The sequence below is a fragment of the Falco biarmicus genome, chromosome Z, assembly GCF_023638135.1.
Source record: "Falco biarmicus isolate bFalBia1 chromosome Z, bFalBia1.pri, whole genome shotgun sequence".
Classification (NCBI taxonomy): Eukaryota; Metazoa; Chordata; class Aves; order Falconiformes; family Falconidae; genus Falco; species Falco biarmicus.
Window position 1 is genome coordinate 19,347,852 of NC_079311.1, and position 121,896 is coordinate 19,469,747.

The following is a 121,896-nucleotide window of genomic DNA, read 5'->3' on the forward strand; positions in this document are numbered from 1 at the left end:
TAACATCCAAGAAAGTACACGTAATTTACATGTAACTGCTAGGAGACAAACTTTTTGAGGGTTTTCCTTCTTCCCGCTAGCTGTTCGAGGAATTTACAGCATCCTTCATGGCTGTTCTTACCCCCATCTCTTCAGCTCACAGAAAGCCGTGGGACACTTGCTTTCTTGTAGCACTCTTACAATGTGCAAATCTGACACAGGCGGATGGTATTTTACTGCAGTTTCCCAAGGGCATCAATTAGTTTCTTTCATCTGCACTTTGGTAGGCAGGAGTGACGCTTGGTCACACTGAAGAAGAGATATCAGCATTAGGGTTCTGAAATACACAAACTGCACTGTTCTTCTCAAGAAAACCATGCAAGGAATAAACATGAGCTTGAGCTCAAGGAAATGCAGTGTAACACAGCTGCAGGGTTAAATATGTACACAGGTTACTCTTCTGCTTCATCATCCAGATCTGCAAGTAATGCAGCTCAGAACTGATGTTGCATCACCTTGAGGAATTCACAGCTACCCAACATCAGTCAGAGCCAGATCAAAGATCCACTGCTAGAGGCAATAACGTTTTGGTCTCAGCTTGCCATGTTTCAGAAATGTGGTTTCTCTGCAGAAGCCAGACTACTGAACTAGCAAATTCATCAAGCTGTTTCTTTCAATTAGTCATCACAACAGGTAGAACAAGTTTTAGCACTTCTCAACATTCTGTACAGGTTAGCACTGGTTTCTCTTGAAGTAGCAAGGCTGGAGGGAGCATCAGGTAGGTCACTGTCATTAAAACCACTTTAATTGACTTTTGCCAAAGTGAAACTGCTGATTGTCCATTAATGCACTCACCACCCTTCCATTCATTCAAGCCTACTTCACAACCAGACCTTGAAGCATCTATTTCCCTTGGGTTTGTGCTTCTTGCTGAATACATTTACGTAGTATTCTCATTCACAACCTTTAGTAGGAAGATAGGTATTATGAATGCCTACACATATTGTTTCAAAAACAAGGAAGCTTTTCCACACAAACAAAATACTTTGCAAATAACCTAACAATAGTCAAACCAGAACCTCTGCATTCAAAATAATTTAGAATACTGATACCTAAAGGAAGCTCATTATTAACTGGGGCAGCTCCTTAGGATATGGATCAGGGAAGTAAAAATTATGTTTGGGTCCTCTATCTCATTACAGGACAGAGAAGGAGCAGCTGTTTGCTAGCAAAGTGATAGTGCCAAGACTTCTGGGTACTTTATCTAGACAACTTACTAAAAAGGTTCAGACTAAGCAATATCAGCATAAGAGGCTAGAGGATAAATTTTGGAAAAACTCTTAGAAGACTATCATGTATGCTAGCTTAGCCAAGGTAAAGTAAAGGGAAAAAAAAGAAAGTGAATGTAAATATCTGAAGGGAAGAAATATCAAAGGAAGAAGAATCATTTGCTGAAATAGAAAGGTTGCTATGTTGAACAAAGAGACAAAACTAAAATCAGAACTTTTAATATGATTATTACCAAAAATAGTTAATGCTAAAATACATCAGGCTATGGGAAATACCACAAACAGAATTGAAACTTGACATGTATAGAGAGGAAGAAAAAAGCAGTATTTTTATATATAATCATTCTGCAGCAGAAATGAGATTATATAGAAACTACCAAACAACAGTGATCCTACAGCACTTCAGTCACATTAGTTAGTCACAATGCTTCTAATTAATTGGACTGCCAGTGTGTCCAAAAACTGAAAACGTTTAAATGCTGCATTGGTAATAACACTAAATAACTGTTTTCTTAAAAAGCTGGAATCTTGGCAGGCCCTTGAAATCATTGACATACTTTTCCACTTCAAGTAGACATGTCCAAAACATTGAGAAATACAGCTGGAGGGTATTTATGCAACCTTTCAGAATAAAAGTTTTGGGCAGTTTTCTCTCAGCAGAGAGAGTGCCACAGCAACCACAACAACAGAATGCATATTCTCTGTGATACACCACCACATCACACAGGGCAAACCAGTGTATCCTATACAATAAAACAGAGACGCTTCACAGGGGATGCTGCTCCCCTGCAGCGCTGTGGCAGCACAGGGATCATGCCAGGAGAAACTCTCGAGGTTTTTAAATTATTCACAGCTATTTTCATTATTCATTTCATTATTATTAAAACCGGGAAAGTGTGACAAAGACTGCAGATTTTCAGATAGATCTGCAGAACAAAATGGCAGAAAGCCTGCAGCCTTGCTGTACACAGGATTAAAATGAACAGGCTACAGAGACAGATGCAGTCCTCCCTGACCTTAACGATGCTGATGTTTACATATGAACATCCCCACTCGGCTGCAGATAAAGAATGACAGACAATACTACAAATTAGTGAAGGTCAATAGAGCAGGAGGCTGCAGTTAGTCAATTACAAAAGCAAACCCTTTGCTAAAGCACCAAGTCCTGTGTTTTCTCAGTATAATCAACTGCCTGAGTCATGTAGTCTAATAAAATTGACCTGTTTTTCCTTTGTCTAATTGACTGATGCCTGGAATTGCATGAACTTTAGGTGTGCTAGAATGTAAGTCTTAATATCATGTAGCAAAAGGCAGACATCTAATTAGTCTGTCTTCAGGTCTAATGGCTGCTTCTGCGATGTGCAGTTCCATCCAACCATGACAAAATCTTTGCTTTGAAGGTGTTTACAAAGACAAAAAAAAATTGTTTACAAGCTATGAACTCTACTGGGTGCTAGAAAAGTTGCTATAGCAAAACAGTTCTTGTGTGACAAACAAGTACTGAATTATAAACAAAAGGAAAAAAACCAAACAAACAAACAAAAAAAACAAACCACAAACCACTTTCCTCAGATGAGATTGTGTTCTTTCTGGCTGAGAGATGAAGAACATCGTGAAGTTAATTTTCTTGAAATAGCAAGGCATAATAATTTTCCTGATTCATTCCTTAGAATAAGTCATTCAAAACCCTAAACAGCCTTACAGATCTTTTTTTTCTCCTTAGTGTTGGGGGTCATCTACATAATTTTTTGAGCCCTTTAAAAATCTATATAGAATTTCAAGATTTTCAAGGGGGCTTTTTTCTACACATTCCCTATATATTTTGAGCTTAACTTAAATTGCTCTTCCAATGGAATGTCTCGAAGCTTGCTAAGCGGCCACAGCCGCTGCTGCTGCTTCATGGCTCCTCCTTTAGCAAAGTATTTGTGTGTGCACTTGAGCTTAGACACCACTGCTGAGCTTTAACTGAAATAAAGTTGGACATTGGTCTCAAGTACTATTTGAAATTCAGATTTTCAAAGGAATTCAGGGACACTCAAATCTTATTGGAAGAGTTGGTGCCTAACAAAATCTCAATGCAAACCGGAAGATACCTTGCTGTTTATTGGCCATGTCTGTGAGTAAAAAGTAGCTGGACATGGAAGGCTCACTAGATTCATTTTTACTCAAGGCTCTGTGCCCCTCTTCCCCTCAAACTATACTCATTGAAGTTGGAAATTGGAAAGTAGCTGTAAAACTCCACTGCTATATCATTTGCAGTATGAGAAGACAGATATCATTAAAAATAATAATTAAAAAAAGAGAGACAAAAGAGACAAACTCCAAAAATTTACTTACTGTGTACAATCCCCCATGCATTCACAACAATATCATGTAGTTTCTGCTTTGGACAAAGCAATTGCCTAAGGTTACCACTCATAAACTCTGCTTGAAAATACATTACAATTAAAGTTCCTCCAACAGCGCATCACAGCACACAGCCCCTGCGAAGGAATTCTTCTGACACCAGAAACTATAGACCAAGAGATTGAAAAGCACATTCTAGAAAACTCAAAGCAAAAATACAGCCTTCATTTACGCATGATTTGGTGACAAAGTACACATACTCTCTCTCTCTCTCTCTCTCTAAAATCACACACGATATTGTATATGTATGTTTATACATTTTGACATACATAAATAAAAAATACAACTTGGAAAATCAACTTCCAAACCCATTCAATTTCCCATTGTTATTGCTATATTAGTACTTTCTCTGCTCCACTAAAACTCTACCCACATTTTTCAACAGTCCCTCTCTTTTGGCTGGGAAATGTCCTAGTTATTCTCCTTCTCTCTCAGCTGCACAGTTACCGATGCCTCACTAACACATTTCCCTTGAACTGATATTGCTTCTCAACCGTCTCTATGTTCCCCAGTGTCAAGCTGCTACTTCTGGGCTAAATGGTGCTTTCTATCACCACACAAGAGTCATCTCATCCCCAATGAGGCAAATAAATTTATTTCCTATTTGTCATTTCTTTCACCAGGGGGCTTCTTAGTTAAAAAAACCAAAATCTGTTTTCAACATTCTTAAAAACAGCATACTTAAAATGCACACCATGAAACTCAAGTTTTTTAAACAACAGCTTCAGTACTCACATATGTTGAGAAGCAAGCATCCAATGCTTCCAAAAAGTATTAAAACAATACTTCATGCTGCCACATAAGGCTATCTAGATGTACAATAAAAGGCCAGGGAAAATGGAAACCCTTCAGTCACTGACAAGAGCCTGTTACATTCATAAACTGTCACAGATAGAAACATTTTAGAAGAGAGAGAAAAAGGAAAAATAAGTAGACTTTACATCTCCGTTTATCAGATTTAGTATATTGTACAGGTCATTCAATTCCAGCCAGTTCCACTGACAGGTCTCAGAAACCTTTAAGAAACTTTAAAGCTCCTCTTGGACTAACTCTTCTGTAGTTTAAGGGAGTTCACACCAGGTACTGGTCTGACAACTCTAGCCTTGTCATGCATAGTCAACTTTCACATAAATACTTCCATTCTACTGAAAAATTTGCTTATACGATAACACCAACAAAACCCAAGTAAACATCAGAAGCCTATGCACCTACTGCCCACAGCCACAAATCAAAACAAATGACTAGTATAAAGGACTTATAGCAGGATTAGTGGTCAAAAGTATGAGATTCCCTTGGGATCTTTAGGGAATCAGAGCCCAAAGTTTCCTTTTAATGAAAGATGGTACTTTTGTACAAATATGAAGGCAAAATTCAGAAAGGTTTAAAAAAAAATATTCAGCTTCATTCATAACCCAACATTAACTGTGTTTAAAATCCTTCTCAAGGAAGGAACAGCATTGGTTTTGTATACTACAGTCACTGCTGATGCAGTAAAATTTTATGTTAAATAAAATAATGTTCAAGAGAATGTGTTAACATATCTTTCCTTTGGCCATCACAGTCTTTGTCTCAAAGAGGCATGACAAAGATTCAGGGGGAAAATTAAAAAGAAAAGGAGAAACAAGTGTCCTCACACATCATCTGTGCCCTAAGGTACCTGGGTCCTGTTGTGCATGTTGGCAGGATCCGTTATTTCCTACTGCACTGGGTATGCGCTGCATGTAGAGCTCGCCAAGTCCAGAGAGGTGACACCGGGAGGGCTTAGGCTTTCACTGGCCACACTGAACAGACACAAAAACCACCTGTGAAAGACTTTGGTAAATATCTACAGCTCTGTGCCTAAATTCACTAAGCAGTGTGCACACCAGTGACGTCTCTACCACTCTGAGCCCCTTTAGAGTGCACCAGTTGTGTCCATACCGCAAAAGGGAAGGCTTGTTTCCAGTTTGTCTAGAGCTTGCATCCAGCAATAGACCTTCCTCAGAAAGAAAAGCTGACACAAGTGAAAGCTGGGGCCTGATGTGTACCAATATACAGATGATCAAGGGAAAGGGTTTAAGTGAGAAGACAAAAGAGCACCAACACGACCTTTACAGACTCACCCTCATATATCTCCTATAATACAGTTAACAAATCTTGAGCTGGCTTTTGTATTTTATAGCCCAGTAAGTGCTCTATAGAAACTTATGATCCGGTAAAATGTCAGTTAACATACATGAAGGCCAAAGAGGTCCCAAATGGGAAAATTAGTGAGATCTTCCTGAAGAGCAAATTTAAAACATAACAGCTTATAGAAAACAGATGCCACGGCAGCACAAAATTGTATGTTGCAGCTTTAGTTTAAGACACAGCTTTATGAACCATAAAATGTTGTAATCTCATCTTCAGATATGAGTTTTTAGAGCAAAGAAAATGGATCTTTGAAAGCAATGTTAATAAGAGAGTGGTTAGCACAGTAAGGCCAATGAAAGAACTAATTTCCATGCAATAAAACTCCAGAGACTCATATAACTAATTCTCAAGGCTGTTCAATCAAAAACTAGGCATACAAAAATAAAAGAAAGGTTCTGATAATGTATTAGTTGGGAAAACTGGTACTCCTTTTTTTTTTTTTTCTTTTTTTTTTTTTTTTTAGCAACTTGTTAGACAGAAGCCAAAGGAAAGATATTTAAGGCAGCCTTTCAGAGAGGTGGGTCAGCATATGCCCTAACTTGGGAAGAGGGCATGTCAAAAGAGACACACAGCAGGTTAGAGTATAATTCCTAACATAAAGGAGATGTTGAAGATCAAGGAAAAGACAACAGAAGAATTTGAAAGGCTTAGGAAACCCAAGAAGTCCTGAAGGGGTATCTGCACTATTTTATGTTTTTGTAAAGCACAGTTTATGTCTGCAATTTAGGAGAGTTACAGTTTTGCTAGGGATAAGTTATGACCTGAGTGAGAAACTTCTAGAAAGACTACAGACCTGATTTCTGTTTCACAGAGAGACAAAAGTCTATTAAGAGAACAGGAAAAGGCACCAGTACAAGTTAATTTTTAAATGCTGAAAGTAGTTTGTTGGTGATTTTTTTCTTCCCTGAGTACTTCCACAGAAACAAGCTTAAAGACTAGTATGACCTACACTGCAGTTAACTGGATAGCTCACAGACTTGAAAAACATGACCACAAGACATTAACATTGTAACTGTGTTTAACGTTAGCTACTCTTATGTTGCAGCTTGTCTGAAAGACACGGGACTAGTTACCACATCTCACCCATCCAGATATACTATTAGTCCACAACATTACCTGAAACCTTTTTGCTCATATCATTACTTAAAAATCATGCCCAACCACGTACAGTTTGAGATATAAGGACTAAAATATATTGACATATTTCATTTTAGCCTATATTGCCTATGTTTTACTTGCTGAAGTTGAATCTGACCTGTTATCTGGAATTAATATTTTTAAAGTTAAATTTCCTGAAAGGAAATCAAAAGCTGTAGGGAGTCTGAGTTATGGATACTCTTGCTAAAACTGTCATTAAATTTCAGCGGGATCACATCTACTTTCCTGAAATCATGCCATACGTTCCCTGCAGCCTTAAGAATCCATGACCTATATATCACAGCATCATAAATACTGTGTCATTTTTTATTAAAACAGACTTTTGATTCAAGGAACACTGAAATATAAACATGTCACAACAGTTCCATGTGTCAATGTGCTCTAAGTGCCATTAAATGCAAAATCTCTGGCATCACAGAGCATCATTAAAAATTTTTTTGTCATATTCAGAAGGCACACTGCAAAAGACAAGGGTAGTTCGCAAGAGCTGTACACAATTATTTCTATTCTGAACAAGAGTTCCCAGGCAGAAATTATCGGCATCTTTAAAAACAGCAAGCAGCTAAGACTCCAAGTCATGGGGAAATAGTGTAGAGTGGTATTCCAACCAGTTACCTTAGATGTGTAGTAGAATCATAGAATACCTCAAGTTGGAAGGGAGCCATAAGGATCATTGAGTCCAACTCCTTCCTCCCCACAGGACTACCTAAAACTGAACCATACAACTAAGAGAAGTCATCCAGCAGCTCCTTGAACACTGACAGGCTTGGTGCTGTACACTTCCCTGGGGACCCTGTTCCAGTGACCAGTCACCCTGTCAGTGAAAAACTCTTTCCTAATGTCCAATCTGAACCTCCCCTGACGTGGCTTCATGCCCTTTCCTTGTGTTCCATCGCTGGTCACCAGAGAGAAGAGATAAGCACCTCCCCTCCACTACCACCCTTAAGGAAGCTGTAGGCTGCGAGAAGGTCACCCCTTAGCCTTCTCCTCTGCACACTGAATGAAGCAAGTGACTTCAACCACTCCTCCCAAGTCTTGCCCTCAAGGCCTTTCACCATCTTGGTCACCCTCCTCTGGACATACTCTAATAGTTTGATGTCCCTCTTATATGGAATTGCTCAACATTGCACACAGCACTCGAGGTGGGGCACACCGGCGCACTGTAGAGTGGGACAGTCACGTCCCTCAACCAGCTAGCTGTGCTGGGCTTGATGCACCCCCGGACACCATTGGCCCTTTCGGCGGCCAGGGCGCACTGTTGACTCATAGTCAACTTGCCGTAGCCATACACATTGATGAGATCCCCCTGAGCCTTCTCTGCTCTTCTCTCAACTTCAGCAAGTAAAACATAGGCAATATGGGCTAAAATGAAATATGTCAATATATTTTAGTCCTTATATCTCAAACTGTACGTGGTTGGACATGATTTTTAAGTAATGATATGAGCAAAAAGGTTTCAGATAATGTTGTGGACTAATAGTGAAACATTCCCAGCTCTCTCTGGCTTTCCTCACAGAAGAGATGCTCCAGCCCCAGACAGACTTTTCCAAGGGGCACCACAGAGATGGAGGACAGCTGTGAAATCAAAAAACTTAGGAAAACCACTGCAGTCATAAAACATTCTTTTCTCACTTCAGTGGATGACAGGCTCTGAATCCAGAAGGAGTAACTTGGCCTATCATACCATCTTTGAAGTCTGGTGCAAGGTAGAATTTGGCAAAGCGTCTGGCCTGCCTTCTCAGCCTGGCTTTTCCATGTTACTACCTGCTGCCTTCGCAGCAGCAAGATGCCACTTGCGCCCTGGGTCTGGGGTCAGGGTTGCACTGAGAGCTGCCTTCACCACCTGGTGCTCCACATGCCCACTTTTCTTCCCATCCAGGTCCGCTCAGGCGCTTGCACGGTGCACCAGCAGTGGGGGCAAAGTCCTGCTCCACATCACGTACTCGCCCCGCTTTCTCCTCCACACTCCCAGCTCCGCCCTGAGATGCTCCCCTCCTGTGCCACTTGCAGCTTGCAGGGGAGTAGAGAGGGAAAGCAAGAGGCATCCCCACAACTTCTCCATCTCATAGCACTGAGGATAGTGTTTCTGCAATGGGGAAAAGGGGGGCCCCCAACAAAAATGAGCCTGACGCTTTCTTTGCCACTTGGTGCAAGGTGGCAGCTGGCAAAGGAGCTGGCCTGTCTTCTCAGGCCAGCTTTTCTCAAGGACCAAGGTCTCTGCTGTGTCCACAGCATGACACTTCCATGCAGTGACATGTGCTGCATCTGTTGTTTGAAGTGTCGCACTGAAGTTCAGCAGCCCTCCACATGCCAAAGGTGCTGGCTGCTCTCTCCTGCAGAAGCCCAGGACATGGCCATCACTTAGGAACGTGACTGCAGAGGTGTGCAGGGTGTTTCCCATGCTCCCTGAGAAGCCATTGAGCTTTATGAACAGAACGAGCAGAACAGATGACTGTCATGTCACAGCAACACTTTGGATTATGTCCTCTACTCACACAAGCCCTAGAGAGAGAGAGGAGAGCTTGCAGAAGGAGTGCTGAGCCCTGTGTTGAAGGGGATCTCCCAGTGTCCTAATGGTGAAGGGCTCTGCTGGACTCCTCCAGGCTGAGAGCACAGGCAACATTGCCCTCAGCTAATGGCTGCTTGTGGCACAGCAGGGGAAGCCCCTGGCCAAGGCTACACTGTGACCTGCCTCTTGGCCCTGCCACGGTGACACCCGGAGCCTGCTGCACAGGGCCACAGGGGGGGAGCCCAGCAGGCTGTCCCAGCTGTGCCAGGTGCATGGCCACCAAGGGCAGGGATGGCCTCCAGTCCCTGGGCACAGGGACAGCCTGGAGGCCAGCACTCCAAAGGCCTTCCTGCTGTGTGGCCCTTCACTGTGACACAAAGCCCTGCCACCCTGCTGCCAGTGTCACCACTCAGCAACGCAGCATCACCAAGCCCGACCAGGACATAAGGGGCACCCTCTCACGCCCCACCAACAGCCTGCCAGCCTGTGCTGTCGGGACAAAGCGGCCAGGGGCTGCCCCCCCAGCACAGGAGAGGACCTCTTGGAGTGGCCAGTTGGGTTAATCAGAGGGGCTGAGCGGGGAAGACTCAAGGCTGGATGAGGCTGCTGGAGCTTTTCTGCTGCAGTCCCAGCTCCCAGCAGGGCCACGTTCAAAGCCGCATCTGCTGGATGGAAATCCTGCTTCGTCCCTCCTTTGGGGAACAGAGACAAGCTCCTGGGGAGATGAGAAGCACCACAAACACCTGGAGGTGCCCACAGCCGTCAGGCCTTTTCAGCTGGATAGCAGTGGCGAAGGTTGGCTTGGTGTCGTGCCAAGAACATGGGAATGCGTTCTCAGTGCTTCAGGGAGCACTGCAGGGCTCATCGTCCTCATTCCTGCAGAGCCAGCGGCAGTTGCAAAGCCGTTGCAAGGGGTATGAGAGCCAGCACCTTCCCCTAGTGCTTTGGAGCACCCACTGGTGTCCTGCCAGGCACGGGAAGGATTCTCACCCCCAAGGTCGATCCGTCTGGGACTTTCTGCCACTCTTGGAAGTGCCTGAGATGGACCTGGGTTGTAGGAGGGAAGGGGCTGCACAGTGGTGGCATCCCTGGTAGGTGTGACCACCCCATGGGGCCAGGAGGCAGGTCTTGCTCACATGCTCTGGGAACAGCTGATGGCCATCAGGAAGGAATTTTTCCCTCTGGGACACACAGGCCCTGGTCCCTAGGGGTTTTTTACCTTCCTCTACAGCACTGAATCCCTCAGGATCTGCCACTCTTCAGCTCTCCTGGCATCCAGTTAAACTGCTGCTTTGTATTTGATCTATGTTTGTGTCACGCGTGACCTGGTCTTGGCCCGGGAGCCATGTCCTGCAGCTGTGCTGTCAGCAATGGTGTGTACGCTGTATTGGGTTTACATGGCAATATCTGTGGAGAGGGGGAGGCTGCAGGGGTGGCTTCTGTGAGAAGACAACAGAAGCTTCCCCCATTTCCTATAAAGCCAGTTCCAGATGTCTCCAAGACATACCCCACCACTGGGCAAGGCTGAGCCCATCAGCAACGCTGGTAGGGCCTATGTGATAACATACTTAAGAAGGGGAAAAAACCTTCCACAATAACTATTCAGGTATTGCACTGAGCTTTGAATGCCACTGCACACGAAAACACATTTTCAGCTCTGGGATGTTGAAAAAAATTTTACACGCTGCAGTGAAGTCCTTATGTCAGTGTACAAAACCATGATGATGGTAAAGCTGAAGCAAAAGGAGCAGTCTCCAGCTGTACCTCAAGAGGCCGGCAATAGCCACAATTGCTGCAGGACAAATTCTAGCCTCACCAAACAGCACTAATGAAACAGATAAATAGGGATGGCACAACTGACATATTAACTTTTCAAAAACCCCTTTGAAAAACCCCTCTCAAACATAAAGCACTCATGCTAGCAGGTTTTGGCACCACAATGAAAATGCAGAAATTAACCAACCTTTTTAAACTGCTCAAAGAACCGCAGATAACAGCCGTTATCATCCGTATAACTCAAGCCATCTACAGGCTGCATTCACAACCAGGCATGTTTGCACAACAAATATATTTGTTTAATAAATATGGAAATTAAAACACAACTGGTATTTACTATGCATTTCTTACATGAGCTACCACAGTTCATTTAAAAAAAAATATTTCTATTAAAGCTTGGTTGTGTTCTTCTTAGATTATTTACATAAAAATGTTTAACTCTCCAGAGAGCAGAGCAACATAGAGTGGAGTACCTGCTTCTTCCCTATAGTTATTCAATACCTATCTGTAACATTTTGTCACCATGCTCTCTTTTAAAACCAGTTCAGCTTGCCTGAGAACTGGAGTCTGGTGCTAATTTAGGCAACGGTGACCATCCACCTGGTTCCATTTTAAAACAGAACATCTGTGACAACTTCAGAAGTGATATACAAAAATCTTGTCTGGGGTTCAACCCTACTGCACCTCTAGCTATCCTACAGGACAAAACTTATTAATACTTAAACATCAGCATTAAGACTATCATGCATTTTACATAGGATACTTTCGTTCCAACATGATTTCTTCATTGAGTCATTGGCCAGCAAGGCACTTGCTTCCATCTTACCTGAATTATTCATGAGGCATTCCCCTGTAGAAATTATCAACTTAACTGGAAGAATCACTCAGCAGAACACTCCTGTCATATTTTATTTTTTCCCCTTTATTAAGTTCCAATGTTAATCAAAAGCACTGCATTTTTTCTCCCCAAGAAATAGTGTATGAAGGATTAATTCATGAATGCCTATTACCTGTCACACATCAGAAACCTCAACTTAGACTAAACAGTTGGAAATCCATTGTGCAGATGACACAGTTTGTAAAAATGACTAAATAAATACATATAGGTAGGTATGAACAACATTTTGATATACATAGAATTTGATATAAGTAACTACTTGCCAAACATCTACTTCTAGGAACTAGCAATTCTCTCAAAATAAAGGAACTAGCATAATTGTAACTTTAGATTAACTTATAAAGGGGATTAAAATCAGCTATTGCCATCAAATAGACACATTCATAGAATTAATTCAGGATGAGGTTTTTGTCATGACAGCTGAAGCCATATACAAGATGCAACTATATTTCCATCTTCTATGGTTGCTTCAGCAATTTTGGAGGCAGAACATACTATTTTACAGGCAAAAAATCAAAGCTAACTGTAAAACTTGCAGAAAATTCAATTCAAATCACCAAAATTTAATCCAAAGCTTCACAAAGGTTAAGTTTACACCTCTGCAAAGGTAGCACAGGGCCTTTTTTATTAAATATAAAGATGAAGACTGAGTTAGTTCTCTGAACGATTGCAGCATTCACATTATAGTTTTTCTGACTTGGAAGTCAGATGCAAATTACAGGGTCTAAACTCTACAATTCTGTAACTCAAACCTCTCTCCACAACCAGTCCAATCCCTCCAACAGTTTCTCACACGTTCCTGAATTTTAGTGCTACTTTAAAAAACCAAACAAAACCAGAAACATTCAATTCCTTGTTCCCAAACTTTGTTATCACTTTGAGTTAGGTGTCATTTTCTTATATACACACTGTGAGAAAAACAGTAATTCGGATCAGTTTATGTCTGAGGTAAACAATGCTGCCAGGTAAGTGAATGTTTCTCGATTTTTAAACATGCCTACCTTCCTTTTGATGTAAAGTCCTTAAAAACTTAAGAAGAGGACATATCCTAAAGAAGAAGCTGAATCCATCCATAGATTCACTTTTATAGCAGTAATATACAGTGTTACAAGAATTCTGAGCTATGCAATAGTGATGGTCCTTTCCCTCCACCTTTGATGTGATACATGCCTCTAGAGATAGAAAGAACAGAAGGGCTGTGACTCTTTTTGCATCTTGTGAAAGGCACATAAGCGACGACTTCCCATAACCTGCTCCTAGGCAAGGTGTAAAATCTGGTCCTTAAAAGTTCGCTTTCATATTTTGTCCTTTATCATTGGACAAATACTGACTTTTTTATTTTTTCATTTCAGATAAACCCTTAGTAAACAGTAACTGCAACAGAAATTGACGCTCACACTGTGTTCTCCTTCCTCATACCAAAAGCACGTAATGCCCCAACAGTGCCAGAACAGCTCTGCAAAATATCATCCACAACTCCACAGTGACAACAGGGTCAAAAAGCAAGCATGACTGCTGTCTGAACAGAGAGACAGGGATGATTTAGTTTTGCAGGCAGAGGTGTAAGTTCAGCCTACACAGCTAAAGAATGTGAAACTCACTGATCACAGGGAGACAGACCAGTGGCGCGAACCCCGGAGGGATGAACTGCTGCTGTATGCCTGGGTGGAGACAGGTAAACAAAGCCAAGCAGAACAAGAATCTCGCAACTGTTTCAAGTTCAGCTGAAGCACCTGTTTTGTCTACTACAAACGCCTGCTCACAGAAAAAGAGAAAGAAAATGTCTTTGAATAAGGCAAGTGCTACAAATCCTAAGTGTTCAGTCTTCTTGGCTCATACCTAATTACCAGCACTACCCATTAACAAATCCGTTATTGAAACCATCCCAAATGAAACAGAATGACCAGTAAGATTTAAGTTCTGCATAACTCCATTACACCCAAACAGAAAAAAAAAAAACCCAGACGCTACTCCATAGACTATCTCTATGAAAAAGAAAATCCACATAACATTTCTAGGGAAAATTATATATCTTTTCATCTAAACTTAGTACTCCCCATAATATTGATGCCACATTTGGCATAAACCAGCACATCTAGCACTGACTCAAAACATCCTATTTAATCCCTGAAAAGAACAGGAAACATGATTTTGTGTAAAGTTAAAATCCCTTAGAGGACTACTTCAGGTATAATGAAGTACTTTAAGTTGATAGTACTTTAAAAAGTATCACTTTTTTTCATTACCTTCTGACAGTAATTATGGAAAAGATTCAAATTATCTCAATTCTGCAAATGTTTAATCACAACCAGTATATGACTTATATCTCAACACATCCACTAAAAAATACTTTTAAAAGCATATAATACCACCACAGCACACCACCCCCCTGAAATTTACTATTGCTTTTATCTGCACACCTGATAAATATATGTATGTATGTATGTATGTACGTATGTATGACCCTTTTGGCAACAAAAGGTAAACAAGGAACTTAAATCACTGTCTTTTTTCATACAAATTTTATTTTACTTTTAAAACCTATTTAAAAGATGCTCATAATTTATAAGAAATACTTCTGCACTTTATAAGCACACCATCTATATTTACATGCAAGTATATATGCACATGATCTGTCTCTATATTATTAATTTGCCAAATATTCTATATTGCTCTGTTCCACTAACATACAGAGCAGTAGATATGACTTAATGTGCTTTAAGTCATTTGTGTATAGTCTTTGATACATGTCTTTATTGAGAGTAAACCCTAGTATTCAAGCCCAAAAGAATCTTTCATATACCAGGTAAAGTCCCAGTTTCAGTTCAGCTGTAAAAGCTAAAATATGTTAACCTGTCCTTAGACACAGTAGGCCACAACATAGCATATGGTCTGTTACAGCTACTGAGGTTTTTAATTATTACTTACATGGGCAGAGAGAACAGTTCAAAGCTACTTCCAACTGAGCATCTGCTGCCTCTTACATCCATGAGAGAAGATGTGCAGTATGCATGGTTCAACTTGATAAGTGGCGTATATACATCAACTTCAGCCATAACTGTGCTGCAAGCATTGCTGCCCTCTAAGTACAGCAATTTTTCTGTTGATTAGTGATAAAAGTACCATCTCACACAGAAAACTAGTTAGCATCTTTTAGGAAATACAAAGTGATCTGAAGAAATATTTAGTAAATCTTAAACTAGTACAACAAAACAGCTGCCCTAGGATTTGCTCCTCAAACAAGTCAAACTGTTAGGACAGTCCTGGTATTAAGCAAACACCAAGCTACAGTGACAAGCATCAAGCTTTATAGCAGCCACACCCTAGCAAAAGAAGCAATTTTACCTAAGTCTTTTACTCAACTTCTTAAAACACTGACCTTTCTCTCCTTCTCACCTCTTTACTTCCCCCATCATCCGTCCCCCACCACAAAAGCAGCAGCTATCAGGACATGAAGTACTGGGGCTTTGGAGGGACTGTGAAAAGAGACACAAGGAACAAGCCTGCTAAGTAACAGTGTATGGAAGTCCCTAGAGTGCAGGTTTTGTGCCAGGAGGTACATGAGGAATGGCTGCATGAGAACAGGACCATTTCTTTTTTAAGTTGAGTACAACAGTTAGGGGACAGAAAAAAGTGTGGCGGAGATAGAGGATGTTGAGATCATTACTCCCAAGTACAGCACTGAGCTGGAGATGCAGCGTTTCGGGGATGCTAGAGTGTGGGAAGTTGTGAACAGTCATGGGGTAGCTAAAGAGGAGCCAGCCACTACGGCAGAAAGAGGGGAGAGCTCTGCAACTGAAATGCTTGGAAAATTGCCACACAGTTTCATCTTCATGCAGGTTTCAATGGATAACAAAGAAATCTTTTTCTTCATATGGCATAGGAAAAGCCACATCTCTTCACCAACTGAAAGATGTTAAAAAGGCACAAAAAAGGACTAGGCTTACCTCTCTGTGATACCAGCACATGCAAAGACGTTCAGTTCTGTAGAGATTCAGTGGCATATGATCACAGTAAATTAGATCTTCTATTGCTTCGAAGCAGAAACAAATATAATTTATGTGCATTCATGTATGTAGGCATAATAAACACAAGCCTCAGGAGAAAAGCATGAACCATTATCACTTTTAAAGAGTTCAGTTTTTAATTACATTTCAAAACAAGTAGGGAAGTTGTAGAAAAGAATGCTGCATAAGCCAATTTTTATCTAATATATCAGTTGAGAAGAAAAGTCTTGGTCTCAAAATAATTTTTGCCCCCTTTGAAGTCAGTTGAAAAGTTTTCCTTTTATTTCAGGAAAAACTAGTAAAAGAGTAATTTATTGGCAGTACGGTAACATCATCTTCCAGCTGGAATTCCCCCAGGGTTATGAGGCAACAAAATTAAAATCTTGAAGAAAAATAAATGTATGTTTGTTCTGAGCATCTCTTCACTTTGAATTTCACAGCTTTCAAAACAGAAAGTGTGGGAGCTTGTGTTCTTATTCTGAAAGATTTCTAGCTTTCTCTTTCTTGAACTTTGTTTTACAGATTATGAAAATATGGAGACTTAACAACACCCACCTTTGTAAAAATTTTAACATGTTCATGTGTTCAAAAGCCTGCTATCCAGGTCACCAGTTCCCCAAAGCATGACATAGTGGCACATGGAAAGCAGATTCCATTTTGGTAGCAGACTTGCAAGTACGAAGTGGACAAGGACAAAGAACCAAACTTTAGAAGCAAACACATTCCCTCCTTTTAATCAATATCTTGTTAGACTGGTGGGTTTCACTCATTAATCTTTTGGTAAGTGAAAAATGAAACAGATTGACCACTGCAGCAAAAAATACAATTGCAAATTAAACTCACTCTTAATGAAATTGCTTGCAAAGAGTGCTAGTTCATCACGCACAACTTCCATCAGAGACTTTGGACTTTGGAGTACCTGTTTCTTTGAGGTAACGTGTTTAGAAGTGAATTCTGAAACTAAAAGATGTGAAAACAAATTTTCTAAACTCTTCCTCTTATGTTGTGTATATTTTTAAAGCTATGGAGGTTCCAGCAAAAAAAAAGTAAACAAAAGTGTTCTATTTTGTGTTTAATAGCTTTCAACAAATCTGAACATGTGATTGTTGTGTTGCATCTAAATGATTACTATATTATAGCTGAGATGGGACACACAAAAATCACAAAAAATAAAATGCCTGGAGGTTTGCAATGAACTGTTTTTCGTTTCTTCTGCAACTGCTGCATAGTGATTGATCTAGTATTGTATAACACAGGAAATTAGCAATTAAAGGCTTCCATGCATCCAGCATTAGATCCTACAAATCCTGTTAACCACAGGAGCAAATTAGAACAAGAGGAATCAACAAAACTGAAAAAGTGTTTATTGTAAGCTGTGTGGAATTTGTCCTTTGCTGAAAAACATGAAAACTCTGCACAGATTGCACCCACAATAGTATTTAATGTAGGATTATAACTCATTTAAGACAACTAATTCTCTGATCCTGTAATTCTAAGGCATTTTGCGGATGTCTGTGAATCCCAGGCTGCAATACAGATTTATTTTTGTTCTCCATAATATAAACTCACATTTTATGAAAAGACACATTTAGTCTTTTGTCTAGGAAAATAACCTTCACAATGCAGTTGAAAGATACACTACTGTTCTAGATATACAACATTAAATGTGAACATCATCCACATATGTAAATATGGCATTAACAATTAACTGATACCCTTGTGTGCTGCTTTTGGCTGTGACAGAGTTAATTTTCTTCACAGTAGCTAGTATGGGTCTACGTTTTGGATTTCTGCTGGAAAAAGTGTTAATGATACAGAGAAGTTTTCATTACTGCTGAGAAGTGCTTGCACACAGAGCCAAGGCCCTTTCTGCTCCTCGTCCCACCCCACCAGAGAGTGGGCTGGGGGGGGACAGAGCCGGGACAGCTGACCCCAACCGACCAAAGGGGTATTCCATACCATAGGGCATCATGCTCAGCATATAAAGCAGGAGAAGAAGGAAGTGGGGGACATTTGGAGTGATGGTGTTTGTCTTCCCAAGTAACTGTTACCTGTGATGGAGCCCTGCTTTCCTGGGGATGGCTGAGCACCTGCCTGCCCATGGGAAGCCACGGATTAATTCCTTGTTTTGCTTTGCTTGTGTGGGCACCTTTTGCTTTACCTATTAAACTGCCTTTATCTCAATCTACAAGTTTTCTCACTTTTCTGATTCTCTCCCCATCCCATCACGGGGGAGCAAGCAATAGGCTGTGTGGGGCTTAGTTGCCAGCCAGGGTTAAACCACAACATCTTGGTTCCTTAAGGAATGCTTCAAGCCTATCCTAGAGCACAGGAGAAACAGATTCCCAGCCCAGCATGAGCCATGCCAACCCCAGAGCTGGAGGCAGCATCACACACAAGGCTGCACACACAAGTTGCACAAGACAGCAACTTCACACTCCAAGCTAGCCTGGAGATCACTGCGATGTGCTTTGCTACAGGAATAAATATGCCCTTTCTCTGTTCCAATGGGAACAAAAGTGCATCTACACCATCATTAATCATATGAGACTGTTTTGCTTCAGATTTGTCAAAACTAATTCAGGTTTGCTGAATTTAACAACACATAACAGGATTTATCAAGACTGAGAGAAAAAGGTTATATAAACTTTGCTAACACAGCCAGACCAATTAAATTGCTAATCCATGCCTAAACAAAAGGTCACTATTGAGCTCAGGGTTAACTAAAACTTCTTAACTGATCTCTGACCTAATTTTGACCTCTCTTGTTAATTGCAGAAATGCTTTCAGTTAATATATTGGTTAGCTGTCTTCACACCCCCTTACTTCTGTAGTTTCTTGCCTTGCAGCTCATAAATTAAAGACAAAATATCTCTTTTCCTAGGACTAATTAGTACCCAATTAGCTCCATGTTGTTACCTAGAGTGGAACCGATAGTAAAGACAAACATTAAGTATTTCAATCTGTTTCATGAAGGAGGCATTTATGAACATGAAAAAAGGAACATCAAAACCTTTATTTTATTTTTTCCCTCCAGATCATAAAATCACAAAGGTTCTAAAAATATCCAACTCTTCTGCTTCTAGCAATTCCCATTAGAAAGAGGTACAGTTATATCAGTTAGAAGAGAACTAATTAAAAAACACATGAAATATAATGGATGTGCAATCATGTTAGTAGGTTGTATCCAGACATAATAATTTGTCATTGCATAATAGTTCTTACAGAGCTGTTTACACTGGGATTGCTTAATTCCTTTAGAATCATAACCACTGCATGTCAGGGTGTGGGTATGACATATCCATACCCATAAAATGTCACCTTCTGCGGAAGATGACATCTGAGTTACAATTCCAAAAATCATTTATCTACATTCACTTTTGTTTTTTTAAGTCAGAAGTGTTCAGGTTCTGGTAAAAACATATGTGGGTTTAATTTAAAAATTAAGTCTAAGAGACAAATTAAACCCAACTGCATTGTAAAATGCATATAAATTTATGAAAAGGAATTCTAATAATGTAAGAAATAAAAATATCAAAATTACAAAGGACTATCCAAATAACTTGCCTTATGTTCATCTGAACTAAGAAATACAAGGAACTACAGTTTGAAAATCTACTATAATTAGATACTGAAGTTAAAATGCTCAGCAGAAATTCAATATGCTTCTAAATGCTGAAGCCTTACCATTCTATCACATTCATATTCCTTGTCTTTTCGTACTGATAAAAGCTTTTCCAAAGTAAATTTATCCAGTCAGATTGAGGATCATACTTGTCACCCAAGAGATAATGTAACTCTAAATTATGCTGTTTTCTTCTTCTTTTCTATAGGAAAAGAGAATGATCTTTTATCATCTGAACAAAGGCACCTGGCCTACTGTAAAAGTGAAAAAGCTTGTCCATTACTGTTTGCCACGTTGGTAGATAAACTCCTGGCTATGAAGGACCTAAAAATTGTTTTATTACAGTACAGTCAACCATTTGGATCAAATCCAGATTCATATTCATTTGCTAGCTGCAAATAAATCGTACTGTACTGTCAGTACAGCTTTTCTATATTTTAACATTATTCACCAAAAGCTCCATTCTTCTGAGTTTACGCTTATTCTTTGGCATTGGCTTGTCATATAAGCCGTTCTTGAGAAGATGCTCCTTGCTGTGATGGATCTGGGCACCATGCTGAAGCTGGAAAGAGCATAAGGCTTGAAGTGGACGGAGTATAGTCTGCAGAGAGATGAAGAGGGGGGGGGAGACAAAATCACCAACCTTTTAGTAAGCTGTTTTAGACACAAAAATCATTCCAGGTTCTGTATTCACAGCTACTTAAAAATTCTGATAAAATATAATTTGGATGATAAATGCTAATAAAATATAACTTTTGGATACACAGAGAACGCAGCTGAGTAAGAGATGTACTAAAAAGAAGCCACATAGCAAACATACATCCACCCACCCCCTGTCATTCCTTACTCCTTCCTTGGACCCACTTGATCCCAACTTCAGCCCCGGCTATATTACTGTAAGTTATGGCTTTAACTTGACCTTAGCAATGGACTACAATCAACTACTGTGGCTCAGCCAACAAGCTGTAATAAAATAAGTAACAATAACTAAGCTGTTTGTGCTTGCACCAAGATACCTTGAGGCTGAGTTTTGGAAAGAGGAGGCACTCGTGATCAGTGCAGGTGGGCTGCTACCCTGGAGGCTGGACTATATCCCTGCTTCTGCCCAGCGATATTATGTAGGACTAATGAAGCCACACAAACTAAATTTATCACAAGTGGTTCCTAATTGTAGGTTCTTCATTTTTTGGTTGCCTGACTCATTATTGTGGGGCCACACGCACAGAAGTGTAACGCAATCACAAATGCAACTGCAGTGAGCAGGAGCTGAGTTTCTACTGAGAATGTGACTCTTCCAAGCACAGGAAAATAAGTGACTTATACTGGGCATCAAACTAAGTGCCCATTTTTAACTTCCATTGCTCTCAACTTCAATTCACCATCTTCTATGCTGGGAATAGTGCTCACTTAATTCAGAGAGCATATAAAAAAAGTGCATGAATGCTTATGAAGCTCTTGGCTATTGCAGCTTTCACAGAAGCATCTTTGAGAAACTGGTAATTTTGTCTTTGAAAAGTAGGGTGGGCCAATTCTGAGTGGAAGAGATGAAACAGAATACAGGACTGGGAATTGTAGACACTAACAAAACATTCACCCTGGACTTGAGTAAGACAGAAGTCCTAATGAAGGAAAAATATGCCAGCATTGTCCTAGCACACCAAAGGAAAAAGTAAATACACAAAAACCACTTTAGTTTCAGTATTTCTAATTTTTCATAGGTTTAACTTCTACAGTAAATCATTACCTTCTTTTAACATACAAGCATACGATAGCTGCACTGTCATAAAAAGATACACAGGTTTCTAGAAAAGATGTTACACAGACTTCCGATTTCTAAGCCATGTTTTCTTGTGTGGCCACACACTTTGTCCCAGTCTCATTCTAAATGCAATTGATTTAATGTTGAGGCGACACTCCAGTGTCACAGAGGCAGACATGAGGGTGGCATATTCTACACTATGCCAACTGCAGAGGCAACTTTTGACCTGGGAAACTTTTTTAGTAGGTGGAGGTCAAGTATCAAAATTTCATTATCTGATGGAGAAGGATATGAGCAACCCAGGATGGACACTAGAATGTAGTGAATACATGGATGAGCTTTACATCTCTTCACAGACTCTTCTGTACTACCTTGCGGGTACACAATCAGATTGCAGACCTGGGTCTACAGTGCAAAACTACTCATAGGTCTTTTTCAAAAGGCTTATTAAATTGATATTACTAATGTCAGCAACAAAAGATTAAGAAGGGCATTAACTTAATAGCCTGTTCCATCACAGACTAGTGGGATCACAATTGCAAGGAAAAGGCTAATGTCCAATTAGTATTCTTTGACCTGGGATAAACTTAAACTCAAGAACTGTTAAGTCCCAAATTCCTCTGATGACACCTAAGAGTTGTGAGCTGGCTGGCAGGAAGACATAAACACACTGGGTTGCATTCCACAGCTCCAGGACTGTGCGAGATCAGTGGGACAGGCTTACAAAAGAATTCTATCTTCAAGCAAGCTGTAAGGGCGTATTCAGATCATCTCTGCCATCTAGTTTTTGCAGAAAACAACTTACTACTTTCCATGCAGTAATACACTTCACTGCCTGTCTCAAACTGGATTAGCATTTGGGTTTTTGAGAGTCAAAGATCACCTTGCTATGCTTTGACTTCAGAGGATCATTTAAAAATACTGATCTATTAAAAAAGATAATGGTTATTTGACTCCAGTAAATAATCCGAGACCAACACAGGCTAAAAAGAAAATTAATCCTTCCTGACTGCTAACTAAATGAAACTCTTTAGAGTTTAGCACCAGTTATTCTCAATGTCATTTGCCAGCCCAGTGATTTTAAATTCAGGTCTTAACTGAAGAAGTTAACCACAAATTAAAGAGTATTTAAATACTTTAATATCCTATTTAAGAGAGATATAAACTTTACTGATACTGATCTCCAAATTATCTTAAGTTTCTCACATTTTGGAAATACTTTTTCTTTTTAACAATTTGTATCCAAAGGTATTTTACAAATTCCAAAGAGCCTCAGATGATAGTACCTGAAGTAATACTGTTCCCCAGTATTAGAATATGAAGAGACTGGTGAAAATGTCTAAACGTTTCTATGACAATTTAATTCTCAACTGAGGTAAATAAACATTTTAAGGTGTATATACACATACACCACCTTCTAACATCTATTATAGCATGTATGATTTAAAATTAATAAACACTCCTGATTTTAAGTTGCTTCAGGTTTTATTTATTTTCCGTTAGGAAAAAACACAAGAAAGTCAATGGCACAAAGCCTTTGAGACCTAGCACAAAAACTCCCTTCCAAACACTGCCTGGCACATTATTCAGTCCCAATGAATGACTACTCAACCAATCAATCATCATGTTTTCTGCCTTCATTAAAATTAGATATCAGTGTCATTATAGGCTACAATCTCTGCCAAGTTTACTAATATCTTCCTTTGCTACAAAATACTAATTGTACTTTCAAGTGAGTACAACTTTGGTAACATAAGAGTGCAACATGTAAATTCCATACATTACAGCAACTGAACAGTTAATAACAGTTAACAGTTAATTACCGTTGTTTAACATAGTACATAAAACAAAGTAGTTTTCAACATATTATAGTTAAGAAATACTCAAAAACAACTGTTTAAAGAAGTCAATCTAGCATGTTACCTTCGTACAATTTAGTTTATTAAACAAGCCTGGTACACAGTCTATGTTTTGAAGTTTTTCAACAAGAAATGTCAAGTGAACTCAGAAAAACATCACAGGAAGAGGTAACTGTAACAATACACCTCTGCACTATTTGCCCTGCAATATACGCAGTAGTACTTCTGTTTGTTATGGGCTAAAACCCCAACTGTCATCTCTATAGGTTTTTACTTTGTATTGTGGCATTTGTTTTTATAAGGCACATGTATTTAGTGCCTTATAAACCAACTTTTTTAAAAAAAGTAATGTACAGGTGAAGAGAATGTGAGTCGCTCATCATATTTAGAATTACAGAAGCAGTGTGCAAGAAAGTAGTACAGATGACAGAACATGATGGAAAAGAAGAATGAGGTAGAAAGAAAGAAGGAACTGGAGGACATTAGGACTGCTGAGTTAAAAATGAGTAAATGGTACAAGAAAGAAACAATGAAAAGAAAAGACAAATAGAAAAAATAGGGAAGAAGAAAAGGGAGATTTAGTAATAAAACAGAAAAAAATGTCACATCGAGACAAATGAACCCGAATATTGCACAGTGAAAACTTGTAAAAGTGGGAGTGCCTGTGCAAAGCACTAGACAAATAAAGAAGAAGGGGAAAACAGAAAGAAAAGGAAAAGAGAGGAATTTAGATGGCTGGGAAGGTAGCAGTTGTCTTCCATAACCAATCTGTTACTCCATACAGAAATGGGCTACCACAGTAAAATTGGTCTGTAAGATAAGTAGTCTGCACTCAGCCTTGATGGACATCGCAGCAGCAAATACAATCTGCTACAGAACATGACCTGACCTAACTGGTACTTTAAAAATCATCAAAGCAATATTTTTAGCCCTGAATGTTGTCCAGGTTTATCTTCAGACAACCCTCTGAGGCAAAAGAGCCAATCTAATTCCATTAGGGGATAGAACAGAAAATACCATACTAGAATTTAACATATTGAAAAGAGGAATAGCCAAACAACCATTCAAGACCTTTGTATCTAACAAGTTCCCTCAGCAATCTGGCACCAATGTTGAATAAAGAACAGGAAAACTATAGAGACTTTTGGAACACAAGAAAGTGTCACACCAGTCTGAACATACTTGAGTTAATAAACATCTGAAGAAAACTAGTTTCTGTTGGTATGTTCTTGGTTTAGTTCACTGGGCAACAAAACCATCAAAATGTTAAGATTTTGACTGTCAAATGTGACATTGATAGCTAACTACCTTCACTGCCCCTCTATTATTTATAAAAGAAAAATTACGTACCTCTTGTATAATCGTATTTTTTTCCATGATAGTAAGAGCAACAGCTGCACATTCAAGTGTAGACAGACAGGTGTTTGTTGGCTGTGTACGAATTACATATTGACTTGAAATGTTGGTTTTTAACTGCACCTGAAAAACAGCAGGAACTACTAAAATAAACAGATCAGTATAGCAAACAAGATACTTCTTCCCTACACTAAGCAAAACACAGCCCCTTCCCCTCTGTGAACAGTTGCTTTTCTTTCCTTTTTGCTGTTGTGTCTCCCAGCAGCCAATGACCTCATGCTGTTAAGTATAATATCGTAATACCCATAAGTCAGCACCAGAGACAAAAACTTCTCATTTGTTACTGTACACGTAATGAAAATAGAATTGTTTGTTAAAGAAAGACTGAGTGAAATATTAGAAACTGATTTCAATTACCATGGAAATCTTGCAACAGAAATGCAATTTTTCACTTATGCTTGTTTTATTGCTCACACTAAACACACAATGATCCTGTACAGTGTCCAATTACTGTATAGCCACTGACACTGTTTACCTTGGTTAAATATTATTTGTCAAGTTCTGAATGAAAGACTTTTAGAAACTTCATTTATTCAAATAATGTACTAGGTAACTGATTAGAACAATTTGTTTACCTGAACCATGTCTGAAAGTGATTTATTGGCTCTGCCTCAAGTGACAATCACTTTGCACTATCTCACAAGTTAAAGGTTTTTAAGAAAAAATGATGTAATTCAACACTACACTGTTTATTTTCAGATCTAAAAGCTTTTACTGAGTTTATAAACAGCAGTTGAAACATTATAGAATTTACATTATTGGACTTTGTGTGAAAATTCAGGTATTATTCCTTATTCCTAAAATTTCCATCTCCACATACGTTTAAAGCATAATTTGCTAAACAAGTTAATAATTTAGCAAAATTGCCACTATTCTTAATCAAAAATTATCAGTTCCTTTCAAAAAAAAAAAAAAAAACCAACCAAACAACCAAACCTGTAGTACAGTAAAAAAAACCCTAAGGACTCTTTACAAAAAAGCAAGTCAATCTTCTTTTTTTTTAATTTCATCCCAACAACTGTCTTATTTTTCCTTATTCTCAAAAAAAAAAAATGAATGACTGCTCCCCATGGCCATCATAATATTCCTCCCATTTTGTTTGCCAGAGGTTTTATCTTCCCTCTTCACTTCACTCATGTTTACTTTTATTTGTAATGCTTCATTTTCCTTCATCTGTTTTACATGCAATCACGCACTCTTAAAAAAGTTCTAAGTATCTCCTTTATAAAAGGGAAAATCCAATCTGCTGAAGAAACATGAATGAATAAGATTGAATTCCAATGCTTTATCTGACCCTAACGTAACGGGAATTTAAAATAAATAAATAAAAAAGAAGGCAACCAGAGAAGAGGAAAGCCATTCTGGAAAGGACAAGTAAGTTAGCTATAAAAGCTCAATACACTCAAAACATAGGAGAAGACAGAAAAATGTACCTTTGTGACAGAAGGTCCCAACCTGTTTATCAAAGGAAAATTATTATATTTTTCTTAATGCTAGTCTTGTTATTGGGTGGGCTTGAAGAACCAAAACATCACATTTCAGAATGTTTTAAAAGTTTCTAGCAATGATTGTTTTAGATAGTTTGGAGAGACCACTTTCTACAGCCAAAGTATACATATTTGGGTTGAGAAATTGAGAAGATGGATGCATGTTAGTTATGTAAAGAATACAGCATACTAACATTATGATCTTTGCATTATATAAAAACACATTTGTATTATTTTCATAACTGTAATAATGGAGGTGTCATTTTAATTAAATAATTTTAATATCACATCTTCCATTTTGCCCCTCTGACTGAAGAGTGACGTTTTTGCTATTTTAAGGTTGCTTATCATAATAATCACCTGGAATGCACTGTATTTTTAATCAGGTTATACTATTACCAGCTGTTAATTAAACTAAAAATGCACCACTGGTCTCAAAGCACATACAAAAGTATCTTTCCTGAACATACTATTCTTAGATTTTTAAAAGTCATGGTTACAGGTGATGATATACAGTTATTTCCTGCAAAGTCAATGGCCATGTCCACTTAAAACTAATTTTCATTTTCTGCAGCTATTCAGCATAATTCTGCAAATGAATTGGCACAATGCATGACAAACTACTCAATGAATGCCTATTACTTACTATAAAATTTAACCTGCTATTTTACATTTAAAACCAAGATAGTTAAACAGTTGATTATTTCATGTCTGCAAACACAGGGTCTTTAGCCTCCAGCTCTGTACTGAGTGTCAAAAGAAAAGAATTTATATCTAGCACCCTATCACCAGATTATGCTTGCTATTACACCATACTGGAAGCCTATCATACAATCTTTAATTCCAGTCATACCACAGAATTTTCATGTACTGTATGAAATATGTTAACAGTTACTTGGATATTCAACAGCAAATTCAGTCCACATGCTGGGGAACAGATCCAGAGCAGACTAATGAATTAAGCTATTGGATACATCCTAGCCTTTATCAACTACCTTCTTCAATTTGGTATTGAAGAATCAAAAGAGAATAAAATCATTTAGGAAAGAAAATGTAAAATTTGGACATCAGTGTATGTAATGAAATGCAAAGGAAAATTAAACCAAAATCTAAAATTTTCATTTGTTGTTCTTCAAGGTTTGCTTTGTTTTGATGCTCCCTTACTGGGACCACATATGAATCTCCATCATGACAGAGATGTAGGCCTGTTATTTCAAGTATACAGAGATCTATGCTAGAGGGAGTTTTTAGTCCCTACTTAGAAACTCCTAGATAGGTGTTTAAAACCCTGATAAACTCAGTCCATTGCTTCTCCAGCATGTATCCTGAGCAGCAGAGCAAGCATATATCCACACTTTTCCTCAACAGCTGACAGCCACGTTCTTCATAGAGTCTCTCTACAGAGGTTGAAACCATCTCACAGACTACCTGCAGGCACCCTGACTTCCCACTCGGGCATGGACAACAGGCCCTCACTTTTTTTGATGTTTTTTGGTTGGTTTTTTTGTTGTCGTTGTTGTTGTGTAGGAACTGGGAATAGTTCTCTGTTGGTTTCAATACTTCATTTCTTGGGTGTCATGCTGGAAAACTTTTAAGATCATCAGCATTCCACAGAAAGGAAAACTACTCGTGACTGCAAGACAGCTTCTACAGAAGAAAAGCCGCCTGCACTCTGCGTTACACTGTGGAGCCAGAAAGTCTGTAAGTGCAGCTCTCAAACAGCTGTCAATGTACAACAGGATAACTTCCCACTTCTAAAAACCACAGCAGCAACCACATTTCTTCTCTCTTGGGAAGAGTAAGAGAGGATGGAAACAAGTGGTCCCCATCCATTTTTCTGAAAAACTACATATTCACTGGGATGATATGAAAATACCACAGCCAGGCAGCACAGTGATGGAGATGTGGGGATGAACACCTGAGCAGGACACCTCCCTGCTACAGTTTGTCTCTTAGGCTTTTTTTCAACAAACATGCATTTTACCCTACTCTGTACTCCAGGGCAGCACAGTATCTAAATAAATGATCCTTAGACACCTGAAATACAGTCAATGTAGCCTCTGTCTGTCACAAATCAGACAGACTCACCAGGTGACTGACTGTCTATCAGAAAGTAGGTACAGTCACTGAATGAATAAAACACACAAGGAGGAGCTCTACCAAGTCAGAGCATAAACTGAATGGTAAGACAAAGCCAAAACACGATAGAAACCAAAACAAATGAATGTAATTAATACATACTTCAGAAATGGGATTAATATCTTCTTGAAAAAAATGCCTAGATAGATATACGAAATATTTCCTATTGTCAAGCATGACTGGGTAGGACAACTTATCTCATGCCAACAGGTCTAAAACTTGTCTTGCTTTTTGTAGAGTTAATAGTTTCAGGTGGGGCATTGCAACAGCCTCATCAGAGCTTCTGCACTACTTAGTTGTATTAATTCTAATATCTGTCACCTGCATATCTTAAATCCAGCTGATTAAGCTTAATTTAAAGTTATGGAGAAGTTCCTCCACAGGTAATGAAAACAAAATCTGATCGTCTACCCCTCACTTTACACTTCAAAAACTCAGAATGAGTATACATAAATGTCCTATCTAAGCACACTTCAAAATAACAACCATGATATTTTATAACCAACTCTCCATAAATTGACAAAGACACTACAATACAAAAATTCTCCTTTTTTTCTGTCAAAGTAATTTACAAATCATATGCACACTTTGAAACAATTTCACTTTGTGACAAAATAGTTGAAAAAACAGCTGCCTATTTAACACCACTCACCAAAATAAACAATAGCATTAGACAGAAGATGGAAACTATCTCAACCAATTCAACTAAAGAGAGGAATGTAGATAAGCTGAATGCAATTACTCACTGGAATTTAGCCAAGACACCGAAATCAGCGTATGTATTCTCTGAGTGCCAAGAAGTTTGGGTGCTTACTTAACCAAGCCAACAGAGGCATGAAGGAACACACACAATCAAGTTTCATGTCTACCTGTAACTCAAGACCCAACATTTCCAAAAGCCCAAACCTCATCAGTTCTCACAAACTCTTACATTAACTTCATAGACACTGGCTTCTCTGCCAACATACCACTCTCTTAGCATTTACAAAGGATATGAATCACAGCAAAAATAGTGACCCTTCAGTACTTCTCAGGGCTGCTTTCTTCTTCCAGGGCCCTCTTTGGAGATGCCCTAGGCATATGACGATCCAGCTGATTCTGTTCAGCTGTTCAGAACTGATGGAAGCAGAAGTTATCTTGATGGGGTCAAAGATCTCCTATTTGAAATTTTTACAATTTTAAACCATTAAAGACAGGCAACTGATTTCTGCTTTAATTTAAATATTAGGACTGGCGCTCTTGCAGAAAGCTCTATCTTCAGTCCCCTCCTTAATGACAATATCCTTATCTTTTCACCTTCTCTATGCCAATTTCTTCATCATTACTCTTACTAGCTTTACTCTCCAAAGAGAAGCCAGCATTATGCAAAATTACTTTTGGAAAATAGTGCATCCCCAAGAACACAGAAAGGCTATACAGTTAGTATATCTATCTCACAGGACACGCTCAACAATCCTTGGTTTTGTCTGTCCTGTTTTCCGCAACTAGACTACAGGCACCTCAAAACAGCCAGAGGAACAAATCCTTCTGTGGCTTCTATGAAAAACCTATACTTATTTTAAGATCCTGTCCTCTTTCACTTATGTTGACAATGCCCTTATAAAATGTGAATTCCTGTTTGGGAATTAATTTGCTCAAATCTCAGAGAAAGAAGTAAACAAGCACCATCCATCATGCTGCTTAACACAAGTAGTAGCTGTTGTTTGTATGTACTGTTACTTTAATAAATATCTTCCAGAAAAAATATCATAAGCCCTTTTCTTTTAAAGGAACTCAAAAGGCACAGAAAAACCCCAGAAAGACTACAACCATATCCTGCCATGTCACCCATTATTCTAGAAGCTAAGAAAAAATTGCTTTTAAGGTGCCAAAGAAGAGCACTGTCTGTGCTACTGCACAAATAATCCAGACAGAAAAGGGAGTCAGGCATGGGAAAGATCCTTCACTCAGTATCCAGTTGGCACACACACCTTTTACCTTATGTCAAAACAAACTACGTTTATCTCTTACAGAAATGTCATGCAGTAATATAAAATTACCTTTGTGACAGAGAAGATAGTCTGAATAAATTTAGTCTCAGCATGCTACTGAAATTTAGATTAAGAATATAAATAAGTTATTTTGTTCAAAATCTTGCCTTTAATTTAAAGTGACATCTTAAGAGCACTCTGTTTCTAAATACTGGAGGGAGTAACTGCCACGCAACTGTCACATATGGGCAGCCTGAAAAAGTACATAGATGCCACAAAAACCTCTGCCCCTTTGCATGTCTTTTGATTGAATATTTAGGCATATCCATGACATTCTGGTGTATGTTCCATGTAAAATGGTGAAAGAAGTCGTAGGTTATACTGTGACTTTCAGGTAAACTTAAATTTGTTCAATTTCTATGAAGTGACGAGATACTTTGCACATTGTCTTCAAAAACTTCCGATAAACCCCAAAATCCTTCTCTTTGGGTATCCCAGAAACCCTTCCTCTCAGGCTATTTATGGCAACAGGTTAGAGTCCAGAGTTATCACTACAACAAGCCTCAGGATACCTCACTGCTGCTGCGATGGGAACTGTGGCAAATATGTAATATTCTGGCTTTGCAAAAGAAGCATAATGGTTTCTGCTGAATAGTGCCTCTCTGTAGGTCCTACCTACTTATGTTCCTTTCTGCCTGTGCAGAAGAATCTGAATTCAGAGTTGGAATTCAGATTAGTTCTTTCACAGGTCAAAAATGGAAGCCTTCTCACACCCTTAAAAAACACACTTGTGTAGATGCAGTGCCCCAGATTTCTTTCTTCAAATATGTCATTAGTGTATGAAAAGATATTAAATGTTTATACACTTTCAAGAATGCCCTTTCTTTGCTTCTGGAACCAAAACAATTTAAGAACCAGATTTTATTGCTGTGGGGTATTACATGCTGAAGATAAAATAGTCCAGAAGAAGTCAGTAAAGCTACTGACTGAATGACTTAATATTCATCATCTGAACATAATCCCACATGATGTCCCTTTGTTCCAGGACTATGTCTTCCAAGACACCTCTTCTAAAAAAATCACCTCTGTAGTTCATTATGGCTCTTTCTTGTTAGTGTATAAACAAGTTCAAAAGAAAAGTATCCTGTAATTTGATATATAGAAAAATAGTTGAGAATGCCACAAGTACATTCTGGGAAAAAATATTTTTTAGTGTTTCACAATATTCTGTCCTTCCTATTAAAGTATCTTTTTAATGAGGATAACTCAGATTGTACAGAGTATTTCTCTACTGTGTTCCTCGCTTTCAGTTTTAGACAGAGTTGATTGATAGGAAGAAAAATAAAATTGCAAAAGGAATGTCTCCTTCACAGACAGAGATTCTTACAGCACATTCCTACAGAAAATTTTTGAGGAAAAAGAAGAAAAGTGAAATGAAGAAGAAATTTGGCAAAAAAGTGCCCACAAGTATATGCACTCTCTCCACCCCACTTTTGCCAGACTTTAAGGTTTTAGGGTGTTCCTACACTGTTTTAGCCGAATTTGTACAATAGAGATTCTTTCCCAAGAGCTCAGCAAGGAAGCAATGATCAAAAAAATGAAATTCTGCCTTTAAAAAGTAAATCAGAATAAAGGCAAAGCTTTTTATCATCATACAAAATAACATTACATTTATAACGTGTAAAAAATTGTGGTAAATGAACTATGGCAGAAAAAACCACCGTAAACAAAAAAATTACCGACAGTATCATTTATCTGTGGAAGACAAGCTTCTCACATAGCAAGCTTCCCACTTTGTAATTTAGCTTGTGCAAAGACTGGAGAATTTGATACATAAACATGAAACTTCCATTCATTAAATGCTTGAAAGAATTGCAAGCTAAATATCTACTAAAGTTTAAAAATAGTCACTAAAATAAATACCTCACTTTTCTAAATATATCTGCAATCTAATCTGTATGTCTGTATTGATCATCTTTACACATGATGCTGCATGAAGCTGAGGTAAGATTCAGGTGACAAAGCATAATTTTTCTTTGCAGGAGAAGCTGGTAATTCAAAATACTTAGTACCATGTATGCAGATTTGAGAAAGTCCAACAACTCCTTAGGCTACTATCTCTCTCTTTAATGCACTATGAAATCAGACACCTACACAAAAACATGGAACAGTTTGCGGTGGCTTCCTTAGCACTTCATTTGTTTTACAAAACTGTTTACAGCAGGCCCTTCTTCTGCCTGTGCAATCATTTCTGAAGTGGTTTTACCAAGAATCTGTCACTACAGTTTTTGTAAGAACTCGATTTTTTAGCATCTTCTCAAAGATGCTAAGAGAATTCAACCATTTAGCACTTGTCACATCTTGCAAAGTCAAACAAAATTATCTCCCCTTTAGATTGTCAAATAGGATAGCAGAGCACCTGCAAACCTTGGTAGTCTGTAAGTATCACCAAGGTAAATAATGTTTTTGAAAGTTATGTCAGATGCTTATGCACTTCTGCATACTTTGAACCCCTAATGCTACATACAGTAGGGAAGGGATAAAATTACAGAATCACAGTGTTTCAAACAGTTTCCAATGATGCTTGTCATCACTTACACCATGCATGAAAAAAGCGTAGTATGAAGTAAGTGCCCAAATAAGTTTGGAAAATAAACATATGTCTGACTGAGAACCTTTTTGCAGAGAAGAAAACAGGATATTCTGGCCTACACTTAATAAATAAGATGGAAACAGTAACTAAATATATATTAAAAAAAGAAGTAATCTCTTCAGTATTGCTACTCTGCAGAAAGCAAGTACATAACTTGGTAAGTAACATGAACTTTCACATTAATGAAAATCTTCATCAGTAGAAGTTATCTAAAACAGCATTTTCTATGGGGTCAAGACCAGGCTGCTGGCAGTGACAGGTAAGTATCAGCCTCCAGTGCTGGAAGGGGATTGAAGAGAGTTTGTAGGCACACCTCCTTCTTCCCTGGAAGACAAGACATTGGACTTGGTGTCAGGAAATAACCCAGGCTCGCTAAATCACAGCACAACTTCACGCAAGCCACCTTCCTTCTCTGAGCTCCACCGTCTCTGTCTGTACGATGACATTTACCCAATGCTGTAAAGCACTTTGAAGGCTTAGGGAAGGGATGATGGAGAAACTGGAGACAAATCAGGAACAGTGTTATTACTGCAGATAAGAAGAAGAGCTTCTTCCTTGTGACACTTTTGTGTGATATATTTCTAAAAAAACTATGGATATGGCAAGAAGAAAAAAAGCACACAAGAAGTATGCCAATCTTTCTTACATAAATGGATAAAATAAAATCAAGGTTCCTTTCACTGTTTGCCCTGTGTTTCTTGTATGAACATTCACAAGCACAAGAAGCACTACAAAAACCCCCAGGCCTTACTACCCTTAAAGAAAGCAGACCAGTATGGTCTTCAGTTAAAATAGATAACTGAAATAAAGTCCAAGTCCAGACAAGCTGTAGTTCTAATCTAAAAGGAGTAGTTCAGGTATCTGTAGAAGAAAGCAGCCTGGGGCTGACCCAAATGGCTTACATACAATTAGGAGCTAACAGACAGCGAAATTGTAAGGAAAGGAAAGTCCTCACAGCTAAGGCGTAACAGAAGATAGGACTGACCTAGTAATATCTGGACTACATATTTTGCACAGTAATTGCAATACCATCTGGTTATGGTTTTGGGTTCTGCAACTGCATTTTGCTATGTAAAAACAATTATATTTAAGTGCAAGCTGTACAGGGCATGCCTGGCACTTCATAAAATGACTATGCATTTTTAGTTAATTTCCATGCATTGTAATTTTTGTATTTAGAGAAAGAAAAATCCAGAAATTATTTCTGGTAGTGTCTGTCTTGCTCTGCTCACATTTAAAAAATGAATGTCAGGCAACAGATCAATATTTTATGCAGCACTATTCTTTGAATAATTAATACAACAGGAAAGTGCTGCAAGTAAATTCAGTCAGTGAGTAGAGTACAGATCTAGAGAATGGGGTCATGAAATGAAGGAAGAAAATTTAATTACGTGTATTGTCACAGCCATTTAAGTTTAATTACCTGCAAATAACAGAAAATTGAAAAGGAAAATTAAATACCTCAGTATTAGCATCAATGCAATGACATTGTTCTTTAAAACCACCACATTACTTTTGCTTTCTCTGATATTTTTTTTTATTTCTTATTATATACGGATAGTAGTAAGCACTTCCTTGGACAGGGAAAAAGCAGTGGAAGAAGCTCCTGAGAAGAACTTTGGTAGTGGCACAAGGGAACATGTAAAGACAGACTAAGAGAAGGAAAATCCTTCAGTTGATCTAGATATTTGAAAGCAAGCTCAATCAAAACTAAAAACATGGCTAGTTGCCTTTTTACAAAGTGTTCATATCCTGTAAGAAATTCAGCACAGGTATGATGGTACAAAACCTGCAATTGTTCCTGAAGTGTTCTAGCAGCAGGATATTCAGGTATCTGGCAAACACTTTGACAATAACTATGAAATAAATGACAAAGAAAAAAACTTAAAAGCAAAGTTTCTGCCCGAGAGTGAAAACAGCATGTACTTCCGACATCTGGCAAGTTACCTGAGACCTTTCAGTCACAAAGAAAATGTCACTGTATTGAGAGGTAATAGACATATACTTATGACCTGAAAAATGTCAAAGTGGACCGATGTCATTCAAATTAACCTAAATGTCAGAAGGACAGACTTCTGTTGATTGTTCAGCATCATATCTCAACCATGCATGAAGTCTTGACCCAAAGTAATTCCCAGTTCTCTCTCTCTGATCTCAGTCTTCTCAAACAGCAATTTCTGGCAACCTTGCATAAAACACTTTGTTCTTTAGGGTTCAAATTTTTTTTTTTAATGTTTCAGTTGTAATGAGACAGCAGCTAAAACCTGAGCACACCAAACATTTCAGAAAATGTAATAGATTCTAATGATTTTTATCTTTCAAGTCATCACACAGCAGAAAGTATGAGCTACTTTAATGAAAACAAGTTTTCTTGCTAAAACAAAAATTACACAATTTAAAAACACCAAGATGAGTCACAAACGAAAAAATACTATGAAAGCTCACAGACTTCTACAGCCTAAAGACAACTGGGGTCTCCTGTGGAATTGCTAGTAAAATCACAAATGTCACACACATATAGATGAAAAATATTTATAGAAGAAGTCACTGAATACAAGGTATTTTTATTCCATTAGTATGGTGATGCACAGCTGAATGCATACTACCTTCTGGGATATACACTACTAGTTTTCCCAACTGCAACGACTGTCATCTGGCCTTTCTTGCCTTGGGGTCTGATTTGCCTTCTGCCCGCTTGCACCCCTTACTCATCACCATAGCTCTTCCCTTGCAGAACTAAACTGGGTATTGTCCATTTACTTTAGGGTTTATGGCAAAATTTGGTATTTAATCTCTCTCTCATGCAAATTGGAAATTGTGACAAATGAAAAAAAGAGATAGGAAAACAGAAAGATAAAAAGGAGGACAAAAAAAGGACAGTGATAAAATGTATTTACTAGCTGGCACTATTTATTATTTGGTCCTTGTATATTAATTTGCCTAAGTCCCATAACTGTGGAGGATGAAAGAGCCTATTTTTCTCTGCATCTCAGCTCATTAAATAGGAGATTTAAAAAAAAAAATATTCAGAGAGCAAACATCAGAAAAGGAATAAACTAAGATACAGTCAGATGACAACAGTGATTGTTGCTATTTTGCTTGCTCTTTTGTTCTGGGTGTTTTCTGTATGTAAATGAATGGATGTTTTTATATTTCTATTTTTACATTAAATGCAATCCACTCTCAAGGTGTTCAGACAGTTACCTATAGATCTTAAACTGTATTACACTCACATCAGTGAGCATTAACTGTATTAGAAGGAAGTTTTTACCCTCCTCTAGAAGGAATTCATCTAAATGGCAAGTTACATTTTAGAACAGCTGCTTGCCTCAGCAAAGAAATTCTTCTGATATTTGGACATGCTTTCAGACTGCTACTCCTTCTTTAATCCTCTACGCTTGAAAATGGCAAGTCCCCAAAGAAAGTTTTATTACCTAAAAATATGAAAGGACTAGACCACAAAAACCATTTTTTGTTAAAAAGCACATCAACATAACTATTCACACACCTTTAACCACTACAGTTTATTTATCGACTCATTCATGACTTTACCCATCATTACTGGAAAGATAACAATTAATTTCAGCTTCTGCTCAACTACGCGTGCTGCCAATTTTGTATTGATAATTCCATCATTGGTGCAGGTTGAATTGCTGGCAGAAGACCCTACTGCCAACTACAATTTGATGTCCTACACCTGTTGACACTTTCGCTTATTATCCTATCTGCCATACACTTTACCTTAAACCAGATGGCATTTGATCACTTCCTGCCTAGGTCTTAATTCCTCATTTCTCTCAATGGGCTTCTCCTACCTAGTAACTCTAGTGGCACCACTAGAATTGAAAAGCAGATGGACCCCTAAAGGAACAGCTTTTTAAACTTTGTTTTTCTTTTCTTTTAAACAAAAATAATGGCAAGAGTGTTTTGAGCCAGGTTGTTTGATCAAAGATCCCTTACCTTGCTTTCCATACCCCAATTGCAGTGCCTTCATTTCTTACTGCAGATACAGTGCACAGCGAGGTCCTGCCAATAATTTGAGCATCCCTTCACTGACTTCTTCAGAAGAAGGATGAGAATGCTCTTCCAAAAATTCCCTAGGATGACACTATCTCAAGCAAGTTGCTTGGTAAGACTGACTTTTAGGCATCCCTAAGTATCTGTGAACCCATGCTCACCCAGCAGAGGCAGCACAGAAACCATTAAGTAAATCCATGAAGTGCTACTCACTTTGCACAGCATGAAGTTTTGATGTGAGCAACAAGGTAAATTGGCAAAGAACTCTTAGAGCAGATGTTTATGTTAGTGACTTTGTGAAAGATCAAAACTCTAGAAACTCAGAGAGCAGTTTGTGTTGACAACTGCCCAGGCATATTACAAGATGGTCAGTGAACAATGGGAAACAAACAGAAATGCACAAGTGTTTCATAAATATTTCATCACACTGTCTTCCAAATGGTAACATATGGATTTGGGCCACATTTCTCAGAAGTTGAAAATAAGGAAAATTTCCCCCTGCCCAAAAACATTGCCAAAATTCTCTTTCATTGACTGGAGTTCAGGATAGCATATAACCTTGACACTGAAAATTTCTGGTGCCTTTTTAGAAGACAGCACATCAACTATAAATTGGTAGTAAAACTTCTAATTAATCAGTTTGTAACATCAAAGACCATAGTATCCTGTCATCGGTAACATCTATGTAAAACTTTCCTTTCTATGGACAGTGAAGTATTTTGAGGGATTTTTTGGAGTACTATGGTTTTTTGAATTACCACTAAGTGTTCTTAACAACCTGATTATATTGTTTGCAAAATGAAGCTTATTTAGTGGACTGTGCCCATCTTACACATGGAGTGAGAATGTTACACAAAGGTCAGACAGAAGGGAGTAAATAAACTCAGCAGGAATGATCCTTTTATAAATGCGGTGCTGAGTAAGAATTATTTGTGTGGTACCTTGAAGGTTTACAGCTTATTGCCACAAACCAGTTCATGAACAAATTGCCCTGAAGGTCTTGGCTCAAACCCATTATGTTTACCTACAAATGTGCAGTCTATTTTAATAGCTTTATGATGATGTATTTTACCACAGGATTCCTAAGATCTCGTATAAATACGAGTAACTGGCTGCAAAACAAAAGGTTTCAAAAAGAAAGCATATGATAGCATTTACCTCACCTGCTAGTAGGTCACTTTTTTTTCTAGTTCATTTACCAGTTCATTTCAAGCCCATAAAACTGTATAACGAAGAACACTTAATTCAACAGGAAAAATGGGGGAAATTGAATTTAAGAGAATGTTTAATTATTCCGGGAAGAATTTGGCTAGGATGCCTTAGCTAACAGCTCATCGTTCTTGGGAATACATCACAAAAATCTTGGGGGTTGTTTTTTTTTGTTGTTGTTGTTTTGTTTTGTTTAAATGAGTTGAAAGCACATCAGTAAAACAGCATTTCCAGCACCAGGGGCTCCCTAAACTCATCTTCCCTGGTACAAAAGCGAGAAGTGCATGGAACTAAACGCCTGGTATCATCTGAGAGCAACCTGCTGACTGTTCTGTGCAGTCAGCACCAGCCATTTGGAACAACCTACCTCAAAAGGAAAACTTTATAGGCTACAGCTTGCCACTCATTACATGTATCTCCTCAGAAATTCCAACCCTGGTTGTCTGGAGCAGTCTGATGAAGTCAGGAAGGCAAAATCCAGAAGGCACCTTCCTACTTTGCCCACGGGATAGAGGGCATCCTTGTGCTGCTCCTCAAGCCTTTCTGAGTTTGTCTGGGAGCCCTTACAAAGTGAGATCTCAGCACAGTGATGAAGACCTAGAACTTGTGCATCACGCATTAAATGGCACAGTTTTGGTAGCAGGGGGCAGCAGGGCAGACCTTGGTGGGAGGAGGTGCCCTGTGCCAGATACAGACAACTCCAGAAAGCTCCACAATGGACAGGTCCTGCTTCAAGCCCATGCCCTGGCAGTGTCCTGGAGGCTGGACCATCACTACAGGAAGACCAGGACCACTTAGCAGAGCTTGGGAGTCCAACAAAACAGTCTGTGTTGGAATAGCAGGGCATCAGTGAGTGATCAGCTTGGAATGGAACCAGCAGCCAGCAGTGCTAAGGTGCCTGTGTGGGAAGCTACTGCCCAGGCTGCAGAGTGAGGGAAGGTGCTGTCTCAGATGTGCACCGCAACATCTGGGACAGGAACACAGAGAAGTCTGATGGTGAATTAACACCACAGACCATTCACACCACTCCAGTCCTTCACTTAGAAGAGTGAAGTTATCTAAATGAGGGAGGCCATTGCCCCAGGAAGACACCTCTGCAATAGTGTATTGTGCTTATTGTGGCAATGCCGGGGGTGGGGGGGTGGGGGGTGGCGTGGCTGCTGGGGTGACTTCTGTGAAAAGACACTGGGAGCTGCCCCCATGTTAGACAAAGTCAGATTTAGCCTGCTCCAAGATGGATCTGCCACTGGCCAAAGCTGAGCCTGTCAGTGATGCTGGTAGCACCTCTGGGATAATGTATTTTTAAAATGATTAAAAATGCTGTACAACAGCTGCTGAGAGAGAGGAGTGAGAATATGTGAGGGAAAAGCCCTGCAGATAAAGGTCAGTGAAGAAGGAGGGGCAGGAGGTGCTCCAGGCAACACAGCAGAGATTCTCTTGCAGCTCATGGTGAAGACCATGGTGATGAAGGTTGTCACCATGCAGGCCACGGAAGACCACAGTGGAGCAGATATCCACTTGCAGCCCATGGAGGACATCCACTGCAGCAGGTGGGTGTTCCCTGAAAGAAGCTGTGACCCTGTGGAGAAAGCCTGCACAGGAACAGGATCAGATTTGCTGGCAGGAGCTGTGGCCCCATGGGGGACCCATGATGGAGCAATCTGTTCCTGAAGGACTGCAACCCAAGGAAGGGACCCGTGCTGCAGCAATTGTGAAGAAATGTAGCCTGTAGGAAGGACCCACACTGGAGAAGTTCGTGAAGGACTATGTGGGGTAGGACCCCACAATGGAGCAGGGGAAGAGTGTGAAAAGAAAGGGGTGGCAGAGACAGAGTGTTATGAACTGACCACAAACTCCAACCACCATCCCCCTGCACTGCCTGGGGACATGGCGAGGGGTAGAAAAATTGGATTTGAACTTGAGCCTGGGAAGAAAGGAGGGGTGGGGGAAGGTGTTTTTTGGATTTCCTTATTTCTCATTATCCTGCTCTGTTTGACTGGCAATAAATTAAATTAATATCCCTGAGTCAAGTCTGTTTTGCCTGTGATGGTAACTCTTAAGTGACTTCCATGTCCTTATTTTGACCCACAAGCTTTTCATTGTATTTTCTTCCCCAGTCCTGTTGAGGAGGGGGAGCGACAGAGTGGCTTGGTGGGTACTGGGCAGCCAGTCAAAGTCAACCCACCACAAATGGTTACAGTGATGTAGGAAAAGTGAGTCAAGGACATACAACTGGTGGCTCCAAAGAGCAAATTCCTGGGGAATCCAGGCCTACGTCACTTGTAAATGCTGTCCTCTGTAGGAGAAAAAGTCTTTGGGATGAGCTGATGAAGGGACATGTGGAGCAATGGATCAATCCTGTTGACCTCCTCCACAAACGAGACATGCCCCCAGACAGACAAACTTTGGAAGTCATGATAGATGAATACACAAATAACTGTGATGGTAGGGATGAGTGGTTTGTAGAGACAATGGACGGAGGTTGTTGAAATGTTGAAACTGGACCAGGACCCATACCCTGATCCACAGTGACAAAGGGTGGAGACTGCAGTGCATATAGATGTCAAAACCATTGTGATGCTCTTTATTTTGGTGTTTTGCAGCAGCAAAACGTGGAGTTTCACTGAGTACATGTGGACACCGCTACCACAACCCATTTCTTTTGCCTGTTTGTAAGACATGTCTATTAAGATTATGGTGACCCTAAAAGCAGTGCTCATAATGAACTTAACATGCATTTTGTTGAGAAAGGTGGAATGTATTGGGCATAACTGTCACGGGTTTGGTAGCAGTAGAGCAGCAGGAGAGAGAACTGCAAGAAGAGGCCAAGGCTGCAAACTCCTCAATGGATCCACCACAGGACACAGCTGAGCCCATCAGTCAAGTGTGGGGACTATGACCCAGCCAGAGAAGTCTGTAGCACAAAAACATATTTAAGAATGAGTGGTAAAATAAATAAAAAAAAAAAAAGAAAGAAAAAAGGAACAAGGCCAGAGCAGGCGAAGAGAGGAGGCAGATGAAAAGAGAAAGACCACACCAGACAAGAAGGAGGAGAGGAGAGACAGGAGCCAAACTACCAGCATACAAGTAGATGCCACAGCCAAAGCAGCGGCTAGAGGAGCAGCAGTTGAGCGGTGGGACGCTGAAGGGACTGCCACCTGCGGAGGAACCACCATGCGCTACCCCAGCCCCCTGTGCTCTCTCTCCGTGCTCTGGAGGGGTCAAGTGCAGTGTGCAGTGAGGGGACTAGAGAACAAATGGGGAGGAGATGTTTCACAGGGACAAGGACAGCCTTCTTAAATGCATTTTTGCCTACTACCAGAATCAGTAATTGGAAGTGTGTTTATTGACAATAAGTTAGATTTCTTGAAATTACACCAAAATCAGTAAAGCAGCTTTGGCCACAACAAAGCTGGCAATAAAATTATACAAATGAGAGGTGACAGCAGAAAAGGTGATAATACAAATAGGTTGAAATGCTGGGACTGCAAAGGAAGAGGGAAATCAGACCTGTAGAAAATAGGCCTACCTCTGGTGTAGCAGGATAGTATTCAAACCTGAAAAACTTACAAAAGTAATGCTACAAATAAAGTAAGCCCACCCATACAACCCCAGCAGTAATGAAACAGCACAGCAGGGTTCTGCTTCCTGCAGCTGTGTTTTTCTCAAAACTTGTTTAATGGCATTAGCTAACAGTGTGGCTCCAGCTCACTCTTAATGGCTATTTTAAAGGCAATTTGTCTCCTCTCCTTAATTTAGCCACAGAGTGCAGCACCAAAAGAATGAGAACAATTCTCCTGTCTGTAGATCATCAAGCGTTGTGCAAAAGGTCCAACCCTGCATTAGAAAGCATGACTACACAGTACTCCCCACAATACTTGGAAGAAACATGTCTCCCACCTAATCTTCAGTTTAACAGTTTTGCAAAAGCTGAAGCACGTGTGACTCGTGCTTCATATACTAGAACCTGCGATATGGGGAGGATTTTATTCTTCTTCAGCCTTGTAGGAAGATCCAATTAATTGCATTTTCCCGGTTATTTACATGGTAAAAATTTAAAAGTAATTATTAAAAAAAAATTCTGTATAGATGTAGAACAGTTATGTAAAATAAATCCATGGCACTCCACCTACAGTTCACACCACAGTTATTGAAATGAAGTTGGAAACTATTTTAAAATCCATTGGAAACTATTTTAAAATCCATTGTATTTTTTTCTGAGATTAAATTATCAGAAATTTCTTTTACTAGTGAGGCAGTCTGTATTTTAATGAAGAAATCTGTATTAAGAAAAGTTGAAATTATTTTTCCAAGATAACAAAGCCTTCTAGACAATGACAGATCATGGAATAAACAGTTTTTTGTTTTTGCTCCCATACGCACCTGTCTGTTATGACTTACAAAAATCTGCTGTAATAAAAACAAAATTCCCCATATATAATTTTTCATATTAACTAAAGAAAGAAGCTACCGGTGCTAGTCACCTACTTTTTCAAACTGTAAGCACTTCCTGCCCAAGGAACTTCAGCATTTCAACTCTGAATTTATATATTTCACTCACAGTTATATGTATATCTGTAATAACTGCTACTGTAAAAATACAAATGCTTAACTAATTGCAAACAATGAAACTGACAGTTGTATGAATTGACAGATGGATAACACAGAAGATTTACAAAGTTCTTCGATCCATTTTATCAACTCCCCTGCTCACTTTTGACCTTGCAGAAATCCCTTATGCTCTGTATCATTCCTTTTCCCAGTCTATGAAGTGACACTGTCTCCCTCTCACTTCGAAACAATGAGCTCTTTTGGACAGAAAGCAATCTCTGGAAGCTTATAGGCAATGTAAAAACTGATCCCCTGTTTTTAGGTAACAAGAATTTTGTCTTGTGGTTCAGGAGTTAATCACATCTTCCCCTGCACACCCCACCCCACCGCCCCCACCCCCACCCGCCTTTGGCAAAACAAACTAGGAGCTGTTGCTGTATCTGCATGCCTGCCTCATCAGAAAAAAAAAAAATCTATTTCAGGATTAGCAAGAGAAATTTTTGTATATGTTGTATAAGACCTCAAACTAGTTGCCAATGCTGTAAAATACAAACAGGTAAGATTTATAGCTGAGTGGGATAAAGAGATCACTCAGCTGGAATGGACTCAAGCACAAATAAATTTTGGACAGGGTAACATTACATGTCATGGAAGTAAGTCTAGAAAGACTGCATGTTGAGAGTCTTGCATAAAACCTACCACCACATTTATTTACTACTATTTAACAGAATGTCAACTAATTGAAGTTCCACTTCTAGTTAACTTCAAAAGGCATAAAATCTAGGATTTCTGCACTGGAACTACAAATATTTTTTTTTCCTTTTCTTAAATTCATAGTAAAGAAGTGTTCCATGTCTCTTTGGTGAAGGGACTTCAAAGCAGAAAGTATCTCATCCACAAAGGTATTGCCTAAGGACATGTCAATTTAACAATTCCAAATCTGATTCTGTATCTGAAATACTGCCTTGCGTGTATGTGAATTCCAAAATGTACTCAGACAATGTGGTTAGATACTTGGGTTCTGCCTTTAAATGAGAATATTTTTTTAACTGAATGCAAGAGCTACTATCAAATGCCCAAGTCTGCAAGCTCAAGGACTGCAAGAAAGCAACTAGTTACACTATTGAGCAGTTTCTTACACAAATATTTAGTAATTGCTCAGCGGTATGAGAAAGACTGTGGAATGAAATTTTAAAGCAAGGACCAAATTCTGCCATCCTTTATTTGCTCAGTAAAACACTAAGTAAACGCAACTTAAATAAATGTAACTGATTTGTCATATGAATAACAGAAACAAACTTTGGTCCTAATTTTTCTTATTAAATGCTGAGTGCTAGTTGTCCCCTTGATTTATAATTAACCCTGCTGAACCACCACTCTTCCAGAATGGCTGCAAAGCGCCTTTATCAATAGCAGGAACTTTCATTAAAAAAATCTGCAACAAAATAGTTTCTATAAAAGATTTTGGCCTTATGAATGGTGGTGAGGTCAAAAAAAGTTTGCCTCAGCTTTCTCACAGAAGAAGATAAAAGACTTTAATCAAAGAAATAGTTACTTTAAAAATAAAGTGATATGGGGAGAGATGGGAAAACATAGCTTGCACTGGAGTGGAAATCTAAAATAAAAAGAGGAATGTGATCAAGTACAGAATCTGGGAAATCACAGAAGTGACTTTTTAGATCAAATAGTCCAGTAGTCAAACACAAACAAACAAATTAAACACAACAAACCACCCCACCCCATCACCCCCCAAAAAACCCCAACAAACCAACACAAAACAAAACCACAGCAGACCAGTAACACAAAAGACCATTGAGAAGGTTAAATAAAAAGAAAGCCTGATTAAGAAAAGTCAGAAGTAATTGTACAGATAGGAAACAAAAAAGAACTTTTTTCTGTCTTCTTAGAAGTACTTTATATCAAACATGTATAAAGACAACAATAAAACAAAAGACAGAAGGTGCATGTAAATTAGTGAATTTGCAGAAGAGACACGAGCATTACTGTGCAGAAAAAACCTCAAGAAAACAAACAAAAAAGGACAATAGATTCTCAGTTTTAACAAGTTTTAATATTGGAAGATCCAACAGTAGTTCTATTAGCATGGCGAAATTATGTGATTGGAGACCCTTGAAAAAATGACTTCTTGTCTTTCCTCTCTCTTGAGGTTTGGGCTATACTGTTCTCAACATCAGTTGCTATTTCTTATTTACATTGCCACCACCCACTTATGGCCCTGTCAAGTTTCAGGGCCTCAGTGTCAATCTGTTCCTGGCTCAGTGTCCCCCACATTATTTAATCTTTATACCTAATTTATTCTTTTTGCTTCCTCCTTTGGGGGAGGTATGGGGCAACAGAATATTGCCAAGTATGGGTTTACATCTCTCCCCAATGGGACAAAAACAACATAAACAGCGGAAGCCTACAATAAAGTACACACAGAAGTACTTCCTCTGGATGTTTTGCTAGCCTCCAGCAACTCAGGGACATCACATGCTGGAAGTGACCCCTTGGCATTTAATAACAATTTAATCCTTGACAGATTTTTCTTCCATGATTTTGTCCAATTACTTTCTGATCTTCAAAAATACACAAAACCCAACTATAAAGAACTCCACTGCTTTGATACACGTGTGAAGAACTACCATTTTTTCATCTGAATTTCCCACTACTCATTTCTTCTGATGCCTTTTATTTCATGTGTTGGCAAGAATAGCCAACAATTGGTCCATATTCGCTCTGTGTGTCACTTACACATTTACAAATCTTTATCATGCTGGACCAGTTGTCTTTCCAGCTAAAGAGCAGCCCACTTTTGTTGTTTCTTATATACAACTCATCCCATACTTTGATCATTTGTTCACTTTGTTCGAACCTCTTCTGTTTGTGAATTTTTGTAGGGGTTTTTCAGGCCCACAGGAGGGTTGTGGGCCTGAAAGAGACAGCATGCATGCAAGCAAGCAGATGTACATCTAACATTGAGCGTAATTTTTCAATGCTCTTGGGCACTGAACTGAGGTTTTCATGGAACTTGTCATTATAATCCCAAAATCTCACTGTTGATGAGTGTCCAATTAAAAGCTTTTTAAAAAAAAAAAAAAAGTAAAATTAGAATAACATTTGGTGTATGCTTTTATTACCATTTATCTACACTGAATTTCCTATGCTATGTTAACGTCCAGTTACTGAGCTTCATAGTCTTTGAACTTTTCACAGCTGTCCCTTCTCATTACCACTCTAAATAACTTAATGTCATGACGAAATTTTATCACTTAACTAGTAAATCCTCCTTTGCATTACTTCAGAATATGCTGAACAGCAGGATTCACTGGGGGCTCCACTGAGGACAGCTCTACAAACCATAAAATAAAATTACAATCACTACCAGTTACTGCTTAAACAGACCTGTTTACTACTTGTTACATGACACAGTTTTTCTTCTCATGAGTCCTTTTATTCAAGGTATTTAATGAGGGCACCTGCGAAAAGTAGCCTCCACACACTGCTTCAGTCAGCCTGCTTCTGAAGGAGCCATGAAGAAGGTGGGTAAAGAGCTGCAGAAAACTTGTGAGATATGTCATCTGTTTTCAACAGCTGCATTGGGCTAGCCTAATACTGCATATTTATCCATGAACCTTCTAGTTCTACTCTTTATCATCTTTTCCATTAATTTATTTGGTACAGGTATTACTGCAGCCTCCTTTGATATGTAGAAGGATAAGCAGAAACACAGTCAATAACATGCAGTACTATATCACAGCACTCTCCAAACTGGACAGCTGCAACAAGGTCTTTTACCATCTCATACCAACACACCCCTCATGCCAGTCCCTCTGCTGCCTTCTAGTCTCCCTCATCCCAGGCACACTCTCCCTCTCTCTGCTTCCCCCACTCTCCTCCTTGGCTGCTCTCTCTTCACTGGCTGCCCAACCCCTTAACAGAACCAGCCACAGCTGCATCTTGTCTACATCAGCCAACCCACCACCCCTGAAGCCAGCCCACAGCTGTATATTATCAATGATAATTAACGCAGCTTCATTCCTCTACAGTACTAAAGGAATTATCAAGATCTGTTGACAATTTTAGACCGTTGGAGATGTTCAGATTTCCTGATGCCCGCACTCTCCAAGTTTTCACTGCTGACTAGGTGAGATGGCAATGAGGCATGATTGTCCCCAGAGAACTGATGATTCTAGAGCTGAACATAAATTTTGTGGCCAAAAGGTCATTCTGTGATACTTCATCCTCCTTTCAAGAACTTCGTTCGAATCAAGTGTTCTGAAAATTTGAAGCATTTGTAGGAATGACTGCCTCCTTAGAAGGGGCTGCATGTCATTATATACACATCATGATGTCTAACACACAGACATTTCTGTGCTAAGTATTGACAGGTGTCTAGAACAACAAAATGATAACTATGATTTTAAATAACATGGTTCTCATTAAAAATGTTCATTTAGAGAGTTTCATTTGTATGAGTCAAAATAACTTCTGACTAGTAAAGGTCGCTCTTCTCCACAGATTATTGCAAATAGATGCTCTCAAGACTGATCAAAAACTCTAGCCTTCAAAACCTCAAAATACTAAAATTACTGTGGACAGCATTTGCCAAAACCTCTGAATAAAAAAAGTCTGTACACATACATTCTTGTCATTTCTGGATGCTTCCGCCATATATTCTCAAGCGGGAGTTTGGTACTCTCACTCCTCGTGCAGGAGAAGAAATACACAAATTTGTAACTGTTAAATTACTTACTAGTTAAGTTTACTGATGATTTCCTGACTTCTAAGCTACCTCTTATTTTTTAAAAGCTCAAGCAAGACTGAACGCAGATCTGTTGAAAGTCTTAAAGTCAAATCCTGGTCTCCAAGGAAGCTTGTTAAGAAAATAAATCCCATCTCAGGGATAAAAGGGTGAGGAGGGTGAGAGGGGAACAGCAAGAGAGATCACAAGCATAATCTTAATTCAGATATCAAAATATCAACTCATTTGAGGACTAGTCTTTGGATTGGTACCAGCATATCCTCACAAATGCTCACCCCTAGTCAAACAGATTGAAGTACAGAGTGCAAACTGAACGGTAAACCTCAAGGGTTAAAAATTTGCTGTAAGAAACCAGATTTTAGCTGATGATACCAATTTTCATATAACAAAGGAAGTATAAGGAAAACAAAATAGATGTGTCAGAAATTGTGAAGGCATGATGGGAAAAGAAAATGAGGTGTTGAATATTTGAATAACAGCAATGCTGTGATGAATGTATAAATAGACAGGATGATTTGTTGGCATTATGCTGCTGACATTATTATGCCCATTAAGTAGCAGGAGTGCATCAACAAAGAATTATACACTCAAAGTGTGTACGAAGCTACCGCCAGCCTCAAACTGTGCCCAGTCATGCACAAGCCAGGCACACCGTTCAGACTTACAGTGAATTAAGCTAAAGTAAAAAGTTATACAACCTGTGCAAATGCCTACATTATGACTGGAATACTCTAACTTAATGAAAATGTACTATGCTCTTATGAGATGTTCAGAAAGTATTTTGTGACTACATAATGCCAAGAAATCAGATTACTAGGTATAAATGTTACACATAACAATGCAGGAAGTAAAATAATTAAAAGTGGACTACAATTTATGCCCATTTCTTGACTGTCTGTGATCATATTTCTCTTGACTGTTGGCTAGATGGATGTCAGCTTAAAATTACAAGGAAACAGTGCCAGTTTTCATACATGATTTTACATTCAGTTTAAATAACTTTTTGATACCTGATCACTAGTATATGAATTCCTACCCTCTCCTCTCCCCTCTCTCACAATGCTCCAAATCAAGACTGTAGCACTTTGCAAGATTTTAGGGAATGTATAATGCTTTTTTTCTACAACTGTACTGCACAAACATAATAATTCCAAGGAAATTCTAACTGGCTCTTTAAAAAATCAAATAAAAATATCAAGTGATAGAAATAATCCATTCAGGTTCTGGATAGCAGATGCTTGCATTCACAACAGTGGCCCAAAAACCCTTATACATAAATAAAACTGATTCAAGTATTACCCACTTCTGATGAGACAAAGTACTTGGGATAGCTTGCCTACATGTTTGTATGTGTGCTTGTCACTAGGTTAGTTTTTTCAACCTATTTTTGTTGTTGAAGGAGTAGAAGGGCAATTTTTTTTTTTGGCCATCTGTTCCCACTATGCTATGCTTATCCCCTCATAAACAGAAGCAGCTTCACCCACAGTGCTCTGTGATTGCTTTGTACAATATACCACCAGCCTAACAGTGCCAAGCATGCCTGCTGTGCAAACCATCTCCGTCTTCCCTCTGAACTAATTGCATCCACTGCTCCAAGTTAACGGAATACTTTCTTCTGTATCACCTTTGCAAACCACAACAGCTGTTGCAAGAAAGCCTGCAGTGCATACTTTAATGCTTGAGGCCTCTTCCTCAGTTGTGGCTACGCAAAACATCCTGGGATAATGTGCTTCTCTAGAGGGTGCCAACTCATGGAGTACAAGACATAATCAATGTAATCATATTAAAAACTATAAAAGTCACCTTAAGTCATTCATCTCATAAGTTTCTGCTATGAAGTTTGTTCAAGCTCATGCTTTGTCATTTGTAAAAATTCCAGATAGTAAGAAAGATTCTGGATCAAGACATACATTTAAATCTTTCTGATAAAGTTGAATATGTTAGAACTGTAAATAGATTTCCTCTGAAACCTTCCAGAAGAGCTTATTTGAAATTTCTTCAATGGTTCTCTTCAAAGAAAAAAGCTCTGTTGACTGAGCTGTTGCTTAAAAGAGCTTCTTATTAAAAAGCTTAAGATTTTAATACTAATTTAAAACAATACAATTTATTAAAATATCCTATAGTATCTTTAAATCCATTCAATATAGAAGTTTGTGTTACCCAAAATCAGTGAAGTTGCAAAGTAGCACATTTAAATGTGATCTTCTAATGCCTCCAATTTATTTTGTCTTTGTAGTATACCTTGCAATTAAGAATTGCTAATCGCTTCATTACCAAAACAGCTCTTTTCTACCTACAGAACATTGAGTAAAAGCTCAAATCACCATTTGTTGAAAAATTTTAGTTATAATGGTTTCTTTTTCATTTACTGACAATATCTGCAGGAATCATACACTCTTTTCTTTCAAAAGCCTCTTTCTTTGGATCTTGTCATTATCTACCTCATTCTCTTTGTGGGACAAACCCCCGCCTTCTTAAATTCCAAACGTAATGACAGTCTACTCATTTTAATCTTTCAAAACTGCATTATCAACCCAAAGTCTCAAAAATGAAATAAAAACTCTATTCAGACAGAGGACATTTAGAAAGTATTTAAATATGAACTATAATGTAAGAAAACAGGAAATAACATAGGAATAGGAAAAAGACAAAAAACCCCTACGGTGCTGCCCATGCTGTCTAGCTCAATGAGAAAGATGAAAAGAACACAGTCAGAGGGTGAACAAAATTTAATCTGTAGAGTGCTGGTGTTTGCTTACAGACAGTTTTGTTGTAAACTTTTACCATCTGACTGCTGATTTTAACTACTTAGAATTTATAACGGATTGCACAAGTGTCTCTAGTTCATCTCAGCACAAAATGACCAAACTTAGTTTAATACACAGTTGTGTACATAGCACTTTAAATGTAACCTTTGCACAGCTCCATGCTCAACTTGTGTCTTCATTGAGCACTACCTGTCTCATAGATGACTACTTCCTGACTTAGCACTCTACTACTAGGACAGCACAAGCAAAACTGAAATAACACAAATAACACTCAAACCACCAAACATAACCTTTAAACTTGATCTAAGAGACTAAAGCCAGTTAGGTCACACTTCAACATGGGAATTTTGATTTTTTTTCCCCCTGCAGGAACCTATTTCTGCATTTGAGAACTCCAACAATGTCATTAAAACAGCTCCACATGAATTGATTAATAGCAATTATCAAAGAAAAATCAACTAAAATCAAATCAAACATTGAATTTGGCTCTGGTACATTTAGTAATAACCAAACTATCCATCACAGTTTAAAAAAATACTTTAATACGCTTTTAACTTAATACTTCAAGAGTCACTGTTTTTTCATTTGCACTAAGAATTTAAACCCTTTAAAACAAGAGTTGCAATGCAATTCCAATCAAAAGAAAAGACAGTAGAATATTTTTTCTTTTAAAAAAAAATCAGATAAAAAGTACAGAGTGTTAATTCAGACAGGCTGTAACTCCAAGTGTTAAAGGCTGTGATCCATGCAATGCAGTATTAAAGTATGCACAAAGAAGCAAATCTGCTAGGAATGGTTTTGGTATTCCTGCAGTCTACTCATATTTTTCCCCAAGAGAACAGAGTATGATCTTTTGCATCATTGCTTCCTAACTCAATGCCTCAGAACTTTCTCAGAAAGTCTGTGACTCACCCCAGTGGTAAATCATACCCAATAGCTCACTTTTTCATATCTTAAACCCTCTCCATAGGTGCACACTGCAAGGAGTGTGGGTACATAATACCTGTTAGCAGCTAGTATCTGGAAGACTGACTCTTAAACTTCCAAGGCTATCATGTTTTACCCATGTTCGTGTTCATGGGCTCCAGATTAATATCATCACAATTACCTTTGCTCCTACATCTGTAAAATGTTCTAGAAACAAAACTTTTTAAAAACCAGAAAACTTACGAGGAAGTTAAGTTTCTACAATTTCACATATAAATTTAATTTATACCTAGTCTTTCTGGTGCAATAACTTCCTACAGTATGAGCATATTTTTTTGCAACAGCACAGTTTTTTAATTTCCTGTAGTACACAGATACATTTTAATATCTTAGTGAAACCTAAAGTAATAAACTGGGTTTTACTAGATTTTTTTAAATACTTATTAAATATCAGTAGTTCTTACTAAATTGTTAAAATATTGGAAAAACACATTTCACTCAAAATCACAGAACCAAATAAGAAGGCTTAAGAAGAGTATCAATTCTAATTGGACTTTCTCAGAATATGAATTCTAAGCACATAAAACACTAACAGCCTCTCCCTGCTTGCCATTTTATCATTAATATCATTCCACCCTTAAAAAGCAATTCATAGTCTTTAACAAATAAATATTGTTACGTTCTATAATTGCTTTAGAAAAAAATATGTAATCAGACAGATATGTAGGGACAAGCATAAGTATCAGCCATTATCAGGAATTATAAGAATATCCAGCAATTGTTTAATATTTCAGTTTTGAATATTGAAGCTCATCTCTATCACCACTTAGTGGTACTATCTCAAAAAGTGAAAAACTTTTCATGCAGCATAGTCAGTACTACTGCTCACTTTTCCAAAAGTTTCTTGGCATAGTATCTTACTTTACTTTCATTACACTATTTTTACTCATCCTACTACTACAAAGTCTTTTTCAATTCCATTTTTCATTAGGCTTCTAGAAGAATCATTTATATGTTAAACGATCCATAATTTTTCTGTCCATATTTTAATAGAGCAAACATTTTAAAAGCCTCAGGGATACTAATTAACACTTTACACTCCACTACAAGGCCTAAAAAAATTTAAGCAGGTAAAATGCCAAAATACAGATGTGCTTAGTCCACATTCCTTTGACTTTCAGTAAATGCTCAGGCCATACAAGAATTTACACAGCTAGGTTCAATTCAGTTAGTACTTGATAGCACTGGTTTAAGCCACCATTTACCAGGATCATAACCACACTTAAACAGCACATGCTGTGACCACCCACTGCTGTGGTAAGATTGCTACTGAGATTTATATAAGACTGACTAGTTTAAAGCAATTTCTTCAAAACTGTCTTAAGAACATATGCACAATCAGGAAAACAACCCTCTCAAGTGTACTGCAGACATAATTCTAAGACTCAAAGTGTCAACACTTGAAAATGGAATTAAACGTTGGAGTCTCTTCAGTCTTGGAGGGTGCATCATATTCAATATTTGACTATTATCTCATCTAGCACTGCAATACTTCTTGTCTCTTCTCCCTGGAGAAGGCTCAGGGGGACCTCATCACAGTATTCCAGTATTTAAAGGACAGCTACAGAGAGGACAGAGGTTCTCTCTTCACAGGGAGCCACATGGAGACAACAACAGGCAACAAAAAAAAAAGTTGCAATGGGAGGGGTTTCATGTCAATATAAGAACATTTTTTACAGTGAGAAAAATCAGTCATTGGAATAACCTCCCCAGGGACATGGTGGAGTCCCCATCACTGGAGGTTTGCAAGATGTGACCAGACAAGTTGCTAGGTAATCTCATCCAGGCTTCCCTTCCCACAAAAGGGCAGACCAGATGCATTTTTTGAGGTCCCTGCCAACCTGGGTGATTCTATGATTCTAATAAAGCAGACTTCTGGTCCCCTGTGAAAAACAAAAAAAAAAAAAAAGCATTGCAGAAGTGGTCCTGCATGGAGAACTGAAGAAGTTAATTATAAAATGTATCAGAAAGTCTGAAAGGAACACAGTAAATTCTCAAACAACATGGCAAGGCCTGAGTATCGGAGACCTGATAGCTTTCAGAATTTCTATGGACCTCTTGTATCCTTTCATTCTTGCTGTATGATCAAATCAGTCATATAATCCAAAAGGCCTAATAGAACATTATGTACTTCTGACTAGAAGGTTGAAGCCACTTAGATTTTGAAAATAGAAGAATTTTAAGGATTTTATTTTTAACATTGAGTTCTTCCAGAATGACTATGTACAGACTAGATAAGTAACTTCAATTCTGTCCTCTCAGACCCTTGCTGCAATCAGAAATAGGTGAGGCAGAATTTGGATGACTAGTAAGTCAGCAGGATGAATGTTTTTCATATGTTATGTTTCTTGTCAGGTGTTTCTGACAGGCACCTCAGGTGACATTCTAGTTACATCAGTGCGACCAAATTAATTTATTTGTAATACAGAAGATTTAGTAAGAAGAAAACTTATTCTGAAGTATTATTCATTTTCTGCACCTTGTTTACCCAACACTATGCTTGGCAGGTTAAAACAAATCTTTTAGTTCTACACATAATACAGATTCTTTTTATGCCCCTACATTTACATTACAAATATATAAAATTTCATTCTTTGGAACAGTGCAGTTTTGAGCTTAAAAGAACTGTTGAACTATTGGACAAAACTGGATCAACTGTCTCTCTTTTAATCTTTTATTACTTGATGAATTCTGCTGGTTTATGCATGACTGACTATCATCTTTACACCCATTTAAAGAAAAGCATGGTTCACAGGAAAAATGAAACTATAACACAAACAAAATTCCAGCATGAAGTTGTTTAAAGCAGGTATCTGGAAAATACTTTATTTCCAGTATCTTTCCCAGATGGAAATAGGACTTCACCCCATGTTACTTAATTCTCTTGATTATTCTCAACAGGTACCAGTTGTAATCAACCACTGTTTCACTAGCTCATTAGCTCCTGATTTATTTCTCTCAGCAATAATATGCAAGAGTGAAGCAGAGAGATCTAAGTAATAAGAAATAAAGTGAAATGAGCCAAGTATTACTACCAAAAAATCCAGGCACCATAGCAAAATGATATAGAGGAAGGTGACATGAACTTCCAACAAAGTTGAATTACACACAACAGAAATAAGTAACTTAAGGCAGTTTTAAAATGACTGGACAAAAAGACCAGTGCAATAGAAAATGTGCAATACACTTCTGTTTGTTCCAGCTTTTGCAGAAACTACCTGTCTTACATGACCCACTGAGAGGAAGTTTTGTCAGCAGCAAGTATGTAAGAGAAGGGAAGCAAAACAGAAGGCCATCTAGATTAGCTAAACTACTCCTCAAGTTAGCTTCCAAGAAAGGTACACTAATCACAGTACAAGTCAATAGAAAAGGGCTGTTGTGGAACAGTGGGGTGGAGTTTATCTGCAGCCATTGGATCTTATCTTTGTAGATCTCGGCTGGAAAAAAAAAACAAAACACAAAAAAAACCCTAAACCAAACCAAACCAAACAAAAAAAAAAAAAAAGAGAGAGAAAAAAAACTACCACCAAAAACCCCAAGCCACAAAAAGACAGGAACAATTACATAATTAGTGGTTTTGGATAATAAAGGTAAAACTATTTTTGCAAGTTTTAAAAGGAACAGACAAGAATGACAACCAATTTTCCTCATCTATCTACCCCTCCCTCCAAGTGACTAGATTTAAAAAAGCATTTTCTCCTGCTTTTCCTACCTCAGGAATACACTCTGCAATTGAGAATTGCCAGTTTACAGAATTCATGATTTTTCACTTTTGCTGCAGATTTGGTAGAGCACAACTAAAGAGATTATGAATGGCAACACTTTCTCACTTAAAGGCATGTCATGTATCCACCATCAGGTGTCTCAGCATATGACAAATGTTCTGCAGAATTTGCAATGGACTGCATTGAAATAAATTCCATAAAATCTATTCATAAAGTTGCAGTTAAATTGAAATACATCCCATAAGTGCATAGATGTAAATTCCATCTGTTTCACCATCTTCCTCTGAAGGCCAAAATAATCTGACTAAAACCTAGAATCTACTCTTCCTTTTCATTTACACCAATATAACCTAATTGCTATACTATAGTAAAAGACTAAAAGCAACTCCCAGATTTGATATAAAACATATTTCAATCCCTAAGGCAAATTACTTATAAGCCATACCGTAGCTTTTTTTCTGCATTAGCAGCATGTTGACTAACAGCACTCCATTTAGGCTATTCTAACATAACAGTCATAAGGCTTTCATTTTTAAGTTTACAAATTGCCACCTCCTCTCCCCTCCTGAAGAGACAGTCAACTTTTCACTAATCGAAAGGTGAACCGACAATAAAGAGAATTTTTCTCAGTAGTAAAGCTGTTGGTATTAATACTTCTTTCTACAAAATACTTTCCATAATGCCCCTGAAGGAAAATGGAAGCTTTGTCAACAAATCACATCTGGACAAATCCTAGTCTTATGGAAATACCTAAGAAGTAGAAACAAAAGCCTTGTTTATACTGCCCAGTGGACACTACTTTTTATACATATTGAAAATCTTCCAAGACACATTACTATACCAATATAGGGGTAAAAATATCTAACGGGCATCATGCCATCTACAAGAACCCAAGCGATCAGGACAAAATTCTGCCCCATTTTGATCTGTAGCAAAACCGCTCCTACATGTTATTTTGGACAGTCAAATCAAGCTAGCCAATGGAAACAAATACTTCAGAGTACTTGGGTATTTTGGAATTCACACCAAAAGCTTGCAGTTCCCAGAAGTTTCAAAGAAGCATAATACATGAGGAACTGCAAACTAGTTACAAACCAGAACAAAGACTGGAGTTAAGACAGTTATTTACACAAGAGCTGTGTTCATTGCATTTGATAGGTTCAAGGAGGTGTACATCTTTTCCTTCAAAACAGCCAGAGGCCCTTCACCCCTCCAGGAGCTGTGTGCTCTGCCACACTCCAGCTCCCTACCAATATGACCACAGGAGAACTAGTCAGGAGCAAAATCAAGAATCTCGTTGTAAGAACCAACACAAAAGGAAACCAAAAGCAATGGCAGCACTAAACTTTAGACAGCAAATTGACTTCCAAACAAATTTAAATTTATGACATTAACTTTTTCATGTTTTTCCATGCTCCACTGACAACCATATGACAAAAATACAAAAACAAAAGGTTACATTTCCTTTCAAAGATTTATAAAGAATCCAACCAATAACATTTTCCAGCTTCTGGATTTACAAGTTGATTATGAATGACGCACAGTGCAGATACAAAACTTCAGTGTGTGAAATTAGAGGCTTTTCTAGCAAATCTGTACTTTGGGCATTTAACTCTGACACACCATTGTAGTACAAAAAGAAATGCCACCTGGTGTGTTTATATAACATAAATATAAATGAGTTCAATCTAGTAACAGCAGAAAAACACTCAGTAACAACAGCAGCTAAGTCACATAAGATCAAGTTTTACCTTCAAAACTCTTATGTCAAAGCCACACTCAATTATCCACTAAAAAATTCCTTGAAAAGTAGCATCATACCACTCACAATGCAGCAACGGGAACCTACGTCCCCTAATGTCATTATCATTGTACTACAATCTAGGGTATTTTCACTAGGGCAGTGACAGCTGTAGTAATTGTATAACTACCGCTCACTTAAGCTTTATTAGCAGTTCAGGTGGGTGGGTGTTGATGTTGCTAAGGAAAACAAAACAAAATAAAGCAACCAGAAAATCCAACAAAACCCCCAAACCACATGTAGCCAGTATTTGTTCTGCTTAAATTCTAAGGAACAATTGTCAGAAGTCAGACAGTTTTTAGTACGGTGGAAAACAAATCAATATGCAGGAAAGAGTGTGACATATTCATAAAAGGTTGCAAAATTCCACTTTCAGCTTTTCTACTACCATAACACAAAATAGTTAGGCAGGGGCCGGGGCCGGGGCCGGGGGGAGGGGAATGCTTACTCCATTGTACATGTTGTAACACCTTAGGTAACAAGCAAAAATCTTCTACACAAACCAGTTTTCAGTTTTGAAAAATGATTCACTAAGAATTTAGATGCCTTAACTCCAAACAAATAAAAACACGTTTCAGGTGACACAGTGAAAACCCCAAGTATTTACGGTCAGTTTGTAACAATCTTACAGGTTGTTTTATTAAATTGTTCCAGTTTTCCTAATATGTTCAGCTGGTTACAGCTAAGGAGGAAGTTTTCCACAATTTTCATCCTTACAAAACCACTCCAATCTGGCCAGTCAGACAGCAAGCACCTATTAGACAAAATTCTATTTTACGTACTCTAACTTACCTGCTTGGGAAGCCGGAATAGAGAATTTTTATAAAATATATCTTTAGCCTGACTCCATGTTCCATCAATGATGATCATAACAGATGGACTAGAAGACATCACTGCAACTTCTTCCAAATTGGTTGCTTCAGCTCCAGGATACAGAATTAGAGTATTGGGATTTCTGCACACAGTTGCTAATTCAGGATACCTTCAATGCACAGACACACAAAATAACAGTAATTATTTAAAATTTTCATGACAGATACATACTTCCAGATATTCCCAGTTACTAACTCCCACTCATCTCCAAATTTTACTCAAGTTTCAAGAAAAGTCAATCACTCAGCTACCACTTTCTCCTTTAAACATCTCAGAAATTGTTGGTTCTCCCTCAGGTCAAAAGCAGAGAAGATAAAATCACCCAAAAATCAATCAATGAAAGCTCAATAAAGCAATATATCAGGAATATTTTCTGATGCTTTAATCATTAAGTCTTTAATGTCTATTAAAATCTAAGGTGTTTTGAATTGTTTACCGAAATTTAATGTATGTATTCTAGCAAAATTTATTCAAGCACATGGCACAAAAAAATACTACAATCATCCCATTTTGAACCTTATATATAAAGAGCATCAGCAATTCACAGTCCACATCTACAGGACATTCTTGAAAATTTACCTATTTAATTTTTTTTTCTTAATTACTACTTTAGAGTTACAGTCCTCAAACTCCCAAACTGTACATTCCCTTCTTCCTTCCTGTTGGCTTCTACATTTGGCAATGGTACCAGAGGAGTAACTACTGTCTATTAAGTGTTCACTCCATATACATGGAAATTCTGAAGATTTTTTAGGACACCAGTGTAAGTTTATAAAAATGTATGAAAGGCATTGCCATTGAAAGCCTCAAAAAACACCTAGTCAAGTACGCTGCTAAGGGAAAATCTGAGAAACACTGGCCTTGTAACGAAGACTGCATTACTTTAATCAATTTCAGCAGTATCATCATGTAGTCTTCAGAACTGCCTCAATCAGAAAGCAGGAAGAAATGCAAAGCAAGGGCTGGCTGATGAAGTATGTCACAAAGAGTAAGAAATGAATTTTGCATATTACCTCACAGGTTATAAAGAGTAACTGATGTAGGAGGAGGAGAAGAGCAGTATGTAGTTGAAATAGCACGTGACTATGCTCTGAAGTGGAAAGGGAAGCCAGTACAGCTTACCAAAGAAAATAAGATGTATCAGAACAAGGTTAAAAATAGCCAGCACACAAAGTGGGCTCTCCATACTACTATCAAGAACCCCTAGGTGCAGGAGCATGGACACAGACACAGGCAGGATGTAGATACGGAAGTTCACACAGAGGAATTCCTAACGCCATTGTGACCCCACAGCTTTTATGCCCCAGGAGCTGGGCTCCTGCACCAGTCCTCCAAAAATCAAGCAAGAATGTCTTTCTCATAAAGGGGTGGGTGGGAGGAAGGCTAGGGAAGAAAGCAATGGTTAAGAACAGCATTTGAGTTGATATAGGCTAGTTGTACTTCAAATCTGTGCACCCCATTATCACTCTCTGGGGACTTATGTGAAAACACAATTTTACCAGTGTTTAGGTTCAGGCAGAATTGCAGTGCCTAAGACATTGAGATCCTGAGTTTAAGACTCTTACAAAACCATATGGGAATTATATGAAATGAAAGAGAAATTGAATTCAGTGTATCAAAACCAGTAAGCCCAAAGGTAGTATTCCAATTTTTTACCATCCTCACCTCCCATCCCCAGGCAAACAGTTCAGACTGATTCAACACTATGTTGTTCATTACTGTCAACATTATTTAATAACAAAATAAATAAATAAATCTTTCTTTCCAAAATGAACAGTAAAAAGAGTAAACAGAGACAGGAAATTTCTAAGATTTCTGTTGCAAACAGAAGCATGGCAACTTCTCTGCCCACTATTTTTTCAAACCTATTTACATTACGGTAATTTGGTATCACTTTAATTTAACCAAGAATCATGCTACACAAATCAGAAGCAAGGGGGTATCTCATTACAGGCTGCCTAGCATTCAAGATTAAAATCCAGAAAATCTGTCGTAATTTTCAGATGCTCATGTTGAGAACCCAGTTCCTTGAAGAACAAAGCATCCTAATTCTGGGATAGCAGAGCTTCCAAATTGTTAACATCTCTTTGATGATTAAAAATAAATAACAAATTCTTAAAACTAATCCAAAATCATAATGATTATGAAGAACTACAAGTTCATATTATGAACACTACAGCTGAAGCCTTAGTCTTTGAAATACTAATCCATTGAAAACCACTGTTTTTAATATATACTCAACCAAGATTTCCAGTCATTTCCATTTACAACAGTTTATATGCAAAAGCAAAGGCAGGGTGGTGGTTCAAACAATTTTTGTAAACTTGTCCAACAAATTTAACATAGGATTACGCATACACTGCCATAAGAACTCATAACACTTTACAAACCAGTAGCTGTTGCCACTATCTTCAGTTTACTACCCACACACTTAATCCTAGAGTGCCACTGAGCCCATGCAGAGAGCTATTTAGTATTCTTTCCTTTCATAGGAACAGGTTCTCAGGAATATATGCTGTGCAACCCCTTGTACGCTATGGTACGCACCAACAGTCACAGTCCATGTTAGTAACTTTTATTAAAACATGTGTCTGGCATTCATAAAACGCGCTTGTTCTTCCTTCCTTAGAACAGCACAGGAAGAAAGCTAAACATAAACACCAATGAATGGTTTAGGAAAGGATACAGTTTGTATAAAACAAGTCAAAAAGAATTTTTGTATGTATTTCTATACAGATACATCCTGTTAATTCCACTGCAGGTTTTGTATCTGCTGAGGTTTAAGGCTTTGTTTCCTGTTAAGTGTGTTGCTCATACATAAGGCATTTAGACTTCTTTACTCACATACCACTACCATTAAGAATTCGTCCCTCAAAACAGTTTTTATGTACATCCTTCAGCTGCACTTAATTAGATCTGTGAAAGAAATGAAGTCTTAGTAAAAGACTGAATTTGTATCTGCTTAATAAAAATAAATCTGTTAACTGAAAAATGTGATAAGGCATTCACAAGGCAAGTACCTATCAACAGCATCACCTTTCACAGCCTCTTAGCAAGAATACGCTTCTGATTTGTTTGCTTTGGGTAAACACTGTAATACAGAGTATTTAACCACACACTACTTCTGAAATACTGCTAAAAGGCAGGATTTTCTCTACAAGAGTCAGATGTTTTAAAAGGAAACTTGTAAGAAAAAATCGTGAAAATTTACCTATTTCATTATAATGCTGCAATAGAGCTGTTGCTTGCTGAGCTCTTTTGAAAATCAGATCCACGTGCTGTGGTACATCTTTTTTTTTTTTCCATATAAGCTTTCACTTACATGCTTAAGCTTACTACAGCATAGAAGTAAAAGGACTAGGAATTAGATCTCATCTTCACACAGCTGTACTTCTAAAAGTTACTGCATATAATCCCACTATAAAAACACATTAAAACAATGTTTTAATACAAATAATTTATTCCATTGTTTAAGTACAAGAGTGATTTGAGACAAATTGTATGGCTTATTAAAAATAGAGGAGAAATTTCATTAAGGCTGATGTTTGTATTCATGAAGACTCATGAAATATTAAAGCTGAAACTCCTCAGAGCCACAGCACAAGCTGCTCTCCCCAGAGCCTCAGTCCTGTGCTACCCAGGAAAACATATTTTTGCTTTTTATCCCTGCCTAAATTTCACCTGTGAAACAAGGGTGGAGTCAAACTCAGTACCAGGTCAGTTAGCAGTCCAGACTGCCTTGTTTAGAATGACTAGACAGAAATTCCAGTCCACACATTAGATCACCGCACTGGGAGGTAAATAAGCAACTTTGTACCAAGACATACCACTGATTGCAAGTCCTCCAAATTGCTAAAAGCGGAGAGGGGAATTCACCAAGTCTCACCAGGCTTGCAGCCACACTTCTGTGACCAGTGTATCCTTTGGGGTGGCTTTTGTTTGCTTGTTTCTTTTAAATTCAAGCTGCTTTTATTTAAATTTAGGAATACAATTCTGTAGTCCAGCTGGACTGGTACACACGGGGAAATTTGACCCAACAGAAACACAGAGGTAAGTTAGGAGCAGAAGGCTGAGTTACGATAAGCACAAGAACAAGCTAGAAGCAAAAGCATGAGCAGTCACACCAGAATAAGCTAGCCCAAGCTACCAAAGGAAGAGATGATTAACGATGATAGAATTCCACACAGCAGCTGCCCACAGTCACAAATGTGGGCTTCTTGATTTTCCTGGCATCTTGTGACATACGGTACTACACAGTTTCACAGCATTTGTGACTTCAAATATGGTAAAATACAACAACCTGTCAGCAAGACATGTAGCTTTGGCGACGCAGAATGAGGGGGGATGCTTTTGCTGGGGGCAGCAGTTTCTGTAGACAAGATAGCTGGACTGCACGCCCCAGAACACAGCTGTGTTTATGAAGTGTTTCTGCAAATGAGTTTGCCTGCTAGTTTATGTCAACCTGGATTCAGGAACAATTCAGTGAAAGAAGTTCCTCCTCCAAATGTATTTCCTCTCACCAGGGTTCAGAACATCTTTGAAACCTCATCCTCATCTGCAAACGCCTGAATGTGACTGTGGCCCAAACGCAGCAGACATGTCAAAGACAATGTCAAGGCTAAGCATGGCAAAGGCACACAGCAGTAAGCCCAAGAGGCTGAACTGGGAGGGCAACGAGAGGGTGAACAGCACTGTGGTTGCTAGTTAGCGTTGGAGATTACTTTAAATTATATCTTACGCCACATCACCATCCTAGATATTTACACACTGCTTTTTTAGAAGCCTTCCTTAGTGTGAAGCATGACTAACTTCAGAGAATTAATGGGGCCTTTAATTTTACCTTCTATTTCAACCAGAAAAGATACACTGATGGCAGACTCTTTGAAGCCACCAAATTTCAAGAGAAGGCTGAGAAGCTGAATTTCTAAACAAGCGCTTTTCTTCCTGCAGATCAGAGGCTGCCTTTTAAAGAATTCACAACTCTGTATCAGGGCAAAAAAGGAAGATAACATTGGTACATATGAAAAAAATTGTCTTAGCACAGTCTGTCCCTCCTCAGCCTTTCTCAAAGAAGCTGCAAAAAAAATGGTATAAACTCCTACCTGAGTGACAATGAGAATTTACCCCTTAATTTAGGTACTCTACTTTAGTGTATTCCCACACTTAGTCAGCTTTAGAATTACTTTGTTCTGCATACTACTTCACAGACAACTTTTCTCGTTAAAGAAGTGGACCAGGTAAAGAATTTCAAATACAAAATTGTTCTCTGTTAATTTCATAGCCATGAAGACAATCAATTAAACAAATATTTCATTTATTTTATGTCACATGTATTCATGCACTCTTAATAGCAGTTATCAAAAGTTTCCTGAAGATTTGTTATGATTAGTACTTCAAAGCCATAGATCTGTCCTTAATTGTCATCGGCAGGGGCAGGGGGAAGGGAAGGAAGAATACAGCTTAACTTTGTGTTTCGTAAATATTACACCTGTGGCAGTTTGTAACAGTTTTTAGTTGATGTTACCTGAAAATGCCTGACAATGAACATGGCTTGGCTGCCTGTAAGGCAAGATTTAGGTTTGTGCATAAGTGTGTAAGTAAAGTAAGTATTAAGCAATATAATTATAAAAATGTGAATCAGGTGATAGAAGTGACACTTGGTGGGAACTAAAAGGACTTTAAATTCCTATGTGTTGGACATTAATAGGAAAAGAGCTTGCTTGAAAAATACACTTCGGTAAAAAGAGCTGTTACTTTCTCTGAAGCCAGCAAGGCAGAGCAAGATCTATCATTTTCTCTGTGGGTCTCTAAGTAATAACTAAGGCGGAAAAGAATAAAGTAGAGGCATATGAAGGATCAGATGGCTCTGAATTTTCTAACAGTTTCTATGTTGCTAAAAACTAGCAGAGACTCTCCAACAAGCTTTCCAAACAAAGACAACAGAATTTTAAAAACAATAGTTGTGCACAGAATTGGTGGACAATACTAACACTAAGTATGAAAGGAATTGAAATGAAAGGAAAATAAATGAAAGAAAAAATAATTTTCTACAGACAAAAGAAGTACAAATCAAGGGGACAAAACATAAAGGATGAAAAAGAAATACAATAAGAACTTTTGCCAAATCCTGAACACTTCACTGACGTTATAAACCATCTGAAATATAAGAGATATAAACCAACATGAATATAGATACAACAGAAACTCATAAAGATATTAAGGATGGTTATAAAAGTACAGCACAAATTTAAGTGAGTACCATGAAAAGTAGATTAAAAATAAGGACATTAACTAAAACCAGAGAGGGGGAAAAAAAACCATGAACCACAACACTGGTCTTCAATCCAGAGGGAAAACTGGTAATAAACAAAAATAGGAATAAGTATTCAAAATTCAAAAATGCAAAAATTGAATTTCACAGTTGACCTTTTCAACAGAATAACATGGGCAACACAACAAGTGTCAAAAATAAGTCAGCCCTTACATTAGAAAATAGGCCACCTCAAAAACAGTGCCTTTTCTTACGAGGGCCGGGGGTGGGGAAAGCAAAAGCTCAAATGTATAGGTGTGAACCAGCTGGAGAAGGTCTACTGACAAGAACAGAAAGAAGGATAAAAGTCTTGACAGAGAAACTGAATAAACTAAGGTTGTAACTTTCAGAGAAAAGAAGGCAAAAAAACCCACTAGTTAATAGTCTCCAAGACCACAACAGGAAGACAGAAGACAAGAAAAGAAATAACTGTAGCAATAAAGATTCAAACTAAACACAGACCAAACCTCACAAGCTTTCTAATGGTAGTAAGTAAAGTTCACATGTTAAAGCAGACCCACTGAGAATTCCGCACTCTCCTGTACATGGTATTAATACCATGGCTACGTGTGACTGATCTCACTTTCTTAAGGGAGTAACAGTGGCGTCTTGAGAATCTTTCTATCCCTACTTCTCCAACTATGCTGCTATATATACACATGTAATGTGTATCAAATGCCATGTATTTGTCTTTAGTTGTTCTTAAACGTAATGATTTCAGGTAATAAAAATATGCTGAAGGAATATCCTATATACAGACATCATGATGTTTCCAGTTCACATGAACTTAGTAACACATGATTTTCTTATGGACATTAATTCCTAGTGCTGTACCTGCTGCATATATTACTAGCTTTGAGTTTTCATTAGCAGTTTGTGGACTTTAGAAAATGCTGAAATTCCCAACAAAACTCAATTTGCATAATTTACAGTCACAGTATTCCAATTCAATCCAAGTAAAATTTTACTGCAAGAATTCAAAATAAGATCAAATCTGAAGATAAGCACTTTTTCTTTCCATAAATAAATCAGTATAATTTTTCTTATCTGTTACCCATGATGCGATTTAAAAGCCATGTTTTAAGGTGCAACTATGGTCTTGAACTCTGTAAGAGAAACACGTGCAATATTTGCTTCTCATACAAACCACTGTTCAGACTTAGTTTTGGTATGCATCAGGCACTGCAAGACTGTGTAATCCATTTAGTCCAACACAATCTCCGCTAAGCAGAGCTATTCACATCTTTCATTTGTGCCTGAATTGTATCCAACCACTTTGTCATAGCAGATTTATACATCCTCATGATTGTACTTGAGACAAGTAGTATTTCATTATTTCTGGGATGCATGCTCTTGAGATGTGCAATTTAAACACTATCTTATCTCATTATAATCCAGTCTTTGTATCATAAACATTTTTATTTCGTATCTATACTCAGTTTCTCTCAAACTACATGGTTTTAATTCAACAGGGATCTATTAAAGTTTGCCAGTGCAAAAGACAAGTGTTCAAATTCTTTAAATCTAACATTACCATTTAATAGCAAACAGTATTAGTATTACAGAACAGATGTTATTATCAGTGGAAAACCATGAGGCTAATGGGAACTTCTCAGGTTTTCTCACCATTTTTACTATTTCACCTTGGTCCTAGGTAGGTGCCTTTGCCTCACTCAGGACTCCCACACTTGGAAGACTGTAGGAATACTGATCCCCATAATTCCCATAAGGTAACAAGATGAATAAAAATAAAGACAACAACACCCTATCATGTCTGCATTCAGAAATAGTCCCTCAGGATCAGGACTGAGGCTTAAGAGTTACCCAGAAAGACAGAAAACAATGTTTTCATATTAGATGCCCTTACTTTTTTGTAGATAAATGACATTTAGCCTCTAATACAAGCGGGGGGGGGGTGGGGGGGGGGGTGGGGTGTGGAGGGGGTGGTGTCTTCCCTTTTAAACAAATCAATGTGTAAACAAAATACCTATGGTCAAAAGATCAAATAGTGAGAAATATTTTTAAGGTTTGGAAACCTGTAATTTTACAACTAAATGTTTTACAATTTACTAGGGGAGATGGTCATAAATACATCTTTTAAATAACCCTTTTTACTCTATGAAAACCTATATATAAAATACATTGTTAGCAAAAACTCTGGTAAGTTCCCCAATTAAAAACCATCATTACCAGTGCCTCCAAATAACATCAGCTTTTATGGCATAAACATGTAAATAAAACAGAGGTGAATTTGTCTGTACTGGGACCCTAGTATGTGATACCAAGTTTCTTATTACTGTCACAAACAGAGTTAGCCTGCAACATCTAATAAACTAGAATAAAAAGGAATAATGGCTAATAATGAGTTGGTTTTACTGTGTCTTCTGTTATTCCAATTTCAATTTACTACTTCTTTCTTATGTACTGTGCTTAAATTAAAACAAAAATAGAACATATGCTAGTAATAAAAGGAAAAACATTTGCTGTCTGTTCTATTAGAGGACTAACAGTTTTTTCTAGAAAAATGTTTTTCAGCCAATCTCAACATTTAAAAATGTGACTCTTCTAACTAATATGCCAACAGTCATATTGGGTAACACAGGCAGATTAGTTTTGAAAATTAATGCAATGGCAGCCAAAGGCACAGTCTTGTCAAGAAATGAAAAGCAGAGCCATTATCTTGGCAAGTTTTGCTTTTTTAGTGGACCTCAATATCAGTTTCCTCAAATATTTAATGACTTCCTTGACGAAGACACCTTGCAACCACCCCCCACCAAAAAAAAATTCTTTAAACCACAAAAAAACAACCCAAACAGATTCTTATGCACTAAAACACAGGTCTCCACATTCAACTGAAGGACACTTCCTTTATACTGCATTCAGTAACCCTTCCTATTTAATGCTCATACAACGTAGAACTTAACAAAACATTTTATGGCTTATCTAGCACCACCGAAAACAGTAAGACCACCAATACACAGTTTTCTTATGAAGAAAATTAATATTCTTTCAACAGAAGAGCAGCAGCCATCATTTGGTTAAGTTATACCCAGCTTCTTTAAGCAATTAACTGCAGAGAAACCTAGACAGTAGTATCTAGCAATACCTGGAAGACATAATCATAGACTACACCACTTCTCCTCTACAGAACAAGTACACTGAGACCAAGAAGTCTCCTCTCCCAAGCAGCATGTAGGACTCATACAGAAAGACAGCCAGAGAAACTATAGTAATTCCAACAGACTTCTATACACCTTTTACTGCACCTTAAGATGCCTTTTACAATGAAGAATTCTTGAAGTGTCACCACCAGAGATGAAAAAATTTTCCACTCCTCCTAGTAGAGAAAAAATTATCCAAACATACCCTAAGCCCAAGCAGGAGCGAGGGAGGGGAAGTAATTTCTAAAGCTACAATCCTAGAATAGTACAAAAAGTCATACCTTAATTCTAGCTCAAGGTATTAACAAGAAAACAATGCAGAGAAATGTACAGAGAAAAGACTCCAAAAAAAACCTTCTAAATACAGCAAAACTACCTAAGAAAATTAGAATCTGAAGCCCAGGAAATAAAGCACATATTTGAAATGGCACCAGCAATTACTGTATCTAGAAATGCCACATCCCTTTAACATAAATGACATCCATTACTTTTCTCTAAAAAAGTTGCACATTTCACTTCCAGAAAGTAATGAAACCTTTTTTCATCGGCAACTGTGTTTCTCACTGTAACTTCTGTAAGTAGTCAAAACAAATGATTTCCAAATGAAACAAAGAGAATAAATTAGTAATACAAGATAATTTTTTTTCTCACTCGATGTGAAAAAAGAAAAAAACCTCCAGTGCAAATTTTGACACTAATTCAAAAAGCTGTTGCTGAGATAGGCCCAGAGGCATTATCCTGCCAAGGCAAATCCAGACCACTGCATTGTTCTTACACAGCTGGTGAATCATGGACACTGGTCCCTACATTGACTTGCGCATTTCTTTCCCCGCATGAAGCAACAGTACACATCTGAAAACAAAAAGCCCGTAATATCAAATCTTTCTCTTCTACTACTGTGAAGCATAATCTTTAAGAACAGAAACATTAGCAGAAGGATAATAGAATCATTTAGGTTGGAAAAGACCTTTAAGATCACCAAGTTCAACCATCAACCTAACAGTTCATCACTAAACCACATCCCTAAGTACCATATCTACACATCTTTTAAATACCTCCAGGGATGGTGACTCTACCAGCTCCCTGGGCAGCCTGTTCTGATGCTTGACCACCCTTTCAGTGATGAAATTTTTCCCAACATCCAATCTAAACCTCCCCTGGTACAACTTGAGGCCATTTCCTCTTGTCCTGTTGCTTGTTACTTGGGAGAAGAGACTGACATCCACCTCGCTGCAACTTTCTTTCAGGTAGTTGTAGAGAGTGATAAGGTCTTGCTTTATATATAACATGCTGTGTTGGGTTCGTGTGGCAAGGTTTCAGTAGAAGAGGGAGCTACAGATGTGTTCCCTGTGGAAACACCCTGAAGGGAGCTGCTGCCCATGGAGAGGACCCACACTGGAGCAGGGGACAAAAGTGAGGGGAAACGAGTGGCAGAAGCTGCTACAGAATGACTGCAAAGCTGAAGGCTGCAATATTAAAAAAAGCCCAACAAACCAAATACCAAACCCTACCCAGAGAAAATATTATCCAAATAATATTAAGGATTCTGAAATTTGATATGGTAAAGTACAGTTTCAGATGTAAATAAGCACACGTTCAGTTAGTCAGCATTAATTGCTTTTATAGACAGAACCAACAAAATGTGTGAAAGGTTGATCTCTGGTTGCATCTACTCGTTGATTGAGATAAGGAGTAAAAATGCACAAATGTAGTTTAATGAACATACCAACAGTCAAGTACACAACACAAAAAAACTTACAAGAAAGTTACCTAAATAAAGAACCATATCTTGTAAATAGTTTTATATTATTTGGTAAGTGGTAATGCTCAATTAGTTGGTATTTGATACAGTAAGAATATTTTTATTTGTGTACAAGCACTAAAAAAGTGCCATACCTACAGTATGTAGTTAACACAGCTTTATACAATTAACAAAAGTTGGATTTTATTCCTTCAAAACTGGTTGAAGTTACAAATTTTCCCAAGGGCCCCAATTAATTTCTGATCTAAACTACTGAACTGTAGCAAAGCTGGCAAACATACCGTACAGAATGTAGTGGAGATTTGTGTAGCTTGATTTCAAAGAGCAATACAAATGAACTTGTAACTGCATCCTCAGTGTTCTAATAACAAGGTGGTGGATATAGAGATATTTGCATCTGGTTTCCTGTTAGTGATCATTCATTAGACTATATAATTTTACCACAATGCCCAGAATGAGCAAACTACAGAAGTGTAAATATTTGCAAAGAGGAAAGGTTTGAGAATAAGATTACCTTTACAGGGGGAGGGGGGAAAAGCAAAACCACCCCTCCCAAGCTATCACGAAGTATAAAATGAAACTTAAAAAGAAACAGTGACAAGTCTGTTTATGTAACTATGATATCTAATTAACAAATTTTTGACATGTTAGACTTCAGATACAGTTGCTATCTCTGTTCAGTATATGCCAGAAATTCCTGTTTAGTGGACAAACATTATTATAGCTACCATGTAATATAGCCTGGTTTTGCTTTGCCAGCCCTGGTTATATAACTTTATGTCAAGAGGGAAAGAGTCATTTAAAACTTATGTGGCTGAGGACACTGTTGTATAGGTCGCCAACGAAACAAACCTGGACTCCATATAACGGCAGTAAATAAAGGTTCAGTGATCAGTCAGCTGTAACTCTAGGGTCGACTATTGTTTGAGACCCCTTAGAAGACACTGAGATACCTGTAAGGAGCAGGTACAACACTTAATTAACATAGTACCACCTACTGAATGAATAAGAATGACTTTTCCAAGAAACATAATGCATAAATGTGTGTGGACTACATAATTCTGTTTGAATGAAACATACAGCATGCACATTAGGTGGAGCGATCCCCTGTGCACGCAGCTCTGCAATGAAGGAATGCCCGCTTCTTAATGCTACATGGGTGTTAAGGAGTTTTCTTATTTCAAATTTCAGTGACATTATTATTCAAAAAATGTTGCCTGCAGGAAGTTTATTAGTAGCCTAAAAAGAACACGAATCCAGTCAGTTATATTTTATTCATGAATACAAGACTATAGGTGTTTTCCTAATATTTCCATAGTGAACAGCAAACCTACTGCTCAAAAATTGTACCGCAACTGTTAGATAGTCCTACGAATGATGCTAGGAAAAGACATTAGCACACCCTTCCCCATGCCCTCCATTCCCCTTTTTTGAACTATCATGTCTTTATAAAGAGAATCTTAATAGACATCCTTCAAATGTAAACGTTACTGCAGTTTCAGAAAACCATACTGCCCACTATATGCCCAACTATATAAACTACACCTTAACTCTGTATTCAGCAAAGAATAATTACCTAGACAAACTGAGACAACAGATGCCCTACTACCCCTCTGTCCTCCCACACACCTTTTCATTTTTTAATTGCCCTTGCTTACTCTATCATATGTACTAATAACAAAATTCCATTTTCATTACAGGGCTTGAAATTTAGATCATGTAAAGCACATTTATTGTTGAATATATTTCACTTGACAGACTTTTGGGTTTGATCTTCCTTTCAAGTGTGACCAAATGGGCATCTTGGTTACGCTTTATCACCTTAATCATTGTTACCATGCAAACTTTGTAATCCACTAGGAGTTCAGTAAGCTTTCTTTCCTGGAGTATTCTCAGTGCAAACATAACACACTAGACACAGGCTCTGCTAAAAGGGGTTGCATACGTTTAAACTTACTGCTGGCAATGCAGAAGTCAGAACTTCGGAATCTAGATGAAACATTTCATGCATGAGTCAGCCCTCTCTTATAGTGTTTTTAACAAAAAGTTCAGTGAAGTATTGTTCAATCATCATCGTTTGAATACAATTCATTATTAAAAAGTTCTATGTAAAAGCACAAATTTAGCTGGTGGAGTAGAAGGAGGAAGAAAAGGATAGACACTCAGTGTTCCCATGCCAACATGAACATGACCAAATTTGATTCAGGCTATGTCTGTTCCTGCATCTGTAAGCACACACTAATGTGCTTAGAAAGCGTCAAACGTGTGATATACTAAAAATACTACCTAATACATTAGCATAAAAAATACATACCTAGTGCTACAACTGCTTATGCAAGCTGCAGGTACAAATTCTAATGCATAAATTTGCATTATTCAAGCACTGAAGACCCTCACTTTCTTAGACCAGAGATAGTTCACATTTAAGGAATTGTAAAAAAAAAAAAAACCAAAGTATCCAGTCCCTATCAAGTAATTAACAAACCTGATAACAGATTAAGTAAAGGAATAAGAAACCTATAAGAATAATGGAAAGCACTGACTTCAAGTATTTTCAGTATATCAGGAGCCTGACTTAGGATTCTGCATCTATGGCAAATTAGTCTCTGTTTTTTCTGTCGAAAAAGCTCAGTTAACTCTACAAGTGTTTCCAGGACAATCAATCAATCCAACCAGACTCATGGAACAAATTCAAGCAACAATCAAAGAGAAACAGGCATCTTTGACTAACAGGAGGAAAAAGCACACATTTCAAGACTGAGAGGGATGACAGGACCCCAGGCAAAAGAAACCTGTGAAAATGACACACTTATTTTTAGTCTGGCAACAAAAGACAGTATCCCGACTTGTGAAACAATCAGGACAAAGCAGTCCAATAAGGTGAGAAAACAGTTATTCAGCACAATTTTGGATGGACCTTCATGGGAAAAGACTGTTCTGTCTATCAAGGCCAAAGAAAAGCATGCTATAATATTTGAAACAGATGAAAGTCAAGCCAAGAATTTTAAGTTAATCTTAACAGTCACCAGAATGTATCAGAGAATTAGAACCTCTCCTTCTATTCCAAAAGAGCACAGATCTGCAAGTTTTTACCACCTGGACAAGCTATGACCACATGCCTGTAGATATCAGTAAAAACCAAATGCAGAGAAAAGAACTAGGTCTCTATGAAACCAATACACAAAATTAAACAGAGAAGAACAGCATTCTGAAGCCAAAATTATGACAGAGGAACAGAAACTAAACAGTACAAGAATATCGAAAGTGTCGAAAATAACCTGAGATTAAAAAGAAGTTTTGGAAGGTAGGTAATAGAGAGAATGAGACTAGGCCAAGAGAAGCCAAGAAGATAAAGTGTCACTAGATGAAATATTTAAGCTAGAAGAAAGCAAGAGATGAGAAAAGTATCTTCTTTTGCCAGTGCAGAGCAGAATGAAGGAAAACCAACAAGGCAAGGACAAAAACCACACTACTATGTCCTATCAACATTATCCTAGAAAAACCATAAGTATTGAGGAAAGACAGCAGAAGAGCTGGAGGAAGAACTGCATGTATCCACAATTTAAGTCTTGATGGTGGCAGTGGAGGTTGCAAAATGTGCTGGGTTAACTTCAATGAAAATTTATAATTTCTTAGCTACAGAGACAGCAGAACTGAAGAAGGAAAGAATAAGGTGAGCAGAGAAAGTAAGGTCTGTCATGGGCATGAAGGCCAGTCGTACCAGCGCAGAACAGGAAGCAGCCCTGGGGCTGGTAATCTCAGCAATCAAAAACTGGAAACCATCTGACGACTGAGTAAGAGCAGAAAGGGTGAAGCTGCTCAAAAATACTCAGAGGGATGTGGGAGTATGTATAAATCTAAGAGAATATTACATTTGAAGAATTATATATAATAAGCGGAAGCTCTGAACCAGACATACAGATTTAATATCGATAGGTTTTGTTCACGAACTATGAAGCAGAAGTTATCCTAACTAATGATAAAGAATTTGAGATACTATCAACTAAGGAAGACCTAGAAGTCTTTAAGTCAAACATAAAGGGCTTGGATAGATGGTAGCTAATGGAAACAGTAAGGGATTTGTAAAATAATCAGATGAAATAATAAGAGGGGAAAAATTAGGAAATGCTATCTGGATTTGAGCTGCCATAAGACTTAGGCAAAGAATGGAAAACAGACAAAGGACATCTGTAATTTCTAACATGTTAATGTACTAAAGAAGGCAGGGGAAAAGAGAAAGGAAATTATGCACATTTGAATGCTGAGAGGCAGAAAAGGAGCAATATGAACGGCACAAGCTGTCAGTACAAAAAATACTAAAAAAAAGACATGAAGCAAAGAGCAACTACAATCATGAGAAAAGCAGTGTTTCTGAGTGAGAGAGGAACAAAATAAAACAGATACAATGGCAAAAAATATGCACGTAAACATTTCCTACCATTTCTAATGAAGGCAATTAAGTTACAGACATTACAATTACTACATACAGTTAAAAAATCCATTTGTTACATGAATACAGAATAAAAATATTCTGAGGCATCAATATAAAAAACCTTTTGCATTTTCCTTCCTAGAAAGTTCAAAATTCTAAGGTAAAGGCTGTTAGAAAAGTCTTTAAGTGAAATTTATTGGTGAAATATATTTTGTCAAAGTTATAATCATTTGATATACTCCTGTGTTTTGCCATATCAACACCACAAAAACAACAGCCTTGTAACAAAAATTAATAGAAATAACTGAAACTACTGCCAATTTAGAAATTAACTAGAGTCCTACCACACTGTTGAGGTAGGACTGGCTAATCCTTACTATCAATTTGTCAGCGTCCACTACACTATACACGGTCACTTCACAAAGTAAAAAATGAAAACTCCTGTTACCATGGCATCAGCCTGACCTCATGCAAGTAAAGAAGTTTGCTTTGCACAGAAGTTTTGAAAATTTCAGTACAAGAGATTTGGGCTCTTTGCTTGTTTATGCTGCCCTTCTGGCCAGTGTCTAAAAGGTGCCTATATTTAACAGGCTCAGCATCTCTACTAATAAAGTATGTAAAATACAAAGAAATATTTGACACTTTTACATAAAATATAATCTCCACTTTGGCAATGATGCTAACCCTACCCTCCCACACTCCTGCCTGCTATACTACAATACTGGATTCACTGTAAAACTATTGAAAGAATTCAACAGAAAATAATAACAACTTACTGTAAAACTATTGAAAGAATTCAACAGAAAATAATAACAACTTACAGAAGTGCTGTTTTTATAATAGCACCATTCAGCAAGTACTCATGACAAACTGTTCACTTTTAGCTTAATCATTTTAGCACATCAAAGATTAACCCTAATATCTGACAATAACATAATCAATACAAAAAAGGTCAGAAGTTAATGTCTTTGAGTACCTGGGGGGGAAACATACAGATAACCACAGAACTGGTCTTTTAATTCAGGAATGCCATCTGATGACTCAATTCACTGTGCAAATAGTATACACTTCCAGTAGAATATGTGCCAGACTGCACCAAGAATGGACAAGACTGGATGAGCACTTAATCAGGTTACCACCACTGTTTCAATTATATATTGTAGACATAAGCTTCAAAAAGCTTTATTAGCTATTTTCTTCTGGAAAGACTTTGAAAAGTTGGTTCTTTAGCTTTTCTGCAATATAGGTCAATCAAGAATAACGTATACATCATCTACATAATTTGTGTATTAGTTTTCAGCCACAAGAAAAGGTGACTCAAGAAGGTGGAAGGGGGGAAGGGGGGAAGGGGAGAAGTGTTTTATGTTTACTTTTCCACATAAACACAAGCTAAAAAAAGTCCTGAGTTTCAGTCTTACTGTCATAAACATCAGAGACCTAAATGTTAAGCTTTCAAATCATCCCAATTACTCTTTAGTATACAATTCTATCTGGAGTTCCTTATGAAATCCCTCTGTGCTCCTCATTAATCTTCAATGCTGATTAAAAAGCATAGGAAAATGCAATTCTGTAATGCTAGGATGAATGAGGAAGAATAACCTACATACACTTGGGTAACAATCTTCCCTTCCCCTTCAAGACAGGGCTACTGAAGAGGTACCCAGCTGAGATGGTATGTTGGCTCTCACCTGAAAGCAAACCTCTTCTGACAGCCACAGATTAACAACTGTCAGTTTTCTGGTTGGTATGCCACTGCTCACTGCTAGAGCTGTTGTGATGGAGACTTTAAAAAAAAAATTAGCTCCTGTGTAATGGCTTAATTTTCACTCAGATCCACAATGACAATTATGACAATTATTTATGGTCCCAAAGGCTACCTTTTCAGAGTTGTTGCGAAGAGCTCCTGGATTCTCAGACAATACAAATATGCCCACTACCATTCTATTCTGATAATTTACAAACGTATGGGTAACCATCAAGGGCATCACTTTCCCAGGTTTGCTGCACGGTAGGGCTCCTATATGTATGCAGAAGAAGAAGGTGTGCACCACGCTACCCTTCCATCTACAGGCACTATTCACATGGACGATGAGTGCAAGCACAGATTATAGTTACACTGTTCCTATTCCCTTTCAATCCATGCCCTTCTGGTGGAAGCTGCAAAGAAAAATATCACACAGCTTCAGAAAAGGCAAAGGTATGGCCTTAATGTGCTTCAAAACAATGCTGCTTATAAAATGTATCAGCAAGTACTCTTTAATGACTTTTTATTCTTTAAAGTAACAAAGTTAGAAGTCTCCCCCAAGCATGGGGCAAGGTTGATTAAGTTGCTTGTACAGGGGCAAGGTTGATTAAGTTGCTTGTACAGCAGCCAACATATCGCTTACGGACAGTGTAGCTTTTAAGAAAACCAGAATAAACCAAGCCCTGTTTAGTTTAATATGCCATAAAACATGAGCTGAACCACTGCAATTTATGAGGATTTAGAATTCCCATTAACAGAGATTTTCACTCTAAGAGACCGGCTGGGACCAGTGCAGCTCTCCCCATTCACAGTAAACAATGAGATGTTTCTCCCCCCTCTGCAGCTGCCTGTTCCTAGAATACATCACAACAGGGAAGGAACTTAAGTCATTCCAGGAATTAATGTGAGTTCTCTGAACACATCTACCCAGCTTATGGCCTGAAAGGATGCTAGAAGTCCAAAACAACACTGATAGATAACCAGCTAGTCAGAGTACTAGCCGAGTACTAGGTACAAATAAGGAATATGGATTAAAACACTGGCAGAATGCATCTATAGCTAAGAAAAAAAGAATGTAGAAATAACAGGTTACAAAGCTGGAAAATAACTTTTCTCCCCTTTTCATCCTTCCTCCCCCAAGGAAGGTAGGAAAGGACTCTATGACTAAGCAATCCCAATTTCTGCAGCCTCACTTACACCCACAATACAAAGCAGGCATACTGCAGGTACTTCAAAGTGGAGCTATGATTGTTACCTAATTACTTTTAGCCCTGCATCCAGGTAGGTCAGATCACCAAAATTCATATTAACCTAAGGAAAATTTTCATTTCTTTCACCACCTCCAGTATGTTTTATGGTAAAAGATCTTCATAGGAAACACATAATTATGAATCTGTTTGAACTATTCTGAGGTTGAAATGTTCCACAACTGGTTTTGACCTAAGGAGGACCCTTTAGGTTAGAGAATTATCTCTTGGTTCAAACTTGAAGAAACTTTAACACTGTAATAATAACTTTAAAAAAATTATACAGAGTTTTACTAGAAGCAGACTGTATTGATAGTGTTCCACCCTGTGAATATTAGTATGAAAAGTTGCTTCATTCTCAGGTTTAATGGGAAGACAATTTCCCTATAGCCTGGAACTTCTTAGGTAATTATTCTAGTTATTATCATAGAAGACTAACAGAAAAGCAATGTATTTCTAATATGCTGTAGTTACTATACAGGCAGCACAAAGGTGTGGGAGCACCATTATGAATCACCTTCTGACATTTTTGTTCATTGAACTCTACAAAAAGTTTTCTCCAAAGACTAAACTCAATTTTAGAATTAATTTCTTTCAGCAGTATTCATTATTTTTATTTGCTTTTACTGAAAATTTATGTAGCAAAATTTCATTGGCATTTGTACCAAGAACTGGTTTCTAGGACTTCGCTTCACCTAATTGAGATTAAATACATTCCATGGGAGACCAATATTGTCCAAGGTCTCAGAATAATAAAAAAATAATTTTAAAAGTTCTGAAAGCTATACTTTCTCATAACTATTTTTAAGAGAAAGAGGAAAGTATTTGAAAAAATACATTCCCTAAGAATTTTTCACTACCAAACTCCCTTTTCAAACACAATCTTCCACACCTAAGTAAAAACTGCTATTTATATTTCAGTAACACGAAATGGTTTGTCAGACAAAGCAAATATGAAAAGAACCATAGAGAATAGCAAGACAAACCCAATACCAGGCAAGAACAGAAATGCGAAAAGCTAGGAGTTGCAGAATAACCACCTGAGCTTTCCAAGAACACAAAACTGAAACAGTAAAAGCTACAACCTAGAGGAAGACATATCAAGTGTTTCTGACAATTATACATAGTTTATCTTCGCTGGAAATCAGAAGCTTATATCAAAAGCAAATGTGCACACTTGAAATAAAAATTAATAACACTGTTGGCTATTAATAAAGACACTGAAAAAAAAAACTCCGTAACTTACAGAGGACCAGAAAATACATAGGCAATCCCACTCACCTGTCTTCACTAAAACGTCGACCAACCAAAATTTTACATTTGTCTGGAGGGAGACAAGCTGCTAGCAAAGGTACCGTCCTTAACACCCGACTTTCCTGTAAAAAAAAAAGTTACTTTTGAATAAAATCAGGGAGGGTTTCTATGGATTGTTAACATTTCCATTTACTTCCAAGTTCTTTTGGCTACAGAGACAGAAAAAATCCTACCAGGTAAGAGAAGAAAAAGATCTACAAGAAAAAATACCCTGTTTTGATGCATTCAAATAGTTTTGTTTTGATTGACATATTGAACTTAGTCTTAATTAATCTACGATCATCAGTATAAACTTGAACTAGGCTATCAGTATCAAAAACAACAATGAAACTTTGCAGAATAACAAACAGTAGGCAAAAAACAGCATTAATATTCATGTAATATGTCGGGGAGCTCATGTCTCTATATCGGAAAATGAGAGGAGGGCCTGATGTCCACAAACAGATGTTAAAAATAAAAGCACTAGGTGTATCAGGACAGTGTGAAATACAAACATCTCCACTCTTCTGTCACTTCACAGTAACTAGGACAATGGCACCAACACCTTCACGAGCACGCCTTCTTGTGCCATTCAGGCTGTGTTGATCAGGCATCCGCCCCCATCTTTGCGGCACAGATGAGGAATGTCCCACCAATGGGTGGGAAGCAGGGACTTTTCAGATCTTGAAGAGCATTAAAGAGAGCTGTGTTGAAGCAGGGCTTCAGAACACAGAGGAAATGGGAAATACTGCCAGCTAAAGCAAACTATCTACTTAGCAAACAGTAAATTGCTTCTGTCCTTTATTTAATACAGCTGGGAACACACTCGGTTTTGTCTAGACAAGAAGTATTGTGAAGTGAGCTTGAACATTTAGGATGTAAATTTTTGTTTTCCCATCAAGGAAGAGGAAGCATAAGTTTAATGAAGACAGCAAGTCAACACCAAAACCTGAAAGTTTCAGTTTGTTTCTCAAGCACAAGAGGAACAAAGGAAGGTTATTAGCTAAACCTAGCAAAAGGCAAGACACTAGAAGTCAGGTGAGGATTACAAAAGCCCTACACCCAGCAAGAAATTAGTTCCGTGTCATCTTTTGACTTACAAGCTGTGTATCAACAATTCAGTATTTGTGAACATGCGAGGCCTTGATTAGCACTCTCAGTTCTCTCTGAGTGGCTGCTACCTTCCACAAGCATCAATGTGCAGCTGCCTGAAGCGCTCACATTATCTTGTTACCAAACTTTACTACTTTTATCACTGTTACCTAAAACCTTTATTAATTTTGCTCTGTCTGATCCATATCTACTGGTCTTCTATAAATAAAACACCATGGTGTTGAAGGAGTAAGTTGTCCTGCTATACCCACCACCACTTTGCACAGCAGCAGTAGCATGATGGCTCTGAGGGACAGACGAAGATCAAAGTTCCTGGGGAGTGAAGTGCTAGCAAGGCAAGGGAGAAATATCCTTCAAACTACCATTGATTTCTTTGATCTCAGCAAAGCACAATAAGCCATCAACAGTGGTACAGTATTACTTGTCTTTATTTCATTGTAATTAAGTAACACTCCACTAGTCAGAAGACACCCTTCTTCATAAGAACAGAAATGGCAATAAAGGAACTGGAAAAAAAATCAATTATTTGTCTCTGATAAGCAAAACCAAGAGTTATCACCAGCCAAAGGGAAGTCATTCAACTGTTGACTTTTCATTAATTCATTCATTCAACACTGTCATTCGCTCATATCATTCATATCAACAGATACATTCAACACTGTCGTATCATTACTTCAGAATTACCTTTCATATCAAATAAATACATTCTCTAACCAACAGGGAAAACGGAATTTCCAGTGTGTCCTGGTTTTGGCTGGGATAGATTTAATTTTCTTCTTGGTGGCTAGTGCAGTGCTCTGTGTTGGATTTGGTGTAGGAACTGTGTTGATAACATGCTGGTGTTTTCGGTTGTTGCTGGGTAGTATTTGCATTATGAGGGGACACAGCCAGGACAGCTGACCCAGACTAGCCAAAGAGATATTCCACACCACGGGATATCATGCTTGATACATAAACTGGGTGGGGTTGGCCAGGGCTGGTCAATCGTTGCTTAGGGACTGGCTGGGCACCGGTCAGAGCGTGATGAGCAATCATATCGTGTGTCACTGGTTTTCTTTTCTCCCTTCCCTTTGGATTTCATTCCTCTTCCCTTCTCCCTCCTCTTCATAGTAATTGTTATTGTTACTATTTATATTGCTCTTTAATTTTATTTCAATTATTACATTGTTCTTATCTCAACCCTTGAGTTATACATTCCTTTCTGATTCTCCTTCCCACCCCCACAGGCCGGGGGAGTGAGTGAGTGACTGCATGGCTGGGATTAATTACCAGCCAGGGTTAAACCACGACACAATCTAAAAACCAATCCATGTTTACAGGAAGATAAAACACAAAACTCAAAGCTGAAAGGAATTGTTTGAGAACAGAAGCTTAAGAACAGCTAAATCAAACTAACATTAAAAAGGGTTTCATTTGTTTATAATTTTCTTCATTAAAAAACATTTGTATTTAATTAGACTATATATAACCTATTTGTTATCGTATCAGCTGTTTTCCATTTACTGGTTTGAAAGTAAGCAGTTACTCTCTCCTTTGTTTTCAGTGTTCTAATAATAATTTGCAACAGTTTGTTTATTCATTATTAGACCACTGAAGTACATAAATAGAAAGAAGACTGGAGGACTTACGCAGTGGGTTGACCTTGGTGGGCCTCCATGTGCTCACCAAGATGCTCTATCACTCCCTTCCTCAGCAAGACAGGGAGGAGAAAATAAGATGAAAAAGAACTCGTGGATCAAGGTAAAAGTTGTTTAACAAAGAAAAGAAAAGGCCATGCATGGAAGCAAAGGAAAGGAATTTTATTCTCCACTTCCCATCAGCAGGCAATGTCTACCTATTTCCTGGGATGTAGTGCCTCAGCACATGTAGCAGTTGCTCTGGAAGTCAAACGCCTTAACAGCAAATGCCACCCTCACTGTCCCCAACTTTTATTGTATCCTATGGTACAGAATATCCCTTTGGTTAGCTTCGGTCAGCTGTTCTGGCTATGTCCCTTCCAAATCTCTTGCCCGCCTCCATGCTACTGGCCTTTTGAGGCAGGGTTTGGAGGGACAGCCCTGATGCTGTGGACCACCACTCAGCAGTAGCCCAAGTACTGGTGTGTTACCAACATGTTCTAGCCACAAATACAAAGCACAGCACTATGAGGGCTGCTATGGGGAAAGCTAACTGCATCCCAGCCAGACAAAATGCCACTTGCTTTCACATTTGTTTGTTGTGGTTTTTTTTCTTTTCTGGGAATTAGTGGTACTTTTGGTTACCAGAGCATTATCCATCTACAATGAACAGGAGAGTTTTAATAAAAATATTTATTAAAGCCAGGAGATACATATTTCTTTCATTTTTCTTTCTGAATTGCTAGGACAATTAGCAAAAAATTTCCCCTCACATTTGGTTCTTACAGTTCAATAAAGAATACTACACAGAAGTATTATAATGAGCATTTCTAAGCTCATTACTGGCATTAGATCAATACATAAATTCATTACATACACACAAAGTTTTCTCCTCAGATGTTTCACTGTCCTAGTTTCAGCTGGGATAGAGTTAATTTTCTTTTTATTAACTGGTGCAGAGCTCTGTTTTGGATTTGGTGTAAGAACAATGTTGACAGCACAATGAGAGAATAATGTTGATGGTTTTGGTTGCTGCTGGGTAGTGTTTGCACCAAGTCAAGGACTCAGGCCTTGCCTGCGACAGGGCTGGAAAGGCACAAGAAACTGGGAGGGGACAGCCAGGAAAGCTGACCTGAACTAGGCAAAGAGGTATTTCATACCATATGACATTGTGCTGAGTATATATAAGCTGGGGGAAGAGGAAGGAGGGGACATTCGGCATTATGGCATTTTTCTTCCCAAGTAAACGTTATGTGTGATGGAGCCCTGCTTTCCTGGAGATGGCTAAACACCTGCCTGCCCATGGAAGTAGTGAGTGAATTCCTCGTTTTGTTTTGCTTGCATGGCTGCCTTTTGTTTTACCTATTAAACTGCCTTTATCTCAGTCCATGAGTTTTCTGACTTTTACTACTCCAGTCCTCTCCCCCATCCCACTGTGGTGGGAGCGAGTAAGCAGCTGCGTAGTGCTTAGTTGCTGGCTGCGGTTAAACCACGACAATTAACACTGAAAATTCTTATAGTTCTAGAAAGAACGAAGGCAGGGAAGCAGAACAACCTAAACAGATACTCTCTGCTATGCTTAAGGATTCTGTTCTGAATTACACCTATCACTCAGGTTTTGAAAAGTACATAATGGCCTATGCCACTGGAGATCACCCCAAGGATGATAAAAGGCAAAGATAAGACAAATGTCTACAGTGGCCTGCACACCTAACTATGCCATTGACCTGATATAAGGTTCAGAACAGGCATGAGAAGTGAAAAATAACAAAATTATTTTATTTATTTTTATATATATGTCTATATGCAAAGAAGAAAAAGAAATTCAGCTAGGCAAATAACTCCTTCACTGTTCCACTAGTCCTCATGCTGGGTTTGGGATACCGGGTTTCTATATAGTTTTTAAATTACTCTTATTATGAACAATGGTACACTAACACTGTTCAGAAAATAAGTATTTACCCCTTGACATGGAATGCTGACTTCTTTTCAGATTCCTCAGCAAATAAAAATGGAATGCAAATTGACCTATTATGCAAAATGGAAGCTGGATGGCAGGATTCCTCACCTGGGATCCACTGCTCTGCAGTGATTCCTCTCTCTTTCACAGTACCTGACACCTGCACAGGTCTATCTGGCAGCATGGCCTCTGGATAGTAAGAATGTGGACACATAGTCATATTAATCGGAGGACAGGAAATGTTGCTCCTGACTTCCTGTATTACTGTCTTGCCTAAATACAAGTCTCAATAGCATCATTTAACCATAGTTGGTGGCTAACTTTACTGCACTATGGACTTCCAAAGCCAATAGATAATGAAGCGCATGAAGGATGACAGTCAGCACTGACATGCAGTAGCAGAAAGACATTCACTATCTGGTTAGTTTAACAAGATACTTCTGAAACGGACTCCTAAGAGTGTATCTGTAATGAAATGGCAGACTAAAGTATCAGATACAGTCCAGAAGGACTGTACATCAAGACCGATGGTATTTTGAGTATGAGCAGTCGTAACAAAGGGAACCTATATTTTGTCAGGTATATGCCTCTGCTGTTTTGGAGTCAACAACATCACCTGTGATCACCTAAGAAACACTTTCAAAGACCACTGTAAGACATTCTTAGCTTCCCACCATTTGTTTGGATTTATCTCTGATAAGCCCAGTGCCCTCATATAGTCAGATAATTCAACTGTTCCTCTCAGATGGATTATCTTCAAATGCAGAGGTCTTCCAATGTTAGTTCATCATGTGAATTACCACTAGGTAACATACACAAATGGAAAAGTTGCATCCCATTATAACAGACAGCTGTTGTGATTGCTGATTAATAAAAAGTGCAGACAGATTTTCAGAAGGGTATGGGAATGGTGTATGAAATCTAAACAGAATCTGAGAACTTCTAATACCTTCCACCACGAATAAGAAATTCAATGCAATTCAAATGCCAATTCAAAGTTCTCTGCACATTTTTAAACCTCTGTTTTCCATCAAGTGACTTAAGCATATACTTCTTATTTCAAAAGTACTTAAGCATATTCTTATTATAAATAGCCAATTAGAAATCACAGCATTCCCAGTTAGGGACCAAATATGTCATGGCTTCTTTTTTGGTTCACTGCAATAAGACTACTTTTCTGCTAACATGCTCTTTTAAATTCTGCTTAAGTTCCTTCATGCAAAGACTCTCTGTGTGCTCATTAAGCTACTGTATAATCTAAGTAAACAGCTGGACCAGAAGAGCACAGGTTTCTGAACTTCACGGTTTAATTTGTAGACCCACCATCTATCCAGATCTGTTCAATTGCAGTCCAACTTCTAAAACCCTTACGATCAACCACCAAACTCCATCATTAACAGACAAGAAAACACTAACATAAATTCTTCTATTAGGTAAACCAAAACATACTGTTCTGAAACTATAGTTTTTCATTGGCTGAACAGCTAAAGTCATCACTAAGAATTGCTTAATTCATTTTTTTAAAAGAACACTAACATCAATAAAAAACCACTGCTGTAATCAAAACACATTCGTCCTTGGATTAACTCTGAGCACTTCCGTGAGACACCATGTCAAGGTTAATTCTTGCATTTTGTACCAAGGCAAGTAAACTTCTGATTCTAGCAGGACTATTTAGATAAGGAAAGACGTCTTGTGTGAATGGAAGTTGCAGAAATAAGATGTCATTTCAGAAGATATAATAATTCAGAAGAACTGAATAAAAGATACAATAACTCAGGTGAACGAGCACTTCAATCATCAAGTTTGAAAGGAAAAATCATTCCATGATGTTAACAGCATAGCTGTTTCCTCTTGCCTACCATTTGCTGCATTAAGATTCTAGCTGAACTCCAACAATTACTGCAGCATTACTCACCTCTGCTGGATGCTGAATTATATACAAGCAGATGGAGACCTTCAGAGGATGTATTGGCAGGAACGGACATAAACACACCTTCTGAGGACGGCTACAAGACAGGAGGGAGTGAGAGAACAATACAAGTAATCAGCAATTTATGAAAGATGGTATAAATATGTTGTAATTACATACTGCATCCCAAGAGGCACACTAAGAACTTCCCCTTATGACAATGTATTAAGCATGATGCAATTTTCTGTTTGAAACTTCTTCTGTTTCTAAAAATAAAGAAGCAAGGTTTTCACTGAAATAGAGTTTTGAGAACAGTGAACGGTGTTGAGACGCCTCCTGTGGTCTGTCTGGGATTAAAGCACTCTAAAAATCCTTTCACATCTTCAAGAGAAGAAACTTCCTAGCATCATACCCCAGTCAAGTCTGTTACTGCTCTTCATACCAAGTTAGTATTACAACAATTTCACAAAATATTGTTAATAGAATATATAACATTTATAATTGATACATTTATAATAGATTAATTACAACAGAAAATTTTACAAGTATATACACATAAAACCACAGAGATGCCATATTTATGATTGGGTTCATTTTTTAGAATTCCATCTATGCAGAAATATGTAGTAGACATGTAATATTTAAACAATAAATCCGTATCAGGAACTTCTAATTTAAGTCTGAGAAAACAAAATAAAAATTATTTCAAATCCTTTGGTGTACTTCATGTAGCTGTTAAATGACTAACAAAAGAACTCTTACCAAAGAAATGAACTTATATATTGCTTGGTATGAAACTAATATGCTGAATGATCAAGAATAAACAGAAGCAAAGAATGAAGCTCAAAGTTAGAGTAGTTTTAGTTGTTACACCAAAAACACATACACACACACAGAGATGTGCACACACAAAAATCACTATAGCTACTTACATACATTCTTCAATAACTCAGAAAAACAAACTATTTCCTTAACAGTGACGCTATTACTAGAATTCACTTAAAATGACACCATGCCTGCAAGCAAAGCTCTCTGAGCTTAAAATATATAAAGTCAGGATTTTCAGCAGAATGCACAACTTCACTTACATCCTCCTTATAAGCTTTATTGGTTGTCATATAAACTGTTGTTTATATGTTGGTCACACATCAAAGACTGTAAGCAATCACTGCACCAGATGTGGTTTACAGAGGTGAATTCTGAATACAGGTCCAGACCAAGTTCATGGTGAGCCAGACTGACACTGTGTCCAGGAGCGCACACACCCAGCCAAACTGTGCTGAGTAATCCTACAGTAATCCAAGCCTATCTTCCCTAGTCAAACATCAGCACTTATCAGTAAATGGCAGCATTATGAAAAAGCAGTAACAACAGATAAGCTTCTCTTTCACAGTTGACAGGTGTTTTAGTTTAAATCCCCTACTTCCAGCCTTCAGCTACAGAGACACAGAGACTACTTACTCCCTTTTCCACAGGGTATACAGTTAAAGGTTATGCAACAACAGCCTAAATCCAAAGCAGTAGAGGGAGTGTTGATGCAAGGGAAGGACTTGGTGTGGATCAAAATTAGCACTGGGAAAAGTATTTTTAAATTAAAAGGCCTACACTCAAGAAATCAGCCTAACGACAAAACATTCAATATTCTCATACACTCTTCGGTACACTATTCCAGTGGGCTGCTGCCCATCTTTCTTTCACATTTCTAGTATGGCATTTTCCTGTTGCTAATCCTGCATAAATTTGACACTCTCTGTTGTATTAATGGACAGGCTTTGGGCCTAAAATTACGTACTCCTCAATTTTATTATTCAGTGAGCTATTCCAGGGACCTTCACTCTGAATGAACTGAAACCAACGTTGCTTCCAGGTCTGGTGGGTCTAATTTCAGTAGCTCTGTACCACTGCCTTTTTTTCCAAAATTTTCTCATGTGTAACCAACTGAAACAGGAATTTCTGAAAACAGTTGTGTTAACAACCTGGAAGAGGAACATATCCCTGGAGGCTGTTTATTGCCTGTGCTCCCATTATTAAGTATAAGTTCATCCTCTTTTTGATCAGCAGATTTAGCAGAAACTCTGTTTTGTACTAAGTGCAATTCCTTAGTTTCTATTATTAAATGGCTGGTTTCACTAACATGAGAAGTTGTTACAGTTCTCCCCATTATTATGTTTTCTACTGAGGAGAGATTCAGGCATGAAAATCTACTACACAAAGCTGTTCTGAAACAGTTAGGTGGTGACTTCAATACAAAGACCTACACTGTTTACTAGCTTTCATAAGCAGACAGAAACAGCTTCTAGTGATTTCTGACCTCAGTGTGTTTAACTACACTGAAGTTAGTTAGATAGAAGTTGCTTATTTTCTTATTTTCAAGTCCCCCATTTGCACATGCTTTTTGTATTTTCCACACTGGCTTGGATTTTTCACTAGTAGTTTTTTTAAGCTTTGTTAACCTCATTAAAAAAAAAAAAAAAAAAGAAAGCAAAAAAAGAAATCCACAAAACAACCAAACCGAAAAAGGAAATTACCCAGAAAGCAAGTATTTTCAAATAGTTACAGAACAAACTCTACCTATAATTTAATTTGTAGAGAGTAGAGCACAAACCATGACAAATAAAATCCTTTCAAATATAATTTAATAACTTACATATGTATATATATTACTTAACTTTAAGCACCCAATTAGGTACCTAATTTTGTTGAATATGTAATTTTACAACCCCGTCCTGGGGGCACAAGACTTATTTCTGTACTTTCACTTTGATACCTAACAGTTATTGTGCAAAGAGAAAAAAAAAAAAATACTGCTATGTGAAACTGACATTACCAGCTTGTATCAGTTGGATAGAAAGCAATGCGGAACAAGAGAAGTTCTGTTTCACCACTACAAAAGCTGCCTTTGCTCTCAGAAAGGCCACCTAGACAGAAAAGAGGTTTTGTATTTTTCTTTTGTTTAGACTCTGCTACAGTTTTGCCCTGCATAAGCAGCTGATGTTACAGAAGAGTAGGGGCAGCACCAGGGAACTTATTTGATGATGAAAATCAGTTTTCTCCCATTTCTGCAAATTGAAGTACCAATCTGCTCCAGGCAGTAACAGTACTGTTCAGAATATTAAGGAAAAGGTTTGTGGGTGGGGATTACAATGTGAATTAGGATAATTTTTACAGTAGTATTCACCAGCATGCAATTTCACTACAGCTCAAAGCTATCCAGTGGTTTCTTACCTGTTTTTCAATATGGCATTTCTAGTTCAAGCACTTATGGCAAAGTGACATGTCACATTGGTGGGACTAAAAAAAACACCACTCCAAAAAAAAAAAAAATCCCCAAACCAAACAAAAAATATAGTCTATATTCCCAGCAGAACTGAATCTGGACAGGGAACTGTGGACTATGCTGTACTGTTGTATCAGGTCTAGAGTGATTACTAGTTTCTGGGCAGAGATACCCTAGAAGTGAATATGCAGCAGCCTGGAAAACAGTGAGTCTGAAACTCCTCCCAAGCCTCTGTATGATTTTTCTACAAATATAGGTGTCCTCACTTGCTTCAGGACTAACTTTCCTCTTCTTCTATGTCCAAACACCTTCTGAAAACAGGCATAGTTCTGGGAATGCAAATGAGTGTGAACTTTCACGCCCATATTCAGAAAACTAAAGGTAGGTAATTGAAAACCCAGACTAAGCAAAGAATAACAAGTTACAATTTTATGCTCAGCATTTGTAGACATTTCCAGGGAAAGATATAAAGAGGTTAAACGTGCCCAACCCATGTTCTACAAAAAATGCTTGCAATATTAAAATGATGAGGAAGCTGATGTTTTTAAACTACGATCACTTGTGGCAACACTTTCATGTTCCAACACATACTGCCAAGGTCAGGCCCCAGACCCTTGCCTGCCCAAACAGAAATGGCTGCTTTAAGTAAATCAGACTTCTCTACTGTTTAGGTCAAAACACCAAGGGTTTCAAGGTCAAAAACCCACCTGAGAAGTCTGAAGAAAAGCCACATAAGTTACCATATGTTGGCTTTATACTAATGTTTTAATGCATGTTTTAGACTAACACAAGTCCATTACACACATGCATTAAAAGAATATTCAGGAGTTTCACAAAGCTGTGTTGGAAGTTTCAAGGCACAAGCTCATCCATTTTACAAAATTTGAGAATAAATGTTATTTTTGCTAGTTTTATGTTAGGGGACAAACACAAATTAAAAACAGTTTTAAGATTACATTTTGCATCCTCCACATCAACCACTACTGCTATAGAAGGACCTTAAAAGAAAGAGTGGATTAAGTTTAAACATAGATATACATAAAATGATGCACTTAGGAAGAAACAATTCTAACCCAATATATAGAAAAACCCCAGGATCTGAGGTTAATACGGCATGACATTTAGGTGTAAGACCTTAAACAGTTCTGTGAAAATGGCACTTTAATGCCTGGAACTTCTTAAAAATGCAAATCAGATGTTAGGAGTTACTGGGAAAGAATGAAAGAATTGAACAGGCAACATTATTATGCTACTAAATAAACCTCTTGTTTACACTCCCAGTGCAAAAAAAGGCAGGAGAAGCAAGGTCAAAAACAAACACAACGAATAATTCCTCATGCCACAGACCTCCTTGCTGACCAGTGCTGTGGCTACAAGAATTTTACATGGGTTCAAGGGAAACTGGAAAAAATTGCAAAATAAAAATCTATCAGATATTGAAGCACCACCAGTGAAGGTACAAAGCCACAGCCAACTCTGTCCCCTGAGCTAAAGGCAGTTGGAGAAAGGATGAAGTATCAGCATATGCTTACACTTTCTTCTTTAGATATATGTACCCACTCATAACATCTGTTCATGGTTGGTGACAACATGCTGTGCAAATGGACCTTTGACATGCTCTAGGATGGCCATTCTTCTATTCTCAGTCATTCTGCACAATTAAAAATGAATGTATACAATGCCAATTGCAGTGGCTTGAGATTACTTGGCTCTAATTTTTTACTTTTTCTATTTTAGCTCTAAAAATTTGTCTGTATGTACTTCTGCACTTCTCTGGGTAAAATCTTACAGCTCCTTTGCAGTAGCCTTCTGTAATTGACAGCACTTACTGCCATCTTAAAAAGAATTTGCTGAGTATACTGAGTTTCTGCTTTCCTTCACCCTAAGGCTACACAGCGTGTGACCTAATGCAACTGCCACAACTTTCACAGAAGATAAGAAGCTCTCCCTATTAAATAAAAATCTCTCGTGCTGAACAGAAGTGAAATAATGGATTATCTCATCCTCTACATGGTCAAGGACCATCTGGCAAACCCAGGGCCAGTACAGCCAGAAGAAGGATTTGTGTTTCCTGTAGCTCTGCAGCTAACAAGCATAGATCCTGCAAGAAGAGCCAAACTGCCATGGTCATCAGCTGAACTGTACATTAAAGACAGGCAAAAAGTTCACTATAGCTGAATGCACACAGTAGACTTCAGATTTCTGAAAACTTGCCCATCCTCTAATCCTAGTAAATATGGGTCAGATTTAAATTAGAAACTCCAGAGCTGATGTCCCAAATACACAAGCTCTGCTGATCTGCTTTGTTAACTGAAGCTCACACATGCTTTTAAACTACTGAATAAAAGGAAAACTGTGAACTATAACACTGAAATAATAAATGAAGGAATTACTTAGAGTTCTCCCTCTTCTTTTATTTTAAAATTTAACAGGATGAGCCAATTCAACCATTACCTCTGCTTCAATTATTATGAGCTGCCCTTATTTTCTCAGTAGCAGGTAGTTTATAGCTAATGTGGCAGGGCAATTTTAAAGCACTACAAGACAGCTGTGTAGCATTATCATGTATTTCTCACTGTTGCAATGCAAGTAGTCCTTCAGTCTTGTGCTCAGTTACCCTGGAGCACAGAAGTAATAAAATATCATGTACACCATACTGCAGACTTAGTTACAAAAATTACAGTGACTATATTTTGTTGGGTTAACTCTCCTGTTCACACTATTGTACTTTTAAGATGTCTAGTACTATCCTCACAACCATTCAAATCAACTAGCCTAAAGAAGACTGACTCCCACTGAAAAGATCAAGAAATAAAAACTTATCAGAAGTAAAATGATAGAAGCTCATCAGTTTTTAGCCTCAGATTTCTGATTAAGGTTTTCTCAAGAGCCTACCAGCTCTTCAATTTCTCTTTAAAGCAACTTTTAGAAAGCCATCTTTCTGAGAAGTGCTAGAGTTCTCATGAAATACAGAGAAACTCAAGAAGTCACCATCACTGTTCAGGTTTCTTCTAAGATTATTTTGGACATTCTTTACTCAAGCAAAATTTCCAAGTCTTAGTTTAATGGTGTTTCCTGAGAAAATCAGGCATAGAAGGTTAATCTGCCTCCACTGCGTTCCAGCTTCCACCCTTTCCCCCAGGCTCTTCCAAAAGACTTTGGAACTCACTGGTCATGAAGCATAAAAATTTAAAATTAAATTCGTACAAACTTCATTAAAAGTCAACAGCCATATAAATTAAAAACACCATATCAGAAACACAGGTGGAGAGAGTATCAGGAACAATCAACAAAGCACTTCCTTCTCTACTTGGTAACTTATACAGCACCAGCAAGAAAAAAAGGAAAAAAAAAATATTGCCAAGATCCTGCTTCCCATTAGAAGTTAAAATAAAACAGGTGTATAGTTTTGGTTTAGTTTTCTTGTGGTTTGTTTTTTTTTTTTTAAATGGTGCAGCCAGTGAATTTAATGGAACGTATCCCACTTCCCCAAGTAAAATGATATATTTAAATGGAGAAGCATCTAATACAAATCCTAGTGAAAATCGTTTGTGCCTTTTGAATTTTGAATTTTTAACTTAAAGGGTGATTAATTATATAAGTATATTAATAAAACACAACTTTCAAAACTGATAATGGTATCTACTCATTAGTCAACCTGCATTCCTGTACAAATCACACAAATACTCCTTCTCATCCCCAGCTCCCTGACGTCTTCATAAGCTCTAGAAGCATTTAAAGAGCACAAGTCTAATTATATTGCTAACCTCCTCTGTCAAAATGTGCACAGAAAAAAATATTCTATCCAAAGAAAAGATCACACACAACAGGAAAAAAATTATTTCCATGTTACCTACCAACATGCATCAACAACTTTGCAAACAAACTGCCTTTAGGTGTAAAAAGGTAACAATTTAGATAAATTTTACAGTTATCCTGAACAAAGGCTTTTGTACCCTTTCCAACACAACTGGGGACAGCAACTTCAAGCAGTCTGACACAGCAATAAATTAACTCAGCTGATCAGAAATCTGGAATACTTCCTGTAATCTAAAGTTCTACCACTATACCATAAGAGAGCTATGAAGTTATTTGTTGTCTTTACATTTTGTGGAAGACAGTTTTCCGATGCATACAGAATGTGAACTGTGCTAATGAGCTAGAGGCACTGAGTTTGAATGGCAGGGAATCTGTATACCGTCTACAGATATCAGCTTCATCCTTTCATTGCTCTGGAGTGCCAGGTAGAAACAGAGAAGAGTCCTCCTAGAAACACCTGTTTAGAAACACCTGATCAGACTGGATCACGTCGAACCTGCAGTGTATTCTGTTACAAGATTCAAAACTTTTCCATCTAGTTCCAAGAAAAGCCAGTGCAGCACCACATCTTAAATTCATTAAAATATACCAGACCAAGTTTAGCATTTTGTGCCAGAAGAGATTCAAGGCAGTAACACGGACTTCCAAACAAACATGATCATAGAAGTGACCAATTAAATACAGGTTACCATCCTATTTGAAAAGTTAGTTTCCAGATGAGTTTTCTGATAGATGTACAGATGAAATAGCACAACAACGTAGCAACTGTTCTTGCCACAAGACACTACCAATGCAGTAAGCTTGGTCACAGTATAAAGAGGCATGACATACAACACTAGCACCCAACAAACAATACAGTATTTTTAGATAAAAACTGCCTTTGAACCAACCTTAGTATTCCACCACCGGAATTATCGGGGGCAGAGAATGAAGCAGTGGGAGAAGGCAATGTGATGGGGGCAGAGAAGAGGTACAAAGAGAGGCTCAGTAAGGAGGACAGGGAGACAAAACTATCTCCCTGCCTCTCAACAAGGTATGCAGCACTAGTGACGACCTAAGAGATCACAACACTGTTTCCCAGCATTCAGATTCCCTCGGAATATGCTGTCAGCAGTTCTGTTCCTACATGTTATGGTGAGGAGATACATCCCTTGCCCCTCTTTCCATTTTCCTCTCTACTCTCAGCAATATGGGCTACAAGCCTCCTGACCAAAACCCCGATTATATTTTCCATCATATTCAATCAAGACTTTTGTATCAATTTGAAAACTACTGCTCTCTTACAATTTTGAAACAACCCTGGGCCTTTGCCCAGAGCAACAGAATTCAGAAAACTCAAAACAAAAAATAAGGCAGTTAATTGACAGAGGCATCAAGCAACACCATCAGAGAGTAAATTCAAAAGGAAAAACCTTCCCGCACCTGTTTTGTGAATTTGTATTCAATACCTGTTCATGAATTCAAATTCATCAATACAAAACACTGTACATCTTACCACATGATCACATGAACAAAAAAATTAACAGCAGGAAAAAGGGTATCCCTCATCAAAAGATATTAAAGCGTGAAGATATGCTTTTTGATTCAGAAAATCCCAGAACCACTATTCCTATCAGCCACAAAATATCGCTCCACAGTTGCCCTGTGTTACGCTGATCCCCAGGCACCCGTTACTCACCACTGTTCAGCTCCCCACCACACAAACCCTGGGTCTGACCCATTTGTTCTGATTATGGTTTACTGGCACAAATCACTGTTTAAAAGAACACAGCTGTAAGGCCATGTTCAAGCAGCTCTCAGGTCTTTCAGCCTTCATCAGCATGCTAAGCATGAGTGCACGTTTTACTGTTACTGAACAACACAACCAAGTTGTTCAGCCACAGATCTCAAAAAAAAAATATGAAGCAATAGACCATATCCAGTTCCTACACAAAAGAAGAAAATAAAGTTCAGCAAAATAAGCGTTCTGAACCACAGCACAGATTATATTTGGTCCCATTTTAATGTTTCCTCTCAGAGTAACCCAACACATTTCAGGAACAGTATGTCCTGAGCTCTTACTGAAATATAAATAACAAAATCTATCTCAAAAAGCAAAACCATCAAAACCATCCCCAATGCAAGTCTTAAAGAAGCTGTTGTGTTAGTGCTGATTTTGACCTTGGAGTTTTCTGTTGTTGACACCCAGCCACTGGAAATGGGATTTACATTATCAACTCATTTCTTTTTCAGCACCAAAGAGTTATCAGTTCACAATGATTCTCAGTCAAAGATGAGCTGTTCTGGACTTGAACACCTGTAGCAAAACATTTGAAAAGACTTACTTACAAAGATTACAAGATGTCATTCTTCTTAGATTTAAGACTAAAACTGGACAAAAAAGCAACTCTCCAGAGGCAAGGGATGGAAGCAGTCATTTATTTCATGACAAGCTCAGATTTCTCATTAAAAACAATGTTCTTGTCTTTTGGAAAATTACATCAGCTAGTGCATTTCTTGAAAAATTAGGCAAAATAACTAAAATGTGTATCTTTCTCTCCAAAAAAAGTGTATTTGTAAAAAAACCTAAAATTAGTAAAACGCCCAAAAACCTCCCTTTAAAGTATTCAGTAATTTATCTATCATTCCATTTCCCTTCTGTTTTGCATTAAACGTATTTTTCACAGTGGTTTTGAACACTTAAGTACACCGCACAACAGATTTATTATTACTGTTATTATCATCATCATTATGTATTGCAGAGATAGTTATATCATCATCACCATCATCATCATTATTATGTATTGAAGAGATAGTTGTATAAGCATCATCATCATTATTAAGCATTGAAGAGATGGTTGTATCTAGAGAATTACCACTTAAGGGTGAAGTGGCTTTTACAAAGAAGTTTATAACACTACAGTGACAGGCGATGCATAAGTAGTACATTCATTTGGACATTTCCTTTATACTTTGACATTACAATAGAAGGTAACAGGTTACCTAACCAAATTAGTAGGTGCATTAGTACAGCACCTATATGAATGCTATACGTTAAGTGTAAGCGGTCCTCAAGGAGTATTTTTACAAACTTTCATTGTGCAGGCATACAGACAAAAATCAACGTATTTGAGAAATGTGAACAAGGTCCATGTCACCTTTATTAAAGGCTCTAAGTTGTGCAGTGTTCTCACATGACTGTTACCCAAGGCAAGTAACCTTTTTGCCTGACCAATTAAATCATAAATAAAAGACTTAACAAGTCTGTTTGGGGATTTTTTAGCCTGGAATGTTCATGGCAGCTTTACAAGACTAATCTGAACATACTAAAAACTACAAATAACCTTCCAATGTTACAAAACTGAAAAGACACAAAGAAGAAAAGAACATAATATCCACTCAGTATATCTTCCTGACTTGTTATATATAAGCAGACCTTGGCTTTCCTTGGAAATAACTGAAATTAACAAATCAATAGGAGAACACTGTATCAACTATTTCAACTGTTTACATTGAAGTTGGCTGTGGTTCCCACTGTAACTAATAGCAGTAAATAAAAAAAAGTAGCATTTAATTTATGCAGCACTGCAAAAGGCCAGGAAAGCCAAAAACTAACGAGCCTGAGGTCGTTCACATTTTCATGCATCTTGGCTCTACAGTCTGACAGAATAGCTGGCATTCTGACAAACTTGATGCCAGATGGTTAGTAGAGCTCTAAATTTGTTGAAGAAGGTGAAGCACTAATGGCATTTAAAGCGAGCCACTGAGACATTAAGAAGTTAAACTGAAGTTTTTACATTGCCAGCTTTGTAATTCCCAATCTGTCTCAGAAGTTTAGAGTCTGTCACAAGAAAAAACAAATCAGAAAAATTCTGTAACCAAAAAACTCTTGTGGAAAAGCTCCGAATTTCCCAGGCAACAGAGGAACCCACCAATCCAAGAAAGAAAGGAAAAGAAAAGAAATAATCCAACAATACAGAAACAGCATCTTGATTCTTTTATCCATTTGTATATATGCAGAGAACACTCCAGCCAACAGCACAAAGTAAAAACAGAAGTTTATTTTTAAAGATCTTATGAAGTTCCTAGATGAATGCTTCTTAATTTAAATGAGGTCTGTGGATATAATTGCCTGAAGATAATTTTTTTTTTGCAACACTACAAAGGTACATTTGATCGAATGTTTGCTTCAAACTGAAAAGTTGTGTTTCCCCAAATGCCTGTTACTATTTTAGCCTTTGAAATAATAACTGCAAAATGAGAAACTCTGCCATTGGCTCTATGTAATAAAGTGCAGTCCAGCTATGGTTTATTTAAGTTGATATGCCGCTTGTTTAAAAGATGGGTAAGAAGTGACTACATTTGAAAACGCTGCATCAAACCATTTCCAACATAATAAAAATTCTTGTAAAAATAAAGACTGCCAAAAAGACTTGCTTGAAGTTTTCATTTCTAACCCTTCCTTAATTTATGTCTTTCCATTGATTTTATCTGAACAGATACAGAATCTGAACTTTGCGTAGGCAGGATTTTATGAACTCTGGTTATACAATCTGACCTGTTCCCCTTTCTAAAGGCTTGTAGACACAAAAGGAGAAAAGGTATGAGCAGTTACTTGACTATAATTAGAGTTGTTGCCTATTTACCTACAACAACATCATGTATTAGGGAAGTCTGTCCTAACCTGGTCCAAAATATTTCTATTATATTACTTTCTTCACTAGAACTGAAAATAAGCTGAAAACTACCATAAAGGCATGTACTGGAATAGGGCAGAGATCACCAAGCTATAAAACAGCTCAGAAAAGCCAAAATGGTCGTAACAGAAAGTACTTGCCGTGTAGCTTCCAAAGCAAGGACCACTAAGCTGAAACCAGACCTAGGCTGTTCCCGCCACACAGGGGGTGTCCTCACCAAGTGGCATCCAGATGTCCACCACCACTGCTGGACTATACGATGCCCACGGCCCCCCACTGCTGCATGTGTGCCTCAGCTACTCCAATTTCAGCAACATCCAAAATTTAAAAATTCTATTCAATATTAGATTCAATATTGTGGAATGGCACTTCAACAAGCAATAACAGACTCACCAGCAATTAGTATTTTTAGCAGTATTTCAGCTTCTGTTTAGGTTAGCAACAAATAGTTATGTACATTTTAATTGTACATGTACACTAGTACTCACAAATTTTATTACATTTTTATATAGATTTGCAAGACAAACCAGTCCAGTGCATTGCCAACATCTGTACCGCCACACAAAAGAACATACAAGAACTGATAAACTAGAGAAGCATTAGTACAACCTAAGGGAAGTTTGTTTCTGCCTCCTACCCGGCCTGTTTTCAGCAGAATAAAAGGGCTCTTCCAAAGCAATAAAAGCTACCAGATACAGAAGTCAGTGCTGATTCTCTGCTGGCACCAAGCTTTCATTACAGTCCAGAAGACAACCAAAAATGTATTACACATGGAACTTCTGTATAGCAGATGATCTCTTCTGACCTGCCAGGACTAGTGGGCAGCTTCCTCTCTTCAGCCTCAGGTCTGGTAGGCTTGCTACCCCCCTGCATGCCTGCCCAAAGAGCCTCCCCACAGAGCACTCTCAGAAATTGTGGCTAACCAGCCCTTCTCCCCCTCTCCTTCTTGAGTCTGGCACCTTGGCATGAAGGAACACAGGCTCTTCTGCACCCCATGTGGAATAAAGCATCATCATGAACATTGCAGTGAGCCAGGGGAAAAGCAGCTTGAGAAACTAAGGGATTAAGACGCTGCTAGTTGGCACTAGCGACGCTACATTTCAGCTGGATTCAGTGGTTCAAACAGCAACTGAAGCTGTGTAAATGCAGTCTATAAATCTTAAGTTAAATCACCTGTAAGTTTCCTGTATTGTTCTTTTGTTATTGTTGTTTTTTTGATTAAAACCAGATAATTACAACTTGTTATTAAGGGTAACCTGACAAGAATGCATGCAAGAATGAAAACTTCCAACACTAACTTCCCATGTCACAGTTCATGAAGTTCTTCAGTTTTGATTTGAATTTAAAGTTACACCCACCGCATTCTCTTGTTACAAAACTACAGACAAAACTGATTTTCTATCTCCACAAAAGCAACAGGTCTTCACATATTTGAAATTTAGGTTTACCTATGCAAGTTTAGGTTAATTAATGCAGTATTTTAAAGACAGAGCCTATTGATATCTATACTTTATTTGCTAATAGCAAAACAAGTCTGAATCTTACTTCAAAACAAGGAGATGAGAAAGGGGAGCTAAATTAAAAGCTCAGTTCTGAACCAAATTAAGTCAGAAGCTAATTCTACCATTTATTTTTAAGGAAAGCAGGCTCAGAACCCACAGAACTTTCAGAAGTTAAAAGAAGAGCTAAGATTTTTTCTCTCAATCTACGCCACAGTGCCGTATCCTGTCACTTAAAGCTATAAATTTAAGCTTTTTTCCTTTCACAAATATCAAAACAAATAAGGCAAAAAAAAAAAGAAAAAATGCAATTAACATAATGCTATACTTCCGTTTGGTAAAACAGATGAATATATGATACAAAGCCCATTCTAATCTCTATTCAGCATTACCATAAAAGTGGATGCCTATCAGACAAAACTTCTTCAAAGAGTACATACTCCTGTTAAAAGGAAAATCCACCATTCTCTTCAGTTTATCTTCAACTGAATGTAAGCAAAACGTACAGTTAGCAGAGCTCCATATGATGAATAACCAATGTTAGGAAAATGGTTAACTATCAAATAGAATCTTCAACTAAAGTATTCCAGTGCACTATTCACTTTTTCTGCCATAGATGGTAGAAGAATGGAGTTGTGTTTATATATTCAGAGAGCTGAAGGATAACTCTCCATTGTAACACCGTACGAAATAAAGTCAGCGTGCAAGCCATCTTCTGCTCACACCGCTTCCCGGCGCCGCGCAGCCGCCAGCAGTACTACCAGTGCTACACTACCCTCTAGCGTCCTTTCTCTGCATAGCAGGCACGTCTGTCGAACATTGATTTGCATCTAGCATCAATCTTATTAAAAAGCAATCAACCGGTTTTCTGGTATCATGCAATGAAATAATTTATGTCAAAATTTTAAATCTGTTATTAAACAGTAAACAGTTATTATATTTCATTAAAATGTGTTGATTTTTCCTGAATACAGAGTATTTTAATGATTTAACCAGGCATCAAGTACATTAAATTATTCAAAAGCTTTTGGGGGTCACTGTAAGATGCTGCTTTTAAGCTATACAACCAATTAAGCACAAGTGCTTTTAAATGCCGAATATAGCAGTCACCACATCAAACTCCAGAATTATACTGATATGTACCTAATGACCACTCATATACTTTGCAGGCAGCATTTCTTAGCAAAAAGATCTTACGATAATACTTTATTTTAAATAAGAAAGCTAGAAGTCTGTCTACACAGACAAACCTTTCTTGTGTAACTTGGAAACATTGGTTTTATAATTAATGTAGTATATTTGGCAAGCATGCTCATAAAGGTTAACAAAAACAAGGTTAGACAGCACCCAAGTACCTTATTTAGGAGACCGATGGGAATGAGACTGACCACAGCAGTTGAATTCTGCACCGAAAATTAGCATCGCCTGCTCAGAGAGGCCACTGGTATTAACCCAGAGAGAGCACAACAGTACAAAGCTATGAACAGACTCATAATATTATTCAGATTGGAAGGGGCCTCCAGAGGTCAGTTTCCCACTCAAAGCAAGAATAATTTCAAAGCCCTTGAGCAACCTGATCTGAACACTTCCAAGGATGGAGACTCCACAGCCTCCTCAAAAAGAGTAATTTGTTTTTTTCTTAAGTTGAAACACAGCTACACTCATTGAAACAGCCAGGATACAAAGGACCTCTTCTGACACCAGGGCAGGCTGCTGGCCCCCTCCCAGCCTGCCACCCACCTTGGTGCACTAGTTCTTTGCTGGTGAGTGGTTTCCTCAACAGCTAGTATGCAGGCTCGCAATGCTGCCAGGGTTTGTTCAGCCCTGGGCAGAGGGCTTTGAATTTGCTAAATTTTGTGAGGTTCCTAATGACAAGACAGTTTGTTAACTTCTCGCTGAAAGGCAGCTCTACCCTCCTGCAGTACAGCAACTGCTCCCTCCATGTTGGTGCCACCTGCAAGTTTGTCGTGCATGCCTTCCACCCCACCAACCTGGTCACTACGAGCAGGTCCATCAGCTCTGCACACAGCATAAACCCCCATGGAAACCTCTCCAAAGCACCTGTCTCACAGACTCTGAACTGTCAATCATCAGAGCTCAACAGCCCAGCCAGCTCTTTGTTGATTTTGTAGTCCCATTCATCTAGCCTGTATCTTCTCAGCTTGACTACCAGGATACTGTAGAAAATGGTTGAACGTCTCACTAGTATTCTTACCCACTCAAATGTAACCACCACTATTTCAGAACCTGTCATACTGGTTACATACTATTAAATCCATTAACCAGTCTGGCAAAGAAGGTAGACATGCTGTTCTTCCTTCTGTCCCCTACCCCCATTTTTTTTTTGTGGTACATTACTTCATTAGTCCTCCGATAGTGCCCTTATTAAATCTCTCCCCTGACCCCTCTCCAAGCCGCTGCATAATCTGTATTTGCAAACATTAACAGAATATGAAAACAAAGCAGTGGCTCATAACAGAATGACATTAAAGGATAACTAGCTTAATCGGGTTTGACAGATTATATCCACTGTACTGTTATAAATGTCAAAGACATTACCAAAGTAGTTCTAGAGACTGAAGGTCTACGATACTTAGCCGTCTAGATCTCTTTGAAAGTACTTGAGTTTAAAACACACACATACACATCAGAATCTCTGCTTCAGTTTCATAAAGCATGAAGGGGCTATACATATAAGAGTCTGCTGTACTCAACATTTTTTTTAATCTACTTGGAGATGGAGTATTCTAAAAGGCACTTAAAACCAACTTAATGCACTACATTAGATGCCTGCTTTTACATACATTAGGTTTCTTAAAAGAACTTAAATGTTCATGGAGAATTAGAGGTAGGTCTCCAAGAGTAATGGCATACCTGGATTTAATTGCTCATCTCTTTGGTATTTTAATGAAGAAATTTCCTATTAGAGGGTACAATTAACAAGCCCTTCTATTAAAAACAGCAAAACACATTTAAACCCTAATGACTTTACAGGCTCAAAACTCCATGTGATGAAAATTCCAACAAAAACAGAGAAATTACCAAGTTTCTAAATTAAATCCTAATAGACACCGAGAATAAAATTAAAGGGATTATTCCCAAACTGCAGTTAAGTGTAATACTGATTTCGGAACTATAAGAAAAAACAAGTTTCATACGTTATGGAACTGAAGGTGTACCACTACTGTTGTCCCATACAAGTAACAAATCGTAAGAACCTCCAGATCACCCTTTCTGAGATGTTTCTTTGTAAAATACTGCCCTGCCCGTCCCATCCCAGCCAACCCGCCAGGTATGGTATCCATACCAGGCATGCCGTCCCATGATATGGAATACCTCTTTGGCTAGTTCGGGTTGGCTGACCTGGCGGTGTCCCCTCCCAGTTCCTTGTGCTCCTCCAGCCTTTTTGTTGGCAAGGCCCAACGAGCTGGAAAGTCTCACATCAAAGCCAAAACACAGCACTGCACTAGCTCCTGAGAAGATAATTAAGTCCATCCCAGCTGAAACCAGGACAAGAAGTCTCTTTTTTTTTTGTTGTTCGTAAAAACATAACTCATTATTTTTTGTTTTATTTTAAAACAAATTAATAACCTGTAAAGATCAAGATTGCTCTTCTTCATTCTTTTGTTCTGTCCTACTAGACTTCCACACCTGTTCCATGAAGTTCTCTGCTCAGCAAGTCAGACTAATCAGGAACGTATGGAGGTGTCACTTCTTGCCACTTCAGTCAGAAATACATGTGAATTATTCCTGTGCTTTAAATGAAAGGGCCAAGTTCTATACTAAAGTTTTCAAGAATGTTAAGTGGAAATTGAATTAAATTCCTTTGCTTCTCCAGGATGTAGGCTGGAATTTAGACTCTTATGACTTCTCAGTGCAGTTTCAGGTATCCTCCACAAATTAAAACATATTCTTCAACAATGGAAATATTTTTTTGACTTTGAAGTGAATAGTTTCTGAATTTTGGGGCTACCAGTTCAGGCTAAAGTTAAGCTGGAATTTCTTCCTTGACATCACCAGCTCTGCCAAAAAGAGCAAAATGAGAAATACTCCTCTAAAATCTGGACGTGATGACTGTGGTTGCTGTTTTGGAGCCAGGTGCATTTATGCATTGCATAAAATTCAAATCTATTAATCTGCAGCAGCAAGTGATGGTGTTTGCATTGTTACACTGCATTTTTATTGAAAGATGGAAAAGAACCATGTCATAGTAAATTCTCAGATTAGATAAGACTAGCCAGAAAATTTTCCACTTCTGTAGGGAGAAATGAACTGTTTGTTAGTCCTGTAAGTCTGTATAATGCCCATTCAGAAACCAGAAAAATCCCAAAATTTCATAGCATGTGAAAAATACTTCTTTAGTAAATTATTGATAAAATATAACCAAAATCATCAGATAAATTTATGTATTGTTATAAATAAATGTATTATGAAGATCTCTGTAGGTTTTATGTTTTGTTTTTGGTGGCCATGCATATTGTATTAGCTAGTCTTCCTATATTCTGAGGAGAATGCCACATGGCTTACAAGTTGTGGAGTAGTCAAGAAAGCTTGCTAAACGTGTGCGGAAGCTTAAAAACATCACTGATCTTGGAATGGAGTGTGATTGTGACTGAAGCTTGATTTATCATTCTCTAGCAGTCAAGAATATAAACCAGTGTTAACAAAACTAGCCATGGTTTGTCACTGTCTTCTCTTAACACTCTGACCTTCTCTCCGCTTAACTTTTCCGGCAGTGAATTTCTCCAGACTGTTTGGCTTCCTTAATAAACCCACAAACTGGAGACACTTTGTTTAAGGTAAGGAGCATTTTCTTTCTACTATCTGATGTAAGCATCAAAATAAATAATTCCTGAACATTTCACATTGATTCCAATTTGCTCCATTTATTCTATCCCTAGTGCAAGTTTATCTATTCTTAATTTCATTAAAATGGACTTCTGAAATAAACAGAAACGTGGAAATGCTGGTACTAAACAGAAGTATAGGGAAAAATGCCTATTCCATGACAGAGTAGGAAAATGAAAATACTTTATAACACACACTGTAAGGTTGCATAAACAGATATCATCAACACCTAAAAAAGTGTGCATTTTAAGCTACTCCTTTCAAACCCTAAGGAGCATGCACACCCAATTTTATTTAAAATCTCTAAGCTTTTGAGTAACAGTTGATTGATTTCTTTAAAAACAAAAAAAAAAAAATCACAAAATCCCAAAAACTCAGAAAACTTTATTATCAATCATTGATATAGTAGCAATTAAGAAAAACATGTAGAAAGACATAAACATCAGCCACAGGAAGTACTTAGCTACTTATTAGGTAAGAAAAATTCCAGTTAACCTTACAAAATAAATTGTCTACTACTACTGTTGTGCCAGAAAAGCCAAATGATGAGGCCTCCAGGACTCATTTTGTCCATTTTCTTTTAACACAGTGCCCAGCAAGACAAAAATTAAGTAGAGTAAGGACACATTCTCCTTTAAGTGACTAAGCTGATACAGCTGAACATTTACGTGAAGCCAAACTTGAGACTGCACGAAAACCTCCTGTTACAGTTTGCAGGTCTTCAATACAGACATAGATCTTTTAATAGCTTTAGGAATTGAGGACAAGTATTTAAAAAGAAACTCTCACAACAAATGACAGGCATTGTTGGTATGACTCAGAAATGGTATGTAGAAAGATGGAAGAAAAAAAAACCACCAGAGGACTATGTCTTAGAAGCCAACAGAGAACTATGCTTCCAGTAACAACACAGACAACTACTAGGCCCAGGAGTTTGAAGCTGGATTATTCATTCCAAGCAAAAAGCATTACAGACTTTCACAAAAAAACTTTTCAGCAGAGCTTGTGGAGCATAAGTACAATCCTGGTAAAGCCATAAGAGAGCCAAGACAAAACTGAATCCAGTGCTCAGAAGACAGTATTTGACTTAAAAGATGAGAAGGTGACACACAGGTGCACTGCAAGGGATGGGAGATCAGATGGTGGAATTAAACCATCTAAAAGGAGGAGAGGACTCCAACAACCGCCTTCCACAACTGAAATGGAAGACCAAGAAAAAAAAAATTATTAATAAATGAAAGGCAGCCAAAAAACTAGCGATGGAATAAATCAGACCACCCTGGTAATTCATTCTCGGAGAAGTCAGAAAAAAATCCCTTAAGAAATTCTAGGCATACAGATTCAAGAAGGGAAGGAGGTTTGACTGGTGTATCTGAAGTGACAGGAGAGCTTGGTCTTGTAAAAATGAAACTCAATGAGGCTGAGAGCAAAACAAGAGAGGAAGAAGAAGAAGACAAAAAAAAAGAAAAAAGACAGTTTAACTGAAGAAGAATCTGGGTGAATTAAGGCCACATCAGTCACAGGATGTTCAGACAAGCTCTGCAGTACTTCCATGCCATAAACAACTCTGGGCTGTGTCAGGGATGGCCTTCCTCAAAAGGAAATACTGTTCTGTTCCATAGCACCAGATTCCAGGTGAAATTCACCTATGCCAATCTCTGACACAAGCCTCAGAAATTACGAGAAAAATTACAGTTTGGATGCACTTAAACTAACACTTGTTTGGGTTATATGGATAAGAGTCTTCAGCTCTCACTTACTTTTGTAATGATCACAGCATGAAAAGTAAAATACATTTATTTTTCTTTTTAGGTTTTTACCTCGTGTTATGTTTATAAAAATCAATAGCAATTCCTGTAAAGGAACCACTGGTATTTTTAGTATTCCTTGTAATTAAATGGGGAAGGTTTGATCAATGTTGAAACATCTATGGCTTCTCTTACAATACACTACCATCCCCAAGGCAAAGTTGCACTTGGTGTAATTACAGAAAAGAAGCACATCAAAGGTACTAGAGCTGCTTTAATTAACAAGATTATTCTCTGCTGCAGTTCTCTTCTCTCATTTTAATTTTAATGCCAGCAGATCATAATGGATACTACCCACATCAACTGAGCACAAAACCAGTGACCTGAAAAGGTCGCTACTCATTAACCTGATCACAATATAATAGGAAATTAATAAATGCCTTTGAAATTTAGACCAGCAGAAAGAAGTAACATTCAAGTCACTAGAATTTTTAATTCATCAACAGTTCTGGCACCACTCATTACTGCTAATACAGGTCAAAGAAACAACAACATGAGAAACTACTTTGGTTTCACTCATACCTTTCATGATGATTCTTTAAGCAACTTAACTTACACCACCTGTTTGTGACACAGCTATAGTTAACTACTAAATGCATTACATAAATAAACTGAACTGACCAATGCTTAGCTTGGTATTTATAATTCTAACTAATAGAAGCCACAGAATTTAGTGTATAAATGACAATCACTTAAAGCAACATTAAGAAAACTATTCAAATTCAAAACTAATGCCTGGTAATTTTTCTACTTACCTTTAGCTTCTCCTCCTAAAATGTGGTATAGATTGCATATATCTTAGTTCATCAATTTCAAACAAGTTACAGCTTCATCTGTAGTTGGTAAATTCTACATCTATTTTACTATTAAGTATATCCTCTCAAGAGTCCCTCCTAACAGTCCTTAAAACTCCCTCAGAATCTTCTACTGAAAATAAACTAAAACTCAAAAGACATATGGAAGGAAAAAGGTAATTCTTGAATGGCAGACTTTCAGCTTGTGTACTCTTACTTTCCACACCCCCAGTCCTATCAAAATTTCTTAGTCTTTTCAGAAGAGCTGACATATTACTGCAAAAATGTCTCTGCTGCTCCAATGGCAGAAAAAACTACATAACCACTTAATGCTGAAATAAACCTTCATAGTTTGTAAAATAACTTTTTGCAGTTGCAAAAATAAGCACTTATTGTTAAATAATTCTGAATTAGCCTGTAAAACCTATAAGGAATGTTTTCCATGTTTTCCCCTTGATGCAAAATTGTTTAAATGTAAAACTTACAACAGTAATTTTTCTTTGGTCTTGCAGCTGGATTCTCTACTAGTCCGTAAAGTATAATCAGCTCCAAGTCTGCAGGCAGGCGGGCCAATAGCACCTCCTTGCTTAAGAACTTAACTTACCTCCCAGCTTTCCAAGGCCACTGCTTCAGACCTCTCTGTGCGAATATACAGATATCCAAGCTGGATATGAACTCACAAATCAAATACCAAAAGAATTCAGTCAAGGCAACAGGGCTCTTTTTCCTGCCACTCATGTTGCTACAGGATTGACAAAGCCCCAAAGCAGGTTCAGACCTGATTTACACCCAGGTCTCTCTTACCTTCTCAGCTCCTTATATACCTACACTTACGGAAAGTACTCTTACATCTCTACCCTTCTGTATTAAATTACATATATATTTGAAATTATATAGAAATCACTAAAAGTCACGAATAAACACTTACCATACATTCACAGTAAGGAGATGAGAAGCCTTTGCCAATACTTATCATTATTTTTTGAAGAAATATAACTTATAGGTGACAAGACCTGTAACTATTTTATCAGGCTTGTCTGTGTTGAAACTAGTTTACAAAAGTCTCATCAATTCACCAGTTCAGGGAATTATGTCCCCACATTTGGACAACATTTTCAAAAACCTATGCATGCAATTACTAGGCCAACACAAAGAATTGCAAATGCACCATGTTTTTTGTAAAGTAATAAATTAAAGAAGGTACAAGAAAAAAAAAATCAGTTCCATAGGCCAAAAATCCATGAAGAAATCATTTCCGATTCCTTCAGCTATACTGCAGCTCACAGAACAATTTACCCACTTCACTATTAACAGCAACAGGTGAAAACAGCTCTTTTAAAAAACGTCATTACTCCCCTGCTAGTGTTTCCCTGCTAGGCACTCCCCTCTTCCACAGCCTCAAACTGGAGTTCTGTCACAAAGTCCTTCCATGCAAATCCAAAGGTAGACCTAAGATTTAATTTCTTCAACAGTCTTCACACATGCTGGTTGGGCATATCTGCAAGATACTGAATACTAACTACCAAAATACCTTCCTAAGCAAATGCTGATGCTTGCAGACACTCTTGACATACTGTCATGTACATAGCATCATCATAATGCAACCTTTGACTGCAACCAAGAACTGGAAAGCCAGTTTCATATTTAAAAAGGATTAGTATTTCTACAGGTTTTTGCCACATCACAGAATTAAATTTAATTACCAGCTACTTGTGCTCTTCTGGCAGATCTTTAATCTGCCACTGCCTCATTACTATCCTATTAACTTCACCGAGATCAACTCGTCTGTTGAAGGTACTACTTTCTGCTCAGCTTTTAGTCAAATGGTCAGGAATGACAGATTAATAAAACCTCATCATGAATGGTTACATTATTATCTTCTGTATCTCACAAGAAAGATACATGTATTTATTTTTTAATGTGGACACTTCTGATTTAGTAGTCTTAAGTTATCTCAGTGCTCTTTCACAGCATTTAAACCTATCCATGTCAAGCTTCCACCATTTCACCACCTACATCCAGACTGATAATCCCACCCACAGCAGGCAGAAAGCTGGTAAAAAGCCTGTCCAGCAGAAACCTCACTCAGCAGAACAGCTAATTGGTTTGTTCAGCCTGGAGAAGAGAAGGTCAAGGGGTGACCCTGTTGGAGCCTACAACTTCCTCAAGGCAGGCAACGGAGGTGAGGTGCTGATCTCCTCCCTCTGGCGACCAGCAACAGGACACGAGGAAAGGGAATGAAGCCATGTCAGGGGAAGTTCATGTGGGACATTAGGAAAAAGTTCATCACCGAGGACATGGTTGGACACTGCAGCAGGCTCCCCAGGGAAGGGGTCACAGCACCAAGCCTGTCAGGGTTCAAACAGCGTCTGGAGAATGCTCTTAGTAATACAGTCTAGTTTTAGGTAGTCCTGCCAGAAGCAAGGAGTTGGATTCAATGATCCTTATAGGTCCCTTCCAACTTGAGATATTCTATGATAATTCACCTACATTGGATTAGAACATTGCTCTCAGCAATGGTGGTCACAGGGCACGGTTCCCAGGCACCACTGAGGTAACCATCCCTTTGCCTTTTGACCCTTAAGACTCATACAGAGCTTCAGAACAAGGACACACCTCTGCAAGTCTCAGGCTGCAGGGAGGGCTTGGGGCCTATCACTGGGGCATGTGGTCTTCTAGCCTGCAGGAGTGGTGCAGCTGTCCACTAACTGTGCTACATAGTGGAAGAGCTGTGGGAAGAGGTCACCGTGCACAGCATCACAGAGCCTGAGAAAGTGATTGGTTGGATCTGAAACCCCAAACCTTCAGCTGCAGCAGAGGGGCACAAAGAACCTGTGTCCATGAAGCCGGTAAGGTAGAACTCCTATCACAATGAAGGCTAGGACGTGGTGACCTCTCACACCAGGAGGAAGGCTCCTGCCCCACCTGTTGACTTGCAGTTACACAATAGGTTCACTGTCTTCATAGCTGATAAACTGGGAGTGCTGTCAAATGGAGCACCTCTGATGGCTTGGTGTCATCCACTCAGGATCACTAGAAGGAAGCAAGATGTGACAGACGACTCCCTGCTGCAGGGAATGGAGCCACTCCATGATGTGTCTTCTAGGGAAGTTTGCTGATTGCTTGGGGCTCACAGTTGGGATACTGTAGAAAAGCAACCAAGGCTCATCTGGCTCTCTGATTACTACCCTCTGCTGCTCTTACACTTGGGCACCAGTGACATTGTTAGAGTCGCCTGAAAAGTATCAAGCATGACTAGAGAGCACTAGGGGTGGCAGTCTAGGGCACAGGTGATGGTCTTGTCAATCCTGCTGGTGAGGAAGAAGAGTCTCAGAAGGACTCAACAAAACCTGTAGGTTAACAACTGTTTGGGCAGCAGGTGTCAGCAGCAGAGTGTTGGTTTCTACAACCATGAGATCCTTTTTGAGAGTCAACAACTACCTGAAAGAAATGGGATGCATTTTCTATATGGGGTAAAACTACTTCTGCCAACAGGCTGGCCAAACTATTGTTAGGGAGAGCATTAAACTAGAAATCATGGGGAAGGGAGTGATTCCTCAACAAATAAGTAAAGAAGAAAAAGGCAAGCCTCACAGTGATGGGAACAGAAGGGATACAACAACCAAAAAAAGAGGTGAAGAGTGGACAGGCATGTGAAGAAGGAGGTGCCTGCAGAACAGCCTAACGGGGAAGGTTCTTAAGCCTGCACTGGCCTTGGTCCTCATGGGCAGCTTTAACCATCCTGATACCTGCTGTGTAGTGGGTTTGCTTGGCAAGGTTTTGGTAGCAAGGGGACTACAGGGGTGGCACCTGTGAGAAGCTGCTAGAAGCTTCCCCTGTGTCAAACAGAGCCAATGCCAGCCGGCTCCAAGATGGACCTGCCACTGGCTGAGGCTAAGCCCATCAGTGACAGTGGTAGCACCTTTGTGATAACCTATTTAAGAAGGGAAAAAAATTCTGTACAACAATTTGCAGCAGATGAGAGGAGTAAGAATATCTGAGAGCAACAACTCTGCAGGCACCCAAGTTTGTGAAGAAGGAGGGGCACGAAGAGCACAGATTCCTCTGCAAGCCACGGCGAAGATCACGGTGAGGCAGGCTGTCCTTCTGCAGCCCATGGAGGTCTGTGGTTGGAGAAAATAAGACACCTGCAGCCCATGGAGGACCCCACACCAGAGCAGGTGGATGCCTGAAGGAGGGTGTGACCCTGAACCAGGTTTGCCAGCAGAACTTGTGGACCTGTGGTGAGAAGAGCTCACACTGGAGCAGGTTTGCCAGCAGAACTTGTAGATATATGGGGGACTCACGCTGGAGCAGCGTGTTCCTGAAGGACTGCACCCCATGGAAGGGACACATGATGGAGCAAGGGAAGTGTGAGGAGGAAGGAGTGGCAGAGACAATGTGATGAACTGATAGTAACCCCCATTCCCTGTCCCCCTGCACCACTCGGGAGGAGGAGGTGGAGAAATCAGGAATGAAGTTGAGCCTGGGAAGAAGGGAGGGTGGGGGAAAGGTGTTCCTAAGTTTTGACTTCCGGTTCTCACTATCCTACTCTGATTTTAAGGGCAATAGATGAAACTAATTTTGTCCAGTCTGTTTCGCTCATTACAGTAATTGCTGAGTGACCTCTCCCTGTCCTTATCTCGACCCATGAACCTTTTGTTATATTTTCTCTCCCCTATCCAACTGAGGAAAAGAGTGATAGAGTGGATTTGGTGGGCACCTAATGTTCAGCCAGAGTCAAACCACCACATGCTGGAAGGACAATGCAGCAAGTCTCATGCAATCTAGGAGATTTTAATACATTGATGACAAATTCCTGGCACAACTGATTGAGGAACCCACAAGGAAAGTAGCTTTGCTGAATGTGATACTTCTAAACAAGGCAGAAGCAGCCTTGGCATGACCATGAAATGGTGGAATTCAAGATCCTAAGAAGAAAGAGCGGAGCAAAAAGTAGGACCATTGCTCTGTATTTCTGGAGCGTGGACTTCAACCTCTTCAGGGATCTGCTTGGAAGAATCCCAGGGGATGTGGCCATGAAGAGAAAAGCTGTTCAGAAGAGTTGGCCGATATTCAAGGATCACCTCTTCCAAAGATAGGAAAGGTCCATCCCAACAAGCAGGAAATCAGCAGAGATGGCAGGAAGCTTGCATGGATGAGCCAGGAGCTCCTGACTAAACTCAGACTTAAAAAACAAATAAATGTACAAGAGATGAAAGCAGGGACAGGTGACCTGGGAGGAGTACAGAGCTGCTGTCTGAGCATGTAGGGATGGCAAAGGGTGACCTGGCATTTAATTCCGGTAAGGGATGTGAAGGGCAACAGGAAAGGCTTCTGCCAGGTAGATAAACACAAAAAAAAAGGTGGCTACTGAAAACATGAGCCCACTGCTGAATGGTGCGGGGGAACGGGTGACACAGAACAGGGAAAAGGCTCAGGTGCTCAAGGCCTTCTTTGCCTTGGTCTTTACCAGTAAAACCAGCCTTTGGGAATCCCAGGCGCTTGAAAGCAGAGGGGAAAGTATGGAACAAAGGCGGCTTACCCTTGGTGGAGGAGGACAAGGTCAGGGAGCATTTAAAACTAACTGGATGTTCAGATGTCCACAGGGCCTTATGGGCTGCATCCATGCATGCAAAGGGAGCTGGCTGATGCTATTGTGAGACCAATTTTGATCACCTCTGGATAATCGGAGAGATTGCTGAAGACTGGAAGAAAGCACATCACTCCTGTCTGCAAGAAGGGCAAGAAGATCCAGCAAAGTACAGATCAGTCAACCTCACATCAATCACTGGGACGTTAGTGGAGAAAATCCTCGTGGAAACTATTTCCAAACACACGAAGGACAAGAAGGGAATTGGGACTAGTCAGATGGACATACAAAGGGGAAATCATGCTTGACCAACCTGTTGGCCTTCTACAGTGGGGTGACTAGCTTGTGGATGAGGGAAGAGCAGTGGATGTTGTTCTTCTGGCAGCATCTCAGACTCCCATAACACCCTCCTAGATAAGCTGATAAAGTACCACTTAGATAAGCAGACAGTGAGGAGGAGCGAGAAGTAGCTAAACAGCCAGGTGCAGAGGGTTGTGACCAGTGGGATGAAGTCCACAGGTTGCTCCTGGAGAACTCCAGGTGTTCATACTGGGGACAATACTATTTAACCTCTTTATTAGTGACCTGGATGCTGGTACAGCGTGCACACAACCGCACTCTGTTGCTAAACGTCACAGATTATACACTGGGAAGAGTGGCAGGTACACGGCTGTGCTGCCATCCAGAGGTATGACTGATAAATGAACCTTTTCAAGGAAAGAAGGCTCAGAAAACAATGTAGGAAGTCACCAAAGCTATCATAAAGGAAGCTGGACACTTCAACACAAAGGGAAGCTGAGGGTGGCCTTTGCTTTAGTTAAGCTGCTCTATCAGTTGAATGGGTCAACTGTTTGTGTAAATGGCCTCCACTGAGAAAATCAATAGACAGCATTATCTTCCTGACCCAGCCAGACCAGCATGAATTAAGTATTTATACGGCTGGGCTCAGCATAGTATGAAAGCTGAGCAAACACCACCTTTCATGTTTGAACCTTGAAGAGAGCAATGGGCTTGACCCGGGCTCAACCCATGCACTCCTTCCCCGCAACTTAGGATGCAGAGTCTAGTGATGGCTAGCAGTAATCACATTTCTGCTGTGATCCAATATACACTGCAGACCGCAATTGCCATATTGTGATTCTACTTGATTTCAGTACACTGCTGTATCACTCAGCTAAATCAAAATTCGTGTGACATCAGGTATATTCAAATAAGTAAATCTGATATTAATCTTTCGATTTTTCCCTGTGTGGAATATCTAAAAGAACTTCATCCTGGAATACCAGACTCTGACAAGAGGGACCCTGACAGGCTGGAGAAATGGCCTGACAGAAAAGTCTTGCACAGGGGGAAGAACACCTCCAGGCACCAGTACATGCTTTGGGACCAAATGGATGGCAAACAGCTCTGTAGAGAAGGACCTGTCAGACCACAAGCAAACCATAAGCCAGCAAAGTGTCCTTGCCCTTGCCACAAAGGTGGCCAGCAGCATCCTGGGCAGCATTAAGAATACTACCTGGAGGTCAAGGGAGGTGATCCTTGCTGTCTACTCAGCACTGGTCAGGCAGTCTGGAGTGTTGGGTCCAGCTCTGGGCTTCCCAGTACAAGTCAAAGCAACTTACTGGAGCATGTCCAGCACATGGCCAAAGATGACTAAGGGACTGCAGCATTTTTTGTATGAGGAGAGGCAGAGAGCTGGGCGTCTTCAGCCTGGAAAAGAAAAGGGTCAGGAGGATCTTATCCATGTGTATAAATGCCTGATGGGAGGCAATGAAGATAAAAGGAGCCAGTCTCTTCTCAGCATCATGCACTATCAGGGTAAGAGGCAATCACCACAAGTAAAACACATAAAACTCCCATCTGAACACAGGAAAACATTTTTATTGGCTAAACCCTGGAAGAGGTTCCCAGAGTGGTTGTGGAGTCTCCATCCCTGCACAAATGCAAAACACAACTGGACGTGGCTCTGGGCAACCTGGTCTCACTGACCCTGCTTGAGCAGGGGGGTATGGACTAGATGATCTCAAGAGGTTCCTGCCAACCTCACCCATCCTGTGATTCTGTGATGTAAGCAACGGTGACATGACAGGGATCATGCTACCACTGCAGCTGAGAACCCTAACCCTGCCAGACCGTGAAAGTGGTCATTGACAACTGACATATCCTGACAAGAAGCAGATATTCCTCTTCACACAGCACAAGAGAAAACATTTCAAGTGGAAAAAAATTACCCTAAACTATGAGATGGTAATACTGCTTCTTTTCACCACTATTTGGAGGAGCTCTATTACTAGTACCGTGTTACTGCTGCTGTACCAACCACGAATAACAGAGATCCCCACAGACTAGATGATACTTTCCTTCACAGTAGCACTATATACACACACTAATACCAAATTATGAGATACAGCAACTCCTTCCTGAAACCCTACAAGAGTCCTGCCACTCACACAGTGAACCCACCTCTCCCGATGAAAGAAAATAATCACTGGAGCAACCTGGCTTTTAGTTGCTGCTAGATTTAAAGTGCCTGTGAATGGATCTCATTTTTTCTTCATCTGCTCAGCCTTTGCCTTTCTCCTGATGATGCAGAAATTTAGCTCCTTCTAAACTTTGCAAAATCACCTTATTCACAAAATTTTGACAAGTATCTTCTCAGATACACTTGTAAACCCACTTTATGCATTTAACTATATTGAAAATGAGTAAATTCAGCAAAAATATTTAGAGGTCTTTAAAATGGGCTAATAATATTTTTTAAAATTTTAAAAATTTGCCTTTGATACACCATTTAAGAACCTGGAATAATAAAATTCACTCAGGTGAGGCCTGTCACCTAATCATGTGGGGTTTTTTCTTTTTTTCAATGCAAATGTAAAAGGAAATGCATAAACTTTTTTAAAAATATCCTACAGAACAGCAAGTCACTTCTTACAAGTCATGAACCATTGGGAAACATATTGTTTCAGTTACAAAAGTTTATTTAAGCAGTGGTAAGGAATCAATACTTTTGGGGAGTGAAAAATTGCAATAAACAGAGCAGTGGAAACAAATGCCTAGAGTTCATTCTTAAGAACATCAAAGTTTACGAAGCTATTTTCTTGCAGCAGACATTGCTAAGAGAATTAATGCATGCTTATTTCACTTTCTCTAATAGTCAAACTTTAAAATTCACATTTACACTTAATTACCATTATTAATGTACTGTAAAGCAACAACATACATTTATTGTGTTGAAGGAAGATGACATTGCTTCTTCAGACCCAGCCTTTATAAGACTTAACAGGATTATTAACAAATACGGGACACTTACATAGAAACACTATTTTTCCTCAAAATACGAAGCAGCACTATGCCATCACAGCATTATCAATCTACCAATGCTATCAAAAGCAGTCACACAGTATCCAGATTAATTACAGTAGCTGTAATATTTTAGATATAGGCAAAGGGATCATTTGTATTAAAGGATTAAAATTATTCCTTCAGTTTTTTCCCCTCTTGAAATACAAATACTGTACAACAGCATGTATCATAGCAGAATCTGAAAAAATCACCAGTGGTTGTTATCCTAACTTTACAACATAAGTTAGTCCTGCAAACATAGATGACTGTTTCCAGTGGGGATCTGTCATGGCCCACAGAGACATAGCAATCCCCAGAGATCATAAGTGATATAGTTAAATCTTTAGTTTTTCCAGAAAACATTTCTCAGAAGTTCTGCCACTACAGTAAAATTCTGCACATGCACAGTCAGGATCTGTAGTAACATGACATTGTGCATTTATTGCTTTTGTCCTACCAAAAGGCTTTTTTCCCTAACAGCACACCAAGTATCTATAAAATGGTGAACTCTGACCCACACAAGGACACAATTTCAAAATGTTATATTACTCTGAGTGTCACACAACAAATTCAAATTGTTGTCTTATATGGCTCCAGTTGTGGAGCCTGCTCACTTCGTTTTCCACGCTAACAGAAACTTGGAAGCTATATTGAGCTTATTCTCCAATTTAAGTGTTTGGGTGTGGGGCTTTAACTTCTGAAAGCAAGCTGAACATTTAAATCAGCTGAAAAGCTTTAAGAAGTGATCAAATAACCATCAGTGATTCAAAGCTCATCAATACTGACCTTTTGGTTTTGGCAGACAAACAGAACATTTATTAAATGTAGCCTCGAGAATAAAATAGCCAAAAGTCAACTGCACATAATTCATTTGTATTAGCAGTTTGCCATCTCAAACACCACCTATTGAGTAGAATAATTTTCCACAATCTTTTTTTTCTTAAGTAGCACTTACACACAAACACAAAAACCTTCAAAATATAAAAATTCATTACACTATTTCATTCAGATTCTCTACCATAAGCTATTGCAAATGTTAGCCTTTTCTCCACAACCACCATAGGCAACAGAAAGTCTCAAACTCATAATACTTGGAAACATTCTGTTCCTTCAGGATGCTCAAGTCATATATATTATCCAAAAACTTAGCTACCTTCACTCCCACATTCCTGCTTCACATATTGACTGATTAAGTAATCATTAGAAAGCTGTCAATCAGCTGTCTTGCCATACTAAAAAAACGCCAAAACCTTAAGTAGGCCCCTACGAGGAATCACCAGATGATGACAGAGAGAACCCATTCTTCTGTGCTTTTGTACTGAATTCAGACCACCACCACTATAAACATTGATTCAAAATACTCTTAAATCACATTCATTAAGGTGCTTTACAGTAAAAATCTATAGTTTAGAAAACCAGGGGGTTCAGTTAAAGATACTTGTCTCCAACCACTGCCATCATGATAATGTTCGGGGTAAATCAAGTTTCATAATACTCCTTCCAACAATGTATTCTAAGTCACTGACTTAGTTTTCTCCAAGTCATACCACAGAATGCTGTGCTCAATGAGAAGATTAATTTAGTTATATTCCTGAGGAAGAGGATGGAGAGGATACACTGCAAAAACAGACTTGAGTGCACAATTCAATTTTGCATTGCAAACTCTATCAAAACATTGTTTTAAAACAATTGCCACTTCCCTCATTCCTTTAAAAGCAAGCAGTTCCTTGGTTTTTCTGCTCCTGCATTTCTTTCATTGTCTGTCCTCATTGCACCCATGCTCTTCACAGCAAGTGTAATGCATTTAGAGCTCTTCACGAAGCTAGTGTTTTCATACTACATGGTGATGAGAAGCTGAGTAAGTACTTTCCATCTGGTTCTACCATGGAAGAAAACAGGCAGATGCCTATTCTGGAAACCATTTCTGTGGATGACTCATCAAAGAATCTGTTTAAAATTGGAGGAATTAAGAGCAGGGGTTATGAAACACTGACAAAAAAACCCAATAATCAGCAGCACCCTGTAGGCATTTTAGAAGAACTCGAGGTTAAAAGGCTGAATAAGGAATGACAGTAGGTTAACTCTCATTCAGCAGTTCCTTGGCACCTCAGGACTAGAAATGGTGTAAGTGAAACAACTTCCAAAAAAATTAAAATCTGCAACAAATAAAACTGTTAATGTAAGTAGAAGTAATTAAAAATACGGTTAGTGAACACTTACAAAAAATACATGATTTACATGAGAAGCATTGGCATGGCTTTTGCAAAAGGAAATCCTGCTTTTCAAAACTATTTAAGATCTCTGAAGGATTCAACAAACATGGGAGTGAGTGCTGTAGCTGTCTAAAAGCAACTTTGGCTTTGCAAGACAAAGTCATTTAACAAAAGGTTGCTAGGAAACTAAGCAGCCACAGCATGAGTAACATTACTCAAGGTGTAAACCTCTGGCTTGAATAAGCACATTGAATATATGTGCAAAAAAGGCAGGTGGATGCCACAACCAAAATAAACAAAAATTGAACTCTTCCCATCCAGGGTTTGTAGGCCTGCGGTGTCTTCTCGCCAGCCAGATGTTACAGATTTTGCAGACAGAAGAACTCTGCATTGGTTCAAGGGGGAGAAATTCACAGACGGAAAAAAAAAATAAATTTACTGGGGCATATTAAATAAACACAAAGCCACACCTGACTCAAGAAGTTCCTTGAGCTAAAACTCACTGGAGAAAAAGAGAGCAGAAAAAGTGAAGTGTCATGCATCTGCTCAGTTTCAACTTTGGGCATCAACTATTACCTATAACTACTTTTTTTCCTAATATATAACATTTACAAATGTTATGACTTACACTACACGTATTTTTAGTAATGACTTATTTACAGGAATCTCACCAAAAATATATTCCTGAACTCTGCCGCTTTAAAGAGACTACTACACTATTAGTAAAATTACATGCCTTTCTACTTGTTTTACCAATCAACAGAAACAGGTTAAATCAATATAGGTGCTGGCATTTTTCTTTTTCTTTGGGGGTTTTGCACAAACTTTTCAGTTCAGGAACAACATACTGCCAGCTCACTCCACTAAAAGGACATACATACACTGACATCTAATCAGATTACAAGATATTTAGGATTACAAATCACTGCCTGCTTTAGAAAGATACCGGAGTTCGCATGGTTATATTAACCCTTCCCCAGTGCTTGAACGGATTTCAAAGTTTGCTGTAAAGTTGCTAGGTAAAGGTAGTTTTATTGACAAAGCGCCGGAGACGTGCTTCACTGCAGGGCGCCCGGGAGACACCGCCCCCCCCTCCCGCACCGCGCCCCACGGACTCCAGGGAACATTTTTCACCGTGTCACCGCGGGCGGCACGGGAAGGGAGCCCGGGGGTCTAACCAGTGCAGCCGGGCGAGAACCAGAGACTTCTTAAAAAAAAGCTCACACCACCTGGTCGTCAGCCTCTAACTGCCACCGAGCCCCCCCCTCCCCGCGCCCGCCATCTTCACCGCCGAGGGCGGCGGCTCAGCCGGTTTCGCGCCCGGCCGCGGGGAAGGCGGCTCCCTGAGGGGAAGGGGCGCTCTATCTGCCGGCAGCGCCGCCGCCTACGCGCGGACACGCCCCCCGGCAGGTACGCGTGAGCGCTGCCACACGGACGTGCGACAGGCCGGTTACACTCCAGCCGCTACCTGGCGGGCGTGTGCGTGGGCGTGAGGGCGGCTTCTTTCCCGCTAAGCAGCCGGGCCCCTCAGCGGCACCGCTGCTGAGCGACCACGCGCAGCTCGGGCGCTGCTCCGCGCCGCCCCCCGCCCCGGGACCTCAACGCAGCCTCCCGAAGGCCGGGGGCGGGGCCAGGGCCCGCCGGCCCCGCGGCCCTTCCGCCGCCGCGCCGCGCGCGTCACCTGCAGCGCCCGCACTCCGGCCGCCTCTCGCAGCGCTCCACCGGCAGCTCCCACAGGCCCGCGCAGCCCTCGCCCTCCTCGGCCGGGGCCGGGGCCGCCCCGCTGCCGGCCGCCGCGCTGCCCCGCTCCATGCCGGCGCGGCGGGAGGCGCCGGCCCCCGCCAGGGGGCGCCGGCAGGCAGGAAAGGCCGCCGTACCCGTTCACGTGAGGCGTCCCCGCCCTCTGGCGGGAGCTCGTCCAATCGGGGCGCGAGGAGCCTTCCAGCCGGCGCGTGGCGGAGCGGCGGGGCGCAGCCTGCAGGCGGCGCTGTTGTCGCACGTTGTTCCCTTCGGGGCGCCCCGTCTGCCGCCGCCCGGCGGGGCTGAGCCGCGGGGTCCCGGGAGCTGCCTCCGCCCTTTCCCGGAAGGGGCGTCGGCGCTTGCGGGCGGCGAGACGGGCGCTAAGACGCTAACAGCCCGCTTGTCATGGCGGCGGGGCCGGGCCTATCGCCTCCAGGCAGGCCTCGGCCCTTTTCCGCCGCACCGCGGCGGCTCCTCGCGCGCGAATTGCAGCTTAGCCCGTGCCTGGCCCTTCCGAGCAGTACCGGGGGCGGGGAGGGGGCCGGCCGCTCGGTGGGGGTCTGCCCGGAGCCCGGCCGGGGCCTGCGGGCGTGCGGTGCTCGGCAGGCCGCCAGGTGCGGGAGAGCCCGGCGGAGGGCGTGGGGCTGCCGGCCTGCGGCCCGGGTGTGTGCGTGGGCGGAGCGGCCTGCTGGCGCCGGCGGCGCTTCTGCCGGGAGACTGATAGTATTTTTTTTTTAATTAACTGCTAGTCGTTAAATACGTGTCTGACCATTTAAATCGGTATTAAGTGCTTCAGAGTAGGCGTTTGGGCGTTCCCACGCCTATAGGTATGCCTTATACTCTGGAGTCCCCACCTTCAGGGGAGAGGCTGGAGCACCATGCTAGAGGGGGGTGGTAAAGTAACAACATAAGCTCTGACTGCCTTTTCCAGCCTTAGTAGTACCTGGACTTCAGAAACGAAAGGAACTGTAGATACAGGCCAGAATTTAGGTGGAAGACACGCTGCTCATTAAGTCGTAATGGATAGAGCCTATTGGCATCTGTTACACAGTAAAATGAAATCCAAGGTTGTTGCAGTTTACCTTAGAAATTTATTGAAACATAGTAACTAATGAATCTCCATGCAAGAGGTCTTCTCCTGAATTAGCAACTGCAGATGTGTTAGCTGGTTATTTCCTGTTTTCTCCATCCAAAATAAAACATATGCTGTTCACATATTTACAATCTTCATGGCCATTTGATGTAATTTAGGCCTGCTGATACATGCACAATATTAAGATGGTTTTGTGTTTTTGTATTGTGGGTTTGTATTTGTAGTTCAAGCTACAAATGAATTTTTTCTTGCATAGCTGTTATAAAGTATTTTACTCTGAAGATTAAAAAAAAGAAAATCAGACCAGCGATTCTTAAGCTGGCTGTAAAATTACATAGTGCAAATGCAAAAAATGAGGTAAGGAAAATACCAATACGCAAATTTAAAACTATAAAGTTATTTTCTGTTAGTGTTATGTGTCACCTAATTTAGGACAGGAAGAACTGGCGGGGGAACTTTTCTATTAAGCTGAAAGCCTTATCACAAGATGAGTCGGTATAAACTAGAAAGAGCTAATGCAGCTGTAGTAGACAGGAGGTGAAGTACTGATGACTTAGTTCTGGGCCACGTTCCTACTCCCACCTCACTGAAAAGAGTCCCCATGCAGTGCTACTGACAGAAACCTGGATATGCCTTCACAGCTTCCCACAGAAGTCTTCAAAGGGGCTTTATCTAGTCTTAGAAGAATAATCGCCTTCAGTCATGAGCTTAAATGTGAACCATTGTAAGTCATTCTGGTCTGACTACACAGAAGAAGAAAACTGATCTGCAGATAGCTGCCTAAAACAGTTGTCATAACACATCATGAGGTAATTTTATTGTCAGGGGAATAGGCAAATATAGCAGGGAATAGCTAGAGGCTGAACAGAGGGCGCTATAGCTTTTCTCTCTGCGTGTGTGTCTGAAAAGCAAAGTGAGCAGTTCAAACAAGCAAAAATTGGCATGAGATCAGGTTAGGATAAGCTGCCTGTGGCTAAAATGTAGTCTTGATGGTAGAGAGTTCCTGCTGTCAGAACATCACTGTTCTGGACTACCAACAAAAGCAGATGGGATTAAAAGCCAGCTCAACCCTAGTGTTTGCTGTACGCATGTTGTTCCAGAGTTTAACAGACTTCTCTCACTACAGGCCAGCAAACCACAAATCTGACACCAAATACTCATTTAAAAAGATTGCAAGCATAATTTCTAGGCCAGAAGGTTTTAAAAAAGTTTAACAGGAGAAATGCCTGAATACTGAAGACTGAGGGGAAAAATAAAATAGTTTTCGTGGCAGATCTTGATGATCAGTCTTTTGCAGGGTAATAGGTAGGTATGTCAGGTATGTCCACACTATCTGTTTAATGAATTACTACCTTCAGTATTTGATGTGTGTTCTTAAATCCAAATTAACACTTCCGCCATCATAGTAGAAACCTGAGGAGCTCACAACATCTCTTTGGACCAGTGTTTGCAATTTGTAGATCTGCAGACCTAAGTGATGGCATGACTGAGCTTCTTGCTTGCACTTAATACTCTTTGATGTACTGAACTCTTCCCTTTTTGGGGTCATAAACAATCACATGTTTAGTGACTAGCTGTAGACTCACTATAGTGTGGAAAGCCCATTAATTTTTTTGGAAAGTACCATTCGTCTGCAGGCCAAATCTCTTCTGCATCCTTACATAAACTGATTCTATTTTGCTCTAGGATTAGCCCTTATGAAGTAAAAACAAGTTAAATTTATTGCCATTGCAAGTGATGTACCCAGAAAAGTGTCATGTCCTCCTCCACCAAAAAGTTCACATTCAATATATTATTATTTTTTTAAAAGAGATGTGAAGAAGCTGTCAGGATGGCAGTTCTCAAACAAGTGTATTCAAATGTCAGGTGTATTTCTCCAGCGGCTTTACCCAGTTTATTTCAAAGTGCCATGTTACTACTCCTTGGCTGGACTCCTGGTTTCAAATACCAATGTAAGTAATTTGAATCCTGCTGGATTTATAATCTTTTTACAAAAACTGTATTCTCATATAGAATGTGCTTTCATGGCAGCTCACAAATGTTGAGTTTGGGTCAGTTGTATTTTTTCTTCCCTGTCCACCCCCATACTTGGCCATACATTCAAGGGATTGATCCAAAAGCCAGCAGCTAAGCTGGATGAACTGCCTGAACAGGCTCACTGCACAGTCACTGGTGACAGCGTGAGGCATAGGCTGCATACGTGGAGTCGGAGCTGGGAGCTTGGAAGCCATGATGGGCTAAGCTGCTGCCTCAGTGCATGGCAAGTGACCCGGAGAACTGACTGGCACTGGGGACTGTGAGCCAAGGTGAAACAAGGTTGGAGACAGGTGAGCTGGGAGACGCCCATTACAAAGGCTGCAATGAACAAGAAGTGATGATGGTTTTGTCTGTTCTGTATTCTTCACAGCACAAGACACACAAACTTCTTGCTATTTCTACTGTAGAACACAGCTAACAAAGCACTTTCTAAACTGGTAGTGTGTGTGAACAGAAGCCTACATGCACATGTAGAAGCCAGCATATTCAATAAGGAAGTTCATGAGCAATGCTGATAAATAACATTATGGGTGACAATAGAGCTCTGTGCAGGACAGGCCTGGGGGCGTCTGAACTCAAAACTAGGAACTGGTGAGTTTTGGGGAAGAGCTTACTTTCTGTTTGATGCAAGCATGCATTGACCTGGTTTACCAGCCCACTTGTTTCCCAAGACAGGCCTTTTTGAAGCAAAAAAGAATGGTTTAGTGAGACAAGGTAGCTGGCCAGAATAATACAACTCCAGCGTCCCACCAAGGACTTAGTGACTACTGTTGGAGGTGCTGTATTTTTCCACGTGCACAGAGATG

General features: G+C 38.9%; 1 protein-coding gene across 1 annotated transcript; it reads right to left on the reverse strand.

Annotated features, from left to right (window-relative positions):
- Positions 1–19,191: 19,191 nt before the first annotated feature.
- Positions 19,192–118,081, reverse strand: DTWD2 (DTW domain containing 2). Its single transcript, XM_056325236.1, has 6 exons — positions 117,902–118,081; positions 84,355–84,445; positions 77,736–77,830; positions 57,718–57,907; positions 24,788–24,916; positions 19,192–20,420 (listed from the first exon to the last, which is right to left on the reverse strand). Exons 1-6 carry the CDS (start codon positions 118,030–118,032, stop codon positions 20,250–20,252), a joined length of 807 nt encoding a protein of 268 aa, XP_056181211.1. The 5' UTR covers positions 118,033–118,081; the 3' UTR covers positions 19,192–20,249.
- Between the last annotated feature and the right edge of the window lie 3,815 nt (positions 118,082–121,896).

What these genes read in the sequence shown, in the direction of transcription:
- DTWD2 (XM_056325236.1), bottom strand. Translation starts at nt 118,032, where the DNA reads ATGGAGCGGGGCAGCGCGGCGGCCGGCAGCGGGGCGGCCCCGGCCCCG. An exon ending in CGACGTTTTAGTGAAGACAG is followed by an intron (nt 57,908 to 77,735) that starts GTGAGTGGGATT and finishes TGTGCATTGAAG; the next exon opens with GTATCCTGAATTAGCAACTG. An exon ending in TATTCCGGCTTCCCAAGCAG is followed by an intron (nt 24,917 to 57,717) that starts GTAAGTTAGAGT and finishes GCTGTTTTTCAG; the next exon opens with GTGCAGTTAAAAACCAACAT.